Source organism: Sander vitreus, chromosome 20 (genome assembly GCF_031162955.1).
Source record: "Sander vitreus isolate 19-12246 chromosome 20, sanVit1, whole genome shotgun sequence".
Lineage (NCBI taxonomy): Eukaryota > Metazoa > Chordata > Actinopteri > Perciformes > Percidae > Sander > Sander vitreus.
This window is the reverse complement of record NC_135874.1, coordinates 10,814,826-10,959,004: the sequence shown is the minus strand read 5'-3', so window position 1 is coordinate 10,959,004 and position 144,179 is coordinate 10,814,826. Positions and strand designations below refer to the sequence as shown.

Here is a 144,179-nt window from a genome sequence, read left to right as displayed (position 1 = left end):
TGGTGACAAATTTGGTGCTGGATAGGACAGACACATGACTAAGGCCCTCTGTTTGACTGGTCAACACATGGTGTGTGTGCGTGTGTGTGTGTGTGTGTGTGTGTGTGTGTGTGTGTGTGTGTGTGTGTGTGTGTGTGTGTGTGTGTGTGTGTGTGTGTGTGTGTGTTTGTGTGAGGCTCGCGGCCACAGTCATGCCCGGAAAGGCTTGGAGCACAACTAGTCATTAGGAAGTCAGTCCGTCTGGAGTGCATTATGGGCTGGGTACTGTAACTCTTACAAGCACAGGCTGCTATCAAATCAGGGATGTGTGGAAGAAGGACGGAATGAGAGACTGAGAGAGAAAAAAGGAAAAAATGATCATACCTGTGTCAGATAATAGATGCAAAATACTTTCTAAGCTTCCTTTAACTTACATGTTGGTCACAATGGACAAAAGTACACATTTTACAGATTTTCTAGAGTAGTTGAATGTTAGTTTGATGAAGTTAGCCAGCTGCAGGTACTCAACACAGGATGAAAGACATTTTACGAGTTAACTTGTTGTTTGGCTCAGGTCTGGTTAACATGCAGGCGACAGCTTGGAAAAAGAGAATAAAAGAACAAAATCAATGAGGAGTTAATGGGAGAGGCATTAAAAAAAAGTAAGGAGAGCTCAAGAGCAGAATGGCCAACATAAGATTGCTGAAGAAGGGAGGAAGCACTGGATGGATGGATGGATGGATGGATAAATGGATGGATGGATGGATGGATGGATGGATGGATGGATGGATGGATGGATGGATAAATGGATGGATGGATGGATGGATGGATGGAGGCAGTGCCCAGGCTGAAGCAGCCACAGCTGGAATTTAGACTACAGCTCTCAACAATTTGAAAGGTTTTGGTGCTTTGCGCCAAATGAATGCTTACATTGGTTTTGCTTAGGTCATCAAATAGATATGATTCACTCCGGACCATACAAAGAGAGTCAAACTGAAAAGCATTACAACCACAAACAAAAGTAAATAATGCAGACTTTGTTGAACTATACCTGTTGAGCACCTCCAAATGAGTTTTAACAGATAGTCTTGTCCTAACTCATCTCTGTGACCTGGCTAATAAAGTGTTGTGCAAATAACAGTACTTTACAAGATGATTAGTAAAGATCTGCACAGGTCTGGCCTGCAGAACACGTTGGCAGGGCCTTTTTTTCCTCCAAGGCTGTGGGCAGACCCGTTGATCATAGTGCTGGCTGGTTAGTCTGCCATAGCTCGCTACATTTGCACCAAATAGCTGTTTGGTAAGACTTTCTCAATAATAACCTGTCATGTCTTCATCACAGTGAAACATTAAATAAAGGAATCAGGACTGTGGGCTGATACAGTAGATTGCAGCAGTGGGTGCAGGTAGTTGTGGTCTTAAAAAGCTATTCACATGCAGACCTCTATCAAGCAGTGCGTCGACAATTCAGCACTACTGCCAATAAGCGTTGAGTTGTCAGCGTATGCGCCAGTAACACCAAAACTGATCATCATCAGCACAAGTTCAGTAAGTATGGGAAGCCCTAAAATCATTACTGTATTCAGCATTTGGTTACCACCACCATGTTGAATTGAGTGGTCAATCTGAGTTTGTGTGGGAAGTCCCTCTGTGCATGTTAACAGCCACAACACCCAATGCTAAGTAAGGTAGGGTGACCAGACGTCCCCGGTTTCGGTGACCTGTCCCCGGAAATGTCCCTGACAGACATGTGACTGACAGACCCGAAACTGGAATGAAAGAAAGAAAACATTGACCAAACATATAGTCGTGCACCCTACACACGCAGGCTCAAGACAGCCAGAGCAAGCGCTGCTCAGAGCTCAGAGATGTTCTAGAATGCCCATATTTTACGATGCTAAAATTACTGTTTATTTACATATCTGTACATGTATGGTGGGTTTAGCGAACGCAATTTCTGATTTTTATGTTTAAAAAAAGGATCTTACTCTTTAACAGAAAGGTCAACCTCCTTAGAAATTCTTTCCATAATGTTGTCAGACACTTAGAATATTAATCTGAGCCTGTCAGTGGCAAAACAAGCACTTTTATGAACGTAAATACAAGCTGGACAATTGTCCTATTAACTTACATTGTAGCTTGTTTCGCCGTTGCCGACTGCAGTGATCTCGTTTAAAACTGGACCAATGTCAAAGGAAAATATTTCCTCAATAGTTTTAATTGTATCCGATACTCAATGAGCTGTTGCAGAAACAAGCCCAGCGTGAAGCAAATAAAGCAAAAGCTGTCAGATAAATGTAGTGCATTAAACATTACAATATTTCCCTCTGAGGTGTAGTGGAGTACAAGTATGAAGTAGCAGCAGGGGCGATTCTAGGATCAGACCTTTAGGGGGGCTCAGCCCCTAATGAGAATGTGACACGGATATAGGGCATGCAAAAGTGTTAACCCCCTTGCTGTGACAAATGGTTTGTGAGAAAATTAACATTCAACTTACATGACATGTTATCATATTTGCATTCTGCATAAATCTCTGCACACCCAATACTCTCTGTGAAATACCACACAAACTCTTCACTCAACACATGCATCGGTACAACAAGCGGTTCCCGGGTAATCCGGTTTTGAAATTGCAACAAAATTTCTACATGGTCTCCACCTTTCGGCACAAATTATAATGTATTCTCATGTAAACTCTTTATGTCAGCACAGACATTTTTGTAAATTGCTTAGCCAGTGTATCCCACCATAATGGTTATTATATTGTCAGATTCCAGACAATCCCACTTACGTATATATATCCTACTTACAAATATGAATATATATTTCTACTGGTATGCTTCCTAGTGACATTAATGCAAAAATATGAAGAAAAAACTATTCCACCTGTGTGTGCATGGTTAAAATTCTGAAGTGCAAAATAGTTCAGGGTACAGCACAAATATTTCCATCCATAGATAAGAATAATCAAGTCTAACCTCTGAATTTCTTTTCAAAGTGCACCAGATTGATGCATTTAAACGTTAAAATAGACAAAATGTTCTTACAGGAGAGTATGCCCATGGACCCCCATAGGGGGGCTTGTGCCCCAGTGCAGCTCTAGGTCTAGTGACGCCCCTGGGGCAGTGTCCCTGATTTAAGTTTTACAAAGATAAAAACATTACCTGTTTTGGAGGTATTTACGCTTCTGAGCTGAAAATGTCCCCGGATTTTGTCTCTAGAGATTGGCATGGTTTTATTTCAGTTAGCCTAATAGCTGGTTTGATTTGCATTCAGAGATGATTTTATGGAAAGTACCCCATGCCAATCTCTAGGTATGGTGAAGGGTATGTGATGATGTGAGGCTATTTTAATTCCAAAGGCCAAGGGTACTTTATCAGGATGCATAGTTTCCTGGATCCATGAAATAACTGGCCTTTAAAAATAAAAATCTGCCTGCCTCTATGGGAATTTAACATAGGGCTGTACTTTCTTATGCCCCCTGTATTTTAAGGAAGAACATTTATTTATTTACGATACTTTATTCATTCTCAAAGAAAATTGGTGTACTTAAAGGTTGGATTTTTCCTCATTTTTTTAATTGAGGCATTAAGATTAGTTTCCAAAAGATGATTTTTTTTATTCCTCTGTTTAGTCAACTTTAGCATGGGTTCATAAACTTATGAGTGCCATTGTAGAGACAGTTTGTTTCTACAAAGATTAAACATTATAATGCTTCTGTGGTAATCATTGGAAGTGTGTTGATAAGTTGGTAACGTAAAGAAGCAACAAGTATGCAATTAACTAGAACGTTTTCAGACTGTGGGCAGCTCAATTCACTGGAGGCACCATGGTTATACACTACTGCAGAGGGTTAGGGTTGTTTCAAACTCCAGAATGAATCTATATAAAAGACTGTGTCTTATTCACCAAGCACTAACAGTAAACTTCCACAAACACCACAGCTGTGGGGTCACAGGTCACAACCATGGTCGTCCCACCAGACAGACTTTCAGAAAGTCATTTGTGTCCTTTATCTATTGCTATCTGTCCTCAGTGAAAATAGAGTTGCTTTTTGGGTCTGAAAAAAAGCATACAAGTCATCGCTGTGCATCATTCAACCACAAAAATACAAACAGATTTGGTTGCCTGGTGAGTTTGGTGAGGAGGCGGTCAGGAGATTTGCAGAGCTGAGCCTTTGCATAAGGGCAGCAAACAGTTTTAATTGTGTTGTGGCTGCTTTGTTCAAAGAGTAGTCTGTTGATTTATCAGTTGAAGTTTTGCATTTTGGCTCTGTTGTTTAAACTTATGAGACAATCAGAGCAGGTGGCTGCCATTTAATAATTTAATCTTTGACATCTTGACTTCATCCTGGTTTTCTGTTTTTTGATTTAGTGGCATGAGAGGAAAGGAATTGCCTGGCAAGCGTCTGGCCTTTATGTTACAGCAGTCGACATATTGAAACACCTGTTGAGATTTATTGTGTTTGGATAGTTGGTAGTGGATGGCTTCCAGAGCCCAGCTTCTTGCACATGCACTGCCAAGAAGACACACACGTCCACAACACAACTCTATCTTACACACACACACACACACACACACACACACACACACACACACACATTTTACAAATGGCTTGGTTGAAGGATCAATCATAAAAGCAGACTTTGTGGAAGTCTGTGTTAATGCCTTTCGTTTCTGAACGTACACCTGCTGAGCACAGGCACACAGAGGAAGAAACAAGAGAGCAAGACGGGAGGGAGAGAACAGCCCAGTCTAACAGAGAAAAGAATGAAAGCGTGTACCATACGTCAGTCTGCCCTGAGATCACCTTTGACACAGCCCCACCTTTCAGCATGGATCTAAATCAAGCCCACTTTTTCTTCTGAACCCAAGTGCATTACACTCAGAGAGCAAATTCACTGCACAGCCTGTTTTTGGTGCTGTGCAAAAGTTCCACTTTCTGCCGGCCTGCATCTATCTATCTGGTGTACAGACTAGAATTAAATAGGAGCAAATAGATACGCCATCTGGCAGTTGTCTGGCCTTAGCTGTCTGTGGGACATATGATGGATTCTATCGGGAAAAGATGCCAAAACGCAAAATGGCTGCGGTCAGTAAGTTTAGGAAATCCCAAAAGTGGGAGAGAGCTGCAGATCTTTGTTATTTGAATGTTAGAGAGGGTTCTTGTGTGGTTTTAGATACTATGCATCTCAGTGTCTTATATCACACTTTAAATCACAAGTAGTGTCACCTTTTTCCTGGGTTTTATGGGTTATAATGAAACACAAGTCAGAAAGAAAAATCTGAATGTCTCTTTCATTTGATTCTATTGAGAGAGCAGTTGGTATCAACTCCACCCGTTCCGGTGGTTCGTGGTTGCCGTCACGTTAGCGCATGTATACGCTATTCTAATTAGATGGTTGGGGGACCCAGACAACCGTTTGCCAAGGCCAGACGGGGTTCATCCCTTTCCTGTGTGTCATAGTATGACGTCACAGTCTGGGTGCCCGGGCACCCTATCATTGGTATGATCGGGCAAGACATGATGTGTTTAGGGAGTGACTGAGCCAACCTCAGAGTCCTGTCGCACAGTCCGAGTCCACCATGCAGACCACGCTTAGGAGGAAGTAGCGCATGTGCCAAGGAAGTGTGGGCTGTGCCACTTCAATCCAGGAATTCTTATCATGTTGACTTTTCAAAAGGGATGCACCACACTGCGGTTTAGTCTCCAGCTGGGACAACAAAGTGATGAATGGAGCAGCTAGTGAGGAAGGGATATGCCCACACACTCACCTCCCCCCTCTTTCTTTCTCCCTTTACGCCCTCAATCAATTCACACACACATACATACATACACACCGGTCTCAAATCCTGTGGCAGCCATCCGGGTGGAGACATTTGCGAGCTGTGGGTCTCTGCAGCACCACTCTCCAGGGCCATGGCCATAAAACAAAAGCACTTGTAACATGAAAGAATTCCTGCAATTTACAAGAGGAAGTGGAACATCTGAGAGACGATGTTTGAATTCTCAGTTTGCTCTTCTGGGCGAAGTGTCAAAGCTGGAGTGGCTGATATTACCCCCTTCCACCAATGCCGCCACCCCACAAGTCAAAGCACCCGCCATCCCAACACCCTTACGCACATCTTTCAATGCTAAGTGAATGTACTTCCTGTTCACCATTACACCGCCATGTCTCAGTGACCAGTGAGACCTCAGTAAAACATGTCCAACCTGAGCTCAGGCACCCACCGTGCACTGCTCAGGGGCCGTCAAGGGCTTCACTTTGAACCTGGCAGCTCCAGGGAACATTCCTGCCTTGAAAGGTTTATTTGGTTATCTCTCCAAATGTCCTGAGGTGAAATATACTGTTAAGTAAACTTAGCTGATACAAACCAGTTGTAGGCATGCAATAGTAAACAGATTCTAACTGCTTATGAAAAGGTTCCTGCCTGCATTTGAGCTATGGGGTGCCGTTTGTAAAGCGGCTCACGCTGAAAATAACAGCAACATTTTGTCACATTTAGCTTCAAACTATGTTTAAAAAACTGGTATGAATTTTTGAGGGTCACTTTTTATGCACATTGACAACAATATTTGTCAACTTAGAGATATTTTAAATAGTTAAATCCAAATATTAAATGTTACACCTAAATGTTAAATCTAAATGTTAAATCTAAATCTAAATGTTAAATCTAAATCTAAATTTAAATGTTAAATCTAAATGTTAAATATTAAATCGAAATGTTTCGAGATGCATTTTGAATATGCATATTAGTTAAATATTTAGTTTCACCCGAAACATTTAGATTTAACATTTAACATTTAGATTCAACATTTAGATTTAGATTTAACATTTAGATTTAGATTTAACATTTAGATTGAACATTTAGATTTAACATTTAGATTTAACATTCAAATTTAGATTTAGATTTAATATTTAGATTTAACATTTAACATTTAGGTGTAAAAATTAAGTTTTAGATTTAACTATTTAAAATATCTCTAAGTTGACAAATGTTGTTTTAAATGTGCAAAAAAGTGACCCTGAAAAATTCATACCAGTTTTTTAAACATTGTTTGAAGCTAAATGTGACAAAATGTTGCTGTCATTTTCAGCATGAGCCGCTTTACAAACGGCACCCCATATTGAGCAGTGTGCTGCACACTGTCTGCCTCCACCCCGCAACGTCAGAAATAGCAGGTTTTTCTTATAATGCACAAGAACTTTAGATTGACTTTTGCCTCAAGGCAATGTGGGGGTCTGAACCTTGACAACTCCTCTGGTTTTGTGTCTTATAATTGTCTCAGCCTTGTTATACGTGCACACTTTTTATATTTTATAGAAATAAGGGCTTTGTTTGTTCTTTTAAAATGATGTGCAAAGGTACAACCATTCTTTGCTAACAGTATGTAGAGTGTGTAACCTGTATGTGTTTGTGCGTATGTGTGTGTTTGTAGTTTTCCAGAATTTGGTCTGCATTCATGTGGATAATTATAACTTTATAGAGATTTTTTTCCCCTCCCTTCCTTACGACCACATCTGCAGCAGAGGCAAATAGTAGAGGAAGGGTGGAGGCCAAACTTTCTGGTTCTCTCTTTCTTCTTCACTTTCTCCTTCTCTCTTCTGCATGCCTCCCCTTTCTCTCTCTCTCTCTCTCTCTCTCTCTCTCTCTCTCTCTCTCTCTCTCTCTCTCTCTCTCTCTCTCTCTCTCTCTCTCTCTCTCTCTCTCTCTCTCTCCTTCTGTCGCTCATCTTCCTCCATGGCCTGGACCACCTACGTTTGGAGCCTTGGGTGGACCCAGAACCATTGCTATCAGCACAAGTGTACTCAAACGTCCCATAATGACTTCCACTTAGAGCCAGTCCATAAACACTCTCAGATGCACAGAGACACACTCTCAGGGCTCAGGCAGGCCGGCTGCATGCTTTTCTCCTCTGCAGAGGCTGCAGTCACTTAGCTTGTTTCCTTAATTCCTTTCTTAATAAGAATCTGTTTGTTTGTTTGTGCATTGGTTCAGTGCTGTTTATTTGGCTGCCTGTTTTATGAGATTTAGAAGTCCTTCGAGCCACCCTAGGAGCTGTGCTAACCTCATTTGTGTGTGGCAACATTCACATATTTAACTTAAAGCTTTTTACAGTAACTTGTTGAATTTTCCGGCAGTGGTTAGACCTGCGGCGAGGCTACCTCCACGAAGATTTGCCCGCCAGAACAGCTTCATTACTTTGTAGTGTCCCCAAAGCTGCAAGTCCCACGCCTGTGGACAATGATGTCACGACACATTGTATAATTATGTTTTGCGTTGTGTTAAATACTATAAAACTCATGTATGCTGCAAGGGTGGAGCTGACATATTCCTTTGGCTCATTGAATGACCTCAAGCTCATTTCAGTGCAAGCCTGTGATTGGTTTAGTGCAACTCTGAACAGAATGTTGTGTGATTAGAAATGTCAGCTTGTTCTGTGTTGTTTGTTTGTGTTCTCACAGATGTCACTTTTAATCTAAGCAAGCATTAAACTGAAGAATGAATAGTCAAATGATGAACAGTTATGCCATTATATGATTAGCACTCAGAGGATAATTCACTACTTAGATCTTCCTATTTGGCGGTAGTTGTGTTGTGGCTCTTGTGTGTTTTAAATAGCTTTTGGACAACAGTGCAGATCTAACAGGCGTTGCTGCACAGGCAACACTTAATGTCCATTGAAGATTTATTGACAATAATACAAATACAGAATATCACCCGATTCTGTATATTCTTTCATGAAATAGTAGCACTTAAGCAGACACATCTCTCATGTGATCTGACACCTGTAGACACTAACTTCAACATGATCATGTCAGAGGAATGTCAGAGAAGTCCAGCGACACCATCTGTGTAACAACACCTGGAGTTTATCTACCAGCAAGATAAACACAAGCATAATTTCTTCGCAAAACACATCACTCACTCCCTGTTGTTAGAGATTAGGTGGACTATCTCTTGCCTGCACTGACAGGATAAGAGAGACAGGCCTTTTGGAAATGACATTTTTGCCAGTAGACTGTAAAGACTGTTACGTGACTACACATCATCTCCCTAAGGTTGGGAAAAAGAGGAGAGGGGAGAAAAGAGAAGATTGAGATCAGACTTTCAGCTGATCTGCTTCCATCTTCTATCAGTGTTGACATTTCAGTGTTTTATATCATGTCATAATGTGGTTTTGAAAATGTGCCACTAACATTGCGGTTCTGAAGCGGAGCTGTGGAAAACAGATTTTAAGTGTTTTTTTTGTTTTTTTTTCCCAGACTGTTTAGGATTTCCAAACCAAACATGAATAGACCCTGATATTCTATATCAATGACAAGCATGTGCATGTGCATGCTCATGTTCCACACAAATCCAGAAATGAATCAAAGACTGTCAGATAAAAACATCCAATAGCCTCTTTCATCTGGCTTGTTTAGAATTTTTCCATCTCATGTTTATCCCTTGAGTAAAACTATGCATCTTGTTTTGCAATCAGTTTGCTTTTAATCTGTTTGGGACAATGTCTCCCCTTCTATCAGTGCGCAGGTGAGTTATCGCTGCAGCCCTGCATCCTGCCAAGCGTGGGGTTTCACAGCTCAGGGGCCACTATCTGGACTCGTGCTGAACAGCTATCTTCACATGTGGGCCAGAGGGCAGACATGTCCACAGCTCACAAGATCAGACACAGTGCTCAGGTCTGCCATTATATGCCTGCTCTGAGGGGATGTTGCAAACCACAGGAGATTACAGATGAGCAGATTCAAGATATCAAACATGCAATGGGGCAGGTAGGTGTTGAGTAACTGAAAAAAAGATGATTTTAATGCTCTGTTTAAAACTCCAGATCTGGAATTTTAAAACTCCTAGGAAGACCAAACATGAGCAGATAAAATCAATCAACTTATGATATGTTAATCAGAGAAATGTATTTATAAGCTAAGTTAAAGTGCATCATAAAACTGCCTGCATTACCGTCCTGGCGCACCAGCGTTCTTCACAGCGCACCATGTGTCCAAAATGGGTGGTTTTGATCTGTTGGGTACTTTTTGTTGCATGTCATCCTCCTCTTTCTTAGGTTACTTACTTAACTTTAGTTTGTCATTAGTTAGGTTTGCCTTGAGTGGTTCTTATTCAAAAGTTACCAGTGTTGAGTAACTTAGCGTAATGTAGCTAAGTCTACCTGGGACTCCTGATGCCTGCCAGCTCGGTCCCTCACACCCGTCATGCTGGCGCTGTATCTGTTTTTATCCTGTTTTATAGATCCTGTATGCTCTTTACAGAAACCTGTCATCATTTAAAAACAACTTGCTACTTAGAGACAAGTTACTACAATGGCATGTAACGGTGGCTTCCCTCTCAGGGTCATGCAGAGTTCCTCAGAGGATGAGTCAATTACACTTGTGAGTGAGTCAATTAGTGTTTGTGACTCACTTTGTAGGTCCATTTTCTCTGTGAGTCACCTAGACGAGGCACTGCGTTTCCCGCAACACAAAGAGACTTTCTCGGGTTTTTTGGGTACCCGCTGTTTGGACAGAATAGCTCCTTTAATTGACCCTGCTTTGATGTTGCCAGTTAAAGGTTTTGTCTGTGTAATATCACTCAGCAGGAAACATGAACTAAAGTCAATCTCTCCATCTTACTCCTGAATGGTTTGGTTGTGGGGGTTTAGGATGGTATGGTCTCCAATAAAGTGTTTTCCCCCCAATACAAGTCATGCTACCTTTTAAAAAGAAATCTTGTGAAATCCTAAAGCCACAACATAACAACATTAATTGCATGAGTACTTCAGGGGCTGTACGTGAGTAAGCCCAGTGAGTAGGTAAACAGTCACTGAGGCCACATCCAAACCAAGGTGGATGAATCTGGGAGACTCATTAACAAGAGAAAATGACTTTCACAGTTTGTGGGTTGGTAGGCACTCCAGATACCCGAATGTATGTGCACAAGCACTGATAAACTGAGTTTTTCATTATATGTCTTCTTTTAGGTACTTTCAGATAGTGGTGTTGTGTATGTTGGCGTGGCAATAGGAAGCATCTCTACCACTCTACAGGTTGCTACACTTACTCTGATCTCCTCATGTAGCCAGATAAAGTGCGCTGTATCTTAAAGTATAAGGAATGGCTAGTATTATGACATGATGGTGCACACATGGTGAGTCACAGCAGCAAGTTGAAAAAGTTTAACCATCATGCTTACTTTCTGTCAGCAACCAGTCACTGAATGACAGTACCTTTATCTGGACAGGATCGGGATGACACAGCTCAGTTGGTGTCTAAAAGTTTTTAAAAAATTTTAACCTTTTTTTTTTAAAAATGTTTCAGTATTGCCAAACACACACACTTTATGTGTTCTCACTGACATATTTTTCAACTAAAATAGCAGAACCAAACTATGTAGCATTTTAGAAAACACTAATTCATTGGGTTTTTAAATGTTGTCAGCTTACATAGGACATGGCCTGAGTCATCCATATTTGCATCCTCACACACTTAATTCTGCCCCCGTTATGCACCTCTATCTCTGGCGTGCTGAGAGCAGAGATTTTGGTTCCATCATCACAGGCTGAGTGGTTGCAGACAGGAAGAACTGGCCCATCTGCTCAAGTAGTTTTGCTGCTGCTGCTGACTGTGGAGGACGTGAGTGTTTTTGAGTGCCGTTTTTGTTATTTAACATTAGTAACAGTTCAATGTGTGCTTCATTGAGATGATGAAATACGTAGACCATATGCATATACACGCAGGAGGAATCATGACCACCTGTACAATCTAATACAATGCATCATAAAAGCCCTCTTTGAGAAGCATATGCTGTTTATACTCTGTCTCTATGGTAACTGTTGAGGCCGAAGACTGCTTTTTTTCAGGATTGTATTCAGAATGATCTCATGAAGTTGCGTATGTATGACACGCCAATTGGTATGCCGTTATTGGCGCGTTATGAAGACGCATACTCGCTTTTCAGCGTGTTTATCATAGCTTTGTCCTCCATTGACTTACATTACCTTGCGCACGGGGAGATTGGTAGGGGTGGTGGATGGGTAAAAAACAGGACTTTCACACAGGAGAGCGGGGATCCTGTCCCACATGTGATGTTTCCTTCATTTTCCACGTGTGTTGTTTCCTTACCATGTTTTTCTTTTCCTAATCCCAATCATTTTTTCTTCTCCCCCCCGCCGAGTGTGACGTTAAAACCAACCGTAGCCTCGCGATAACACGTAGCCTCGCGATAACACGCCACGTGGCTTTAGAAAGTGCTGTGTATGTTTACGCGAAGTAATGATGTCACGTTGTATTCTATGTCTGACACCTCAATATAATCTTTAAGTTAGGAAACTAAACACAATTTGTTAGACACAAGTGATTTTAAGTGTATCTTTGCTGAATGCACTCTACCATAAGTTAAGTATGTTTTAGAGCAGCCACGCTACATACCCCAACACCACAATGGACACACACACACACACACACACACACACACACACACACACACACACACACACACACACACACACACACACACACACACACACACACACACAGACTTCAAAGGAAGCAAAAATTATAGCCTGCATACTAACTGGGGCCTGGCATACTCTCCTTGGCTCTCTCCCTGGCTCTCCTTCATCTGAAATAAATACACCCACAAATACAAAACAGACAAATACAAAACCAATGAAACACATGTTTTCCTCGCAGTCCAAAGCCATTGTTTATCGTTTTATTTCTTAGGCAGAATTCAGGTGAACTGAACAGTGTCTTTTAGAACATTGCCCTCACAAATGCACCCTTTTTATTTATGAATTCAGGTAAGGACAACAATGTTGTGCACACATGCATATCATTCATACACATTACTAATGCTGGATAAAATACCCAAGATACCCATGTGTCAATGAGATGTTCCTTTAAAGTTGTCCTGACAGCTCATGTTCAGCCTTACCATCTGAGATTAGCAGCATGAACAGTGCCAATCCCGCATGTTGGAGACCAGATAATGGCCTGTGAGGGTTCAAAATGTTAACAACTTCTACTATTCCCACCACTCTGCTACAAACCATGACTATCTCGTTTCGGTTCTTAAAATTTTATGGAGTGATGGCTTCACTTTGGGTCTTCTCAGATAGGAGGCAAATATGGGCATCATATTTTACAAGGATCGTCTATATTTCTCCCTGGAGACAAAGTTAAACAAAACCATTCCAGGGATTCCTGGGCTCTGAGTATTATCTGCTATTTGGACCACCATCCAAGCACAAAAAAAGGAGCTGAGAGGAACCTGCAAGCTTTTAAAGATGGGGCCGGAATATCTAAGCAAAAAATATATGTGGAGCTGCACAAAATGTTTTTGACGTGTCATGCGAAAAACCTTAACAACTGAGAGGACAGTATGTTTTTTAGTGCAGCGGGTTTATAAAGTACATCTGCTTTCTTTGTTTAGAGAGAAATGTTCTCTCTCATCGTTTTCTTCCGCTATAAATCAGAGACCACAATGGCACAGTGAGTAAAAGTCAGGGACAGCAAAGCTCTGTTGTACATCTCACCAGCAAAAGCAAAGTCTGTGTTTATGCTTTCATTTGTTTGTGCTGACTCCTTCTCTGTCCGTCAGTCTGTCAGTTTGGGCTATCCATTATTTAAAATGTCTTTATTTTCAAAATGCTTGGCAGGCTTGTTTCAGGAAATACACACTGAGGACGGATGAAGGGGGATAGCATACCCCCCTTAGTATAAATGATTAAATTCATCCCCCTTGTTAACTAAATGTTTAAGGGAAATTGTGGTGGATATAATCAATTTACCCACCGTCATTCTTCCTCTCTGACTTTGAACAGTTTGCCCACTGCCTGATTGGTACTAAAACTGTGGAAAGATTGGGTAAGCTATTATTTTGGTAGTTTCTCTCTTCCCCCACTCTCTCTCTCTCTCTCTCTCTCTCTCTCTCTCTCTCTCTCTCTCTCTCTCTCTCTCTCTCACACACACACGATGCTCTGTAGTTTTTCTTACAACTATTTTCAATAACCAAGTCTCTTCCAAAAACACACACACACAAAGAGCCAGCTGGATGAGGCCCACCCTGCAGCCTGATCTTGTTAGCAGTGCGGTGGAGAGTACGGCCACACCTCAGATGAAATGAAAGAAAAGATGAGACAGAAAGAGAGCAGTGCTCTGGGTTCGACCCCTCGTCTCTCTCACGTTATCCCCAGGCGTGGACCCAGGCTCTGTGGTTGTGTCGCCTGCCTGATGCCAAGCCATGGTGCTCTGAGGATCTCCCAATGATCAGAGTGATGAGTCACGACTGTCATTCTGTCTCGTGTTTGGGCCCAGACAGATGCACACTTGGATGTATCCACACAAAGTTGCTGTCTGATTGAATTATGTCCTAATCAGTCAACATTATAACAGGCAAAACTTGTTAGACAATGACATTTATGTATACATGTTTACAGACTTTTCCCAAAAAGCAGAAAACAAGCCCTCTTATCTAAGTAGCTTGTGTGTCATTGCCTTCCAAAACAATCCATATAAGTGTGTTCTGATCTGCCGCTCCTATGATTAAGGTTTCATTGGGTTTAGGCAACTAAAACTACTTGGTTGAGGAGACAGGATGTGAACCTTGGTCTTCGGTGTCAAAATCCAACACTTTGTATCATAAACACACACTGTCGCCGTATGATGAGTGTCAAAACACCATGTCATTTATGTAAGCCCACACACCAGCAGCATCTTAATTTGTCAGGGTAGGCCACTATCACAGCATCAACACGCCTAAAGGATCAGAAAAGAAACAATTCCAACAGATTCACTCTCCAGCTTCTGACATCCCAGCTACTGTAACGTGACAACTTGTGTCTGTACGGCAGGTCCAGTGTCTGTGACACAGGCACTACAGCGTATGTTGCGCACCTGTAGCACTTAAAGGAAATTATGACTACTACAATGTAGGTTTTATTTTTGTAGTCTGGGCCATTACTTCTACTGGTAATAATAACATTGATTGATTGACACTGATTAAAGTAATTGCTGTGATCTCAGAACACAGCAACTTTGCTAAAAATATATACTGTACATCTGTCAAACGGGTTAACAAACACAAGATGATCATACTGGTTCAAGCCAACAGTTTAGCCAGTTTAGCTACAACTTTATTTGGGAATAAAATTGAACGCGAGTGCACCTGTAGTGTCATTAATTTTCCACCAGTATTCAATGAGTTTAACCAGGAAGTCGGTGTGGAAACTGTGATGGATGTTTACAGAGAAAATCTTACCACCCTGTATCATCGTCTAACAGCTCTTCATGTTTCTCGCTCTTGGACCATTTTTTTTTTTTATTTTTTTTTTTTTATTGATGTTGCTCCTAAGTTGCAATACACCAAAGTTTTTCTTAAAGAGGTTTTACAGCGCCATAACAACTTTATAATGGCATTTCTGCCTTTGCTTCTGAGAGAGAACACTCATTATTTGCACGACCACAAGAGGACGCCTGTCAGGAAAACGTAAACATAGGTCCTTTTTATGTGTTTGAACAAAACAACCCATGCTGTCTTTTTTTCTGGTGAGGACAGTCTCAAGGCACATGTGTAACCACAATTTACAGAAATCTGATTTAGATTAGGCTGCACTAATGCATGCAGGTTACAGTGGAACGGAGCGGAGCAACATATTGCCTGGGAGGGGGGTAGAGAGTGATGGCGGTAGAGTGTGTGTGTGTGTGTGTGTGTGTGTGTGTGTGTGTGTGTGTGTGTGTGTGTGTGTGTGTGTGTGTGTGTAGGGGGGGGTGGGTTGGAGCTGAGCTCACAGCTGGGAGAATGGTGTGCTAACCCTGCCAAAGCCTCAGCACATGACTCCCACCACTTGTCAAAATCACCATGTGTGCAATAATGTGATTACAGTCTGGTTACTATTATGATTTAAAACAACAGCTTGTGCGGAATGGAAGAAACGCACTGCCCCACACAATGTGTGTGTGTGTGTGTGTGTGTGTGTGTGTGTGTGTGTGTGTGTGTGTGTGTGTGTGTGTGTGTGTGTGTTAGAGGGTAAGAGAGGGGCTGAAAGAGGGGAATATGGGTAACAGGAGTAGGGAGCGAGAGCATTGAATTTGTGCCTCAGCACCCTCCCTTCTTTCTCCCATCTATGCCCTGCAGGGGGACACTGGGTGGGGGTTTCAGGGTGACTGTCTGGGTCTTGTCATGAATTTACAAGTTGGGGGAACGCTTTATGTCATTTTCTCCCCCTCTGTAGCCCCTTACACCATCCACAGCCTCCCCCTTCTTTCATTCCATGTTACACAATCACTGCACTGCACACAAGGGGTTGTCATCACAGGTGCAGCCGAGATTGGCCAGGATAAAGGAACGCTTCCAGCTCAAGATGTTTTTCCCTTCTCTTTTCTTTTTGCCTCAACCAGCTCTCCTTCCTTGTTTTCCCTTTTCTTCTCATGTTCTCTTATTCTTTTTTTTCTTTTATTCATGTTTGTTGGACACTTTACTTATGTTGTTTCGTCCATACTGGCCCATTTCCTTCTCTATATATCTTGTTCTCTGTCAAAGCAGGCTGTTTTAAAAGGGAAAAACAAGTCACTATTGCCACCACAGAGGGATTGTCCTTTGCCTTGATTGAAATAGGATTCGTTCTCCTCCAACTACCCCATCCGGCCAGGAACCCAGCCCAAACGCTTACTCATTTACGCCTCTTGATGATGCCTGCCCCTTGGCTCACTCCTGAGGAACAGTCAGAGCAAAGGTGTGAGATTACCAATTTGCCAAAATCGTGAATATGTGTTTGTAATTACGCAGGAAGGTCTTTCAGCCTCTCATCCACAGAGAATGGTGAGTCTCCTTTTTGGTGGTACAGCATTGGCCACAGGGCCAGATGGAAAAGGGAGAGGGAGAGATGGAGGAAGGGAGGGAGTGAGGGAGGAATGTAAACTGTAACCAGGCAGCCCAGCATGTTAGAAGCTGGACCCGATCCACACGATGCCAGCCGGGCATGAAGGCAGCTCTAACGATTCCCTCCTGGGCATCTGGAAGTGGGAGAGACAGAATGAGTGAGGCCCAGGCCCACAATGCCACCCATCTCGGAGCTCAGCTAAGGAAAACAAACGCCAGTGGTCACAGAGAGGGGATTTCCGGTTAGAGTCACCTAATACCTCCCTGGAATCTCAGAGGTTTGGAATCCAGAGTTGTGGAAGAGCCCGAGCTGCCATAAGCCACACAGCAGCGATGTAATTCCACTTTTAAGTTTCACCTCTTCGTATTAAACTCTGTCGGCTTAGCATCTTGCTCCATATCCCTCTATCTGCCGGCTTAGCTCAGATGAAGGAAATAACAGTGGATTTCTCTGACAGGAATAGAAAGATCAAGTGAGTTATCCAGTTTTACAAATCAGCAAAATCCCAAAGCATATGACTTCTCATTTTAATTCATACTTTTCCCATGATTGATCCTCATTTGTAACAAGTTCGGGCATTCTTTCTGTACTGAACTCCAGGCCAGATACAGGAATTTAAAGCAGGCACTTGGCACAGCCACCCCTGCTTAGACTGGGACATGGTGTGAAGGAGGTTAGGTGCAGGATCTCCGCCCTCAACCCCAGTGACAGGATGTGTTTGATGTGTGTGAGACCGGAGGTGACCAGGTGGTGTAGTCGCCGCTCATACGAAGAATCGTTCAGTAACCCTGGTAGGAGTCCCCTTATCCAAGGCCTTGCCTTAATTCTTTCACCAACTCCTTTTTCACAACAGATGTGAAAACCCAGACTCCTAATAGAAATAGTTTCAAAAACTCCCTGTTGGCTTTTTAGGGAGAGAACCGATTGTGAGGCATGTGTAAGGTCGTGTGTGCTATGGGTTTTGGTCCAATTGGTTTTATGGCCTTGCCTTTGTGTCTTGTGATGAAACATCTGTTCACATTTGTGGACAGACTCCAGTTGAGAGCACTGGGTACATACATGTCTCGTGTGTACTAGGTGCGGCCCAAGCTGTTTACATCTTGGACCAAGTCTGTGCTGTGTTTTCACCAGTGTGGTACATGTCCTGTGAGCACTCCAACCTCTCTAGTTTCTCTAAGCACTTTAGTCAGGGGTTTCTGTGTTCCGGGGACCCTGCAATGAGACAGCTGTGCAAGAGAATGTGTGTGCACATACAAAAAAAGTGTGTATGTGTGAGCAGGCCGCCTCTGTGCTGCTCGTAGCCCGTGTGACCATTCGCCCCGACGCTGCGGGACAGTGTGAACGAGCAAGGTCGCCATGCGCTGCAGCCTGATGGGAGTTGAGGTATTTGTCTTGGTCGTGATGAATAGCAAGCACCTGCGCTACTCACGGAAACCAGTGAGATTGAGAGATGGAGAGGAGGGGAGGAAAGAGAATTAGTGTCCAGCGTCGAAATTGGCAACAAGAGACCTCACCTGCTACAAGGCATGGAGCAATAAAAAACCTCCCCTCTTACCTCCCTGAGAGCTCCAGCCCTAACCCCCTTACTACCACTACACACAGATACATGCATCCCTCCATCTCGCACACACACACGCACACGCACACACACACACACACACACACACACGCTAGCTCAACCTGCTTTGTTTGTCTTGCTAATGTGCAGAACCTTAGGGAGAATCAGACTTAATGCATGAAGACCGCAAACTCTGCACTTTGTGGTCTTAATAAGGACTAACCATTCGCCGAGCTTGGCCAGAGCTGGACCGGGAGTCAGAAGAGAGAGAAACAGAGAGAGAGGGAGAGAGTGAGTGATGATAAAGAGAGAGAGTGCAGGAGTATGAGATGGCAGGAGAGAGAGAGGTCAGGGATTGTTTTACAAACAGAATTCCTTTAATTAATCACCCTGTTTGAACAGCTGGCCTACTCAAGACAGGTCGTAACGGGATCCCTACATGGAAGTGCGGATTACAGACGCGGATTCGGCAGAAAAATATTAGCTGTCAAACGTTGCAGCCGAGAGGTGCAGGAGAAGGCCTCTGTTTCCTGGTGGTGAAAGAGCCACAGACAGCGGTTGGAGTTGCTTAACATGGCTCCCCGAGGACTAAAGCTGCACAAGGCAACACCGGGGCCTGCGAAGGGGGGTTGCTCAGGCCAGGGGGCAGCCCCCAAGGCCTGCGGTCGTCCCATAGGGCCGAGCCCGGTGCAGCAGTCTGGGAAAGGGGTTCAGATTTAGGGTCAGACTCTGATATGGGACTGGAAACTTGGAGACCCCCGTGATAGCATTTATGTACAGGCCGCACATAAACAACCGAGAGCAGCTGTCAAGAGAGTATGCAGTGTCCTAGTGGTACATGTTTATTATCGATGTCCCTGTAGATGAATTGACATCATTTTTAAGAATGTGGCTGTGTAAAATAGTTGGCTACCTACTCTTTGCAAATAAATATGTTTTGTATGTAGGTCAGTTTGTGGACAGGTCATTGGCATTCTCAAGGAAGGCTGGGAATTACATTTAATCACAAATATTCATCACTGAAAGTTTTACATGATGTGAGTTTTCTGTGTGATCCCTTCTTTGCTTTTCCTGCCAACGCGCTCAGTTACTGGAGCATTTATGTGAGCAACATTTCAGACTCAAATCAATTCATTTTAATGACATTTCCTTCTCCCAGGGAGGAAATACATTTGCATGGTGCTTCTGCAAGTTAAATTGGTGAACTCTGACAGTGCTTACTTTTGAGGGAACAGAGAGAAACTCCAACATGGACAAATCTATCATATCGCACATATCTAAGTTTATTTAACCCTGCTCTAATGAGCAAGGCAACGCCAATAGAACTTTTCTCTTCATATGCATTTCAATTTCTATGTGTCACTTGCTCAATGCTCCACTGCATTGATGGACCTAATACGGTGTGATTGTCACAATGTCTGCTAATCCCTAGTCTCACATTTTTTCTTTCTGCTTTTTTGTAATAACTCTCATATCGTTTCAGATCCTGCCATTCCCACCTGGTCGGCAGTAACCCCTGTGTTCCCGCCATTCCCTATCACCTGACCTCCCCTGCCCACCTGCACACCTGTCCTCACTGTCCCATCAGCCCATATATATATCTTCACACTTCCATTCGTTCCCCACCAGATCGTTCTTCTGCCTTAGCGTTTCAGCCATTTTCTCTTCCTGCCTGAGTTTTGGACTCCTGCTCTCTATCCTGATCCCCTATAGCAGCCAACGTCAACTGGCGGCCCGCGGGCCACATAGGGCCCGCCTATGCATTTAGTCTGGCCCACAGAATAATCATGAATTCAGAAAATGTGAAGAGGAAAAAATGTGTTCTGTTATTTAGCATTTCAAGCATGTACAGCAGGTAACACACAGGTAGAGCACAAACCCAGCCCCTGTATTTGCATCTCTATTCACATGCCGGGATTCTGTACAGCGATGCCTGGGCTCCACACACACAGCTGAGCTGAGATGTGTGTGCGTTAAAACACGCAGTACCTGACTGGGAACGATACAAAGAGGATTACCAATGGCCGCTGGGGCAGATGAACTCACGCTAGTCTCGTTACTGTAAGTAGGCTACAATAAAACCTTTGTGAGTAAAAAGTCAATACTTATCAATGCACTCACCTGTATAGACAGGCATAAACATGTAGAAAGCGATATTTCAATCTGTTCTGTCTGCTCAGTCCACTCTTGTCCACCGCGCTGTTTTACGCGAACACAGCTCTACTCTGCAAATAGCAAATTTTTACAACAAGCTAAAACAAAAGCTGTCTGTTTGTAGTCTAACTGTTTATCTTAGTTTGCTGGGAATCTTGAAATTTGGACAAATTCTTATAAATGTAACTGCTGGCTGAACGAGCCATCCTCTCCGCTGGAGCGGTAAACCTATGGATGTATTATAAGACCAAAACAGATGCATGTGGCTACTTAATATGCACGTGAATGACGCGATCGTTATGTTCGCGTTCTTCATTGTTGATGATGATGCTGGTTGTATTATTTTGCAACAGCATCGTTTCATTGCAAATGGGGCATACATGACAAATGCATAGCCTGCTTATCAGTCCATTCATCATTCACCATTACCTGACAACAGCCGTTTCTTTCTGCAAGCATTTTCCACCAATCGGGACGCTGCACACTACTACCATGTTTCCCTAATCACAGACTTTAACCATCACTCCTCAGTGAACTGCCTCCTAGTCTGAGATCTTTTTCTAGTTAAAAAGCTAGTTATTATTATGGAGTTTCCATGTTTTTTAAGCATTTAAAAAAATTAAATATAGCATTAATTCAGTAAGAAAGTGAAAATTTCAAACAAGAATAGGTGTATTAGGTATAAATTCATTTTATTTTCTTTATTTGTAAGTCCGGCCCCCGGAGTGTCTGCTTAGAGACATTCTGGCCCTTGGAAAGATGTAGTTGATGACCCCTGCCCTATAGGATACATTTGCCTCATCTCCCTGCCTGACCTTTTCCTGGATTTAACCTTAAGTAAAGTTGAACTTTTTAATGTTACCGGTCAGTTACTGGTCTCAGATTCCTGGATTGGTCTCAGCTACTAATGGAGCTTGTGATAAGATTAACAGTTATCTCATGACTTTGACAAATCAGGTCCGGACATTGCCAGAAGTTTCCCTTTTACACATTTTCCAAGTCAGACGCGTTCTAACCTACTGGAAATGCTCTGTTTGGTTTAGGCGAGGTGTGGCAGCTGGGTAGAGCGTGCAGGAGGTGGGACATGACGCAGATTACACCTCAGTCATGTAGCCGGTTCGTAATTTGGTTATAAACAACCAAATCTCTTTTTGACGATTTTGGCGTTGGCCCTTACCCACTGATGTTCCCAAATCTTGTCATCTCTCCAGTTAGACATTTTCTAGACTTTTTTATGACAACTCTGCCAACTCCATCTGCTGAGGAATATCCCAAAATGACAATTGTAACTTTAGGACCATTGACCTAAAAAAAATGATTATATATATTTTTCTTACTATTTGGCCCCTGCCAATCAACAACATGAGAAAAAACAAGGTAGTTATGTGTATTACAATATAAAGAAATTAAAAAGGACATGGACATATAGACACGTTGTATATGAAAGCATGCCATCTATTCTGCTATCACCAAGGAGAATTTAAAAAGTTTTCTTGGAAGATTTTCATCTCTCTTTTTTATCATGTGTTAGGTATTCCATAAGAAAATCAACTACTGTCTCCACTTCTCTTGTTTCTCTCTCTCTCTCTCTCTCTCTCTCTCTCTCTCTCTCTCTCTCTCTCTCTCTCTCTGTCTCAATATCTCATTCTGTCCAGTCAGTGCGGGAGGAGAAAGGGGAGTAATGTTGGCTCAGGTGCTTGATTGTCAGAACACTCACTTGCACTGTATTTACATGTAGGGTAGGGAGGACACAAATGTTCACCGACCACACACATACTCACAACAGCATACACACATAACCAAGATGTATCACTCTAAATGTGTAAACATCAATATTGCTCTCAGACCTTCCAACCCGCCTCCACTCCCCTTTCTCTCATGGCCAAGATGTAATTACCAAGGCACTTAATAAGTCATTGAGAGACTTGTGGACACAGCTACAAAGTGAGATTTACCACTTCATGAGGCTAAACCAGAAACCCTCCTTACTCAAATTTAATGAACGCCAATCACAACCTCAATACTTTTAGGAAGCCAAAGCCAACGTTTGTTTGTAATCCAACATTTGACTGTAAGGCCATTCACTGAGCTATTCACCAAAGGAAGGAGAGACCTGTCTGGACAATGGTGTGAAAGCTTTTTTGAACATCTGTTGAGCTTTCCTCCTTTGAGAGCCTCATAAAATTTCACCACAGAGTTTTGTGATGATTTTCTGGGTTTCTCTATGCATCCCAATAGGGAGGCAGCAGCTTGTTCAGTGAACTGTGTTCAGTTCAAAGCGCAGAGAGTGTTGAGGACGATGATGTATAGCAGACTGGACCACCAGGGTCATGGCTTTAGTGTACCCCTTCAGTGTGTGTGTGTGTGTGTGTGTGTGTGTGTGTGTGTGTGTGTGTGTGTGTGTGTGTGTGTGTGTGTGTGTGTGTGTGTGTGTGTGTGTGTGTGTGTGTGTGTGTGTGTGTGTGTGTGTGTGTGTGTGTGTGTAAAAAGACACCTCCTAGATGACATGTACGCATGACATGCAGACACAAAACAATAATTAATAGCATTACGTAGTGAATGAATTAAGTTTTGTAACAACCTGGTCATTACTTTAATGCTGTTATTATGCTTTAGTACTGGTAAAACTAATAGATACATGTACATAATCTAACAAACATAATAATTATCAAACAACAACTAAGGATTAGAGGCCACAAATTTGACCATAATATTAATGACATCCAGAATGACATCATAATGTTGTTGCTTAACAAGACCAGGGGCGGGGAGGAGAATTAAAGGGGCACTCCAGCCATTTACTATTGCACTTTTATAAAGTTTGAGGACTCACAAGAGACACAAGAGAATAAAATGGTCAAAATGGCCTACATTTCCCATAATCGTTTTGAATTGGAATTCTCCAACTAAAATGCTTGTTGGATGGTTGAATAGCATCCAACAATTTCCATAATCAACAATGAACAATCCAACATTAATGCTCACTTTACACAGTGATTGTCCAGGTGTGTGGAGGTGAGAAAGTAAACTGGGTTTGAACGTCTTTTTGCATTATTTTCACACATCATTTCTATGACTTTTTATGTTTACAACCGAGTGCAACAATATGAATGCCTTCCAGGAAAGATTGTCTGAAAGTATGCACAATTATCCCCATATTTAAACGATTATTGTGTCTTCTCCCCCCTCTATGACAGGCCACCCGCCCCCACCCCCCTTCCCCTCCCCGTGGCAGTTCGGAACAGATATAAATACTTTCCCATGTGGTTGGGCAACATTTCATACAAACTAGTTCGTTTCCAGTAGACCCCTGTTTTAAAGTCCCTCTCCTTTTAAACCCCACACCCCTACCGTAGCTTTTAATCCAGGCTTTCTGTTAGAAATCTTAAGTCTCAAGTCCAAGCGGAGATATCTAACTGCGATGACATTATCAAGGTTTTTTTTCAGACTTTGGAAAGCCCAATTCATATACACCTTTATTCAGTACTCCTATTAAACTGAACTTCATGTGTAAAACTGGTGAGAGAGAGTCCCCTCCAGGAGTCTGCACTTCAACTTGACCAAAACAGAAACTTGGTGTCATGTGAAACTTTGTGTATACTCACTGTGGCTTTGTTTTATCCATCTATTTACACTATACACCAACAGGGACGCATTAAGATTAAAGAGGTTACAGTAATGTAGTGGGAAAAAAACAGTGACCGAAACTCAGAGCGGAACAACAATGTTGAGTGAGAAAAGATCAGATTCAGGATGTGAGGGTCGGTCTACCAAAATCAAACCAGGATATAAGACTGAGAATATATCACAACATGTTTGTGCACACATGGTGACAATGAACCAGAAGCGGGAAGAAGATGCTTTTCCGTGCAGTGCTTCATGTTTTCTTTCAAATGTGTCTCCAAGAATACTTTGCTTTGCAGAAAGTAAACAATACATTTTAGGGGTTGTCAACCTTGAGGTAAGCAAAATCACACCCAATTCCAAGGATGCTTTCATGAGACATACTTTTGTTGTCTCCTCCTCAGTGTGCAGAGTCTTGTTTCTGCATGCTCTTGTGTTTCGTGGCCATGCATATTATTGACTTATTTGAATACAGCAGGACCTTGTTTTCCAGAAGAGAAAGAGGCAGGTCATGTATCCACATCTGTTAACGTCCACTATGTGCTCATCTCTTGGATGCTACTGTATGGTTTTGTGTTCATGTTTGCATTACGTTAGCTGGATTAGTGCAGTTTCGTGGGTGTGTTTGTATCCATCACTAAGAGAAAATGTGTGTTGAATGTATTTATGCTTCTGTGAATTCCCCACCCTTTCTTTCTTTCTTTCTCTTTCTTAAGCAGTTGTTTGTGTGTCTGCTCTTACACATGAATAAAACCACAGGATAAACAGCCGCACGATAAAACAATTACAAATAAGCACATATGTGAAGCATAGGGCAGAGAGCAAGAGACTGAGCGAGTGCAAAAAAGACACAAGAAGAGACGGCAAAAGAAGACAAGAGAGTAAAAAGGTGTGAGAAAAGTAGAGAATGTGAGGGAGATGCATATCACTTCAGTGGCTCGTCTGGGAGACTCGAGGCGCTCCCACGTCCCTCTACTCTCTCCCTTGGACGACCCTGCTCCCCTCTGTCTGCATTGGGAGAAAGGAAACGGACGAAGGATTTACTGTTGGGTCCTGACTTGTACACATTCCTGGTGTTGTTTTTTTCCCCTCGGCCCCTTGGCCATACCAAAGGCCTCTAAAACAACAGGCTGTCAGGTTGTGACAGCTGGCTTCAAACAGCTCCTACAGCAGCCCTGCACCCAGGTTCCCAGCCTCACCACAGAGCTGTGTGTGTGTGTGTGTGTGTGTGTGTGTGTGTGTGTGTGTGTGTGTGTGTGTGTGTGTGCATGCGTGCGCGAGCGTGTGTGTGCGTGTGTGTGTGTGTGTGTGTGTATATATGTCTATCTAATTTATCTCTGTGTGCACGGATAGTTTTTGGTGTGTGTGGGTGGCTAAGTGTTTGTTTGGTCTGTACATGTGGATGTATAGCTGCTTGTGTCGGTGTCTATCACTTTGAGATAAGTAGGACTTCAGTCACTGAGACTTAACATTTAAACCCCTTTAGTGTGTGTGTGTGTGTGTGTGTGTGTGTGTGTGTGTGTGTGTGTGTGTGTGTGTGTGTGTGTGTGTGTGTGTGTGTCACATCCTCACATACACTCACACACCCCTCCTTACTCCCAGCTATGAACCCAGGTGGCAGAGTGGCTTTGAAGCACTGCAAGCTTTCTTATGATTACCCTGGCCATCCAGGTGTGTGTGGGCTGGCCCTTCTGTCTCAGGCAGAGAAGGCCCTTTTTGTCTGAGCTTTGTCAACCAGGAGAACACCATTGATCCCCATGAACCCCCCCCTCTCCCCTTCAGATTGCCACCACACCTCCAAGACACTCCCTTGCTTCAGATGTGGGAGAGAAACCAAAGCTGTCTGGAGGATGGAGGGGTTGCTGGGGGGCGACGCAGTGGTGCAGGAGGTGTGGGCGGGGATAAGGCTCCTCTAGGTGAGTAGGAGCAGCCCCTCTTAGCACTAATAGGATAATTGTTTGCACTCCACAGGTGCTCACCGTCCAAATGAGGTCACAGCTCAAGTGTGGCTCTTCAGCAGTGGAAGAAGGTCGGATTTTTTTCGGTAGAGAACTGGTAGATGGTTAACAGGCAGGCAAGCACACACCAATGGACAGATTGAAATGTGCAAATTAATTTAGTCATGGGAAATAGATGCATTTAACATATTAAATAGACACATTCAGACATAGTGGAAACATGACATTGAGTTATATGGACTTTTATAATCTCACACTTTAAATAAGACAGTGGGCTATTTATGGATTGATGATACTCTATTTCCTTTTAATTGTAGTTTACACCATTCACTCTTAGCTGTTGCTCTTTTCCATTTTGCACTAGACACATAATGTATGCGGTAGTCAGCCTGTATTGGGGTTGGCTGCTCATTCTTACATTTAAGTAACCTCATCAGCTCTCTCCAGTAACCTGATTTGGTTTTCTTAATTTGAGTAAGCAATTAAGAGAAATCTATACAGATGTACCAATTTCTGCTGGCGAAGCTAATGCTGCATTTCCACTGCATGGACTCGACTCGCTTGGAACCAGAGTTTTTTTGTTTTCTATTGCCAAAGGTTGTGAATAGTACCTGGTACAAATAAACATAATATGTCAGTTGATTGCATGCAGATAAGCATCTCTTCCTTTAAGAGTTTACACAACCTGCTTCTCCATTAAGTCAATGGCAATACACATATACAAGTGACACACACACACACACACACACACACACACACACACACACACACAAAGATAAATGAAACACAAATGAAAGAAAAACTCAAAGTCAGCCCCCTGCACTAGTGTTCCATGCCTTTGATGGTCTCATGCAGGTATTTTCCTTATGATATTTCCTGTGCTTTTAAATCACTCATTGTGTCTGTCCTCCACTGAGTCTTTAGGAAAGCCCCTTGATATCTCTTTTTTTCTTATCCACAGGTACAGTCACATCTTGTTGTGGTGTTGGTTTGATTCACAATAATTCCCAGAAAAGAGTGTTGTTTTTCTGAAGAAGCTGGATGTCCAATTCTGCTTTTCCCTAAAGGGTTGTTTGGCCAAAAAAAAAAAAACATATTAAGGGGCAACGTCTTCACCCCAAAATGAAATGTTGGGTTGAGGTAGAAATCTTAGAGACATATATCTCACAACCACTGCGTGGCTAAACCACTGTTTGTGAGGAAACACATATGTTATAGAGAGTCATTGTCTTTTTTTTATTTTTTATTTTTTTTATAATTTCTACTAGATCAATGAAAAAGAAATTCAAGATAGTGTGAAGAGAGGACAATCCAGAATGGAACAATACAGTTATGAATGGACAAAGACACTGAGAAAAAAACAGACTGTTGACAAAACCCGTCTTCCTTTACTGTCCCTTTCTTTCTTTTGACTGGAGCTTTCAACAGTGTTACATATTCTACATCAACACATGACGTTTTCTCAGTTGTTATGGAACCTTTCAATTAATTATTCTAAGTTCAAGAATGAAATGTCAAGCTCCTCATTCATGTTAACTTTTAAGCTCAAATGCACGTGAAGTCCTAAAAGTACTCAGAATTGAAAGCTCTGAAACATGTGAGTAAGTGGGCCTTGAGTAGGGATTGTTTTGTCATCTCTTCGTTTTCCCTTGTTTTCCAAACTGCCAAGCTCAAAAACAAGGCCTTACCTTGCGCCTGTATACTTTTATGTCAGTGAATTAGTACTATACATAACCTTTAACTTTTTCACCTTTAACTTAACCATACTTTTACTCACTGGAGGTGATCCCTCTTGTCACTGAGGCAGTATATGTGCAACTTTTGTGCATGCAAGTGTGTCTCTCATTGGCCATTAAGTTGTGGGTGATTTGCTGCCTGTTTTGTAGTACTCTGTTTTTACAAAGAAAAAAAAATCATATATTAACTCGCTCCCCAGTCCATATGGAGGTCAAAGTCCCAGGTCAGCTACAGTCTTGCTCTTGCTCATCGACACTTCAGCAGGGCATTTAAAGTTCAGACAGGAAAAATAGTACTCTTAAGTGTTTTCTACAGTGATTGTACATTAAAATGTGTTTAGATCACTGAAGTGCACTTTGGAAACTATAATGTGGAATTTAAAAACAATCCTTCAGGCCCGTCTCTCGTCTGAACGCTGCTTTAGGCCCGATGCCACAGTGCAGACCGAAGTCACAATGGGAGACATCACAGAGTCACGGCCTGTAAATGTTAGCTTTAGTTTCTTTTACATCAACAGTTTACCCATCTCTAATTGGAACATGGCCCCCCTCCCGTCTCTTTCTATCTAAACACATAGACATGCACGCGCGCACACATACGCTCACACATCCAGATATACTGCCACAGTCAGGCATGCACGTGCACATCCAGTGAAATTATGGGAACATCTGGAGGAGCTCATCCAATGCACAGACAAACGTTTCCTGGAGAGCGCCAAAAGAACCATCAGAGAGGCTTCAAACAGCAGCCACTACTAACACACACAGACACACACACACCCACACAGACATACACAGATACACAGACACAGACACACACACACACACACACACACAGACACACACACACACACACACACACACAGACACACAGACACACACACACACACACACACACACACACACACACACACACACACCTCTTGGCTGCAGAGGTAAAGGCCAGATCAGATGAGTGGAAGGAAACAAAGAGTGTCTTTTTGCACTCAAAGGTATTGCAGCGCTTAAGGTTAACCCCCCAAGCACAAGGGCTAGCTTTCTTCTCCGCGAGTGTCTCATCTACACATCCTCATGTATACGCCGCACTGCCAGGGTCCCAGGCTCACCAGGACACAGAGAAAGCCAAAGGGTATACGGAGCTTCTCGTGAAACAATTTCAGTAAGTCATGGTCCTGCCTGTCTGGTCTCTGACAAGCTCCCACACCACACTCAGAGTGCAGTAGGGAGGGAAGATCAATACACTGCATGTGTATGTAGGTAAAGAGTGAGACAGAGAAGAATGCAGATCAATCTCAGTTTTTTGCCTTTCAGTCATTATTTTTGACCACTCATGTGATCGATGTTCCATAAACATCGTCAACATTTGTCTGCTTTCTAGAAATGTTAAGACTCTTGTCTGTTACCGTGTTTTATTGTACCCTTCCTTACAATACAGGTATTGTCTGACATCTACGAATTCCTACATTTAAAAACAAAACCAAAAAACAAAAGTAATGATCCCTGGTAGTTGGAGGTGACAGAAAGGTTTACTCTAAAAACCAAGCAATGTACGTCTTCGGCCATGTTAAAGAGCCCATCAATTCAATAACACTTTTACTGCCATTAAACTAGTCACATCAAGTCGGTTTACTTATTTAGTCCAAACATTTGCCTCAAAGGGCATTAAGAGGAGACAAGGTGCACATTCAAATTGTGTGAGTGTAAAACTTGTATTCTAAATGAAAGATTAGAAAAGTATTCACTCTTCCTCAGTACCATTACACAAATGACAGAGCCGGTTGCTGAAGATATTGTAGAATTTTACTTTTCAGTGATGAGTTTTCAAAACTAGAAAATTTTGTTTTCTTAATAATAAAGCCATGTTTAACAATTGACTCTCCACAGAAGTCTCGGACCTGTCTTTCCATTCTTTTTTCCTTTTATCCCTCTATTTCTCTGTCAGACACGACAGAAAAACACAGTTTATCATTATCACCCCCTCTCACCTGAGACCTCACCTCTTGTCTCCCCTCTCGCTCTACTTCCTGACACCCCCTCCCTCAACCCGCTCGGCCCTTTCACCCTTCCTCTCCCCTGCCACTACCCATCCCTTCACACGTTCTCTCCTCCCCTCCCTCCCCCTCCTCACCTCCCTACCACCTAGTGAGCACATTTCCTTACTCCCTCCTTGCCAACAAAGGGGGGAAAAAAGCTTTTACTCATTAGCGGATGACCCTTGCCCCTAGGCCACATTTTAAGAGGCTCTACTTGACTCCTGACATGGCCGTCAGCAATCAAAACATGTGCGTTCGGTGCATCTAGACCTGGAAAAGCAGTGTGTATTGATGCTTGGCTCGATGTGTGTGTGACAGCAGTCTGACAGGAGACAGACAGGTTCACTAACTACTGCACAACCTCTGCGGTGGTTCCTCTGTCCCCGGGCCGGACGTTGGCGATGGTTACCCACGATGGAGATAGATCACTCTCTCTCTCTCTCTCTCTCTTACTCCTCATGTGGCCCGTTTGCAGGAGCCCCATTAGCTTTATCACCAATGTGTGTTTTTACTCATTGGGAAAGGTGAAGGGTTTAGGCATGGCATGTCAGAGTCAGTGCGTAATGGTGTTGATGCTTTTCTAATTGCTCGCAGAAGTTGGATGTGGTAAGTTTGTTTAAGATCTGATGTGTGTTTGTGTTTCTAATTGCGCAGACAGGATGCAAACGCACATACGCTGTTTATCGCACTCTTGGCCTCTCGCCGTCTCCCACAGGCACAGACACATTGTGCTTGATATAAAAAAAATAATAATTAAAATCACTTTTAATCTTTTTTTCAGCTTTATGTTCACTAGATTTCTCTGAAACAATGACAGAAAAAAACAGCAAAAGAGTCAACCTGAAAATGTGAGCTAACCCAAGGCTCTATCCTGCCCCGGTCAGTCTTTTAATGAGGAAGCTGACAGCATATTCCCTAAGGCAGGGTGCTGCTACTGTAGTAATAGCCCTTCATTGCTGACAGATTCATGCACACTCCTCGTTTGATGTGGCTCACTCCTTCTGCTTCGACCTTGGCTCGTCTACTTTTCGAACGTTTTGTTCCAAGGAAAACAGAACTTTTCAAAGGACAGCAACCAAGCAATTAAGGTCCCCTGTTTTACTGTGTGGTAATGTGACATAGCTCTTGGTGTCTCTGACACTAATATAGACATGTCTGCTCCCGATATGGCAACAGATGTATGTGAAAATGATTCAGATATGGTGTGATCAATAGCGACGTTTCAAACCTCTACGAAGGGCATCTTTATATTTGAAACAGAAACAAAACAAGAAGAGAAAAATAACAATTCACTCAGCCCTAGGGACTGTAGAAAAATGATTAGAGGAGAAGAGGGGTCAGAGAAGGGGAGGGTTGTATATTTTTGCTTTTTGCTAGGGTAGGTAGTCTTTTGGAGGGTCTTTTTTTTTATTTTTCTCATCACAGGTTAAGTCTTTCCTTCGAATAGATACCCCACAAAGATGGCTTTCATTTTGATATTTAATAAATTAAAATAATTATTTCCATTCCTGTCTTAATGGCTTATAAAGGCTGGGGAAAAAAAAACCTTCCAGTCATGCAGCTCAGGCTTCATTTAACTGAATTGAGGGACAGTCAGACATCTGATCTCATAAATATCAGACTATACATTTTATTTCCGATAAGTGAAATCCATGCTCAGAGCCACAGAGCAGCCGCCTGTGCTTGTTTCACTCGTTCTGTGGCTGTAATAACCATACAGTAGCAGCTCTTTATTCAAAAACAGAGCATTACTGGAATATTCACAATTGTGTTACTATTTTCATTTTGATGGTCGGATCTTGCTTTATACAAAATGGAAAATATGATTCAACTTCCCTTCCCAAGCCAATAATATTCGTACAGTCCCTTAACTGGTTGGGGTTGGAAGTTGGGAGTCAGGGCTGGAGGTCTGGGTTGATGTTTGGGCCTGGAGGGACCAAAAGCTAGACAGATAAGGAGAAGGTTGTTGGTGAAAGTCTTGTCTGGGTCCTGTCTTCACCAGTCCACCACCCAACCCCTGTATTTGGACAGGGTTTATTTTCAGCCTCTGCGTTGATGTTTAGCACGAAAGCCTGCAATATCCAAGCACTGAGCAGCAACGGTGACATGTGGCCACCAGACTTTCAGAGCTTTTTCTCCTCCCTCTCCCTTATACCCCCCAACCCCCCCCCCCCACCCTCTGCCCCCTCTTCTGCTCATGCTGTTCCTCTGAAAACATTGTGTACCATGGCTTGAGCAAACATGCTTGGCCATCCTTCCTGTGAACCTGTAGAATGGCAGGATCCCCTCACTGCAAGGCCCATAAGATATCCCGACCTCCTCTCAGTGTAACTCAGAACTGGTGAGACAACAAACCTTGAAGTTGGCTTTCTGTGACCTTTTAAAAGGTATTTTAATGGGCCTATCTCCCCACTATTGAAATATTTGGTGGGGCAGGGTAATTGTATCTCTGTGAAGAGGGAAAACAGCTAATCCTGCTTGAAAAGGCTACCCTCTAGTGTTTGAAGCCGTTATGACTCACATCAAGGCTTTAAAGGTCTCTTTCCACGTAAACTAGAATTAATCAGAGCTTGATTAGTGCCTTGTTTTCACACCAAGTTGCATCTCGAAAATGACCGTCAGAACATTATGCTATAAATTATCCATATTCGTTTTATTAGTTAGATAAATAGATGAGGCAAGTTTCAAAACTTAGTTTTTTTTCCTAGTTGGGAGGTCTCCATTGCCCGAGCCTTGCCTCGCTTTTACCCTCCGACTAGATGTAAAAGTGATTGCTGTGTGATGTGAAGATGATTGCTTTCCAAGAATGGCTATTTATTCATATCCAAAATGGACAGCTTGCAGAGACAGAGACGCTGTTTTTCCTCTGCCCCATTGTCAGTGCAGAGTGGGGTCTGCAATGTTATCCCGAATTAGTTGACTTTACTAGAAATTTGCGTGGAAACCCGTTAAGTGTGGTGCAGTCAATGATTTGACGGTGTAAAAGTCAGACAACAGAACATTAACATCACATGTACATACATCATATTTTTATTACAGTAGGTTAAGCTTTTCATCTCTTTCTTGAGCAAGACACTTAACCCATAGTTGCTCCAGAGGCGTGTGACCTCTGATATATATATAGCAATTGTAAGTCGCATTGGATAAAAGCGTCAGCTAAATGACATGTAATGTAAATGTGCAAACCATCTTCTCATCTTCTCAAATTGAAAAAAGTACCACGGCAGATGCTGACAGACATCAATGATTTGACGGTGTAAAAGTCAGACAACAGAACATTAACATCACATGTACATACATCATATTTTTATTACAGTAGGTTAAGCTTTTCATCTCTTTCTTGGGCACTGACCTTAGCCACAGAGGGGCAAGCAAAGAAGAGAAATATTAGTGGGAATAGAAACTGGAAAAAAATAGGAAATGGGAGAGAAAGATGAGAGCCAATGGCATACTGTGGCACGAAATAAAAATGAAAGGATCTGTTCACACAAATTGAACAAAAGAAAGCATATTTTCCTCAGTTACTCAAAGTGGTCTGTCTGAACATGCATTTTGTTGTATTTGCCAAGATTTTGCAACTGAAAATGTCATTAATGTTTTTAACAGTCAAATTAAATAATGTGTGTTATGTGAAAGGTGTCACTTGTAATGGCAAACCCACAGAGATCTTCAAACTCTGCTCCCATCAACAGTTTCCTGACCCTTTCTTGCTTTCACCAACTAAAAGGTCTGATAAAACCATTGATTGTAACAGTCTATGGATAAAAACCCATTATTTTACTTGCCCAGCAGTAAAAGAGCTAAAGAGCAAGATATTTTTCTCCAAAGGTGGTGGAAACTAAAACAGGGCTTAGTGTGAATTGGACATCCATTTGTGTGGTGGCCAGAGACATGACTACAAAGTATTGTTAATACTGCAATTAATTAATTTGTATGACATAAATGTCATCTATAGGAAAATATCTCTGACTGGGCAAATACAATCTAAATTCCCTGCATGGTTAAAGACATCTTTACTGGTATAGAAACATATTTTTTGGGTAAACTGACCCTTTAAAGATCTTCTCTTTTGTTAAAAGCAGTGTGCGAAATACCCATCAATATTTGGATTGTTTCGAAATACCGATCTAAATTTTCTCAATATGCAGTAGGCCTAATAACATTACAATATTTCATGGATGCAAGCCAAGACAATCAGTCTATAGGCTACATGACACGCAACACACACACACACTTAACAATTTCTGATAATCCGATATGCTATAGTAGCCTTGACATGACAATAATTGGCACCAGTCTAGCGCATTTACAAGAGCAAACTGAATAAATGCCAGGTATAGCCATCGGAGACTGGCACGCAATCAGTGCACTTGCAAATGAGAGCCTGCAATATGACCGATCGTGTGACATTATGCCTTTGGTGTGGGAGACCTGGGTGTGGGAAACCTGGGTTCAATTCCCACTGTGATACATCAACCAATGTGTCCCTGAGCAAGACACTTAATCCATAGTTGCTCCAGAGGCGTGTGACCTCTGATATATATATAGCAATTGTAAGTCGCATTGGATAAAAGCGTCAGCTAAATGACATGTAATGTAAATGTGCAAACCATCTTCTCATCTTCTCAAATTGAAAAAAGTACCACGGCAGATGCTGACAGACAGCCACAACAAGCCAAACATCACCATGGCTGGTTCTCTCTCTCGCTCTCTCTCTCTCTCACACACACACACACACACACACACACAATCTCTTCAACTTCTCCAACTCCAAGGCTAGGCTGCTTCACTAAGACCACAGCCAACCACAAGGCCTACATAACCATGCAGTATGCCGCAGCCAGAAAGGACACACTCGCACACACTCATCTTATGCACAACAATCAGTTCTATCATTACAATGCAGTCACTGCAAAGATTTACAAAAAATAGCCTCTTACCTTAAGTTAGAATAGACCAAAGATGCCTTGGCTCGACTTCTTGTGGTTGCCGTCCTGGTTTCCAGGAAGAAGAGAGGCGATTTCCTGCTTTAATCCAGCTTCTGACGAATGGAACTGGGTCAAATTTGTCCAGAGGAGGTCCATTGAGGTCCACAAAGAGGAGTGAAGACAGGCAGTCTTCGCGCAACCTGCTGGTTGTCCGTGTTATTAACTGTGGATATTACCAACTTTGGCTCCATTAAGCTCCTGCATTGTCATGAGTGGGTTGAGCTTTTTGTACGATAGCCTTTCCTGAACGATCCCTTTTCTGAGAATAGCAACATTTTTGCTTTTCTACACACATAACCACCCCAATTTTCCTGCCTTAATGTCAAGCCAAAGGTGGCGGTCTTTCCATTCGCCCACCTGCTTCGCTGCCCAACCAGACGGCAAGTCACTTTTGCTAGCAGCAGTAGCAGCTAACATGTATTCAGAGCAGTCAGCCTCAGCTAAACATTGTTCTTCCGGGGAGTCACTGGGTGGGAGAGCATCCTCTGTTCTGGTAGTGAGTGGGCCCACTGTGCTAGCTGTCTTTCAGTGCCTCTTCATCTCTGAGTGCCATCTTTTTGGATGTCAACCCAAAATGTGTTAGTGATACACTCTGGTTTAGCTTTCGCTTGCTAGCCATTTTTAGTATGACTTCTCAACGTTTCTTCTGTTTGACGCATATGGCTAATTTGCATATGTGCACAGGACTGGCTGGCACGGCTTGGCAAAAAATAGAACGTATTTGTGAATAAATGTTTTGAATTCTGAATACTGGACATGGTGAGCTTAAAGGTTAGCGTGCAATTAGTGTCCCAAATTCCACTATGGCCAAGCCAAGACCTGCCCTATGAAGCAGCTCGATTGGTTGGGGTTAGGCATTTGACCTCAAGTAGTTAAGGTTAGGATAGCCGATTGGTCAGGGGATAGGACCTGTACAAATGGGGTTACGTAATGGGTACACTAAACTGCACGTATACTGAGTTTTAAAACATTTTAGTGACGATAAGTGACAATAAAATATTTTTTTTTTTGACATAATTTGAGAACCCCTTCAAATTTAGCTTTTGAGTCTCTCAGGAGGTCTCATGGGTTTAACACTGGTTAAAAGGGCATATAATGCAGCTTTCGTGTCCACCTCTGTATTGTGTCCCTGTTGCCAAAACTCTGTCCTCCATGTAAAAAATGCACTGGGATCAAAGGAGTTCAAATGTATTTCTACAGATTACTAAGATAATGTAAGAAATATGTGTAAGACAACTTCACAGAGAGAAGTTTGCATGATCACTGCGCTGTGTTTGCTCTGGTCAGTCTCCCATGGATGCTGGACAGCTGTGTCATACCTTCGAGCCTCAACTCTCAAACCAGGTGATGACAGCATTATTGTAGTTAGGTCCCCGAAGGGTTATGGTCAGTGTGTTAAAACATTATATAGGCCCTGACGGTTGAAGTGAGAAACAGCTCTTTTCACCTGCTCTGCTCGCCACAGTCTCTATAGAGCCCACGGTTGTGTGAGGTCTTTGTCGAGCTCTTCATTCATCTCCCTCACCACTGATAGCGGAATACAGTAAATATTTGAGAGAGTTATTGCCGGGATCGGATTAATAACATGCAGTCTTGATTTTCTGCAATGCATCCTTTGTTCCCCTGAGAAGTTACACAACATTAACAAGCTGTCAAGCTAACTGACATGGTTTGTCTCAGTGACTTGTTGTTGCATGGTTTGCCTTAACATTGTGTGTGTGTGTGTGTGTGTGTGTGTGTGTGTGTGTGTGTGTGTGTGTGTGTGTGAACGAGAGTGTGTCTCCGTGCCTCTGTGTAAGCACACAACAACATTTAAGACTACACACACTTGTCAACACACATCTGTCCATTTTCATGTCCAGAACGTTGTGTATATGTGTATGGCAGAAAGAGAACAAGAGAAGGAGACAGTGACAGTGAAACAGCATGAGAGTAAGAAAGGAGGGGAGTAATGGAGCTTGACTAAACCAAGCGCTTGTACATAAATTGACATGTGCAATTAGGGAGATGTACACAGTCCCCCTGGTCTGTTTAAGATCTGGAATAGTTTCCTAACAGCTTCAAGATGCCCTGTTTTGGCTTTGGTTCCAAATCTAAATCAGGTTTGACCTTGTTGAATAATGGTGATGGTGAAGTTCCCTCTGTTCTCTTTGGCTAAAGTCCAACTCCACACCAAACATGACGGCAAACACAGAACAAGGTTTGGCTTCGCTGGAATCTGATAAATGGTGGATGAAATTCTGACCTGAACTTGAATTCCTGACATTGGATTGTGTAAGGTGGCCATAAACACTTTTGGTTTCCTGTTTATATGGTGTATAAAGATGGAGGGGACATTAAACTAGAGGAGCTGAGGGTTCAGCTAGCATACTAGGTCTGGAACCTCTCAGAATGAAATGTTTTGGGCAGGTCTTGCTTTCTCTTCTTTATTTTGGTCTTTTTCTTACTTTTTCGTTCTGCTTTTGTTTCAGCCTTTTCTGCCTCTTCTTTCACTAAACCAATTCACATACTTGCACAAACATTTGAGTAACTTCCCAACTTTTATCAGCAGCTATTAGCACTTTACACAGTAACGAGTGGCACACTGCAGTGGCATCTCATGGGTTAAAGACAGCTGCCCACATCTGTAGCTGTGGTTAGCTTTTAATTGTGAGGCCCAGCAAGTGAGCGAGCAGCATGGCGGAGAGGGGGCTGGCAGGCCCGCATATTTCAGCCGAGTGTTCACAGAGCAGCTTTCCAGCCAGCCATGTGGACTCAATGATGGCGTCCAGGGGTGTGCTGTGCTCCTATGAAATATTAAATCTGCTCGGCCCCCAAGTGTGGACAGACCACCTGCAGGCAAGCGTGGCGTGCGGTGAGCCCGGAGATCAGATCTCCCTCAGCAACACATATGCACAAACACACACATGTATGCATGAGAAAGAAATATACTTGCCAATGTCCCCACACAGGATAAACCTGTAGGCCTGCACATGCTTACGCTAATGGACATAAACACATACAACAGAAAAAAAACACTGAGAACATGGAAACACTCAAACTGATATGGGAGGAGAGATCTCTACAAAAACATATTTCCTGCATGTGATAATTTTTCTCTGATAGATTTCTGTTTAAAGCAATAAAGTGGAAATGTTAAGTTCACCTATTTAGCTCCAATGAACAATGAATACTTGTTATTTTCTCTCTTGAAACAATCAGCAAAAGCAGTGAACAATGATGATGATGAAGAACAAGAAAACCAAAAAAACCATGGAACTGTCAGAGTCCAAAAAGAAACCTAAACCTACTGCTAAAAGCAGCCAAGAGGACAACGGGTGCTCGTCGACTGCCGTCCCCTTCAGGGCCTCGTCCATTTACACGTCGTGCAGTCGGTCCTCAGCTTCCCCTCTGCTCCCCCGAGGCATCTCTGCCTGCCCAGATGTGCAGCTGTTTATGTGGAGCTGCAGTAAAAGCAGCTGGCCTGCCCTCCACATGCTCAAAATGAACAGATGGGGTCGCCATTCTCCAAACATAGAGTTCTTGAGGAATTACAGTTTTTCTCAATTACTAAAACGCTAAAACCCATTGGCTGAACAAAGTTCTCAGTTGCCTGAACTCATTTAGCTAATTGTGCAGTCTGTTGTCAATACCTTAAACCATTTCACATGGTAAAACACAATTTGCAGATCTCACTTAGACTTTTCAGCAAATCTCTAAACACATTTTCATTCTCAAAACACATTCTGCACTCTAATGCACATGTCATCCAATCTGGTAAACACAAGTAGCAACAATCAAATACAAATAGAGAACACATGTCATTGATTGAACACAACCACTCAAAATTGATTTCACTTGTTTCAAATGATGTGACACAACCAACATAAGCCAGTTCAGAGAGCAAACAGGTTGTTGAAGGTGGGAAGGAGAAAGTCTGAGAATGGATAGAAGAAACAATGTGAGAGGACGAGGACGAGTGCGTATGCGAGGTGTCAGGTCTGGATACGGCACACAAGAGGCTTCTTCCCCCGTTACCTCAGGAGGGACAATATTGCTTATGATGTCGACGAAGTGCTCTGGCCTGACCCAGCCCAAAGACAAGAAGAAGCACATTGATCACATGTTTAGTCCTTTGATTTTTGTCCCTTTTAGTATTGTATACTGTAGTACAGTGCATTGTAGGCTGTATAGTGTACAATGAACAAATTGTATGGCCCTGAACATTGTGCTTTCCATTTGTTACTGTAACAGTACTGACTGCTCAATAGATTTTGACCGGTTGCAGGTTCATATCAACAAAGAACAAGAATTACAGTATCACAGAGACAAAGGACAAGTTTGTGAGATGCAGGGTACAGTACTGTAAAAATAGGGGTACAAGGAGGAGGAAGAGCAACAACAATTGCAAAGAGCAAAGCAGAGTAGTAATTTCTGATCAATTTTGAGCTAATATGATAGAACATCTTTTCGTTCATCTAAAGACAATGACGGAAAAATATGAAATTTGTTTTGAGATTACTGTAAAAATGTACTTCTCCCTGAGAACTATATGTTTTGAACAATGTGTTTTCTATTTTTTGGTGTATTGTTTAGTGACTGCTTGATAGTGTATATCATTTTGATCACTTTGTTTATGATTTGAGAGCAGTGTTTGATTTTGAACACAGGTAAAACTGTTTTGAGGCGAAAGTTTCATTTTGCAAGGGGAGTCAGTCAGGTTTTGTGTTTAATGTTTTACAAAATGGAGCAAGGTTTCAGAAATTGTGTTTTAGCAATTGAGAAAAACTATAACTGACTGGCTCAGATAACCTGATTGCAACTCACAACCGGTTCAGAAACAGTTTATTTTCGTAATCCTTCACTGTTTAACCATTTAAATCAACCAAAGCAAAATGACACTGCCTATAATGATTATTGCAATGTGGCAAGTGGTGTTTTAGGACTTGTGCACTCATGGGATCACTTTGTAATCTGTTTTCTACCTCAGGTTTATGATTTGAAAAAGACTAGAAATATCCCAATCACTACTGTGCCGCTGATGAACTTGTTATGTAATAGTGAGCATCAGCACTAACAGAGAATATGTAAACAGACCAAGCAAAAATTGATACATATCATACATTCAGCATCATTGTTATGGACTAATCATGGAAGCCACGGCAAGGCATGATTGCACAAAGAAACTTTGAAAAACAAAAAGATTGATGCACTATGATAAACAGGTTCCAGTCACATTATACTATGTGCCTTGTTGTTTTAATATGATAACTGAATCCAAATGACTTCATTTCTTAAATATTTCTAATAATCCCTAAAGAATAATAATAATTGAAAAAAAAAATCCTAAAGCATTTCTGTCACATGCTTATTGTAATTACTTACGTATTATTAATAAAACATGTTTGAACACATTCCAGTTTGCTTGCCATGTCCTCACACAGCCTACAACTACAATGTTTATTGTTATTGAGAATACTGTATGAACATATTAGTTAAATTAGCTCATGCCAAGCACAATAATTGATTAGTAGCCTATATGTCAATCTACCATTCATAACAGTAGCTCATGTATGCACATCATGCAGTACCTTCTGGTCATTACATTGACACTAGTGACATCCTGTGGTCACTTTCAGTCAATGAATCTTTCAAAATAAATGTTTTTTGTTGTTCTTTTTCCAATTCTTGTTAGGGGGTGCCAAACTTTGACACAGCTGTGCATGAGGGATCCAGATGAGATATCGCAAAAAAAAAAAAAAAACAAGAACAAAAAAATAGGTTCATTAGGTGTCTTATGTTTTTTTTATACCATATGTTGTAGCAGAAGTTCATGCTGAGTGGACAGATTTTACCAAAACACCAGAGCTCATGACAATATGATGATGTCACTAACTAATAGTCACATCCAAGGATGTTGCTAGCAAGCTGCAATGACACATCAAATAAACATAAATAACGTCCGAAAACCAACCAAAAGTCACCACATAGCCAATACATAATATGCTGCATTGACATAATTTGCCAAACACTGTTCATTTTCAAGTCTATCGATGGTTCTGACTTCTGAACACCACGTTGAACAAAGAAAACATATCTGGTCAAGTAAAAGGAAAGACTTTTACATTTCATATAATAAATCAATCTAAATCGGCATCAGTTACATAGTTTTCATTTGAATTGGTTTAGAAATACCTACAAGCTTTGTTTTTCATACGTAGGCCTGTAAGTCAAACTTACTTAAGTAGCTGGTTTCAGTTGAATATTATGTTGCTAGTAGCAACCGTTACTGACAAAGTTCCATAGCCGTTACAGTTTAACTGACATTGTTACATCCATAGACATACAGTATATACATGTATAGACACATGTACATGTATATATGTCTATGGTTACATCCACCATTTTGTCAGATATGTGACCAAACAAATATTAACAGGAATCTTTACTCCCCAAACACCCTCAATGGAGCGTTATCTGTCTATTTTCATTTCAATAAATGTCTTTTAAGTCACTATCACTGAAGGATGTAACACAATAGTGATTGAGCCTATAACCCACTGATGAAAGTATTGCAATATTTATAGCCTATATTTACAGTATTACGAACTGGGTGTCTGGCTTGACATCTCTACAAAAAAACTGTATTACAGTTTTGATCTATTGTATATACGCTAAAAATGGAACTATGCACACAATGCTGAAAAAGCATGTAACAACACTTTAAGTTACGGATAAATTACTGATGTTATGTGTTTAACTTTTCTTACATTTGCTCATGTGGACTTATCTACTAGACTTATTATTGTATTGTACTTTCCATGTTGCCTTAATGTTGATCTTTTACTGATGATACTTATTTCTGTCAAGTGACAGCTCATTAGTTTACTTAGTTAGTCTTTTTTTGATGTGTAGCCTAATCAGACCCATCATTTGCAGGTCCTTTTTCCACACTGTCTGACACTATTCAGTATTAACTTATACCAAATCTTCACTGGAGCTTCACTGAAATATTCTGTATGTCCTGTGCATTATTCATTTAGAGTTGAACAATATTTGAACAAGAAACATGAGGTTTTAACAGAGATGTTCACAAGTCATTTGTTGCAAGTCCAAGTCAAGTCTCAAGTCTTTGAGCTCGAGTCCAAGTCAAGTCTCAAGTCTTTTGCCACAAGTCCAAGTCAAGTCTCAAGTCTCTGGCCATCTGATCTGTCCCTAACACTGTATTGTTAAATCTTATGAATTCAAAACATGTCCTGTAGCTACCGTCCAGACAGTACAGTATCAAAATCAGTTGTAGGATAACTTTATGGGGTCTATTTAACACATCCCTCTAGCCCTCGGACCTGGTGAAATATTAACCTAAGTCTGTCACATCATATGGATACAATGATAAAGATACAATTTGCATGTTCCCAGCATTAGCACTTTGCGATGGTTAGCTTGTTACCTGTGGTGATATATGCTAAATGTAACGTCTCTTTCACTCAAAAAAATGTCTAATGTCGAAGTGAAAATCAAGAGAATACAGTAACAGAAATGTGTGCAGAATTAAGACAGTCAAGACGGCCCAGTGTTTGGTTGACCGGGTACACCTTGTTCACTTAATACCCTACAAATCATCCACGGGATCATTTACGCATCACATGAGTTTGCCCACCCGACACAGCGTTTGTTCCTGGGGAGATGGATCTGTGCGTCCCGCCTCCTGTGCGCCATGGATGTCTGAGCCTCAGCAACTACTAACTATAAAGATACAATTTGCCTGTTCCCAGCATTAGCACAACACTTTGCGATGGTTAGCTTGTTACCTGTGAAGATATATGCTAAATGTAACGTCTCTTTTCACATTAGTGTGTGAGTGACTGACCTATTTAGGTGCATTTTGAGATGCCTGATGAAGTCCGACGTTGTTGATCCGGCATCATTTATCTTGGTGCCACACACTTTGCATGTAGCTGTTAGCTTACTGCCACTGTTTACCAAGTTATTGAAAGCAAAACTAATGAGAAAAGGCACAACTCCAGGAGGATTTGGTGTCGCCATCGGCAATGCATTTTTTGATATGTGAGTGCGCGCACATAGGCGCATGCGTTACGTTGCACATTATGGCAAAGGGCAGGGGACATACAGCTCGTCATACGTTTCCCCGTATATGCGCCAATAAAAGAAAATAGAAATACATGAATACATTTTGATTTAAAAAGCAATAATTGCATGAAAACAGGTTGTTGACGAGTCTCGAAGCTCGAGTCCGAGTCAAGTCTGAAGTCTTTTGGGTTGAGTCCGAGTCAAGTCTGAAGTCAGCTGTTTGTGCGACTTAAGTGCGACTCGAGTCCCCATCTCTGGGTTTTAATGGTTGATTTTTAAGGGGTGAAAGAAAACTCATTGTGCAGCATTTAATAAACAATAAGATTTACAAAGTGCTTGTTTCCTCGCTGTTTGCCTCCCTGCCGGGCATGTGTGTGTCATCTGCTGTCACCCAAGACATTTTAATAAAGGGCATTTGCAAACTGCCATATTCACTGAAGCTGTGAGCTGCATTTTAATGCTATGTTTATGTAACCACAAAGATAATGATGTAGTATTTAAAGGTGTACTCTTAATAAAATGATGCACTGTTGCCAACGTTTATTATTATGAATGAGATAACTAAGGACTTGCCCTTGTTCGGTCACAAGGTGGCAATAGAGGCCTACCATCTACCCCTAAAACTGCAGAACCTCACTGTGCACCTGCTTTCTCTGAGCCAAATGTAGCTTACATACAGTACACCTGCGTGCAGGGAAAGGGACAACTGGACATTTTATAAGGTGTGAAGGTCCACTATGTCCAAGAGGTTCTGAACATAACATAAACACGGTCAGGTCCTGGAAAACCTGGCTTATTATACTTTAAGGACATCGTTTTGAAATGTATGAAAGTCTGGTTACATGTGTACTCTGCATGCTTTGTTTTATAAGGTATATTAAAAGGCAAAACCCTGCAAGAGGACCATTCATTGCAGCTGCAATATGCAGACATTGACTTGCCCTTGGAATATATTTGTGAATGAAAGGAGGAGCTCTCGCTCTCCTCATTTGGATAAATGTCACGGATTACCTAACGGACGAATCGGTGTGTTTTTTGTCATTCAAGAGGAGGCAAGACATATTTTTTTTTTTGCCTTGGAGACTACAAATTAATAGCATCATGCAGTATCTTCTCGTCCATTCCCAATGAGAGGGTTCAGTGGCTGCTGTCGTCATCAGGGCTGGGGGGCGGAGGGGTTCGAGTCGCATGTGCTCTGATTGGCTCCTGCTGCTAATGCGCTGCCATTGAGGTTTTCTGCTCCGTGCGGAGAGGAGGCGTGTCTTCGGCTGAACAAGCACACGCCTCTTGCATAAATGCTCAACACAGCTGAGGTGATGATCAGACGCACCAAATTATAGAGCTCCGTTTGGTGCTCAGACTTGTCGCCCTGTTACTTTCGGTTTACGTAAGCGTGCTGTTCTGCCTTGGAGAGAGAAAGTAGAAAAAAGTCCGCAGCTGTCATTAGATTCCCTAATCAGCAGAATTGACAGCAGGTGTGAATTCATGTCTGTATTTCCCCCGCAGATATATACTGGTGAGTACATCTTTTTCACCTTCACCTGTTCACATGTAGGAGCAGCAGTGGTTTGCTTGCTTTGTGCTTGAAAGAAATTACTAAAACAGGTATCAGACACTGCATCTGACGGGTAAGAACAATGAAGTGTATATATAGTTGTGGTTTTGTTTTTTGCTTAGTGATTTCCCTCTGAATCAGCCACCTTTTGTTGCTACACCCACTCTTTCCTTTTGAGATTTTCTGTGGGGTGTTGCCCCCGAAATTGGCACTGGCATGGCACACTGAGTGGAGAAAAGAAAATTCTAGGTCTCACTGTTGTCTTATTTCTTATAAGCAAACTGATGCCAGCTTGATGTATTTGCTGCATGTGCCAATTCCAAAAGGTCAGCGCTCAGTGTCTTCTATTCAAGGAAAATGTTCCTTTTTTTTTTTTTTTTAGACCTTGAAGTACACAGGCTTACTTGCCTGTATCCTAAACATTTGAATAAGAGTGCTCTCATTCTTTGGCCTTTAATGGTGCAGTGCAATTGGAGAAGGATGGATGCACTCTGCTACAGTCTTATTACTTCTATCTACAATCTCACATTTCCTTTTGGCAATCAGTACACTAACCTGTTGATTTGCTTCTTGACACAGAAATGGGGAGTGCTTCAGAGGCTTTGTGTTCTCATCTGTCATGTTTTTCCTGTCTGTCGAGAGGATGTGCAAGTCGCTCTTGAAACATTGTTTTGCGAGAAGTTCAAACCTCAGCAGGCTTCTTGCTTCAGGCTCAACCTCTTTACTGTAACCACACTATGCTCTCTCGCCTGTGCTTTAAGTACAGTATACCTATGCTTCTGTTCTGTGATAACTTCTAAGAAATATGAAAATGGGGTTTTAGTTTTATTTCAAAGGTATGCCTAGCATTAGGCCTACTTGGATCTGCAAGTTCCCAAGTGTTTTTTTTTATTTATTTTTTTAAACTTGGGGCAAGCTTCTAGAATTTAAGGTCAAACTTTTCACTTGAGATTACCATATGGCACTGGAGTAGTAACTGATCCTTGATGTCTTTTCAGTGGTAGACTCAACTCACAGGAGTCATTCCAGCATGCTCCTGGGGGTCTTAGTCAGTCCCTGCACCACCCACATACCTGCAGAGCTGTGTGACTCAGCTGGTGGAAAGCTCAGCACTGGCATGGAACTGCTGTCGCCACACAGGCTGAGATTACTACTAGTAGGAGGAAGTGTTGGGTGGCAGAGGGGAAATAATGTTAACGCAAGTTGCATATTCCCTTCTTGTGCAGTGAGGTTGCTGCAGAGACCGCCTGGGCTCTTGTCAGCGCCACTACAGTATAGACAGGAGGTAGCATGGCCTTTTTATAGTCTTGAGACGGGTGGATGAACCTGGTGTCATGCTTAGGTAATGACTGTTATTTGGGCATCATTAACAGAATTTTGACCGTTGGGTGTATAGCCAGTGAGGCACATGGTATTACTGACCGTGAACAACTAGCCCTGTTAAAATGTGACTGCTGCCTACTAATGTATTAATAGCTGTAGCATGAAGTTGAGAGCTAATGGCAACATGGTCACTATAGTGAGGTTGGGTAGATGTTTTACAAAGCAGAAGTGAAGGAGGCTGCTAACACGGCATATCTACTCCTTCACTGGGTCAGTGTTTGTCTGCCACTCCAGTGGTTGTAATCCACAGGGTTAAAAATCAGAAAATATCAAGTTCTGTTCTCATACAGGGTGGTAGTAAGTGATAGGGTGATTTGAAAAAAAATAAAATTGATGTCAACTATTAAATGAATTGCCAACTACTTTGGTAATTGGTTTGAGTAATTTTAGTAAAAGTTCTGATTCCAGCTTCTTAAATGTGAATATTTGTAGTTTCTTCACTCCCCTATGACAAACTGAATATCTTGTGAGTTGTGGACAAAAGACATTTGAGGACATAATCTTGAGCTTTGGGACACACGGAAACATTTTCACAATTTTCTGACATTTGGTAGAGCAAAACTAATCGCTGAATCGACAGATCAATCGATAATAATCATTAGTTGTAGCCCTATTGATTAACTTCATTAACATCTTTCATGCAACTGTAGCTTTTATTAATAAACATTGCATAAGTAAACTCAAGTAGAGCCGCAACAAACAATTGTTCTTAATATTCATGGTCTAAGATGTTTCCAAATTGCTTATTTAGATTGACCAACATTTCAAAAACCCATAAAATTTGCTACCAAAGACACCACTAAATATTCACACTTGAGCAGCTGGAATTAAAAAATATGCCTGTATTTGACCGATAAATTGTGTTTATTTTTTTAATTGTTGCATTATAAAGATCACCTAACAGACAAATGGTTTCAGCCCTAAACTCTAGTAATTCTTCCGATATGTGTTTTGGATACACCGTACATGAGCCCATCTGTTCCGTGGCATGGATGTGACATAGGAAGCTGCCGGAACCAGGTATGCATTATCTTGACTGGGTCAGGAGGTTAAGAGGTTTATTTTATCAACCCCACACAATCAATGAAGGCAATTTGTAAATGTGTGCTCTTGGGCGTAGACTGGCTGCTGATCTTATGTTGTATGTACAGGTTGCATACTTATAGAACACCTAACATCTCTGTAGGAACCAAGTATTCCACCCTGTGAGAGGGACACACTGTTCAGCCCTGCTGGACACTTAAAGCAGTAAATAGATGTGACTGTAGTCTGTGTATTAAGGGTGGGGAAAATAATCTATTCTTGGATGCTTTGCGATTCTCTCTAGAACGATTCAGATTAGTTAATTTTTTTTTAAAGTGTTTGATTTTTATTTAAAAGTTACTGTCTCCAGACAAGTACAAATCTGAAACCGGTGACTGACAGAGGATGGGATAATGGACAACTTCTGACATGGAAGATTACTGTGAGAGAAGGTGGCTTTCACAAGCATGTTTGAGGCTTAAACATGGAATGACTACAAAATAAAAACCTCAGACCAAACATTTCATTAAAACTTGTGTGTGACAAATGTGTCAAAATCTAAGCTTTGTCTAGGAAGTGATTAGCAAACTCAGATTTATATGCTTTTTTTTTCTTTTTTTTTAAATTACGTATGGAAATGTACATTTAAGCATCAATCGGTTTAGAATGGCATCATTGGCCTCGGAATCTAATCGTGAGGTGCCAAGAGATTCCCACCCGTACTGTGTATGTTTGTTTCCTCCCAGGTTGACTTGTTACTTGTGCACCCCCACTTCCTCCTCATTGTGCCCCTTTATGTTTTGTTAGGCCGATGTTCTGTTATTCTTAGCCGAGCAGGATGTTTATACGATCCCCGAACAGAAATATGACTGGCAAGGCCTGAGTGTTTATCTTTCTTTCCCTTCCCTCCATGTCGTCCCCTCTCCTCCTCCTCTGCTCAGGTCTGTCACTGTCCAGTCCTCTGTCCCCGCCTCTGCTGTGTTTTGCATGCCTGCCTCGCCCTCTCTGCATCCCAGTCAAAGATGAAATAAGAGCAAGAGCAGCCCCAGCTGATATTTTCCATGTTAAATCTTGCGTATCCTTCAAGCCTCCTTTCTTTTATTTTTAGATATCCATGTATTGTTTCGTCCAAGTATGCCACGTTGTCGAACTGGTGCAGTAAAAGTTATGTTAGTGATTCAGCCAGAAGCTTTTAAATTTTCTACCTACATCCTACTACGATGTCAGTGTGTCCCATGAGAAAGATGGTGTGTAATTGCACTGATGGAAAAACTAATTGATAACAGTGTTTCAGAAAGCAGTAGATACACAATGTGGAAGCCTAGAAATCCTGCGGGTTGTATTCCAAATTAACAAAAGGAGCTCAGCCTGTTCTTGTGGAATTTAAAGTGAGACTGTATTTTTCTGAATATTATTTGTAGCCACACAAGTGTAATGTTAAATGCTAAAATGTAGTGCAGCAAGTGGAGGAGTCTAGAATTTAGCGAACTGTCAGTTACAAAGCAATAACTATGTAAAGTTTGCTCTACCAGTAAACATGTATGTTCATAGATATCTACATGGACTCTCGGTATGAGTTTTTTTTTTTTGTATGAATCATATGCAGACAAAATGCATAACTGCTTCTGTTTGTGTGGAAACATTGAAATCAGTATTTTCAGTTTTTCTACTGTTAAATATCTAGTACTTGGAAACATGCCTGTCATAATAGATGAATAAGACTGGTGAATGGTAAAATTATATTCCATGGATGTTGGAACACAATCGCACCTTATTTTAAAATGTTTAATCACTATTCTGCTGTATCCAAAAATAAACATTTAAAATTCAGAGTGGGTCAAGCGATGCTCACATCTTTGCACACAAACAAACCAAGTCCATTGACCCAGATAATGTGGGGATGTGAGTGAGCCTCTTGTCATGTACAGTTTTCTTTTTCATATAGCCAGTGACCACACAAACTACAAGCCTGTGGCCACTGACCACCAGGCTTTAAATGGAGAGCGTGAGAAGGCTGCCCAGCATCTTGTCTCAAGACAGCGTCTATCAGTCCTGGGACCTGCTTTGTCATTTATTTTAAAGCTTTACTACGACAATGCTAGATAGTGAATGCACTGAACATGGATAAACAACCTCTTGTTACTAAAATCTAAAATGGAACGTTTGGCTACACTTTGGAACTGAGTGCATCAAGTTTCACCCCAGTCAGATACCACAGCACGCCCCCAGCACACTCTCACAATGACTGTTCTTTGGTTGCTAGTGCAAGGAGCACACCATCCTGTATTTAGAAACGGCTAACTTATGCAAGCCACATCATGAGCGGTGCACCTTTTTTTTGGCAGAGCACAAACTGGATGCTTGATGTGTTGTGGTCAAGATGTGCAGAGTATAAACGGTTTTAACATGTGCAAGTAAAGCAAACAACCATGACGTTCAGGCTTTGACTGTGTGGATGCATATGAACAGTTTGAGAGATGTTTTTGTATGGTTTTCTCCTTGTAACATGCCATTATTGATTTTAATCATGACTTAGTATCTTTTGTCCTCAGCGTATACAACCTGGCTGTCCACTAGTATATTTGGTACAAACACGAACCACATTTATATTAATTGCAACCTTTTTTGATAAATTTTGTGAATGGGCACTATGAACCTTTAGTGCTAAAAGGTTGTGCGCAGTATACATTGTCTCTTGGAACACGATCACCATTGCACAGAATCTAATCGCACAACTTCTTGTCTTTCAACCCTGCAGCCCAGTGTTGCGCTCGGCCAAAATATGACTGAGGTGATGATTAACAGCTCCCCCATGGAGGATATGAGGCTCAGCCCTAGCAAGGACAGACTCTCCTTCCAGGTACGACACACACGCATCTATGACAATGAAACGCCACTTCTGTCTCAATTCCCTACTCTTAAATTTTATTTGGCTTTGTCATTTTATACCTGTCCTCAATTCATACGTTGTCATGAATTGGATGACGTCAGCATGAACAGAAGGGAGCAGCCACTGCATGTTGTGATTTGGGAACAGCAGCTGCATTTGGTATGATACAGTAGAAATGTCAGTATAATGGTATAAATGCAAAAAGACATTTTAGATATTGTGTCTTTTTTTTTGTTTTTTCTCTAAGACCCCTGGCCAAACACATTGTTTTTGCATAAAAAGACTACATTTAGAATAGTTTGACCCTGTTAACAATTGTGAGGCTAACACAATTGTTATTTAAGTGTAATACCCAAAAGATGCTTTACATATCTGACTGAGACAATTTTAAAAACTAAGAATGAAATTACAATGCTAAACATTACAGCGACATTCTACATCCCTTATTTTTCATGCTCAAATTTGTTGGTTAGAGGGCATTGGAGTTTACGGTATGTCACAACTTTAAACATTTGAAGGGAATTTGTGTGCGGGGAAACTGTGTTTTACTGCAGCCCGTCACCAAAATAAACCCTGCAGATTCAGAGAAATGAGAGAAGCAGCCATCAGGTGGTCATGACAAGGTGTTTTCAGCGGCTTTGTTTTACTGTCGGCTCAACAGGATCGTCTTGGGGGGGACTACTTAAACACACAGCTGCTTGCTTATTTTAGTGTCACATTTGTACCTAGGGTGGAAAAAAAATGAAAGGGCCCTATGTTAATACTTCAATCATTCATCTTCTACAGTGAAATGGGGTTAAGTCTAGACAATTTATGATTTTGGAAGTTGGCCTAATAGTGAAGCTGCATGTTAACTGGTGGGCCAGAGTTACCAACAGTGTAGTGATGTAATTTCCTGTTTAAAAATGATTAGATGATTTCATACAAGATTGACATATTCATGAACCTAATACAGGAGCCTGCTAATGCCATGCTGCATGTAGACGACGCTGATAGGATGTAGACTGACCTAGAGGATAAGTCTGGCTTCCTCTCCCTGCAATTCACACCCCAGCTGTGAGTCTGAGAGGAGCGGATGAGGAGGGAGAAAGAGGCTGCCACTTCTCTTTCCATCCCATACTCTGTTTTTCCTCACCTCTGCCATTTGCCCAAGGTCCTAGCCACTCCATAGAAAAGCACTGTACGGAGCAGTGATGTTGCTACCAGTCACTTCCTCCATTATGGGTGCCAGGAGCTTTGACACAAAATGTGGGACGATACAGTTCCAGCTGCCCTTTTTGGTATTTTTTTTATTTTATAAAGGTATTGAAATGAATATGACCTACTAGTGGAGCAGGATGAGCACATGGTTAACTAATTTACAGAATTATCATCTCAAAAGGCAATGTCATGATTCGGGCATATAGTGTGCCGCGCACAAGTTTCTAAAATAGCCAGCATTGTGCCTGGCTGATGCATCATTGCTTCCTGCCACTGTAAGTGAAACAAGTTATGTGTTAGCTATGAGTCCAAAGGCAAGGTCATTTACTGCCTAACTCCCCTTGGTGCTGACGCACAGTGAGGATTGGTGATGCAGGCCAGAAAACAGGAGATGCACGCAGGCACATGAACACTGACGTGCGCGCACACACGCATAATCAAACCTCTTGCTGTGGTTTTATACACAGCTGTTTTTGAACGATGTAAAAGCCACAAATAGATGTACATGCTTTCATAACCTGAAATTCTCACATTCACAAGGCATATTTATAGTTCCCCCCCCCCCCCCGACACAGCTGGATCCCCTCTATCTCTTCCCATCTCTCTCCTGCCTCATCTAATGCTTTCTTTCCACTCGGCTCTCTGCCCAGACAGTGACATTGCTCCCGACCCCTCCAATGTCTTGGAGTGAAATATGCAGGTCTAAAAATATTCATCCACTTTATCCAAACAGCAAAAAAATGCTGTTCTTGGACCAGGAGTAGCAGACTTTTTTTCCCCTGGGCCATTTTTCTGGTTCCTGAGAACAGTCTGTCGTTGTCCAATCTCGCCAGGACCGGGAATGCATGTAATCTCTCGTCAGAATGTCTCATGCCCTTGAGTTAAGATCCAAACATTTGAGCGTGGCACGCTGCATTTATAAGCAGACATATCAGTCTGAATTTATAGATAACATGGCTGATTTCATGTTCTTCCTAAACATTTTTTCCAACTGTCCACAGGAATGTAAAGTATTCAGCACCAAATGCTGACAGTTATAGGGGATAATATTGTTTTTATTTATACACAAATACTTTCCCAGTAAACCTTTCACGTGTTTAATGTTTTGAAATCCCCTGATTATGTTCCATATAATCTGAGTAGTGGGTGATGTGGTACTGGATGAGTTTGTAAGCAGCTATGAGCTGCTGGGCACAATGCCTACCAAAGCATTTAGATTAAACATTTTGCAGCACTTACTGTAAGTCTCACTAAACATGCCTCATTTACCCATACAGTACACAGCCACTGATGTAACAATTTCTTGTGGAATTTGTTTTTGGGTGAGGATGTGGAAAGCTGGCTTGGCTGTTAGGAATGTGGGCTGGGCAAGAGCAGGTATGCCACTGGGATTTTAAGCAACCACTTCCCATCACAGATGTTTAGTCTTCACATCACTTCCTTCAGTTGTTTAACCTTGTAGTGGTGCCTGCAACACTTCTACAAGGCTCAAGACTAAGTTCTGTTGTCCCAGAGCCTACCGCACACTTAACACTGATCAGAAATATGCTTACAAATCATTTCTCATCTTACAATGGGACGGCTGACTCTCCTAGCTTGAAACGGCCTGCTCTGCCATTTAGAAAACAACTTGTATTAACACATGAGGTTAATGAAATATTAATATCCCTTGTCTTTCCTCTTTAGATATTCCCCGACCCCTCAGACTTTGACCGTTGCTGTAAGCTCAAAGATCGGCTGCCATCCATCGTGGTTGAGCCTACCGAGGGAGAAGTCGAGAGTGGGGAGCTTCGCTGGCCTCCAGAGGAGTTTCTGGTCAGTGAAGAGGAGGAGGAGGAAGAAGAGGAGCAGGAGACTGGCAGCATCCAAAATGGACAGCCAACACAGAATTCTCAGCACTAGAGGCTGTGTTGCAGCACCCATTCTGTTCCCTCCCATTGCCACACTGGTTACACTGCACCTCAGCACTCAAACAACCTGGCAGACACACATTCAGTGTCTCGTGATGCCATCTCGTTGCCCTCAAACCCAAAGCATCACTTCCATGAGCGACGCAATACACACAGGCAACACACACTTTCTCACACAATTTATTCTCCTTGACTACAAACCCGCTAAATCACACTCCACAAAAGAACAGACGAGCACACCTCCAACCTACACTTAGTTCCTACCATGCCTACCACCGTGTGTGTCTCGGCCCAGAACGGATGTCCTGTTGGGACAGCGGCAGCTCACTGCTCCATGGACAGCTCTTACACTGCAGGGGGTTTCAACTGCTCTGTACTTTACTCCAAAATGGCTGGCATCATGACCCCAGAGACTTCATACACTCGGAACTATTGTGGTACCCATGGGGCTTATCGTCTACAGTAATACTGTCCATACCTTGTTAGTTTCTGGATTGATATGTTGATTATTGTAATTGCCACTGCTGTCCATAGATTTTGTCTTTCTGAGAAGTGAATGTTTTGGTCATCTGAAGTGGGTGTTTTTTGTGTAAAATGTTATCAGGATTTCTTCCCCCCCCCCCTCGTGTAAAAGATTTTGACTTACGTCAGGCATTCGCAGTAACCTTTTTTTTTTTTTTTTAAAAAGAAGTGAGCAGGAAAGTGAAAAAATAAACCAGCATGCCCTGCTAATGCAATAAATTCATTGTACAAAGGCTTTTTGTGTAGTGAGGGCACAGCCACGCTAAGGCTCCTGTGAGCCTTTTGACAAACAGTACTTGGATGACAAATCAGAATAGTACAACATTGAGAACAAAATCTGACGCAAGCAGGTTTGTTCAAAAGGGCAAAGCTGAGTACTGCAAATTGTAATAAAGCAGTTTAATGAAGCAATGTACAGACCCAATGAAGGATGTGTAAATACTTGTTCCCAATGAGCCAACCCCTGAGGCCATGTAGTGCGCTGATCTGTTTTGTACTATGGGTTTGTTTCTTTTAAGACTGAATTGTTTTGAGCTGTACACTCCTGAACTGAGTTGTTCCTAGTCTTCCTTTTTGAAAACGGCCATACTTTTGACACAGTGAAGTTCAGGTCGCAGAAAAGTCACTCTGTAGGACAGTTAGCAAATAAGGAAGGTTATCTCTGACAGTATTAAACTCTGTTCATTATAAAGTCTGTTTTGCCAAAAAGTGGTTGATATAGAGAAGTCTTTGTTCTTTTAGTAGTAACGTCTGGTATTTGTTCTGCAATTTCAGAAGTTGGTGTCGTTTTTTTGGTTCACTGTTTAAAATCCCCACTTGTTTGAAACAAGTCTCGTCATCTGTAGAAAATATTTCACATTAGTGTACACTATGAAATCCTGTTGTACAAGCATGACTGAGAATATTTCTGTTTTTGTAAATTCTGATTTGAGTGGCATTAGGGCTGTGTACAGAACATCGCTCTTTCTCCTGTCCGTAACCTACAGGTCCCACATTGTTTTTGTAAAGCTCAGGGAGATTAGCCGCCATCTTTCTCGTGTGTGTTTGTATTTAGACCACTTTTCTCTGACAATTACAGAGGCTGTAAATAAACATTTGACTTTGCTATCCAACTGTGTGACTCAGCTGTGAGAATTGACTGTAAAGAGACTGTAAGAGCCATTTTTATGGTACAAGATGAAGTAGTCTTTTACAGGGGTAATCCTTCAATGCATTTATAGTTTCCAAGAGACCTTACTTCTGTTTACTTTCATCTTCCTTTATGTGAAACCCCACCTCCTCCCCAATTTTCCACACTCACTTCACCTGCAGTGGTTACAGAAACACAGTATTACTTCCTGCTCGCATCTATCGCATACAGAATCTCTACGAATACAGATGCATCTATCAAATGGTTATGTAGAAGCGAGAACGGGCCACATGCTACTTCCTGTCTTCAACTTGCACACACAATCTGACTCCTAGTTAAACTAAATCTAATTCCTGAACACTGAACAGCTTCCATTCCTGAGTTAAAACTTACATGTCTGTGGAAGCAAGTCCTCAAGCTCTACCCATAAACGCTCACCACAATGATACAAGACTAAAATGTGGTTGAGTGGAAAAGCTTTAATCTGTAACTGCCAAATTTACAGGAATAAACTAAGCTTTCTGATCACTGTTAGAATGGAAACTTCTCAGGTGATTTGCTGCTATGTACTGTATTAGTGACCGAATAGGTCAAGTTTGATTGGCTAGTACAGGGAATAGTCCCATCAGATTTGCTGATGTAGGGCCTTTGGGGGCCAAGAGCCTGACAGATTGTTCCAAGGTGATACTCTCAGGGCCTTATGGTCACTTCCTGGAAGGTGAACAATGAACTGACATTCTATCCTGCTTCCTTCTTCCTGGAAAAAATGGAGCATAAAGAGTTATTAATACCCCCTCAGCTGATAATGGTGGTCAGAAGCAGAGTGTGTGTCTGACCAAGGGAGCCGGTGGCTAGTTCTGAATAGGTTAGAAACGGAATGTCCTTTGTCCCTTTCTAAACAACTGCTTCTTGATCTCAGTGGAAAGTTTGAGATCATGGAAAAATGAAATCATAAGAAGTTAGAAAAAGACAATAGCAGTCCTTGGAGAGACTGCCTGAACTTGCATCTAGCTACACAATCATGTGACGTCAGCCAGACACCTCTGAACTTTGCGTCGTCTTTCAAAAATTACTGAAAGTAAGTGAGTAGTGAGAAAGCAATATACTTCAGTTTTAATAAAGAAAGGTGCTGTGTTTCTGGGGGTTACGGAGATATGAAAGGAAGCCCCTGAAGCATCTTTCCGTAGCATGTTGACATTTTGAGCAGCTCTTATTTTCAGCTCTTCTTCAGCCACTTCTCAGCCGATTAACTCAGTAAGGAACCTCTGCAATTAAAGACTATTTTAATGCATCCGGTTATTGAAATTTGCTTCGCCTCTTAAAACCTGATTGAAGCGCTAAAAAAAATTATCTCCATCTCAGTTACAACTCCCAGAAAGATCTTACTTAAAATGCCCTGAAAACCTATTTTCTCAATCAGCGTCTTGCTATGAATGATAAACAGCATTTTCTAACAAAGAAAGAAAAGATTGGGGGTTTTCCACTGTAATTATTTTTTTCTTCTGTGCTTTTCTCACTGGTTTGACGTGGGCGGTGCTCAGTCTGGAAAAGGTATTGTCACTACTTCCATGCACCAATCAGGATTTAGCAACAATTTAATCAGTTGGGGGGTTATTTGTTTATGTTGCCACATACAAAAACTGCTAAAATAAGGTGTGCCATGCTATGCTATGCTATTCTAAGTTGGGATAAACTAATCCAACCAGTTTCATATTTACAGTACAGAAATGAGAGTGGAATCTATAACTGTCTTCCTATCTAACTTTTGGCAATAAAGCGAATGAGGATGTTTCCTAAAATGTCCAACTATTATGTTACACTCTTAATAAATAATTCTTAAAGGGATGCTTTGCAGATTTTTAAACTTAGCTCTGTGTCATCTTTGTGTAGGGTGTGTTTAGATGAACAGTGTTTGGCTTTCTCTGTGATGCCAGTGGACAGAGGAGCAGAGCAGCGGACCTCCATGACGGCCTCCGTGACCTCGGCTGCTCCAAGCTGGGGAAGCCACCCTCCCTTCATCTGCACAATACTGCCCACACTGCCATGACACAGAGCTGGATTTTAATAAGCAAAATATCTCTTTAAGAATGTTTTTTTCCTTACATTTTTTGTTGCTTATTTGGTCATGGCTATTTTTATGCTATAAAAAGGGCTTTAATCTCATATTGACCTTTGAACATGTGCTTATTTTTAGTGATTTTCTTGAGTGCAGATTTTAATAACTTGATCTCTTGTGTGAAAGTAATTACTTTACACTGTTTATATGTTTATCAACCACTCCGCTTGATGTCAGAGGCGACAGCCTTCATTTTGCAAACAGTAAGTGAAAGTCACTGAGTACTCGGTGACGTAGGGGAACGGAGTGTGTCTTGCACACCATTGTTGGCATGAGACACAGTATATTTAAATGTGTGTGGGAGAGCGTGTGTGCCTGGTTATGTATTAAAACTGTTGTCAGAGGCCTCTGAGTGAAGTCACTGATAGCTCTTCTAGCTCATTCTTGGAATTCTTTCCAATGGAAACAATCCCATCGCTGATCCCAGTGTGTCAGCAGAGTCTGACCTGCCAACCCCTGAATTCTCCCCGACTCCCAACTATAGTCCACATTAACGCTGTTTCACTGTCACCCTTCTACACATGAACTAACACCATGTACCCATAACATAACCCCTCCCTCTTCAATCTGGTATGTCATGAAGAGAAAAAGGATGCTTATAGGATGAACTCTTTTTCCACTCCCTCTTCTCATTTTACTGTTTTTCTCCAATGTAGTTGTTTTCTTGTTCTTTCTATTTTTCACTCTCCCAGACTGTTATCCCATTCTGTTGTTACAGCAAGTTTCCCATACTTGCATGACAGTAGTAATATACTCCCACAGTGCAGGTTATGTAATGTAAGTTAACATTTCATTATAAACAGTGTCCCTGTTCTTATTTAATGCTGCAACCTTATTGTATAAGCCACCAAGGTTTATTTTTTTTGTGCATGCATAACTGTGTCTGTGTGTTTGTGCAAAGCTTGCAAAGGAGCACATGTGCTTGGAGGTTTTATGTATAACCGTGTCTGTTATTATGAGTGCCATGTGCGTAAGGGAAAGATTCTTTTCCCATGGTTCCTTAAGTGTGAGAAGAAAGTAGAGCTCTCAGGACATGAAGCAAAAACTCTAGCTAGTTATTTATAACCTGTCTGGAGACGGCCCACCAAGCGTAGACACATATCTGGCACTGTCAACAAGGGAAGAGCTAGAATAAGATACGCTGAGAGGCATACAACAAGGAGGGAGGATTAAAAGGTGAAGGGGTCAGAGAGGGATGGAAAATGAAGGATGATGAGGAGGTAGAGTATAAAGAACACCTGCACTGTAGCCAATTTAGATAAGACTTGATGAGATAAGGCAACATGCAACCATTGCAAAAAATGACACTTGGGAACTTGCTTAGTGTCACCATACCCTCATAAAATTAACTAAAGTACTTTCCAAATGACACTATAAACAGCATGGATGGAATAAAATGAAAAAAGCAGAAATGCCTCTAGAAGTCAGTGACTCATTTTGTTGTACTATGTCCTTTCCCTGAATATATTTGACATTTGAAAACCCCACAGCACCATATGATACACCAGTCAGAGAACAGAGGACCACAAAGTAGTGATTGCAAAATAAAGCCTCCACAACATCACAATTAATCAGTCAAGCATCATTATTACTCTGCCAAACTGCTGTCTGTACCTGCATGTCAACAGACCAGCCTTTCTAAGACACAACCCAATTGCTGGGCTCACAACCACAGCACATATTTGGACGGATGAGTCTAAGCACCAAGGGGCGATGTAAGGTACATCTCCATCTCATCCTAAAGCTTTTAGAGCTTTGATCAATACAAGTCTGCTGTCATCTGCTTTTTACTGTAGTTGTGTGTGTTAATGTGCTAATCCACAGGCTGCTGCTCTTCCATAGGCTGTTGTTGATATAAATAGACAGCTTATGGCCCCGTCACTCTAATCCTTATTGCATATAGAGACCATGGTGGAAAAAGGCAGGAAAGAGAGAGGAGATAGGACCAAGACATAGACGGAGATAAACACAGAAATCAAGATGCAAAACTGGAGTTACTGTGCTGTTACAGGTGTGAGGCCGATCCATGTTGTCAACGTGAAGAGGTAGTGAAGTGAAAGAGAAGAAGACTCAAGTTAAATCATCCATGCCCCCTCTTTGAACTACCACAAAAGCACAAGAGGTCATTAGAGGCAAGAATGTTTTTCTTCTTCCAATAAAGCCTCGTTGAAGTGATATCAATAGACTCCTTTGAAAATAAACCACAGCACAGTGTACAATGCCCGAAAAAAAAGTCACACTGTACCTCCCACGTGGATTTATGTAAGTGGAATGGCATGTGGATCATGAATTATTGTTGTTGGTCTCTACATTTATCTGTTGCATTTGACTTGGCTTACCTCCCATGTCGTTTTTTTCAGCAAACATAGCTAAAGTGTACAAGTTTTATGTTTTTTCATGGATTAAAACAACTGTGATTCTAACCAGAGGGCTTAGATATTTGGAATTCTCAAAAGGAATATGATTAAGAGTACCTAATCAAATTGCTTTTGCTAAATTATCGTGCACAAGCGTCATTAATCATCTGGACGTGCTTCTCTTTTGAAGGTGAGCTGGCACTAAACTGAAAAAATGAGAGCTTGTTTCAAAGCAAAGTTTTTCCGTTCCCCCTCTGAAGTGATGCGTTGACCCTTGAGAAGTTTATACTGACAAAGCTATACAGTTCACTCAGTCTCTCAGATAGAGTGCATGCCATAGGGAACAGGTCATGGAAAAGTCTTGAGTTTGACTAAGTGCACTCTCTCTTTTACCCTGTCTGTCAGTCTACCTCACACACACACACACACACACACACACACACACACACACACACACACACACACACACGTTTACACACAAGAGAATACATGCATGCTTGGATACGCTCAGACACATTGACTAATCTACGTACACACACATCACTGAATGCTGAGGTAATTTGTAACAGTAGAACACCTCATAACTGCGGGTAAAAGAAACAAATGACACATGCTAGGATTTATACTACTTTAAAAGGCTATGTTGGGGACTCAGTCAAGAAGTATATCGCCAATACCATGCTTGAGATTTGAATGAGTTCTGACATATTATTAACATGGGGATCTTGAGGATGAATACTGCAACATGAGCAAAACCTCTTGAGGATTAGTGAGGACAAAAGTAGTTACAGAAATGGGCATACCTTTCCAGTGGCAGTTAATTTCAGCGAAAACATAATTTAAAGACATTTATGTCATTGCAAAGGTTGAACTTCCAGAAATGAAGTAGGTTATATTTAGGTAGAGTCTGTCGAAACAATGTGAAGCCTACTGGATATTTACTCTTGAAACAATTTAACCAAAGAGCATGAACGATGAACTTCTTTTCAGTGTGTTGTGGACTTGTCATGTTCATTGTTAACCTGTATTAATGATTAAAGGTGCAATATGTAATATTAAATTATTAATGCAGTCCAAATTCAAAATACTGGAGAGAGTCATCTCCCCCGGCCCCTCCTCCCAAGACTCGAAATTCGCTAAAAGACTGCGACCTCTCTGTTGTCTGTACCCAGGTCACAGTCACCGTTTGTCGGCTACGCCCGCTGAACAGAAGCAGGGGAAGAATTTCGGCAGGGGGGTGGTTTTCGGTTCTACTACTTTCCAGACCCTGTTATATATAAAAAATTTAATAAACATATAGCCTTTCTTCCATAAATATTATAACTTTGTCTAAGTTTATGTGTAGATGAATAAAACTGTTGTTGCATAAGCTACAAAATAAGTTACTAAAAGCAGCTTCTATACACTGTACATTACACATTGTTTGCATGTCAGTTTGTAACAAAGTGGGAATCATCTTACTTACTGAGGAAGTCAAACTTGCGGTTTCCTGCCATATGTCTGTCATGGTGGTTGTAACGTTAACCAGTCGTAGCCTGCTTGCCCCGGTCATCCGGTAACTTTAACAGTTAGCGTGTGTTAGCATGGCGGCATTAGCCAGCACCAGTCAGGATCACTTCAATGGCAGTGTCTCAATTTTTTGCGAGTAACTAACTTGAGTACTCTATATAACATTAATTTAATGCAAATACACTAATGTTAAAATGACTGAAAATGCCCATCCCTACTATTAGCCGTGATAAATGAGTGTAAGGCTCAATGCTTACCTGTTCAGGAGGAAATTAGCCAATTCGGCGTCCTATGAGATACTTGTCTTGTACTCGAGTATTGCCTTTATGCTGCTTTATTCTTCTACTCTGCTATTTTGAATGGAATTATTGTATTTTTTTACTCCACTACAAATAATTGATAGCTACACCTACTTTGCAGATTACTGTATGATCAGTTTTAAAAGTATGATGCAAAATGACACCTTTACGTTGTAAAGATCTGAATACTTCACCACAGTAACTTGTGCATGCATGGAGTCTTTTTCCTCATTGTCTACCACTCTCCCTTTGCACCTCCTACAAAGACTTTATGAGTGGAGGTAGTTTGACTGCTGCTTAAAATATAACAAACACTTCAACCATAGTCACTATCAACATGTGAAATCTACATAGCATTCACTTTTGCTCCACATGTTGTTTCTGCACCTCACAAGTGGAATGTAACTTGCACAAACAGCACCCCCTGTTGATGTCTGGGTGTAAGGACAGGTGAGAGGTAACAAGTTGAGAGGTCGCGTTAGCAAAACGGTTGAAACGGTAAGGCGGCTCTACTTTTGCTGTAGTCATAGTAAGTAAAGGCACTCAAAGAAAGCTTGTCGTGGGCTATTATCTCGCGAAAAACGAGCGTCAGCTTTAAGGAATAGTAACGCAATTGTTGCTAAGCTTTGCTAGTTAGCTAACGTTAGCAAGCTGCTACTGGCTTGCTTAGCTACTTGCTATGTCGCAACCAAGTGCTTGGACTTATTGGAGCTAACATAACTAGCTCACCTAACTGAAACTAACTTTGATTCGGGAGGAGAAACACGGAAGGTGGGTATGTTGTCATCCGACAGTATGTAATATCTATCGACACAGTAGTTAGTGCATTATCCAGCCCTGTTAAGATTAGCAGGATAACGTCGGCTAGCATGAGCTATCTTCTGTTTTATGTTGGATTTGGGTTGCTAAATTGCATGTTCTTCGTGTCAACCTGATTGTGAGCCTGGTCGTTAGCTTTCTCTTATTTTCCCAAATAGCCTAGCTATACGTTAACGTTATGGGCAGCACAATCTACGGTAGAGTTGTAACTTATCAATGAAGTGGCCAATGAAGAGCACAAACTGTCCTAACGTAAACTATCATAACATCAACCAGTCCATTATTACTTCACATTTCATCTCACCATTTTTAATCTAAGGGTTGTCACTTATTTGCATGTAAGGCTAGGGTTAAGTCATTATTTGCGAAACAACGTGCTAACCAAATGGATGATCATTTACAGACAGAAAATGGAAAATCTCGTTTAGGGCCTGATTGTGTAACCACTTAGCTTAACGTTAAAGTTAAACGTTGGCTAACCTGTTTGGTCTTTCTGGTTAAAGTCCTTGCTCTTTATTTGCCCCACCCTGATTATGGAAAATGTGTGCACGTTAGATAATTAGCGACTTATTGGTCTTGATTAGACTGCATTGACGAGGCAACGTTTAGTCCGTGTTTCCTAATGTAGGTTGATTTAATATCAGCAAATACTCAGCGTTATTGAATTACTCAATATGGTATAGGAAGGTCCACGATGCAGCCACTGACATGCACCTTGCTCCCAAACTCATTACTCATTCAGACTTTTTGTGCAGCTGATAATAAACCCCAACCAGTTCAGACATCTACTCAGAGAAACTGTAAGAAATGAGTCTTAATATATCAAAACGTCTTCCTGATTTGATGCAAAGTCTTGTTTACACAGGGATTGTTGTCATTTGTTTCCCCACCTGTGTGCAATTAGTATGTATACACAACACATATTACCCCCATTACCTGCCTGTGGGGCTGCTTGAAAGTGGTTAGACACTAAAGGACATTTTTCAAGGAAAAGTTACTCAAGAAAACCCTTGTCCAATTTGATGACATCATCAATTACTCTGTGTTAAGTCCTCTATATTTTATCCAGTTATTCACAGACTTTTCTAGCTCACTATGACCTCCACCTCCAGTTAGTGCTCGGCGATAATTTGATATGATCATTTATCGTCTTTCAATGGAATCAATATTGTGAAGAAAAAAAAAAATCATATTGAAATTATGTGCTACACAATTACGTTGTCTCAATTGACAATAACAAGCACATTAAAAACTTCTCAGAAACGTATCTGTAATACCTGAAGGAGTATCATTTGAAAATTTAAGTTTTGGTTTAATAATCAAACTTTACATTACCCCACAGATCAACGCAATTACCATCAACTGGATTACATAACCCATGATTTCACATACATTAGCAGATATCGTGATGTATTAGAAGAAGGAAGTCAAATATTGTCAAAACAATATAAAAATGTCTAGTGTTTAAATACTTTTATGCCTCCGCATGTGGTATAGGCATACAACCGCATGGTGGTAATTCTAGAACTGCGTTACGGCAATATTTACGTAATTTGAACGACGCTTTACGTTCGGATCCTTGCACCATTTCCTTTTGCTCAGTACTTTTCATTTGTCAAGTATTTAATTCACACAAGAGTATAAAAACAGGCTATACCATTTGCTTATTTCATATATACTATTTATTTATTGAATTACCAGATACCATGCATATTTATACCGGAATCCAGATATGAAATGACCTATGTCGGGGTAGAAGATTTTGACCATATCGCCCAGCCCTATCTCCAGTTGAAAAAGCTGTCCCAGTGTTATTGTGTTTTATTCCTCCTCTCAATACTGCTTAATTTCCCCCTCATACAGTAAAAGACCCTGGTTTATTGTGTCAATATTGAGGGGTGCAGACTGAGTAAGGTTGTTAAAGTTGCAATATGTAATACTGAGAGTTAATGTTTAAAATAGTTACTGCAGTACAAATTCTAAATACTGGAGAGTCGTCTCCCTCGCCCCCTCCTCCCCAGACTCAAAGTTCACGGAGGTTGCCAGGCTGAGACCGCAGCATCCACAACAATGTTGCTAGACGCTTGTCTCACATAGCCAGACATTACTTAACAGCACAGTGGAGTAGCTAACGTTAGATGCTGGCTGCTATATTGACATATTGTCATAAAAGCCCGTGCTCACGTGGAGCTCTGTCCCCAACTGACAGACACAGACTTTTTGGGCTTAGAATTACGGTTGGAACCGCTAAAAACGCAACAACCTCGCCGTCCTCTCCACTCAACTGAACACACTTTATTGGCTTAGAATTACGGAAACAATCGCTAAACACACTGCAAACTCACGGTTAGGGTTGGGCATCGTTTTGATTTTAACGATTCTGATGCCAGTTGCGATTCTTCCTTTCGATTCCAGTTCTTATCGATTATCGATTCCGATTCTTGGAGGGGTGGAGTTGAAACGGGTCACATGCTTATTTCACAAATAAGAGGAAAGTTTTATTTTGATTCAATGGTGGGTTGCAGTTTTACCGAGCTTTTTCAACGTAAAATAAAGCCACACTAGAGCGCCGCTTACTGTGCTCCAAGGCTGCAACACAACAAGCGCCTGGCCGCTTCGGAAACCAAAACTGGCGCGTGTTAAATTTTGAACCCGTGATCAGATTTGAAACCAAATCCTCCGAACAATTCTAAACGATTCCAATAAAGAAACGATTCCACTGGAATCGTAATTGTTGAAACGATTCCAAGTAGGAATCGGTTCTCGATGCCCAACCCTACTCACAGTCATATTTTCCCGATTTACAGCCCCCCCACTCTTGGCTTAAAATAACTCACTGTTGTCGGCTACGGCCGCTGAACAAAATGCCTGGAAGAGCTCAGTTATAAAACTGACAAATCATATTTAGTTTCTTTTTTGAGTTGATATTAATGTAACCGTGTTAAATTGGCATATGATATCGTCTCGTATCCATCACAGGTTCCTGAATTGAATCAAAATTGTACTGTGGCAGACTTAAGATATCAGCAAATATCCTATCGATGTCCAAAGAATCGATATATCGTATCGTGATAGAACTTGAGATTTACATCCCTATTGCTCAGTTCTGGAGTGTTTTTTTTTCTCTCTGTGTCTTCTAGGTTGTAAAAATAGACCTGCACTTAAATCTATTTGCAATTAATTTTACAGCATTATCTATTTCATTCTTCCGCTCTCTCTTTTCCTCTCTGTCTGTCTCTTAAAAAACACACACACACACACACACACACACACACACATGCACACCACTTAAGCTCATTGTTTAGCCTAGACATGCTTGACCTCTTCACTCTGCTCTTCTCTGTTGGGATGTCTGGCCTTGGCTTAAAGTAAGGAATGCAAAATGATTGCCAGAGAATTTAGACTTGGACTATGAGGAGTAGGCCTATGCTTTGCATTGCGTGTGGTGGTGTGTTGGGGAAGTGCTTTCGGAAACATTACTATCTTGAAAAAATAAATGATGAACCAACCCAAATGGATGGCACTAAATCAAACCACAAGTGCTACTTGCTTTGGAGCATGGAAACAAAAGTGTTTCTGTGGATGCCTTATTAAAATATTGTTATGTCCCAGATGTCCGTGCCAAGCGGATGAAAACATGTTTATTTAACATCTAAATGTCCATAATTCCATTCACTTCTCACACCGCAGGCTCCAGGTGTGCCATGCATTTTTGCTATATGTATAAACAGGCTGGTCTGCTTGTTCCAGGAGTCACCCAAGGGTGTGCTTTTTGGGTGTGTGGCGGCACAGCCTAATTGTGCTGAGCAAGCGTGTTTTCTCACCTCTCGTGTCTCACATTTTCCGTTGTTAAAGCCAGTAACCCTTAAACCCTTACTGCCAGCATAATCATGCACACAAACACACTCGCGTCTTTTAAATGCACCTTCAGCCACTTTGGTCGCTGCTGTGAGACTTGCTGCGTCATGGTGCGGCAGAGGGTGTCAACGAGGGCAAGATGATGGGAGTGTTGGGGGCAGGTAGTCTGAACTAAAGGCTTGTGCAATCATAACAGTAATTGAGGTGGAAAGTGTGAACCACAGTTATAAGAGAGGAAAACACCTGCTGGATGAAATGTCTCCCTGTAGCATCAGCTCAGACTCCCTGCATCAGCAGGGCCAGGACCTAACCAAATCAAGAATCGCTGCGTTTCCCCTTTAACCTTTATCTCAGCGGGCTTTAATTGACTTGCTCTTAATCCTAGTTAATCGTATTGTTTGTTGTTTAGGTTGTTTTATTAAAGATTTTTTTTGTGAACATGCATGCCATTTGTCGGCAATGTTCTGCTTCTTTTATAGTCACACAAGCTCACACAAGATCCAGATACAACTTGCATGAATAGACACTTAGCCTACTTACTGTTTTTGGTTTATTTACGTAGCCCTTCGTTATATCTATCTATCTATAAATCGAGGAACCTCTGTGCGTTTGTGTGTCCCCACACGTGCAGTACAGCAGCTGCAGCGGGGGATAGCTTCATCTCTAGGACGGCTGATTGCCTTCCCCCGGCTCCGTGTTTACAGCTTGCTACAAAGGGAGCCTACGAGCCTGTGTACAGCAGCGGGGGCAGGTTAAAAAAAACGGCTAGCAACAAATCTAGCGACTTTCTGTAGAAGAGAGATGCCAGAATTGTCCAGAGAGAGCGAGGTCGCAACACCTCTTTCTGTCACTGACGCCTACAGGCGCGTCATGTAGTGGGCTAGCGCCTTGCATGGCAGCTTTGCCACCATCGGCGGATGTGAATTGGTGAATAATTTACCATCGCAATTCTGCAATACTCTCTTGAGCCGCCACAGTCACCTCTCTCTGTCACTTCTGTTCAGTGAGCAGCAGCGAGGCTTTGCTTGGGCGTGTCATGTAGTGGCCATGTCGTGTAGTACTGCAGATAGGGTCGGTGCACTGTGCAGGAGGAAAAGTAAGATAGACATTCTATTGCTTCTAACTTTCTCTCTATGGGATCCATTTTACAAGTAAATACAGCCGAACTCACAGCACAGCTGTTGTCTGTAACGTGTGTTTGGTGATTATGTCAGATGATGTCGCGGTTTTAAAATCATGATTTCAGCAGTGCAAAGGAAAAAAAAAAAGTTCCTGCCGTCGGCCCGTTCCGAACAGGCACACGCTCCAAGCGGGCACCTGCACTAGTCTAATCAAAAAAGGGTCATTCATATTTAGAGCTTGCGAAATGTTCAGCTGAAGAATCATCTTGTGCATATTGGAAATGTTTTTGTTCACACAGATTTAATTTGCATGTGTAAAAAAAAGTGTAATCACAATATGTAGAGGAATACATTTAACAGTGAGGTTTCACAAAGTGTGAGCAACAGACACAAATGTCTGTGTGTTAATGCCTGAAGTTACAAGCATAGATTTTGACTGTTTTTACGCCTGAGCTGACTAGCCAATCAGCACTTTGCCCACCATCCAATCAGAGTAGAAGTCAGACTGTCCAGTCGGGGGGCAAAAGGTTCTGTTCTGTTTACTTCGTCCATCTGGAGCATGTTGGAGTCAACATGGGGGAGTTGACTCTTCTGGGAAACAGGTGGGTTAATTACACGTTAACACGGAACATGCCAGTAACATATCAAGACAGCTGCGCATGCATCCAGGGTTTACTTACTTGCGTATTTATTAGTTTATGTGGTCGTTGCTAATGTCTTAGCAGCTTCACTCTGTTGGCTAATGTTTATTATTGTTGTGCTGTTGAAACGAGTCATGTTAAAACTAATCTTTAACAGGTGCTTCCTGACATACTGCCGCAGGCCCTTGGGGTGGATAATGTTAACGGTTAGCAATATAGCTACAGTCTATTGTTTTGTGTGTGGCTGCAATCGCCAGACTCTGAGAAGTGTGTGCCAGAGCTGTTACTTTTGTTCTAGCAAAAAGTAGCATCTCAGGGGTGAGATACATTAGAATTATTGCTAAAATACCGTAGGTCCACTCACCAATTAAATTTCTTTATTTCTATCGTCATAGTAACTGGCTGATGGAAATCATACTCCATGTCTTTGGGTCTAGATTTGTGGTGATGTGTGTCCATGTCATGACACTCCATCCGGACACTTCCAGAGGTAAAGCTTTCTGTTTGCTGAGATGTCTTTATCACTTTAACGTTGCACACCTATTATGTTGGTTCATGTATGTGCAGCAGCACAACATGCAAAAGGGCTGGGTGAAGGTAAAAATATAGATCAGTGAGTGTGGCGATTTATTAAATACTCTCAGCCAGTCACATTACTGGTCTCAAAGCTCTGAAACAGCTGTGCCAATCACAGTTAAACGTGATAAAGACATTGCAGCAAACGGAAAGCTTTACCTCCGGAAGTGTCTGGATGGTTCAGAGTCATGACATGGACCCACATCACAAATCTGCACCCAAAGACAGATTGAGTATGGTTTTTCATCAGGCAGTTATTATAATAAGGGAGTTGTGTGTACGTCAGAAATTTTTTCGACGTGAAAAAGTTCACAGAAGGATAATTTTGCATCCAGCTCGATAAATTTGTTGAAGAAACTGCAACCACAGCCCAAAAATGAGTGAGAAAGGTGGAAAGACGCTGCGAAGCAACGCTGACAAAAACACGGAAACAAATGAGAACTGGTTCATCACACGAGCTATGAAAATAAAGTGAGCGCGTCGCAGGGATGAATGCTAATGCTTGATAAAAAAGATTAGAAGTCTACACGTATCCCTGGAAAAGAACATTAAGTAGAAATTGAGAAAAAGGCAGAAGAAGTGCAGAACAGCTTAGGCATGGAAATTGGAATCATGACAGCTCGCATGGAACAGATGCAGCAAAATATATCAAGAAAACAGCTGCAACCGATTTCAATCCAGAAACCGAAATAATGGTTTTTGGCCTGTCCTTTTGAGGAAGGGGAACAGGTGGAGCAGACAGTGTCCAGGCTCTTGTTGGAGGGGCTGCGGTGTGATTCCATACCCAGCTTAGTGGCAGTGGAGAGGCTGAAGCCTAGAAGTCACAGGCCGGGAGCGGTCAGGATCCAGCTGGCTTCAGTCCGAGACAAAGTTGCGCTGTTGAGAAGGAAAGCGAAGCCAAGGGTTGATTATCAATACAACAAGGTGTATATTTGATACGATTGTTTGTGCCCTTTACTCGATTATACTGTGGGGGTTAGAGGCCTTAGATATGTGTGAATTAGTGCAAAACAGTGCCATAATATATTTTCTGGCTATAGTGGGATATATGGGATGGGAATCATGTGAGGCTCGTTGGAAGATATGTATAACTCAGTTATGGAATTGTTTACTCGATATGGATGCAAATAGGTTGACGAGGCAAATATTTCTCTGGGACAAACAAATTCTTGGTTCTTGGTCTAAAGATATATGCAAATTGTTTTGTAACTATGGGCTTGGTGAGTCCTTTTTTAATAATGAAAAGCTGAATATTGGTCTGTTTAAAGAATCTTTGTTTGCTAAAGAGAGCAGTGGACTGACTAGATAGATATATATATAAGCAAAAATTGCGTATTTTTATGTATTTATATGTATTTTATTTGATTTAAAACCTGAATATGGCAGGGAGAATTATGTTATAATTAGAATTATGTTGTAATGTATATAATTTGTCTAAAAGGCCAAGATCTCTGTGTGCTCAGTTGAGATCTGGTATTTTACCTTTGACTGTGGAAACTGGACGATATGTTGTGTGTTGTTTAAATGATATAGAAAATGTTTTTTCTATTTTGTTTTCTACTGTCCTTTTTCTTGTGAACAGCATGATACCTTGTTTAGTAAGATAAAAACAGATATTGATTTAGTAAATATGGATGATGCTCAAAGACTGGGATGGCTGTTGACATGTGAAACATCAATTAGCGAGATATCTTGAGAAAGCCTGGGAGAAGAGAAATAAAGCTCTTTATCGAGATGATTTGTAGGTATTTGTTTGTATGTACCGTTTTAGTCTTTTTTTTTTTCTTTTTTTTTTCATATTTCTTTTGAAAAAAAGAAAACGTTTGGCATGACACAGAAAAATGCTCGCATAGTTTGGTAATTAATGTTAAACAATAGCGCAAGGATAAAACATGAGATGCAGGGTGGGAAATTAGCACCAGCCACCAGCCAATGGCGGGTACTTTTTCAAAGTGGCGGGTGACTTTGCCTTGTATAGCAACCACAGTGGCGGGTGGATTGTAAAACATTCCTTGTAACGGATTGGACAGCTTTTGTCAAAGAATCCTGTTGCTAAGAAATAATGCACAATGCTTATAGGAGTGGCGTTACGTTACTGCTAATGAATGCCCAACATTTCCAGATTTTGCTGCTTCATAATAAAAACATTCAAATACCAAAATAACGGAGGACTTTTATTGAGAAGAACTTATAGGAAATGAAACCGTTCACAGCCGGGGCTTTGACCACGCATATTTCCGTCAACTCCAGACTTTTGTCAAGTAGTTTTCAGCGCTAGTCCGTGACACCATGTAGCTGAGCTGAGGCACAGACCAAACAAAGATTATCGGTTAAAAACATGTGGCGACATATCCCCGGTGTTAAGAGGCCCGCCGCGGAGTCAGCATTAGCTATGAATGTACAAACTGTTGAGGGCGAAGGAAAGAAAAAGAGAAGGTAGCCTACTAAGTGGCGCATTGACAAAACGTACAGCGAAAGACCATGCACAACATTTCAGACCGTCCTGCCAACCTGTATTAAACATCAATGTACGCTGTAATGATTTTTCAGTCGCTGAAAGCTGCTGCTGTTTTAATCCTGTCGGCTCTCTGCTGCTCAGTTCCACACACACCCACACCCACACGCACACAAACACACACACAGTGGATGCAGGAAAAAACGGAGATGAGACGTACACGATGACCTAAATTGAGGACAGCTACGCTCGTTATTGTAGTGCAATGATAAGTTAAAGTCCAATAAGTAGGCTACTTTATCAAACCATATGAATGTGTGTCGCAGGCCAGGATAGGAAATGAACTAACAATGTAAAGATCAACAAGCCACTGACAGAAATGTTCAAATTTGATTCATTCAATAAATTATTATTTTTTGTCTTAAATCCACCTGCCATTTTCATATTCTACCAACATTTGCAGCATCCTGAGCCTTTTTGGAAAGGTTACTAGGAAAACTCAGCCCAGAGTAGTTTTATTCTACCCAAAATAAGTTTCCTTCTTATTTTTAAAGAACTATACAAAAAAGCAACTTTCACTGTTTCTCGCAACTTCATTGCAACAAAAATACAAAAGACATCGCAACCTTTTATCGCAATTTTTCAAAATCGGGCATTTTGGGCCGCAACAATCTCCAAAAAAGGCCACGAAATCCTGGAGGGACTGATTAATGCTATGTTACTGATAGATGGGTCAATATGTTTTTTGTTCATTAAACATGTAGGCCTACAATTACTGTAGAATATGACCAAACTGACCAAATACAATTTTACCATGGTCTCGCAGGATTCTTTTCACATCACTTTTTATTTGCCTATATTAATAAAATATGTATTAATAATTAAAAAAATGTATGTATTGAAGCAATTCAAAATATGCTAGTGCACTTTCTTTTATAAATTTGAATTTTGGAAAAAGTGGCTGGTAAAAAATATAAGTGGCTGGTAAAATTTTTGGCCACTGTGGCTGGTGGGCAAAAAAGTTAATTTCCCACCCTGATGAGATGCCCAGAGGATTCGGCTCCAGCTCCTCCATGTTGACAACAGTTTGCTCTAGATAGACGGCGTAAACAGAAAAGAACCTTTTGCCCCCTGATTGGACAGTTTGACTTCTCTTCTGATTGGATGGTCAGTGGGCAACGTGCTGATTGGCTAGTCAGCTTGGTCATAAAAACAGGGACAAAATACGTGCTTGTAACTTTAGGGTCGCACACGTAGATAGGACATTTGTGTGTCTGTCGCTCACAATCTCATATCCCTCCACAAATTATAAAAACACATGCACAACATAATTCTACAGCTACAACACCTTTTTACACATGCACAAAATAATTCCACAGCTGACCCCTGTTTGATTCCATATCAAACATAAAGGTGTCTCAGCATGTAGCAAGTGCAGCATATAAAAACATTTGACATTAAGTGACAATTTTGACTTGGTTGCTCTTGAGAGAGCGTTATTCATCCACTAGCCCCAGATCTTAACCTTTTGGTTTGACTACGTGGAAATAAATTGGTCTTTTGGGGCACTTAAGGTCGACTTTACTAAGTGTATATCTGGAATTTTTTATTTTTAAAGGCCCTGCACACTGACATATGTGTTTCAAATTATTATAGTAACTTAGACCTCTTCTCGGGTTTGGTGGGGCCACACTAGGAATTACATAAGATAACCAAAGTCCATGTACTAATAAGGTACATCGAAACAGGTCCACCAAAATGAACAGGAGAGAGAGGAAGATTCCAGTCAAGCACACAGCCCTCAGCCCCCACTGTCTAATCAGGCAAAATAATTGGAAACACCTGTGTGCATACATATGTAGGGACGTGTCACATTACCATTGGAAGCTGAAGTGGTCACAACTGATGTCATTGAATTGACAAGGGATCCACATTGGCATAACCAGATGCTCCCCTTTACACTTATCTGATATGTCATGGACAATTGAAGGTCCTGTTACTTGGGTTTTGGATTTCAGAAGGATTACAGGCTCCGTTCCTTTCCCTCAAGGATCTAATGACCATGGTATTTCTGCTGTGTTGCAGCTATCATTACGAACATGCTTAACCATGCTGATTCCGTCTACTTTAAATCCATTCCAATTTCCATTTACGTTCATCTAGAGCAGTGGTTCCCAACCTGGGGTCCGGGGACCCCTCAGGGGGGCGGCAAAGATCACAGGGGGTGTGCAAGTCTTTATCTGGTTTGAGGTTGAGGTAAAAAAAAAAAAAAATATTTGCACATGTTAAACAAATTATGATAATACACTAGAATATATAATGTATACAAAAGTCTGAATAAAAACTATATATTTTTGTTCTCGCTTAAAATTGTAGGCAGGCTACTTAGTAGGCCAAACCTCCGGGACCTCTTAACCTGTGACCCTTGCTGTCATCAGGTCAGCTGCTAGCTGCTATCATCCTCATTTGTCCTGCCGCCACGGCATCACTATTTTATGAATGAAACATGGCGGAGAAACGTAAAAGTGCTGATAACTCCTCTGTATCAAAAAAGAAAGTAAGGCTCTATCTCGAGAGTTACCTCAACTTCGGTTTCGGAGGGGGGGCTCAGCTTTTCTTAGACATAAGTAGGGGGGGCGCCAAGGAAAAAAGGTTGGGAACCACTGGTCTAGAGCACTGGTGTCTATGCAGTTTGTATTTATGTGTTTTTATTTCAAACCAGTTGCTTCATTTGCTATTTTCAAAATTGCCGAGTAGGTTCTACACCGGTGTGAATGCTAAATTGGTTTACAGGCTTGTGGATTTGAAATTTTTTTTTAGAGATGTTCCATTTTTTTATATTTTATTTATATATATATATATGCGCGCCATGTAACTTTCTTTTATTATCTAATTTGACAGTCATAACGGATAAAGAACATAAATAAACTAAGTTCAATTTTAGTCGGGGCCAAATTATGTGGTATGGAATCGGTGCAATGACTCACATACTCGCCGATACATTAAGGGATAGCTGCCACGGTGTAAGAAAAAAGTCAAGTGCAACGGTATGGCAAAATCTCCTGATTTACATTTACTGTACAGTATATCGTCTCATGATATTGTCACATCGCCTCCATGTTAGCTTCATTTTTAAAACAGCAATGCAGCCATTGTTAAAATTTCCACTTACACTTTCAAGTTATTGACAAGATTTTACAGCTTCAGTGGATATATCCGGGATATTTTACCACCAATCTTTTATGTTGTGAACGTCCAAAAATGTTGCTTAAAGTTTATGCACCTTTACAGACTGTGAATAATTATTTATAGCCACAACCACACTTGATTTATTGACCATACACCCACAATTTGTTACCCACAGTTAGAAAGGTTCCTCTATTTACATTCCACACTAGGAATGTCTGCCCTGGACATTCCACTGTTTGTGGGGAAATGTCTCAGGAGAACAACAGAACAGCAGTCCTTGCTGTTGATGAGAGTGTCGATAATCCCAGTTGTTTCATGTTACAGAGTTGCTCCACTTCAGCTAGCCTACTTTCCATAGTGGAAATCCAAGTCAGGAATTAATTCCATAAATGTTTTTTATTTTATTATTATTTTTATTCTTAACACAACAACGTCAGCTCATGCTTTGACTGCTCAAGACCATCTTATTTACATAGCGTGGACTTCTAATCAGGTTAATCTTGTCTCCTTCATCTCTCCACAGATGGCTTTGTCGGTGCGGGGCCTGTACTTTGTGGTGACCCTTTTTTTGGGTAGTTTTTTTGGAAGTGTCTTCATGTTGGGTCCTTTTTTGCCCCTCATGCTGCTGTCTCCTGCTTGGTACCGCTGGATCACTGATCGCATCGTCGCTACCTGGCTCACCTTGCCTGTGGTGTGTACTCCAGCTTAACCTTTACTTAGCCTACTAATGTGGGTGCCAGATGGCCTTAAGTTACCTGGGTTTGACACGGTCACGATAGTCTTTGTCATCTCAGCCTTATTTATGCCTCCCTGTGTAATCTCAGATTTTATTTTATTTATAAGTATTTCTCATTTATTTAGATTGCCCTTGAGAACAATTATGCAAATGTTGTTTACAGTGGCCTCAGGAATTGAAGGCATTATTTATTTATTTTCTTCTCACTCTCTCTTAAATGTATCTTACCACCTTCCCTCTTACCAGTCCCTCCTCTCTCCCTCTACATCCTTTTTCAATAATCATTCTTGTTTCCCCTTGATAATCTACCTCTCCATTTTGCTCTCTCTTACTGCCCTTTCCATTCCTCCCTCTCTTGTACTACTTCTTCATCATCCTCCCTCTGCCCCGGCATCTCTTCCCTCTGTAGTCATTGCTGGAGCTGGTATTTGGGGTGAAGGTGGTGATAACGGGTGATGGCTTCATTCCGGGGGAGCGAAGTGTGATCATTATGAATCACCGTACCCGCCTGGACTGGATGTTTCTTTGGTGTTGTCTGCTCAGGTACAGCTACCTTCGTCTGGAGAAGATCTGCCTCAAGGCTGCCTTGAAGGCTGTGCCTGGCTTTGGTGGGTATACAGTGGGGGCTTTGTCTTTTCCTGCACATTACATTACATGTCATTTAGCTGACGCTTTTATCCAAAGCGACTTACAATTGCTATATATGTCAGAGGTCGCATGCCTCTGGAGCAACTAGGGGTTAAGTATCTTGGTCAGGGACACATTGGTTGATGTATCGCAGTGGGAATCGAACCCACGTCTCCCACACCAAAGGCCCGTGTCATATCCACTGCGCCATCACCACATTGCACGCACGCACACACACACACACAGACAGACACACAGACTTGCACACCTCTGCATACCATAATATATGCTTTGCAAAGCATTTCTTCAAAAACATCATTACATCATTGCAGAAACAGCTGAATCTAAATTTAAAAGAGGAACAGTATAATGCACATTCTGAGCAGTAGAATCACAGAGCATAGGTACTCTGATGGAAAAGGCCAATGTCAGATGCTTTTCCTGGAAAACATAAGCTCTGCCTGCTTTGAAAAGTCTTACCGAATCAGTTTAGCGTAAGAATGAATCAATTGCACACGTAAAGACTTTTATGTATTTTCCAGGCTGGGCAATGCAGGTGGCCTGCTTCGTCTTTATTCAGCGCCGTTGGGAAGACGACAAGAAGCACATGGGGAACATGCTGGACTACTTCTGTGACATCAGAGAGCCACTGCAACTGCTGCTGTTCCCAGAGGGCACAGACCTCACTGGTAAGAATGAAACAATGCAACTCTCCATCCATTCTTTGGGACAATTTGCCCACATTTCAGTTGTTATTCTCACGTTTGCACTGACACTGTTATGTAAACCCAATTTCCAACTGAAAAGGCATAGCAAAATTGATGGACACACACACCCTACACAGTCATTTCTCCAAGAATGCTCTGATCTTGTTTCAATCCAAGCATCAGCGACACCAGTGTCTAAAGCCCTTTCAGACCACAAATAAGCCAATCAAAAGTCCTGAGTAGCTTTACTGGGTTTTACATATCATGATGTCATGAGGGGTCCAGTGAAGTTACATCGTAATTGGCCAGCAGATTAAGGGCTTTAAAGATTGTTTTTACGTTTGGTGGTGTTAGCGCCTGTGCATTTTGTGTGTCTGCATGCGCACACGTTTGCATTTAAGCCTCTTACACCTCAAGGCTTAATTTGACGCAAACAAGCATGTACTGACGCCTTATGCGGAAGTCGTCCTGTTCCTTACTCTTGGCATACATACAGACCTCCATCTACAGGATCAGGTCCAGAGTGCACTTAAGCCCCTCTAAACATTTCCATGACCACTTTTAAAGCTTGTAGAGCTTGTGTGAATATAATGAAAGATTGTAGACAGAATGACAAGTCACAGCTTTGCCCCCCGAGAGAGCAGAGGCCTGATCAACGGAGTTCTGTCTGTAGTCTTTTTGTCCTACAAGTTGGCCTGAAGGAGCTACTTGTTACATAATATGACTAATGAGTCTTGATATAGTTTACATTTCCTGGTTAATAAACAATCATCTTTCCTGTGTTGATGTCCCCCTGTGGTTTTTACAAATGTGTAAGCGTTTGTCACTGGTGGATGTATTTCATGGATGTGCTCATATCCCATAACTAACATGATTGTTTAACTGCTATTATTATAATGGCATACTGTTATTTTTTGCTATTGTATCTCTTATCTACCAAGTTCTATTTTTTTAATAAGGATACATTATATGGAATAATTAGTCTTTCGCAGTTCATGCACATTTAGTGATATTTTAGATTATAAATTAGACTATAGGCTACTCAGTATAAGCAGCTGTAAAGTACAAAGTCAGAATGAATCCAAATAGACAACTAATACTGCTGGCTTGTTAAGAGTCATTAAAATGAACTTGAATTAGCTTAGATTGGATGTAATTATAATGTATGTAATAATTGTACTGTTATTAGAAAAATAGAATAACATGATCAGTCTAATGCACATAAAACAATTTGTGTCTCTCCTTACCTGTGTCACAAACCGGGCTGCACGGCCATGACAAAAGATGCAAATATATTTATATACACATAGTTGATTGCTCCCCCAGTCAGAATAGTTTCCACATACAACATATGTGACATAATTTACAATATATAATATATATGTATTATGGTGAATGCAGTTGCCAGAGGTTTATTGTGTATCCGTGTCTCTTGCAGAAAATACAAGAGCAAAGAGTGATGCGTTTGCTGCCCAAAACAACCTGCCGAAATTCGAGTATGTGCTGCATCCCCGCAGCACTGGATTCACCTTCATTGTGGACAGACTACGAAAAGGTTCAACTGTTTCTGAAATCATGAAATGTCTACAATAAACATGACAATGATCGGCTCATTATAAAAAACATTATTGTAAGTTGGCAGTCAAACGGCAGCATTTCTGCTGATGGGCATTATTTGGTCACAGTCATGATATTAATGTTTTATCAGCAAAACCAAGGGGACATGACATGCTTTTGTGATGATTTTAGTAACATCAGTGTAGGAGAGATATCATGCCTGTTATTCGTCAGTCTCAGACCTACGCTTCATCCTACTGCCAGCCATTACAACACCCCTGAGATTCTCATGTTTCCCTATGAGCTCATTCTGGCAGTCCTCCAGAGTTCTTAAATACCACCTCTGGCCCTGCCGTCTCATCCCCCACCTGCCCTGGATGCTGAGCATGGCACTAACTCTCCAAGCAGGTGTTGTGAATCACTGTGATGTCAACGGACTTAGCCAATTCTCCTCTCCCTCTCTCTGCACTGCTGACTGACATGCTGTGCATGTTGTCCTCTCAGCTCTATTTTTACCTTGGTAGAGCTGAGCTGTACAGGAGCAGGCGCTGGCAGGTGTCACCCTGTCCACCTGATATTTCATTCAGCTCTATGTATGTGTGTGTTGTAAGGCCACTGCAGATCAATGACGATGGTATAGAGCTCATGGTACTTTTGAAGGCAAAGAGAGGATGAAGCTCTAAGCCCCTGGAAAATTAGAGATACATGAGTAATGGAGCTAAGAGCTGGGATTATAAATGGTGCATAAAACAGTTCCAAGAACAAGTGTGGATGTGGTAAAGGAATAAGTCTCCTTGCGGTGTCATGTCTTAAACTGCGTAGTTTACAGTAAGCTGTGACTGCAAATTTAGTATTTTACACAGCTTTTTATATTTTGCACTAGTTCAATGTCTTGTTTTGGTTATTAGACTATTATAGCAGCAAGTGATGTTCCTGTGATCATTTAAAACTGTGTCCCTTTTCCTAGGAGACAACCTGGATGCCGTCCATGATATTACTGTGGCATACCCCAAGAACATTCCTCAGACGGAACGCCACCTCATCATGGGGTTTTTCCCCCGCGAAATCCACTTCCATGTCCGCCGCTACCCAGTGGCTTCCCTGCCCGACTCTTCCTCTGACCTGGAGTCTTGGTGTCGAGAGCGCTGGGCTGAGAAGGAGATCCGTCTGCGGGACTTCTACTCAGGCCAGCCCCGGGCCTTTGATAGGGACGGTGTTGCGCGTGTGCCACCTTGTAAGACGGAGCTGCGAGTGACTCTGATCAAAGCTGCATCACTGCTGTACTGGAGCAGCTTCATTGCTCTGTGCTTTACTGGCCTGTGGCTGTGGGCTCCATTCAGGCTCTACTGCCTGGTCATGGTTGGAGTGTATATGGCCCAGCAGAAGCTGATTGGCGGGCTGGAGCTGCTGGAGTTGGCCTGCCATCGATACTGGAAGTCCATGGCTGCCGACGCGGGTGAGAAGAGTAAGGGGCTGGATGGAAAGCTGCTGTGAGGATGGCTGACGGGGTTGGCTGGACAATGATATGTTTCCACCTTTGCTCAGCAAGGACACTGTGGACTCAGTTGTCTTGGCCTGTTCAGTCCAGAGGGCAAGAGGATCCTTTTGAGGGACCCAATGCTCCATGCCTTAGAAAGGAACGGGAGTAATGAGTTCACTTCCTGACGGTATGCATGGTCTCAGTGGAGAGAGAGCTTACCTTTCTTTTGAAGCAGAAAAAGAGGAATGTTATTTAGAGGTATCTCTGTTGGATTCAAGGAATGTATCACACATAATGTGTCACTTTCCCTTTGTATTCCTCTCCTTGTATGACCTCTGTTATTTAGCTTGCTGTCGGTGCATTTTATCAGTTTATGTTGTCGGTGTTTATTGTAGTTGTTCAGAACCTCAGTGTGGACATGTCATGATGAAACAATGCTGTTAGTATTTGTTATACTGTTGCCATGTATTTGTAACTGATGTTATTGTATGCTCTGTGGCCCTTGGTTTTATATTATTGTCATGAAATATGGAGCAGAGCCATAGTACAGACCACCTGTATGACTTGACTCTAACCAATATTCAAATCAGCACTGTAGTTAGCTGGATTAGACTGATGGGACTAGTTAAATGAATCAGTTTTGATTAGTAGTCACTAGCAATGGAATAACTAAGGAATGTACAGGTATATATGTGTACCATTGTTTACCTTTATTGGGTATAATTACCTTTTTATACAAATTGGGGAATGAGGTTTTCCCAGGAAGTCCTCAGAGATAACGTCTGTGATGATGTTTATTACTGTATAGGTCAGGAAACATAGACTATGTTATTTTGCTTGTTTGCTCTCAAGTAGCTTTTGCACATAAAAGCCAAAGGTGAGAAACGCAGGTGTGATTTTAAAAAGTAACCAAACAGAATGTAGTCTGACTTTGTTAGGAAAGGGTAGCCTCATCCGACACTGGTAAGGTTACCCAAAGCTACGCTGAGGTAAGACTTGCATTCATCAATTTATCAGGATCAAAGATCTGACTGAGATCCTATGTCTGTAGAAGCAGATGAGCTTTGTGCCCTTTCTGGGAATGAAGGGGATGCCTTGTAGAGGCAGGATGTGGGTGGTGGTGCTGAGGTGGAAGAATGTCCTGTTGGGACAACATTACCCCTCAATGTGCAGGGTGGCATAGAGGACCAGACTTGGAGTGGAAAACTGGCCATGAACTCAACCTAATCCAAAAAAACCTTGTAATGCCCACCTCTGCCTGTGTCCCTCTCTAGAGGACTGGCATTGATGCGCCTGCTAAACTCAATTAGCAAATGACAGCTGAGAAAGCTACTCCCAATAGTGCCAAAAAAGGACAGAAATTGAAGTGGCGATTTGAGGGCGCGTCAACCACACTTTTAGCCACCGATCTCTCCTTGCCACTCAATGCCATTTCAAACTATGTTAATTCTGTGAGTCAGGAAACATTTCTGTCTTAGATAGTCTATAGCACTTTCTGTAACACTGTAATGTGGGATCTAGATGACCACTTTATTTTGTGAGACAAATGTCTATGACTGATCGTTTTTTGTTTATATGAATCTGAAGCCCCTGTAGTTTCAGTGTAAAGAGGCTGTTTCCAGTCACTGTGATCCAGCTGTTTTAACAATTTTATCATCAGCAGCATGTAGTAGTTTACCAAACATGGTACTATATCTGTTCCTTCAACCCTGAACCAGCCAGAATCTCCATGTATTACTCTTTCACCTGTGCTGTTTTCTGTTGCTCATGCTACAATCACTTGCTGATGCTGGACCTCTTCAAAGTCACTGTCCTCAGGTAAATAAGAGTCTCTTACAGGAGGAAATGTACATCTAAATAAATATACTATATCAACTCATTCACGTTTCCAGTCATTGTTCTTTCGAGTTTCATGGCCAACCTAGGAAATGTTGGCCACTGTATTCTATATACTAATACTGCTTGAAAACTCCTCTGACCTTTTCATTATTGATGTAATAGCTCATGTCATTAGATTGACAGCAACATCAGTTTAAAATGTCAGACATTGCTGACGCTATAGTGTGACATTACGTAGGAATTGTGACAGTGGGTTGTCATTACACATTACACTGACGTTTTTAGTTGCTGCAGAGCATCTTGTGTATTGTCTCAGTAGCCCTTTAATCTAGAATGTACTATATCAATCACTACACTGCAGTGAATGAGTCAACAAGACCTTGAATGCTCATGTTACACAACACTAGGGCCACAGTTTGCACACACACATTCTAGTCTACCATAGATAACCAAAAAGGTCAGGAGCTTTGAAGGTGAAGTACAGTCACCATAGTAACTACTGTTGACTCCCCTGTCTCCTAGCAACGGGATGTAGAGTGATGTCAATGGAAAGCATGCTATTTTCTCCTGCTGACAGAATGATGTCACTCCTTTTGTGTGTGTGAAGACAGAGTGGTGGAAAGATAGAAGTTTATTTCTATATTCTATTATCTCTGCTCTCCTGAGAGGGGGTGTGATGCTGACATGGAATCAAAGACAAAAAGGCAATGATAAACTAAAATAGCTGTCCAGAGATGATGAATCATGGGCCAATTAAGGGTGCAATTATGCGCCTGCTGCTTTTTTTGGTCCCCCTGGCCCCCACGCCTCCAAATCATTCTCTCCATAAAAATATAACTTCAAATTTGCTCTGATAGGCTTGACAGTGGGTGGAAGTAAAATGAACGAAGCACACATCATCCTATATGAGACGAACACTTCACTAGTGTGTCTTTTTTTTCCTGGTCTCGAAAGCTGAATGGGTGTATATGATACGTTAAACCCTCATGAGAGCTTAAGGTTAAAGACTTTAGAGAATCACAATGTCCTGCCCAAGAGCACTGTGGAAGTGTCTGAAGGGTAATGGGAAAAATAGCTCGCTCTGGGAACACACAAGTAAATAGTGTGTCACGTCTAGATTTGTGCCATGGATATCCAATTGCATGCAGACTAACAGGATCAACAAAGCAGTGTAATTATCTTATCTGGCCCGATGGCTTTTTCAATAAAGAAAGCAGTTAATCCTGAGGTTACGCAGGGACAAAGTCAAAGACTACTATGAAGTATGAAGCAGTGAGCTCTGTGGAGATGGAGCCACCTTTTTTGCCTCTAGTCATGTCCAGCATTTAAATGGCTCTACATATGGTCGTTAAAAACTCCAATCTTCCCAATCCACAAATGCTCTAAATCCCTAAACCAAAAGAATATAAGCAACTGCCGTGGAGGCAAAAATAGCTGCGACCACAACAGCTTGTTGTGGTCAACAACCTTAATTAATATTTGTCTGAGCTAACTTTAGTGCTGCGTGCTCAGTGTAGGGCTCATCCAGAAGTGACTGCAGAAAAGCAGACCTGTTGTTGATTCCACCACTGTGACACAGACACACTGACAAAGAAGCCTTCCAACAGGATCAGAGATATAAATAACTCCACAGCAGCACTGCAATATTAGTGGGTGGATTCGGAGAGAATCGTCACTGCCTATTTATAAACCCAATGCAGTCAAACCTCTTCATTGTGGGTGATTCACAGCGAGTGCTGATTAGGTAGGAAAGAAATGGAATTCATTGTTTAGTAATGCAGTATATTTTTGTCCAAAAAAAGTTTTTTTCTAACAACTCATTCAGTATGTGCCTGTATTGGGGATTTATTTAACTGCACATAATTCAGTAGACATTTCTGCTCCAGAGAGTAATATAACTGACATGTATTTCCAGACTGCAGTGAAGCTCTACAGCCCCTGCCAAGCGGACTAACGTCAGAGGCAGGCAAGGGACTCAGCATCATGCATTCGAGGGAAAACGTCTTTAGAAATCATCCTGTCTCTCAGTATCCTGCTGCCACCTAGAGGTCTAAAGATCATTTTATGGACATGAACATGACAATATTCAAACACTAAGTTTGTAAATCTATGTGTGCTTATTTACACATGTAGCTTCCACACAAGGTTTAAGCCACATTTTGGAATCTAAAATACAAACACCTCTTGAGGAAAAGTGAAAATATGTTAAACCACCTGTCCTCTCCTACAGTAAGAGACTGTTTTGGAAACACAAACGTTTTGCACTCGCTGACAAATAATATGGCATACGCTACTAAACAAGCACAAATAAGACAAAGAAATGTAACCCAGCAAGACTACATGTTTATTTAGAAATCACGTCAGAAAAAACCTTGCTATAGCCAACAATACAAGATTATTTTTTTTCAAACCTCCAATCGAGAAAATATACAGTAAGATAAATGTATCAGTCAATAAAACAATAATCATATAGAGTAAAGCAAATAAAAACAATGGCCTATCAATAAAATGGTAAACAATTCTGGCACAATGTTACACCAGGGCCATGATGCTGTGCTACAACCTACTCCAAAAATAACCTCATTTGTCATGGAGATTGAAATGTCTTTTTTTTTTTTTTTTTAAAGCTTGCATGGCTTTGCGTTGGTAAGAAACAAGTCATCTTATGACTAAATGTGCCCAAAGCATAGGATTATAAAAAGAGGATGGGTCACTATCCCAAAAGTAATTCAACATTGTAATGTATTAGCTAACTGTTAAGAGAATGTCTGCTGTCTCAGTCTCCAAATTCTGGCAACTTGCAAACGCTTGCAAGACCCATCCTCTCATAATCCTGTCTTTAAGCCGGCAGGCAGCCAGAGAATGTCTCCATCACGTCTCATACACATTCCTCCTCCGTCACACTGAAGACTCATGGCTTGAAGGTACATGCTCCTCATAAGTCACCAAAGAGACATGTTGCTCTTCACACGGCACACAGGCACAGAATCCATGGTAACAGATGGAGAGTGATTAACTGAATTAAGTTATAGGATCAATTGCACGATTGTCTGCTGTTCAGGAGATCACGTCCACACTATGAAGTGCAAAAATGGGACACATACAGCCACTTTGTGTACATTTCTTGAATGTCATCAAATCAATCAAAATGCATGCACATCATGTGAGCCAGATCTAAATAAAACTCCCACTCAGGGTCAAACACTACAATGAATACTTAAATATGACATCAATCTGTGCGGTCCTTATGGTATCATTTGGATGTGAAGATAGATTTCAAACACTATTACATTCATTACACTACAGGCTAATAAAAGGTTAGTGGTATGGAAATAACCCTCATGGGCTTAATTGCATTCGGTGTTAAAGATACATTGAGACAAACGTCACAACACAGAAGCACAAGCCCCACTGAAAGGGTGACACCTCCATCGGTTCATTTCACATTGCTGTGCAGAGCAGGCTGCTTGCTTTGCCCCTGTCTGGATGATGAACATACTCAGCTCTACTGCCTCCAGTTATGTAAATAAAACAACTAGATGATGCTTTTGTGTGACTGACCATGTCTATTATCATGCATGTGCTCAACTACCATATGAAAAAGTGTGGAGCATGCCTTGTGAGGTGGTGAAAATCCTGTGTGGCCGTGCATGAACACTTAAACAAGTGAAGTTGCAACTCCCTATCTGTGTCCCCAGCTGTTTTGAAGGGGTGCCCTGTGACACATAAATCAGGAAGTATTTTGGGGAAGCCTTTCAGCAAAAGAAGAGCCAGCAAACCAACCTTCTAATCATCAGAGATCTAAGGTCATAGGCCAGAGACAGGGAAGGGAGGTGGGGTCGGGGGGGGACCACTATGTCTGCAGGTGGTAGTGCGCAGCGCAGAGGCAAGGGGATAAAGGAGAGGGGTAGGAGGACATGGGAGTGAGCTTTGTCACACAAGTTATTCCAAGGTTAGGGGCTCATGAGTTGTCTGAAGGGACATGCTCCTCAAAGCCCTCACTCTCCCTAACCAGCGCCCTCTCCAGGATGACACGTCCCTCTTTGTACCGCTGACTGTCCTCAGTAGCAAACTCGTAGATCCAACCCAACTTGCTGTTGCAGTTCTTGCAGCTGACGTCACGCACCATGTGCCTGCCGGTTAGCATCACTCTGTCCTGCACCTCACTATACTGGAGGTTCACCACCTGTGGAGTGGAGACACAAACATGCAGCACAGAGATTTTGAAGCGGGGAACTAGATACTGAATCTGTGTACCATGGTTGATGCAGAAGTAAACATCATAGGTAGTTATCATGAATGTCTCTGTACCTTGTTGAAGAGGAAAGCTCTGCCGGTGGCTCCTGTGAAGCGTGTTGAGATAAGCTCAGACCTGTTGGTCAGGATGGTGTCGCAGTTGGCACAGGAGAAGAGGCGAGTCCCGCCAATGTGGTCCAAGAAGATGCGTCCCATTGTCAAATCTCTGAGAGTGAACTTAGGCTAAAATAAGAGAGAGAGGGGAAAAAAAGCAAGCTTTTTATTGATGGAAAGTTAAATAAAAATGGGATTTGACTATAAACAGTGTACAGGCAGTAACACCTTGCAATACAATACCCTAAAATTGTGAAGTCTAAGAGGTTTTGCCATACCGTTTATAACCGTGGTGGCTACTCCTTTAACATAGTGGTAGGTGTGTGTGAGGCTATTACAGGCAATGTTGTTTCAACGGGCAGTTTGTTACTGTTTTAAGGTAACATAGGATTTTTAAGTCTGCGAAGATCCTCAGTCAGCCAGACTGTGGGATATCTAGACGTCAAAGACAACTGCACTTGCTCTAAGTAACCATAATGAAATAAGGAGCAAGTGAAGTTATTTTGCTTTCTGTTTAGTTTAGGCCTCAACTCTCTCTCACGCTCTCTTTTCTCTCCCCTTTGTTTTTCTTCCTCTAGCTTTTTCATTTCCTGAGGCTTTTACTTGTGTTCTGGGAGGATAATAGAGAGTGCCCCTAAAGCCATGGAAACCCACAAACACTGCATCTTGTAATATGCCACCTATGTCTTGACTGCCAGTGTGTGCTTGGGGGGGGGGGGGGGGGGGTGTCTGAAGAAGGTAATTTCATTCAGCATATGTGAACTAGACTCCACCGAGGCAATGTGTAATGTGCGTTGGCCCTAAATGACACTACAGAAGTTAAATGTCTGAGGCTTCCAACAATCAGTCAGAAACGACAGACATTGTGGACTGATTATTTAAAAAAAATGTTTATTATTAACATTTTTTTCAATTACTCTCCAAAAAATTGACTATATTGTGATAAATATATATCATCACAATATAAAATAGCATGTACTCTGATAAGATTTGATACATTTGTAAACTGGATGCCAATTCGCAGCATTTATAATCTTTCTCACCAACAATACAAGGCAACATAAAGCAACTTAGCAAGGTAGAGAAATATCCTAACTTTATTGTTTACAGTCTCAACGAAAAACTAACATTATAAGCTCAAATAGGTATTAACTGAATTATATTTTGATGTGTTATTGTTACCTCCCCTCGTCAAAGTAGCTCCCTGTTGAGCGTTTTGCTGATTTCAACAAGTACTTTTTGTTCCTGACTGGCTTGTCATGATGATTATTGACTGTAGATGGCAGCTGACCTTTGAATGGTGCTGCAAATAAAAGCCGTTAAAATAATAATATAATAATAAAACAGCCTCTCTTCAAAACACACATACTTTTGAGTAACTGACAAAAGGGAAAACGTTTGCTGGTTTTCACATGTTAGCTGGATGGTGTTGTACTGATTTATCAAGTCAAAAGAAGCTAACGTTACGTTAGCCGTCCCAGCTAACAGCAAAAACGACGACAAACTATGAACAAGGCGAACAACAACATAACGCATATTTCCGCTTAGCTCCAAATGACGGCCTCTTACCTTTTCAAATTTGTTTTAGTGGCACAATACGTCCCCACCAGCGATAATGTCACCGATGTTTTAGGTATATTTTAGACGCACATATGTTGTTTGTACCGTCGTCGTCGTGGCTTTGTTGTTCTTTTTCAGCTGTTCCCGTCTGAGCTATGCTCGACTGTGCTCCAAGCTAGTATCAACATCCGGTCATGACGTAGAAGCCTGTGCTGGCATAGATGCTGAAGAAGCAGTCCATGGGTGCGGGTGCGGGTGCTCCACAAGGTGTCAGCAGAGCGGAGGAAAACCTTCACGTGAAAGAAACTTAAGGTTTATATCAATAAACCGTAAGTATCTTTTAATGTTTTTTTTTTGTTTTGTTTTTTTTACCTTGCACGCAGTGGTGGAAGACGTACTCCGATATTTTGCTTAAATGAAAGTAGCAACAACCCACTACAAAATTAGCCTAACGTTACTCTCTTACAAGTAAAAGTCGTACTGTGTTGTATTAGTATCGTGCATTCGACATTAATTTTACTTAAGTAAAAGTAGAATACAAAAGTATTAGCATCAAAATATACTTAAAGTACCAACTGTAAAAGTATGTCATGATGATAGTAGTCTAGTCTTAGGTAGTTAGTATTTTGTATTTATCCCCGTGGGTCTAAATTGGTATGCAGCATAGTCACAAAGGCATTTCAACATCACAAAGACTCCAACAGACATACTCAACACAAACCCATAATTAAAATGTGATGTCTACCGATGACATACAAAAGTCATCGGTAGACATACTTGTCTCTAAGGTTTTGAGCAACCAGAACATTCTGATATACATTTATTTTGATGCAAAACAAAGTTATATAAACATGTTCTGCTGGAAATCTCCACATCATGATAACTTGCTGTTTTTACTCTCTGTTGGACTCCAAGGGTCAGACTATATGCAAAGTCAATCTAAGGACAAACTCATAAAGTTGGCTAATTAGCAATCTAATTGTATCGCTCATAACATCTCCAAAACTGAACCTGTCCAGCTTTACTAAATTGCTGGTTGTTAACATATAATTAAATAACCCCAGGTGAACTTTATGAAACACCAGGAAGTTACATTTATCATCACAGTTTACAAAGTATCTTATGACTGTGAAGCACTGACCCGACTAGAAGTTAAAGAGTAACGTATTAAAATGATTTAAAATTAAATGCACCAAGCATGTTATCCTTATAATTTGCATAGTTCTGTCAATATTATTAATGATGTACTTGCTCTCTATTAATGAGAGAACCAAGATTATAAACTTTGATTAAGAGGCAGAACATTTATGGTTGAGCTTTTACACCCAAATGAGTTTTATTATGAACCACAAATGTATTCATTTCCCTCGAAGATCACTCTAGGTAGTATCACTGTCCGCAAACTCTGTCCTGTCTCCTGATGACGTGTCTTACCGCTTACGGAGATGTTTATGTGGCCAAAATACTATTGTCTAAACTCTCTGGAAAAAAACAGAAACAACAGCTTCCACCTACTCCAAATAGAAAACGGCAAGCTTAGAGAAGTCACATCGCATTGATATGATTTTAAAGGCTTCTGTCCAATCAACATTTATACCAATTATTCATATATAGTGGTATTTGATTATAATGTCATTTGGATATTATGATAAACAGTATTACTGTCTGTCTGTCAAAGTACAGAAACCAAAATATAGTTGTTTTGTTCATAAAGAATTGTGTTTAGTCTTTTTCATCCATCTAAAGATGATATAACGATTTTTTGATGATTTATGATTGGGTGAGAGAGCCATAAACATAACTTAACATTTAACTGACCTTCCATAATGTGTTAGTTTGGTCTGTTGCATATTCTTTAGAGCTACAAGAAAAATTGCAGGGGACACAGATACACATTGACAAACACATGCAGAGATAGTGCGGAGGAGGAATGACTCGTAATTAGATTTGATTGTTATCATTCCGATACACTGATAAGAGGGAGATATGACTGAGAGGAGGAATACACCTTTCTCACAAGAAGTGGTTGACCTCTTCTTCTCTCCTTTCTAACACTTTGCCCTCTTGGGAAGTCTTTTCCTTCTCCAAACCCTTTGCAGGTACAGTGTACTTTTACAGTCAGTGAAAGCTTACTCATTACTTACTTACTTATTCTTTCTCTGAGGCTGAGGGGAAAAAGAGGAGGGTATTATAATAACCTTCAGTGTAGAAGGTACTCAGTGTCTAACCACAATATGACTAGATCTGCACTCCTGATCCTGGCAGCCCTTATTGGATCCTGCGCTCAGTTTACAGGTAAAGGACAGCACGTTGTGCATAAATTTAGCATTCATAGGCCATTTGCCACAATGTGGATGAAAGTAGCTGTTATCTACAAACATGTTGCTTTACTTTTTACAAAGTGTTAATGCAGTTAATGTGCACTGTGCACACATGAGTTTTGGATGCAAAGTAAAATTATATAAGTAAAGTCATCATCCTGAATCAGTACTGACGTCTAAGGTAAAGTAAATTATAATAACAACATCATTATAGAAATGCCCTGCCATGATTTAACAACAAAAAAGAGCTTCACTATGTGCAAATAAGATGCTGTATTGTAGGGGGAAATGGAGGATGAAAGTGTTTTTCATTCTTGAATTCTTAATTAGCTATTTTTTAAACTAAATGTTTCAAAGTGAAGTTGTCCCTCTTTGAGTTCATATTGGTATCTTAGAAATGTATTAAGTTATTTTTGTTTGTGTTGTCACATTTAGATACTGTCAACGTTGATGTACGAAAAAATGAACTACCGCCAGAGAAGGTACAGTATGACAGTAATTAGGGCTGGGTGTCATTCAAAAGTTTTCAATACTGGTACCGGTACCAATACTGTGAATTTGATACTGTTTCCTGAACAATACTTTTTTTTAATACAAATTTTATGAAATACATTATCAGGAGCTTAGAAAGAATCCCGCACACTGACCATTACACAAGCAATTATTTATTTAGAAAATACAACATTTCAGTCTTAGACCTTCATCAGGTAAATTCCTGATGTTCCTGAATTTACCTGATGAAGGTCTAAGACCGAAACGTTTTTTGTTGTTAAATCACAAGCATAATTAGATCTTGGTACAAACATGCTGCAGGCTTATTGGCTGAGTGACGCTGATGAGATTTACTTCTTAGAAATTGAAATATGGTACTGAATGACATGAATATTTTTGATACTCAATACTGTGGAGGCAATGCCTGAAGTATTGAAGTTCAGTGCCCAGCCCTAACAGTTATATACCATATCAATCAGTCTGAGAAATTGTTTCTCTGTGCTACAGACAGAAAGTTACATGCCAATACTCTGCTCACCTACACCTGCCCCCTCATCCCCATCCTCTTCAGGTACTGAACTCAGCAAACATCATCAATAATCATATTCATCTGACTTAAATTGTTTTCTAAAACACGTTATCTAGTGTTATACCATGACATTGCTGACTTCTCCGCTTCCTCTCCATCAGTTCATACTCTCAGACCTGCTGATATCTCAGCTGTTTATGTCATGGGGATTCCACTCTCACAAAGGTAGACAGCCACACATACAATGCACATATACTTGAGTAATAGGGGGAGGGGAGAAATGGCCTTTTCAGCATGAGCCTATCTCTCTCAGCCCCTACCATTATATCACTTTGTCTGCTGTACAACTGTCTTATAGGCGATATTAGCCCTCCTACACAATCTGGACTGTGGTCATAACATCTACATCTTATAACTTATTCCCTGTTATATATTGTTCTTATTCAATCAGTCAGTTAATATGTTAATGTTATTATGTTAAGATTTCATAGTCATAGTTAATATTTCATCATGGTCATTGCATTTCTGTGAGTGTTTTTTATTATTATTTTTATTCTTATGTATGTGTGATATATGTGTGTATATGTGTTTGTTGTGTTAGGTTGTCTAAGCTACTGGATGCATAAAATTTCCTTCGGGATGAATAAAGTATCTATCTATCTATCTAATACAGAAATGTGGCTTTCTGAGCTGCTTCAAAGCAGAAGCTAATATATTGAAACTCTTATTAGCCCTCACTCACTCTGACAACATGTCTGTCTTCATCATTAGGGTTGAAGCATCCAGAGTGGTCAATAGAGTCGCTGGTAAGTCTATTAACTCTCACTCACATGCCTTTCTCACCACTGAGTGTTTGTACAGTCAAGTAGAAAGGAAGAGGTGTATAATCATCTAAAAGAGACAGATTTTGGCGTTTGATTTGCACATAATTCCTACTGTATTTTATCTATCTATGGAAGATAACAATTATGAATACATCATACATAATCTTTTCAGACAAGTATCTGCACTTTCAGTATGCTACATTTTCTTTTATTGTATTCTCAGAACTATATCAAAGTCGTAGTCAGGACCATGTAAATGTCAGATACAGAGTACACTTTGAAGAAAAGCTTTTAGAGTTTAGCTTTTACAGTTATGTTGAGTTTATCTGTAAGGATAAGACTGGGCCATAAACACAGGTTGTTGACCTTCATTCACATAAAAGTGAACAATGCTGTCAACATTACAGTAATGGATGCTTTCACCAGCTTCCTTTTTCACGACAGCAGTTACCACATAATGTAACACAACCCACTGTCTGACTGTAGTGTAGGGAATTATACATACTGTAGATTGAAGTCTATACAATTGTGTGTATTGTGTGTTGAATAGAGTTGCTGTCCATGTTTAACCCTGGAGTGATCGCTCAACATGTGGTTCAGCCCTCATTGCAGCCAAGGTAACACACACACACACACACACACACACACACACACACACACACATGACACACCAGAAATGTACAGTCACACATTTAAATGCTGTTTAAGGATATTACTGCAGGTGTGTTCATTTAAATGTGTGACTGTACATGTGTGTGTCGTGTGTGTGTGTGTGTGTGTGTGTGTGTGTGTGTGTGTGTGTGTGTGTGCGTGCGTGCGTGCGTGCGTGCGTGTGTGCGTGCGTGCGTGTGTGTGTGTGTGTGTGTGTGTGTTGCAGAAGCTTGTTGGAGGAAGCTGAGGAACTGTCTCTCTCCCTCTTACATCAGGTACACATAACACATTCACCTCTCATAACAGCACAACAACAGTTAACAAGTCTCTAATTGTCAAAGTGAACAACCTGTATTTCCTCCATTTAAGACAAACTCCCCCATAAAACCACAACGTTCACACTTAAAGGGGTGATAGAATGCAAAACCGATTTTACCTTGTCATAGTTGAATAACGACAGTTCGGTGGGTAAATAGGACATACATAGAAGCTCAAAATCCCATTGATACCCCTATCCTCTGCAAATCTCACATTTTGAAACTGCTGCTGAAAACTGGCAAATCTCAACAAAGCTGGAAGCTGACGTCAGCATCCCAACTCCTAGTCTTTGTCACGCCCCAACATTTGCATAGGCTACACCACTGACCTGAGGTCAGCTTAGTCTTCTGAATCTAGCTAGGTCATGCAGATCTCCAGAGGTCCGCTATTTAATTACTAAATTCACTTCTGAGACTTTTTTATGCGAGAAATCAACTATGTCAAATATGGGCCGTTTTACGAAAATTGATGGCTAATTGCAAATTTTGTCCGACTGTGTGTCGCAGTTCAGCAGGAGCTCAGCAGGCAACGTGACAGCGTGATCAGACCCGAACTCGCCATGTTGGAGGTACTCCGCATCACAACAAAGCACAGGCACTGAAGTAGATCCCGAACGGCATTAAGGAAAATGGTTCATTATTGCCGTGTTTTAGGTTGTACCAATAGGTCAGACCGAGAAAAACATTTGGAATATTATCGACTTCCAAAAGTTATTAAAAACCAGGGAGAGGAATGCCAGACGTTATCAGAGGAAACTCTTTCCTGGAAAGGAGGCACTTGTGGTTGGCAAAGCTCAACCAGGATCTACGAGGGAAAACTCTGTCTTGTTCGGTCTTTGAAATGAAAAAAAAAACTATTGAGAGTCACTTGGCTACACCTTGAGTATCACAATGATATCATACAGTTAAGGTTAGGTTGATTAAAGACGTTATTGCATTACTTACTTTGGCCTTCACAAAACATTGGTCGTTAATGACTTGGTACTGCGTCTCCCTCACCCGTCCACACACCATCTGGTTATAAGCCTCCAAACTTTTGTAGGATTTAAGGTCTTCCGCTGTGTATGGGCTTGGCGAGAAATCCAGGTAGTTGACTATATCGGGATATGCAACTGAAGGAAGAATCACCGGGTCGCCATGGATCCAAGAAGAGGGAGCCAACTTGTAGGGATCTGCACCGCCAGTAAACTATAATTTCTCAAAATATCGTGCCTTTTTTTGTGGTGCAAGTCCTTCCATGCCTTTGCATCTTGGATGCGTTTTGATGAGCTTTTCTGTTGTTTAGACATAAAGTATTAAAGTATCCAAAGTGCACAATACTCCATTACTTCATTCAGTTGTGGAGTGCCTCCAATATGGCCGCGCATCCAGGTTACCGCCCAGAACGTGACGTCGGTGAAAACCATCTATTGAAGGGACAGTAGCAGCTAACGAAATCCCCAATGTTCACAAAAATGCATTAAATTGAAATCGGACACCATAGTTAGCTTTGTAAGACCTTGGGGTATATGTTATATAAGTGGCGTGACGAAATTCAAACTGTAAATAGACTTTAGTTATGCCGAAAGTGAAGCCAACTAGCTAGCCGCGATCTGTACACATAGGATTGAAGGGATAGTAGCAGCTAACGAAATCCCTAGCTAATGTTCACAAAAATGCATTAAATTGAAATCGGACACCATTGTTAGCTTTATAAGACCTTGGGGTATATGTTATATAAGTGGCATGACGAAATTCAAACTAAATATACTCTAGTTATGCTGGCAGCTGGCAGCCAGCCAGTTCAGGAGCTCCGTAGAGCTCCGCAGGGCCCCGAGCCCCAGTAGTCCAGTAGCCGAGAAACGGTGACTTTAACTGGGTATGGAGGTTGCCGTTTTCTAGTCAGACTGTGTGGAGCGCCTAAAGTCCGACACGTCTTACCAAATTTGCAATAAGCCATCAATTTTCGTAAAACGGCCCATATTTGAGCTTTATATAATTGATTTCTCGCATAAAAAAGTCTCAGAAGTGAATTTATTAACGAAATAGCCCAACAAACAACGTATAACTTTGCAGTGTCTGAAATATGAGACCTGCTGTCTCGTCTCCAATGTGTTTCTATGGGGTCGCTCAAACCAATCAGCGTGCAGCTCATCTAAATATTCATGAGCATACCATATTTGGAAGAAAAGCTCTTGTTCCAAATATAGCCATATTCACAGGGTAGTTAAGGGCCTAATAAAATAGCATTCGGGCAATTTTCAGCCCAACCAATGTTACATACCCTATTAGGAGACCTTAAGGAACAGTGTGAAATACCCTATATAATCATTCTATCACCCCTTTAAATGTTTGTACAGAATAAACAAACCAAATACATCAGGTTAATAAATGATCATGCTAGGCAAATGTTTTGCCTTAGGACAGAGTCTGGCTAGCTATTTTCCCTTGTTCAGTATGCTAAGCTAAGCTAACTGAGCTGACTTGTCAAGAGTGTACCCTGATTGATCAGCCATTGTAAGATGGGTTAGATTGTAGGCCTCAACAGGATACGTAAATGTCCTTCCTTTTCCAGAGCTTTCAGCCACATCTCACAGTAGATGGAGTTTACTCTGTCTTGTTTCTCTTGCAGGTGACAGACTGGAAGTTTGGGGTGCTGTTTGTCTCGGCAGATTTCATGTGTGCCTGCTCACCACATGTAAGATTCCTCACTACAACAAAATCATGTTCGGTGTAGCATACATATGAGCTAGCAAAACATTTGTTAAGAGTGTATTACTGTTTCTTTGTATTTCAGGTTGCTGCAGATGTTAAAGCTGTAGTGCAGGAAGTGGAGGCAGCTCTGCAGTTGTTGCAAAAAAGGGTATTGTACTTTTTGCCGAATTCAGTTTTGCCATGAACAGGTAGAATGGAAAAAAAAACTAATATACTGGGTGTATGTTTACAGTTGCATCACAGTTTAGTTCACGTTGTGGTCTGGAGCACAAATCATCAGCAGGACAAGTGAGTGTTTTGAATTTTAGGTATTACAAATCTAGCAAAATACCTGGTAGAAACTTTATTTACTCATTTATTTTGACATGATAGAAACCCTGCTTTTTACATGTATGTAGTGTAGTGTTGTGATCCTGTTTACTGTAAAATGCATGTGGCAGTGATGTGCTTACTTTCTATTTTCTAGCAGGTGTGACTGTATGAGAGACGAAAGCGTAAACCAGCGATTACATAAAGCAACTCTTCTGAAAACACTGCAGGTACAATACATGTAAATTAATTGTGTTTGTGGCTCATCTAAATCATATTTAGCTACTTACTTGACAAATATCAATTTGTCTGGTTTTCAGGACTCTCTAAGTCATGTCTTGGAAAACCCAAAGTGGCACAGCGAAAGGGCAGACTTCACTGCTGTGCTGCAGTCTGCACCAGTTATCCTTGAACCCATCTCAGATTCTGTAAGTAAAGAAAACCTATTTCCAGATGCCACTTATAATCAACATTACTGTAACTAACAACTGTAAATGATTCAGCCTTCCTTCCAGTAACAATGCATGCAATGGCTAATGTGTAACTAGCATATATCATGTGTTCCTTTGTAGGAGAACACATGGTCTGACCTAAACCAATTAGCTTTGCAGCTGTGGACAAACCTGGTAAGTTATTATTATTCAAAGTCATAAATAACAATAACAGTGTACTAATGTATACATTAGGCGCGCTGAAAACCTTCACCATTGATCTGTAAAATTGACCCTGACATCTCTGTTGTAAAAATTAGCCAACAGCGAACAGTCACCATAATCTCTCATAGCAAAAGTAAGATGGAACAATGACTACAGTGCATGTTTATAACTCTGAAGAGAGATTAGATAAGCGATGTGAAGATTAACAATGAGCTTTTCCTACAGGATGACTTTCTCCAGCTTTGTTCATTTAACATCTATATGCAGATAAGAGAATTGTGTAATCAGCACTTGTTTGACCTGCACAAAATGGCCCCACTGAAACCTAAATATCTCAACCGAACATGACTTTTCCTCCTCCAGCTTCAGCCATCAGCAGGTCAGGCAGATGTCATGGACACAAGCATCATTGCTATTCCTTGCCCTACCCAGGTAAAGCCTGCCATCCCATAACACTGCTACAGAGAAATGCTTCATAAAATGATTGAATGTGTTGCAGCAGCATTTAGTACTCAATATATAATCAAGATCAACATTTTAAATCTAATACTATAATAAGATTTAAATCTATTGTCCCAGAGGGATATTTGTTTTCACATCCAGTACAACACATAGACATACACATAGCCACATACAGACATGGTTAAAACTGGATCTTCTTTTCAACTCTCATCCCAGGAACGGCCTTTCCTGCGGACGCAGAAGAATTCCCCCACTGACACAGAGGGCAAAGTTAACAGCAAAGCCTCGACACTAACAGATCCTGTAAGTCTTTCATCTCAACTTCAGAACTACAGTGTAGAATGACAGCACATACAGTTCAACTAATTTGAACGCACTGTATGTTTGCAGGTTATGGGTACTGAGATACCTTGCACAGACCGCAGTCCATCTCCCACTACACCCACTTCAGGTAAAAAAATATCTGTTAGCTCTTTTTTTGCTAATGTATTTTGGGAAATGTAGTTCAATCCAACAACTTTATTCTTTGTGTAGTTCATGAACTCAGACCTGGAGATATCAAGGTGGTGGCAGCAGTAGGCGACTCTCTTACTGTGAGTGTTTCCCTTCTCCTACTTTTTCTGCTCTAAAAACATACTTATCCCAATGGGCATAAATAAATAAAGGCATAAAAATAGATCCAATCCAGATATACAGTATATATGAAGAACAGGACGACAGATTTAAAGATATGGAGTTGTTTTTTTTGTACTGTATGTGTCTGGATATGTGCGGACATTCAAACACAACAACCAAGGGATACACCACTGGGAGTTATGAGTAGATTATAAGGCCTAATTAAAAAGAATAGGTGCTCAAATTTTAACTTTAATACTGAGAAATGACTTGCAGAAATTTGCAAAGTGGCTTGTGACCCCCACACGTGCAATATGCTACTGGTTCAATAAAAACTTCTCTTCCTCTTGTCTTTCGATCTCACATGTGATGTTTTTCTGCAGGCAGCCAATGGCGTGGGCGCAAAGACGGACAACCTTCTGTTAGTGATTAATGAGTACAGAGGACTGTCATGGAGGTAAAATAAGCTAACGTAAACCTTTGTTCCAATATTGATAGTTTAGGAAAATACTTCAACAGTTCATCTGGTTATTCTGTGAGCTGTATTTGAAACTAACAAGCTGTTTCTTCCATTTTCAGCATTGGTGGTGATGAAAACATTACCAATGTGACCACTCTGCCAAGTATGTTTGTATCTTATTTAATTATTTTAAATTTAATTAAAATGTTATAGCATTGCCCAAAATTCAAAACATTAAATAAGCTTCAACTATAGCATTGTACTTGATAGCATCTATTTTGATGATTTTGATATATTTTAGGATGCCTTTGATTATCAAAATGGAGACGCCACTTCTTCAATAGCTGTTAAACTTTTTAAATAAAGTATCAGAAGCTGTAAATTGTTTGGTTAAATAATACTACAGAAATGCAATAAATCATAGAATAACATAATACATTCAACTGGTTTTACAAAAACAATGCTTAGTTGAGGTTCAAACTAAATAAGTTAGTAAGTGGACTTTAAGATATTACTAGAACAAACTTTCATGCTCAGTTCTGTACTAATTGTTCCAATATTTCTGCTATGACCTTACATAAATACAGAGCGTGCACAATCGTGTTATGTCCATTTTAGTTTCCTGATCTTCCCTGTGCTTGTGGTCTGCAGACATCCTGAGGGAGTTTAACCCCTCGCTGACCGGATTCTCAGAGGGAATTGGTAATGAGAACTCTCGTCAAGCCTTCCTCAATCAGGCTGTGGCAGGAGCCAAGAGTGGGTCAGTCATAGTTCTAGTATTACTTACTTTTTACTTTTACTTACCCTTTGAATTATAAATTATTCTTCATAAATAAAACCTTAGCAGAACGTAAGGAACATCAGAACAAGAATTTTACCATTTAACCTTTCTATTTTCAGTGACATGGAACTCCAGGTGCGCGTCCTAGTGGACAAAATGAAAAATGATTCGGTAAGCAGTGGTAAACTACAGTAGAATGCAGATATGCTCTCATGGTAACCTTTGTCTCAACCAAATTAAAAGAACATTTACCTCTTATCTCCTTTACAGCGCATTGATTTCAACAACGATTGGAAAGTGATAACCATGTTTATTGGTGGCAATGACATATGTGACTTCTGCACAGACAGCGTGAGCACAGACACCCTGAGATTTTTCGCAAAGATTTTATATTTTGTACTTACATTGGCATTATGGTTTGCTTATTTTATATTATCTACAAACATATAGATGTAGGATCTGTTGACATTTCAAACAATATTGTTTAAGATCTACTTCACATAATAACATATAATTCATATAATTTACTGTCATATTGAAATCCACGATAATCCAAAAAATGTTACAATGGCTACAACTTAGAATTATGATCATTTGTTTTGTCAATAAAATTTTAGAAAATACAGAAAAATGGCCATCACAATTTCCCAGAGCTGAAATTGATATATTAAAAGTGCTTGTTTTGTTACTTAGAAAACCAACAAATATTAACGTTTGAGATGCTGGAACCAGCAAATGTTTGCTTGAAAAGTAAAATGGACTCACTGATTCAAAAGATGAATTCATTACCGAAATAGTTGCCTATGTATGCCTACAGGTTTCATTTCATGTGAAACATTTCTTCCACAGGTGTTTTTCTCCCCCAGGAATGTGGTCGGTCGAATCCGCCAAGCTCTGGACATACTCCATAGTGAAGTATGTTTCATATGTTTGCACAAACGTACCATCCTCGCCATATGTTAGCAATTTCCAAGTCATAATCCAAATGACAAGACAACACCTACAAACTTTATTTTTTGTATTTTCCAGGTGCCTCGTGCCATTGTCAATCTGATAGAGCTGTTAAACGTTGTACCGTTGCGTGATCTGCACAGCGATAACACTCTGGGCTGTCCCACCTGGTTTGTAAAGTAAGTGATTTTTTTGGTTGTGTAAAAGAAAAAAACTGACCAAGTCATTATTTAACAGTTTGGGATGTTTGTGTTTCAGATTCATTTGCCCCTGCATACTAAAGCCTAAAAAAGGCTCCTCTGAACTTCAGAAGGTCATTGACATCAATAAAGCCTATCAGGTACAAGACTAAGGGATGCTGAAAGGAAGAATAGAGTGTTTTGTACATATTCTTAATATGTACAAAGTGTTTTGACATTTAAAAATGCTTTGAACCCCTATTTTAGGGACTAAATCATCATCATCATCATCATCATCATCATCATCATCATCATCATTATTATGACATTGTTAACTCAAAATGACTGTCACTGAAAAATCAAACTCTTCTTTTCTTGGTTTTTTATCTGTTGGCTGTCTTTCCGTCCAGCATGCTATGAAAGAGCTAATTGACTCTGGGCGGTATGACACACACCATAACTTCACTGTGGTGCTGCAGCCTTTCCTCAGGGAGATTTTCCTTCCCAAATTAGAGGTAACACACCTGAAACACCGAATAAAGTTTTCATTTATTTGAGCATCTTTAACATGTCTTCCCTCCTGTCCCTTCTTTTTAAAAGGATGGCCGGCCTGATCGCTCGTACTTTTCACCCGACTGTTTTCATCTCAGCCAGAAGGCTCACACTCTTATGGCTCAGGCTCTTTGGAACAACATGGTAGGATTTGCTTTATTAGACAACATTTCCTACATGTGTATTTTGGCACACATGGTTTTTATTTTCTCTTATAATGATATAAATAAATCTTTCACAATCTCTAGTTAGAGCCAGTGGGCAACAAGACCTTTAAACAAGACTTCGCAACTGGCATTGATCTGAAGTGTCCCTCTGAGGTGACTGAGTCCAACAAGTTATCAAAAACTATACAATATATGTTGTTGTTTTCATCATTTTTGTGTATTCATGTGTTTATGATTATTTCTTTATCAGACCAACCCATTTTTTAGGACTGCTGTCAACAGCAACTACACCTTTCCAGGCCCTCCCCCCACTCCAGCTCCTGTTACAGTAGGTCATAGTTTCTGTCTATTAATGCATGATGTATCAAGCAAAAGAGTATAACACATCTTTGTCATTCTTTAGAATTGGGGCAGTGACTTTTCCTGCATTAACACAGCTCCATCTAACTCTGTGCCCACTTCAGGTAAGTACTAAACGTGTTACTTAGATATTACCTTACCTAAAGGGAAATAGAGAGGTTGGATGTAAAATACTGTATGCTCATGTTGCTTTTGTTAGCTCACAGGTTACGACCAGCGGATATCAAAGTGGTGGCAGCTTTGGGAGACTCTATAACGGTAAGTTTGTACATAAGAATAACCTGTGAAGCACTTTTCTGTTTTGAAAAGTGACAAATAAATAAATGACGTCTCCTTGCATTCTTGCTAATAAACTAAAAAATGTCAGAAAATGTAATAGCATCCCATTATGTTAAGTGGTGTAACAAATGATGTAATAATTATCTTATTATTATCAATATAATTATATTGAAAGATGGAATAGATTTGTTTGTGCAAGTAATAGTAATGTTATACCAATTTCTTTTGGGCCTACTAGTGCTACTGTATTATAGCATTTTCTTGTCTTGTGCATCATCAAAATCCAGGTTGCCATATTTTGTATTTTGTAGTTTAGATAGCATTTTTAATTAAATAGGTCAGAGTGAGAAACAGAGAAATGTTTGGGTGATTTAACCATTTTTTTCTGCATGTAGGCCGGCTTTGGTGCTAAGGCAAAGACTCTCCTGCAGCTAAGAACTGAGTACAGAGGGGTGTCATGGAGGTCAGAGGCTACACACACACACACACACACACACACACACACACACACACACACACACACACACACACACACACACACACACACACACACACACACACACACACACACACTATATACAGAATACAAATTGTACATTGCATTGTAATCATTTTATTTATTGTGTGTGTTTAATTTAAAAGCATTGGAGGAGACAAAAGTCTTGAGACTGTCACAACATTACCTAGTAAGTCCCAAGCCTTATCTGTCCTGTAGCTCTCTTGTCATATACAGTAATGCATATCATCACCACTAGGTGGCAGATTTGGACTGTACCAAAACTTTGTCTCCTGTGCAGTGATTTCCCTACTTTTTTTTTTTTCATTAGATATACTTAAGAAGTTCAATCCTAACATCAAAGGAGTGTCAAAGGGACAAGGCAAATGGCAGACTGGCTTCAACATGGCTGTATCAGGAGCTAAGATATCGTGAGTTCTAACATTTCTTGAATCTGTTATCAGGGTTGAACGGTTCCCTTTCATGTGTTACGTTTTAAGCATCTTGTGCACTAAATTTCATACAGAGGGATCCCAGAGCAGGTCCGACGCCTGATTGATACCATGAAGAATAACTCTGTGAGTTTAATATATGGTACTATAGTAACGCATGCACCGTTTTGTGACATATTTTAATGCGCAAGAAGAAGAAAAAACACATAATCTTTTTCCATATCGCTTTCTTTCTGATCCTTTCTCCATCATTTGAACAAAACTAGGGGGTGGATTTTGAGAATGACTGGAAGCTGGTGACCCTCTTCATTGGAGGCAATGACCTGTGTCAGTACTGCAATGACCGGGTGAGTTGCTTTTTAGTCACAGGACAAGCAGGATGATCTAATGGATGAAGGGCATTTTCAAAGCACTCTCCTCAGTTAAACGATTCTCCTGCCATAGCACAGTGGTCAAACATCCTGTTGTGTTGTGTGATGTCCTGTGTAGAGCCGTCTCATGATATCACTGTCCTAGTGGGACTATGCACCGGAGCAGAATAATCAAGCTTTGTGAGCAGCCCTCCCCTAATTGTGTTATTGTGTCAGAGTAAGATGAGAGCAGACATGGTTTCTTTTCAATGGGCACATTCTGTCAAAACATCCCCCCCATCCTCCTCTATCTCGGCTATCTCTGTCTGCATTAAACCAGCACACGAGGCACAGGGACAGGCCTTGTTCTCTACCAGGCATAAACAACACAGAGGTCAACCAAGATTCTCTTCATCCTGTCTCTGTCTCACTCCCTCCTCCTTCTTCTTCTCTCTCTCTTTCTCCTTTCTCATTTTGCCTCCATTTCTCTTTTTATCTCTCTCTCTCCCTCCATTACTCCCCTCGCGCTCCACTGACAGTGTAGTCTCTCTTATAGTGTTTGTGCTTTGAAGCAGAATATCAAAGCATGACATCAATTTAAAATGAGCTTTGAGACTGTGGTAGTGACAGCTTAGGGTTAGTTGTTGCTCGTACGCTCATACATGTTGCATGAAGTTGGCTCTTTCAGTTGATTTGCACATTTTAGCTACACACTTGGCCAGTTTCCCCTTAAATGTACCTTAATAATTATGTGACCACAACAGAGAAGAGTTGTAAATGGAACAAAAAAACATGAGAGTACATGGATTAATAAAAAAGATTTGTATATTGTGTGTAATTGTATTATTATTTTCGTCTCAAAACTACAGGCCTCTTTGTCACCTCAGAACTACATCCATCATATGATGACAAGCTTGGATATACTTTACAAAGAGGTAAAAAGAAATGGTGTTATCTTCCAATAAATAATAGTTGCTTTTGCAAATAAATGCTGTAATGGACTAGAAAATAAAATGTGCAGTTTTCTCTCCCATATTAAAGAGGTTCACATTACTTCCCTTAAATTATGATTAATAAAGGAATCAATTCTGATTTTACTCTTTGAAACTGCATAAAGGTCATGTTTTCTTGCTCTCTGACCATAGGTTCCCAAGACAATTGTCAATGTGTTGGAGATCCTAGAAATCGAAGGCCTTCGCCGGATCAAACGGGATAGTCTTGGGTGCAGTGTGTTACAAAAGTACGCCCATCCACCTACTCAAAGCAGATGGGATCTTTTGAATCAACAGCGCTTCTTTTAATATTGGTCTAATAGTTTGTCAATCCAGAAAAGAAATTCATAATAATCTGATGATTATTAAAGGATATCACATGAATGAATCAATGACAAATCCAATGTATGTACTATGCAAAGAGTATCTTAATTCAGTGATTATTTAACATGTATAAAAGCATTCTATTTGCCTAGATCATCTGTTTATTTTCACCCCTGGTCCTTAGGTATGTCTGCCCGTGCTTCCTGTTACCAGGAGAGGATTCCCCAGAGCTGGCTGAAATAAAACGGATCAATCGGGAACTACAGGTTAGCAGACTGGGACAGTGAGGCAAAAATGTGTGACCAGCAGCATCTAGTTAAAGTCCCCCCTGCGCTCAAAAATGTTTGAAAAAAACATGTTTTGCTTATTGTTATTTCACTCCGATATTTGAGCTACACTCTGCAGAATGATGTATGTGCAGAGATTGACACTAGATGGCTGTTTTTACATTCATCTGCTGAACGGGGGAAGATTCTCTGTGCTGACCTTGACTCTGAGTTTAAGACGTGTGCATACGAACATCACAACTACTTTAAAAGCCAATCATGGTCCAATATGCAACATACATTAGCGGGATGTAGAAACATTGATCTTTCAGTATAGTAGGAGACACCTTATGTTTAGTAGTTAGTAGTTTTGAGGTGAAAATATTTGCATTTTCATAGATTCGGGATTTTTTTTAATGAGGGAGAAGAAGTAGATGGAATTAGAAGATTAGAACTTTTGTGGTCTTTCTTTCAGATTGAGACGGAAAAATTGGTATATGGAAGCCGCTACGATGAGAGAGAGGACTTTGCTGTGGTCCTGCAGCCCTTTTTCAGGAACACCATTGTTCCTTTGAATGCTGTAAGTCTTTCACATACCCCTGAGCCTTCTCTGCACTCTACACAAACATATGCATTAGCTTTAGGACACTAACAAAACCTTCCCCTCAAAAAGTACATCATTCCCACTAACACTGATGTTGTATTATTTCTTCTCCAGGACGGCAGACCTGACACCACCTACTTCTCTGAGGACTGTTTCCACTTCAGTGAACGGGGACATGCTGACATGGCTGCAGCTCTGTGGAACAACATGGTAAGTCCCTGTTTGACTGTGGATAAGTCTTTCTAAATGACCACATCTCACTGCAATATAGTCATGTGCTGAGCAAAGATTTACTCTGTTTTATCTCTAGTTGGAACCAGTGGATAAAAAACAGGCATACAATAATTTCACAAATTCCAGAAATAACATCAAGTGCCCCAGTGAGGTAAGAAAGGTGCCACACAAGCACATCTCACATGCTACTGCTAACCCTCTTGTGATTTATCTGTACAATTTGTGCATAATGGCATGAATGGTTCATAACATGGTAACCATTCACAGTCATAAAAGCCAATGTGATTGAATAGAAGCCTTTCCCTCTTGTGTGTTCCAGGAGCATCCTTACATCTTCACAAAAGTGAACAGCTTTCCCAGTTCGACCACCACCACAGCACCCACAACTCACAGCACAGCCCTGCCTCTCACCTCTCAATGCACGGACAACGTGCCAGTGTGGCTTGCTGCTGTGCTGGCCGTAACGGGTCTTCTGATTGGATGGGCTGTCACCTGGCTCCTCCTCTCCCGCAGAGCAAAGAGAAGCAAGCAGATGATGACAGCTGCAGTGGAGATGAAGGGCACTGTGTTTTAAAGTGCTACTTACTGTATTTTTTTTTACACTGTACTATTCAAGAACCACAATACAAAACACCATTGCAATATGTAAATTATTTGTGGTGATAATAATGCAATCATTTTCTTAACATGATAAGAAAGACTAGAGAAGTTAATTATGGTTCTTGAACCACAGAAAATATTACTGGATGCAAAGGTGGAAAAGGGATACGCCAGTCTTCACCTAAGGAAAGCAATAAATAAGACAACTGGGTGACACTCCATTATAAGTCCTGCATTCAAACCTCACCGAAGTGATGAGGTGGATTTAAATGTTGTAGCTGGTCTAACAATTGACTTAATGAGACAATGCAGTCACCAACCACCGTCGATATCTAGTCTCATATCACAATATCGATATAATATCGATATATTGCCCAGCTCTAGTCTAAGGATAGAGCGTGTTGTATTCTGTACAGAATGTAAAGCCCCTTGAGGCAAATTTGTTAATTGTGATATTGGGCTGTATAAATAAAATTGACCTGATTAAAATGAAACTGTATTTGAATTCAATACTGTCACACAATTTAACCAGGAACATCAGATAAAAGTTCTAGAGTACACTCTTTGTAGATGTAAATATGATTCTAACATTGTGTGGCTATTTTGATCAATGATAAATACTTGGAAAGACAATGTAATTATATTTGTATCGTAATGCCTTTGATTGTAATAACTGTAATATTGTTAGGTTATTTGGAATATATCATTTGCAATCAGTCATACAGTACAAACTGTAACCTAGCGACATTGTTCAAGGGACATTTGAACGGCCAGACACAGACACAGTCCTGACATGTTGTAGTCTGCCTGTCCAGGAAATCAACCCCATTACACCTTAATGGTATTTATTTTAGATACACAGGGAAACCAGAATATCACCATATCATAAATTACACAAACCACCATTGTGCAAATTATTCTGCTTGGATCCCAGCATACATCAGCCTGCATGTATTACCATCATCATTACCACCACTGATAAAACATAAAAGGGGTTATTTTATAACTTCTTAAGAGTGATGAAAGCCACCGGCTGCTTCTGTTGATTATGTCGCAAGAATACAGTCATAGAAAGTACATTAACTCAACTGGTGCACTACACTTTTGAAGTATTTGTACTTTACTTGAGTATTTTCATTTTGTGCCATATTATAATTCTACTCTGCTAAATTTCAGAGGGCAACATTGTTCTTTTTACCCCTCTACATTAATTTGACAGCTGAAGTTATTACTTACATTGCAGATTTAGATTTTACCAACAAAACATATACTACCCAACATATAAAATAGTTAATATTAGCTCCACCTGAACCGGCTACAACATTAAAAAGCTTCGTAAACACGTCTTAAATGCATCTTTAACTAAGCTGCTTTAGGTAGTTTTTCATACTTTAAAGTGAGTTTTTAAATGCCTGACTGTTACTTGTACTTTTTACATTGTGTCTATCTAGGCTACTAGTTACTTAAGTACAGGTTCTGGGGGCGCCTGGATAGCTCGCCTGGTAGAGCGTGCGTCCCATGTACAAAGGCTCAGTCCTTGTCGCAATGGCCGCAGGTTCAACTATAACCTGCGGCCCTTTGCTGCATGTCATTCCCCCTCTCTCTACCATTTCACATCTTCCGCTATCCTCTATAATAAAGGCCTAAAATAATCTTAAAAAAAATAGAAATCTGAATAATTCTCCCACCACTGCTTATTTTTAGATCAGTTTAAACTAATAACGTGTATGTTGGATGGTGAGACTAGTTGGATGTTATTAAGCAAAACATATAAAGCATGGTTCTCAGCCAAAAGTCACGAATAAACTCATTTTAATTCAAATAAAGGTGGTAAAGTGATTTACTCACGGTTCACTACTTCTCTGATTATCATCGACAGTTACTGTTTTCTTGACAACAGCGCCTCCTGGTGTCTTTAGGGGGAATCAAACCGGCCAACACTACCACATCAGTTTGAAGATGGCGGAGGGTGAATTGAACGTGGACAGCCTCATCTCTCGGCTCCTGGAAGGTGAACAATTTCAATACAGTCTCTAATGTTACACGAGGTTATCTGTTTATGTTCATTAAGCCTGGTCTGATTTGTATTCTGGAACTACCACAAAACGCAGGAAATTGAAACGATGTTACCCCCGGCTAGCTCTGGCTAACCGTTAGCTGGCCGTGTTTATAAACACTGTCAGCGGTGAACGCCTACATTTCTCAATTTTCGCAGTATTTGTTACGTTACTCTTGCCAAGTAACTTTATTGTGTCGTGGTCTTTACTTTAGTATGTAATTAGACTTTGTGCCTGATGTTTTTTTTTTTTTTGCTGTGTTCTGGCTCATTTATTGTCCAATTGATGTACGTTACGGCTGGTATGTATCTAGAAGGAAGGGCTGGGACGTTCGTCCTGTGCATCCCAAAATACATCCCAGAATCATCTATCATGGCTCTGACGGTTGTGTCTATTACGGACATTAATATTAAGTATGTTACGTTTTTTTTTAATGTGTCAATCAAAGGCATGACCACCGATTTTGGCAGCGCCCCTGCCCTTGACACGGTTACGTTTTGCCCCGGTGCCCACGGTGCTCTAAGTTGTCGTTATGATATAGCTACTGTTCATTATCTATTTATGTCACATTATTGAAAATGGGGAATATGTTGACGGATTGGTTAAATCTATAGAAATAGGCCCACATAAATAAAAACCACCCAAAGACCACCCTTTCATCTGATATTGAATGTCCTTATCACTACACCATAGACTTTGGTGTCGTGATAAGGACATTCAATATCTGGATACCTGGACTAATTTGAGTTGTGAGTTAGTTTTCTTTTTGTGAAGTCATTTTAACTTTTGTGTCTCACTCCTCTCTGGGTTTGTAGGTGTGTTTTCAGTAGGCAGGTTGCTGTGATTCAGTGCACTCATGCACATTAGGCCCATGACCACACATTCCCTTTAAATGCCATATGCCTGCATCTGTGTTAGTATTGGTACAGGTGGCAAAACACAAATTGCCATTGCAACGTGCCTGCTTTCGTACTTGGTAAATAAAGGGAATTTTGTGTTGTGTTTTAAGACCAGGTTTTGGCAGAGAGAGTGATGTGCAAAAATCCTTTTGTGTTGGCCACCTGCTCAAGAGAAGGCAGGGAGTTTTCTGTTCCCCTGTGATATATCCTTTGAGTCAGACCAGACCACTAAGGCAAATTCAGCTGTCCTTGGCATACTTTCCACCAGTATCTGTGACTCTGTTGGAGGGATGAGACACCAGCATGCCAGCATTGAAATGCTAAGATTTGTTATTTATAGTAACTGCTGGAACATGCCATTACACTGCAGCTGCCTTGTGTTTCTTGCAATTTCATTTTTATGTTGGCATTCCTACCAAATGGTGAAATGAATTAAAAATAAATAATATCACTGCTTCACAACCTGTTATCAACTTCTCTGTTTTCTACTCGTGGAACTCTTTTTTTTTTTTCTCAGCTGGAAGGCTTGTTGATCCTTCACACACTGTGTTTCCTTGTTTCTCAGCTTGGACTGCAGTGACTTGTTGATTGTGTTGCTCATATTTCGAATATAAGTTGGACTTGGCGTTGGTCGTAAGTGGTCAGTTTTGCCGTGATCTTGTTGGCGCAAGATGGCGATTTGTTTTTTATTTTCATGCTCTTAAAACAAGTCACTACACATGACTAATTGATTGGATGTTATTGTTTCATTGGCTTCTTACATAATAATTCAGCTTTGTCATTAATAGTGTGAGCACGCTCAAGAGTTAGAATCACACACATTTAATGATTATGATAAATGCCCATTATGAATTGCATCCTTTTTGATTGTACTGTAGATAAGAAATGTCTACTTAGTAAAATGCCACTGCCAATGTGGAACTCAGCTTCTTGGTGACTATAACAGGGGTGGGGGATTTTGTTTTCTAAATTACTCTGGATCAGGTCTTTAGACTGAAAACAAAAAAACTTATGCTTAATGTTTACTGGTACTAGCCAAGAAAATGCACCCTTTAACCAAAGCCAGGCTTTCAAATGGGCTTGTACCTTTCATTAATCCAGGTTCCTATTTTCCCAGTATCCAGCTATAGGTTTGTGTGCCTGTTTTGATAAAGCAAGTGTTCTATTCTTTCGAATCTGTCTGTTTTTAATGAACACATTATAATTTGAAGCTGTAACAAAACCAGTTTTGGTCTTAAATACATACACATATATTTTTGTTGATATTTCTGATGTTCAGCACAGACTTACCATAACAAGAGACTAATCATTTGAAAGCTCTTGAGCCCTTATTTTGCATCTCAACATCACATAATAGCTTCTTGTATGTTTTGCTGTCTGAGAAAATTCGGTCTTGCGGAACAGCCAAATGGCACTGAGAGTGCTTATTCATTGGAATTAAAACTTATGAAACACTGGGCCGCTTTCTCCGGACTCTCGTACAAGCACACAGACACAAACGGTGATTTTGGTTTATGATGGTTGCAAATCCTTGTCATTGCTTTATTTTAGCCTTTGCCCCTCAATGTTCTTAAGAACGTAATCTTTTTTTTTTTTTTTAAGTACCAGGCTGCAGAAGTGCAAACAGTAAAAGGTTCAGTGTTAAAGCTGGGCAGGCTAAGCATCCGAGCTTAATTCACTGAGCTTTAATGAGGCCTGGCCGTTGAGTGAAGACCCCTAATTCTGTAATATTATGCTTCACACCATGTGGGGCACATGGGTATGAAGCACTGCAGATACAGTAGATGGATGATAAAGATGATGTAAAGCAACACTTTATTAAGGTTGATGGAGCCCTAGAATAGTTTTTGGCACTCAGATTCACCATCTGTGAGAATCCATATTCCTCTGGTTCTCTCCCTTATCTCAGATTTGTTTGGATTACATTACTAATGAGACGTTGACAGTGAGGGAGTATGAGTAATGTGTGTAAGTAGCATGTGTAGACATATGCGTTATGTATGCACAAAAATGCATGCTCTAAGTAGAGATGGTCCGTTACCATTTTTTGCTTCCCGATTCCGATACCTGAACTTTCGTATCGGCCGATACCGAGTACCGATCCGATACCAGTGTGTCATATATTTTATTATGTTTTAACAACTGTATACTATCCCTGTATGGATGTGATATGATTTCTATCTTTGTCGGTCTGGCTCAGGTTAAACTCTTTGTGGAACATGAATGCCACAGAACTTTCTTTTATTCTGCACTTTGACAGTCGGTCATAACGGAAAAAGAACATAAATAAACTACTTTAACGTATTTTTTCTTTAGGGCTTTATTACGTGGTATAGGATCGGTGCATAAACTCCAGTACTTCCCGATACCAGCGTTTTAGGCAGTATCGGAGCCAATACTGATATCGGTATCGGAACATCTCTAGCTCTAAGCCTAGGGAATTGCTCACCAATACATCAGTTACTCCATTTTGAAGTGCTCCTTGTTTGGTCAGTCTATAATTTGTCATCCAAACAAAAAGGCAAATAGAAAAAAGTGTTCCTCTCAAACTTCCTCTCTAACTAACGCACATTTGTTTCACTAGGCTCAGCTATACTTTATTGGAATATTTAGTGGGCGTCTAGCTTGAAGGCAGCATACCAAAATGGTTAGTTATTACATTATTCTTCAGACATGGATTTCTTTCATCACTTTTGTTTCCATCGTCAATGGTTCATCTTTAAGTGCCGTCCAGTAACTATTTACTATGTTAATATAGTGACGGAGCACAGGTAGTTACTGTTATCATCACTATAATAATGATAACAATAATAATTGTATGTAGCACCTTTTAAAACAAAGTTACAAAGTGCTTTACAGTAAAAACAAATAATAAAAGTAAAGAAAATCCCCAAAAATATAAAAGAATTTAATCAGTTAAGAAAAAAAGGGGTGATATAAAATTGAGTTCCAAAAAGAGGATACTGATTTTGCCTGCCTGACATCCTCCTGACAGCCAGAGGATCTCAAGCAGCAATCAGGCTTAAGTTAGCACATCACAGATATAGACCAGAGCCTGACCATTCAAGGCTTCAAAAACAAGCAGTACAGTCTTAATCAATCAATCAAATCTTAAACCAAACAACACAAATATATAAAATGCAGACTTTTGAAACTAGATGGAACTTAGAATAACTTGAGTCTTACACAAGCCACAAGGTACCGTCCAATTCCAACTTCCTATAGTAATATAGTGACACAGCACAATTATCAAACACTGCACTAACCAGGCTGTCCAGATATTAAATGAAATGCAGGCTTTTAAAACTAAATGGAACTTAACTTGAGTCTTATGCAAGCCACAAGATACCATAGCAAGGAAGCTGTTTTCATGTATAATCTCACTTTTCATACCTCTGATTATTTCAACTGCTGACTGTAGCTAACGTTTGCAATTCTCACTCCTCTTTTCATCGTTGTAATATAAATCTGCTCCCAAAGCTGTGGCCAAACGGCAGAAAGTAGGCTTAAGCTAACAGTGCAACTACACAGCCAAGAAGCCCACACCAGGGCTGAAGATGCAGGCTGCTCTCGTAGTCTAAGCACTGGGTTTCTTAAGTGTGGCTGAGACTAAGCAACTATAAGTTACAGAACCATTACGCTCACAGCTCATCAGCTGTGATTCTCCTGTAAGTGTTTTTTTTTTTTTTTTTACTCTCCTGAGGTGAAACGTTACTGTAGTGTACTGACGAAGTTTGTGGTGCTGGGGGTTGTGGCTGCTGTTGCGTTAACACTGACAATGATGCTAACAGATGTTGATAGCACTGACAGTGTCTTTTCTCTCCTCTCCAGTACGGGGATGTCGCCCAGGGAAGATAGTCCAGATGACAGAGGCAGAGGTCCGGGGCCTCTGCATCAAATCCAGGGAGATCTTCCTCAGCCAGCCCATCCTTCTGGAGCTTGAGGCACCCCTGAAGATCTGTGGTCAGTATTGTACATTTCGTATTACGTCTCGCGCACGCGCAGAATGTACGCTCAAGTCGGCGTTGCTTTGGTGTGTTCCGAGGCTCTTTTTTGAGAGACGGGAGCCGACTGATCAGTCCGACTGCCATTTCTGCCGACGGTCGGCCGTCAGGTTGGTGTCTCAGAGCCTTAACACTACTGTGACATTTCCTCTAAAGCACGTCTGAACTGAAAGGTTTACTTAGGTAACCAGGCCGAAAAACACTGCCTCAGCTCAGCCTGGGTCATTTATTAAGTCACTGTTACACTCTCGACTTGACTCCCCTGTGTATGTTATTGAAGGATACATATATGGGAATTGCAAATGTATAGTTTGTGTATCGCTGTCTTACACACTTAATATGGACAGACCGAAGGGGAGCAAAGCAGTGCACATTCGCAGGTGAACTCCCTCTCAGCAGTTGAAATGCTACCACTATCACTATCTCTAGCTGGCTTCTGCACATCTCTGTCGGCACACTCCCACATGCTTTATCTCTTCGCTCCAGTGTAGCGCGGCAACTGCAAACAACTCAGAACTGTCTAATATATATGTGCCATTCCTTAATACAGTACACAAGCTCACATATAGGCTCAGGCCTACACACTCCTCATAGCAGTTTCCTCCCACACGCATTGACTTTGAGTTTGTTGTTGTGTAGGCCTAATACTGTGTCAACCTCAGATGGCAGCATTTGTATTTCAAGCTGATTTGATGAAGTCCAATTTATATTGTTCCTCGTCAAATTGAGTGTTGAGAGAATGATGTTATCCATATGTCTGCCTTTATCCATATAGACCTAACCCTGACACATTACTCTAAAATATGCATGAGTTTAAGGTGGTGTTATTAGTCACTGTGTGGGGTTCCTTTGTTGCTCCTTTACTTTCTTTGTTTTTAAACCTCTATCGCCAGACTAATTACTTGCCTTTAACCCATGGCTGTGACGACAGCCTTTCAGAGCACCAGCACTGAATATAAAAACCAAACAGTGAATGCCTTTAATTTTTTACTAGGGCCACATGGATCAGGTTCTGCACTTACTCTCTCCCTCACATGGTAACTGTAATGCCAATGGCATATTTTTGCCCAAACCATCAGCTTTGACACTGTTTGGCATTTATTTAAACAGAATAATAGAAAATTGGATTTCTTTACTACAATGTTGTTTCTTGTGCAGTGACACGGGCGATAATAATCCCATCCTTTGTGTTAAATTGGCTGTAGAAAGACCACAAGCATGCATGCTATGTGTGTAGTGTTTATGTGTAGGTTTGCATTTGTATGTGTAAAACCTATTGTTTTGATGTTCTATTAATCTATTTTGATGCATTTTCCCATAACTTTTGTGTTTTTATATATGTTTAGGAATATTGAAATGAATATCGATATCGCAATATTCATGCTAATTATCGCAGTATCACATTTGATCAATATCGTGCAACCCTATCAAGAAGTCTCTCATTTTAAAGTTAATGATATATTAGATGAATAAATGGAACTCCTTTAGCTACATTTTAGTAGAATATCCAAGGCAGCCTGTGTTCATTTCTCACACTGAAGTAATTTGTGTAAATATTTTACATTCCACGTTGTTATATCGAGACTCTGAGTAAGTGTTGTTATTGTCTATTTTTAAGTAAGTATTCATGAGGAGATTGGATGTATTATTTTTTTATGTAGTATTTTTTTTTTTATATATTTTTTTGTTTCTTGCCATTTTTCTTTATGTGTAAAGTGGATCTTTTGTTATTTGAATATGATTTTAATGCAAGTGTCACTCCATCTAGAACAGCAAAGACAAATAGAAAAGCCCATAGAAAGCCAGTCTTGGTGAACAAAATTCCCATTCAGTCATGCAGCAACTCTTAGTGTGTGGAGTTGAGGATAGTTAGGATAGTAGAGCTAACCTGAGGTGCCTTTCTGGAGGCATACATTTTCAAAGCCAATCAAATGGAGGTAGTTTATCCAGTTTTTACTATAGAGCTACAACTCAGCTGAAGTTAAACCTGCTCTTACAAAGTTCACTCACCTCCAACTGTCTCTGAAGAGATTACAGTCTATGTTGCCATGTCTCTGTGTTTACCATTTTATCTAAATGTGGCTTCCTTCCTGCATTTCATTTCCTTTTCTGAGTAAACTGCAACATAAATGAGCCAAGCTAATTGGTTATGCCTCGTGTCCATTTCTGTTTTGGTGCAACCACAAGCAAGATTTATTGTTCTCTGCATGTTGTCCTCTGTATTTACTTTTTCCTCTGTATTTACTCTGTTTTTCAGTATGTGTTGCCTTCAGCCTGCCACGACAAAAAAAAAATCTGTTTGTCAAAATCATTATTTTCATGTTTTTATATAGGCTTGTGTTTGTAGTTTACAGATTGTCAGTCTTCAGATCTGTTAGCAGATTTAGGATGCTTTCAAATCTGTAGTTCAATTCATTTGGTCTGGACCAAGGGCAAAAATTATAATTGTAGCATTTTTCAGTTCATGTTTCATGTTTTGGTTCCTTTTCAAAAAATGCGCAGTTCATCCAGCATTGGGTCGGATCACGTTCTCACCACAAACAAAACGCTCCAGTCCAGAGTTTGTGAAAGCATACAGAGGTGGTGGTCTCGGTACGCTCATTTGGTCTGCTTTTGGTGCGCATCCGAGTGCTATTGCTGCATTCACACCTGCCCAAATGAACCACACCAAGGGGAAAAACAACTCTAGCGCGATTCAACCAAACTAAATGAGGCAGATGTGAAAGCCCCCTTACACTGTTATGAATGCTCATAGACAAAAAAAATAAAAATAAAGATATGACTCATTTTCAGCTATTGTGGCAGACTAACATTGAAACTAGAAAATGCTTTTCCTGCAGAAAATGCGTGTTAATGCTGAAAAGCTAAATTGCTAAAGCTAAACTGGATTGCTGGCTTAAATGCGTAAGACGAAGGTAAAGTAGTGAGAATAATTCATAATCATTTAGTTAATAATAAGTTAGTTAATCAAGTTTTAATTAGTATGAGTTTCATTGAAATGTTCTATAATACCAATAATGTATGAAACAAAAGTGAGGTTTTCTGAAAAGCTGTCGCTACACTAAATTCCTGGCTTAAATGTGTAAGAAAAGGGTGAAGTTGTAGGAAAATGTGGAAATGGTTCTAATTAATATGAATGATTTAAAAAAAAAAAAAAAGTTAAATAACATCAGTATTGTATGAAAGTTGTGGTAATTTGTGTTTTTTTCGCGTTAGGAGTTTCGTTGAAGTTGGATGTAGTCCAGTTTGTTGTCTAATGAGCGGACACTTGCAAGCAGGATTGATGGGACAAGTGGCCGGCTAGCGTTAGCTTTCCACCTAGCTCATACTCCTGCCCTCGTTCCGCGTTTCACCGCTTTGGATGTCCCCTTACCCGGCTAGTGGCATCGAGCGACACCGCAGGCTGTACCAATGTATCCCGGTGGTACACGTGCAGTTGTTTGAATGCACATAATTGTTGTAAAAGTTTGCTGCTGAAAAGACGAGAGCCTGTTTAGCGAAGCTTCAAGATGGCTGACACTCGGCTCACATCGGCTCGCATCGGGTAGTGACAGTCCCACCCCCTGTGGGAGGGTTGAAAACATGCGGAACTAGCTGGCTGTAGTCCATAGCTTCTGGGCAAAAATGCCTCCGATGACGATTTTTGCGTCATCGGAGGCTTTTTTTCAGACCCACAATGCAGAGAAATCTAGTCTCAGGGGGACATGAGGGAGGGAAGCACGGTCATTCGGAAATACTACTGTGTTTCTACTGATACAAAGCTTAATGCTAATTTGTGAAGTATCCCTTTAATGTAAAGGATTGTGAAGTTGTTAACATTACCAGTACTTGCATCAGAACTCGGGCAAGCTGGGGCTGTGTGTCAAGGGGAAAGAAAATGATTGATGGTGAAACACAAACCAACCGGCTAAGCACAACATGAGCACTGAGTTTAAGACAAAGCTAGACTTCAAACATCAGAACTCTTCCTTTAATCATTCATATGCACGGGAAAAAGTGTTTTTTTGCATGCCATCCTAAAACACAGGCAAAAATAAGTCTGGGCCTGCTGCCATATAGGTTAGATGCCAGGCATGGTTTGGGTTTTGGTGCCTAGATCCCTGACGGGCACCATAAAATAGAAACAAATCATGCCAGCCATTCTCATGATATGAAGTTGTAAATTGTGGTGGTCATTTTAATCTCAAGGCCAAACATCTGCACAGCTTAACAAGGCCTCTTATTTCATTTTAATTTGTATTTGGTGCCATCTTGTAATGAAACATTGCCATAAAAAGAGTGTGGCACATGAATTTACTTTCCGTTTTGGTCACAATAAAGCCTGTTATTATTGTCCTAGTCTTTCTGTAATGCTCTCTACAGTCATCTGTGTCTGAAGAACTTAGCCTAAATTAGAGCAGCTCTTAAATTGGTGCGAGAGGATATAAAAGGAAGCAGGTCTTGGCTAGGTGATGAAGTGGGGCTCCCCTGCAGAGATCCTGTGCTTTGGTAAGAGCTGCTCCAGCACATGACTGATATCAAAAAGAGACACGTTTGACCCTGAATCCTTGGAGAGTTGTTAAAATTAAAGTCAGTTGGTGTGGATATGTGTATGCGTGTTTTTGTGATTTAACCTGGGTTGTCAGCATTCTCTCCTGCTGTAGCTCATTTCCCATGGGCCATGGCCTTGATCTGGTGGAAGTTATAATGGCTCATTTTAGGTGTGTATGCTTGCTGCTGTAGTCCCACTAAAGCATAGATAGGCCCAGTCATATATCCCCACTAAACTACATGTCTGGCTGTGTTCTGAAAATCAAAATGGATTCAGAGAAATAGGAGTTGGCATCTGTATATATGTGAATATGTGGTTTGGAGGTAGAAAACGTTTTTGGCTTAAGTCCTGCATTTGCTTTAATGGTATTGTAGCATGTTTTCAAGATTTCTACGTCTTATCATTTTCTCCACAAACTTCATCACCACTGTTTTTGATCATCTCTTCCCTTTCACTCCACTTTCTTTATTTCTTTATTGCTTTAATGTTTTTTTTTCTGTAATCAATGTATTTTAAGCACTAGGGTTGCGACAATTTTTAAAATCAAATCTTTTCCCTAGAATCTATATTTTTTTCAAAGATTTGTTTTTTACCAATTATTCACTTAAATATTGTCTTTTTATACGGTACCGTCGACGGCGACTACATCATATCGGTTTCCAGCAAAACAAATGCAAAAAATAGATGTTATGTATTTCTTTACAAATGAAATAAATGTTAGACTGACATGTGATGTGCAATTTTTAGAAATGGCTCATGATATACTGTCTCTAGAAGTGTATTATTCAACTTTTGTTTTTGGTAAAGAAGGAAAAGAAAATCGCAGTACTCAATACTATCGAATCGCAATACAAATCGAACTGGCACCCGTGTATCGTGAAAGAATCGAATCGGAACAAGAGCATATCGTCCCAGCACTATTAAGCACCCTGTCCTCGTGACTGCACAGTAAATGGTCAAACTAACACCCTTGCCTCCTGCCCCCTTTTTTAGGTGATATCCATGGGCAATACACAGATCTACTGAGGCTGTTTGAGTACGGTGGTTTCCCTCCAGAAGCAAACTACCTTTTCCTGGGCGACTACGTGGACAGAGGGAAACAGTCCCTGGAAACCATCTGCCTTCTGTTGGCCTACAAGATCAAATACCCAGAGAACTTTTTCCTGCTCAGGGGCAACCATGAGTGTGCTTCCATCAACCGCATCTACGGCTTCTACGATGAGTGTGAGTTGAAGTTAACTCCCCCTGCACACACATACTCACGAACAGCCCTGAAGCACTCATATAGTTTAGTTTTATTATTATATTATATTGTGTGTGTGCTCCACCAGGCAAGCGCAGGTTCAACATTAAGTTGTGGAAGACCTTCACTGACTGCTTTAACTGCCTCCCCATTGCTGCTATCATTGATGAGAAGATCTTCTGCTGCCATGGAGGTAAGAGATAAGATGAGGTAAGCAGCCTTCATTGTCATTACATGACAATGAATACAACGAAATTGGAAGAGAAATGTTGGCATGTATTTTCTTCCCTTGTCCTAAATGTAAACCGGAACTTTTTGATGCCCTGGTTTCGAAATATAATTGTGGTAATTTCAAAGAAAAGTCACCTCTTTATTTTCTATTTTAGGGCTATCGCCTGATTTGCAGTCAATGGAGCAGATTCGCAGGATCATGAGGCCAACAGACGTGCCTGACACAGGTACTTTATTTGTGTGTCTGCACGTACTTGTACTTAAAGGTGCAGTAGGTAAGACTTATAAAACTAACTTTCTGTTATATTTGCTTAAACTGACCCTATGTTTGAGTAGAACTACTTGAAGCAGGTAATTTGAAAAAAATCTGGCGCTTCTGGAATTTGCAAAAATCCACATCTCCCTGTTCAGATGCACCAATCATGGCCGGAGGGGTGTCTAACTGCGTGTCAATCACTGCTCATGCACACGCATTAATTCTCCTTTGTGGGGGGAGGGGCGTAGGAGACCGTTTTGGGCTTTAGCGGAAAGGGGGGAGGGACTGAGAAGTTGTCGATGTTCAATTTTTTTGGCTAAGTCCTGGATCTTCGCAATCCTACCAACAGCACCTTTAAGCACATGCTCATACTCGTACATGTTTTCCCAAATGAATGATTATTACATTGGTAGATCTTTTGTGATGCATCAGCAAAGTCAGCTGGATCTTTAGCACATTTGTGCCCCTGCTGCCTGTCTATGCTCTCCCTTTAACTCTTTAATCTTCTTCTCTCCATGTGTGTCTCAGGCCTGCTGTGTGACCTGTTGTGGTCAGACCCAGATAAGGATGTACAAGGTTGGGGAGAGAATGACCGCGGGGTCTCCTTCACTTTCGGAGCAGACGTGGTCAGCAAGTTCTTAAACCGCCACGACCTGGACCTAATCTGCAGAGCCCACCAGGTAATTATGAAGGGAATGAATGTATAGAGCCAGGATGTGGAGGGGGATTGCAGGAAGTGCATGGCAAGCAAATTGATCTTTTATTTTTAGGAGATTTAAGATTGGTTGGCCCCTCAATTAGTTTGTGTGTCTTCGGCACAAGTAATTACTGTGGCTGATTCAAAGACACAGACACAAGAGCTAAACAACATTAATAGACCTTGTGCAGCAGTGTATGTCTTTTTATCCCCCATTAATTATAACTTCATTTAGCTCTCCGTTATTATCTATACATGTTACCTGGCATCAGGTATATTTAATTGATAGATGACTAAAATCAATTGATTATCAACATTGGAATGTAAAACCTTTCTGTGATACATTAGCTGTTTTGGCTCTGCATTTAGCATTTCATATTGATTCAGGTGTAGGTGGTTGAAGATCTGTTTCTTGGTATTGATCGTTGCAGGCGGTGGGATAATGTCATGTGTCTTCTAACAGGTTGTGGAGGATGGATACGAGTTTTTTGCCAAACGCCAACTGGTCACACTTTTCTCTGCTCCAAACTACTGCGGGGAGTTTGACAATGCAGGCGGCATGATGAGTGTTGATGAATCCCTCATGTGCTCATTCCAGGTAGTCTAAAATGATAGGGACACATGTACATTTATGCTTTTGATAACGTTATCTCGAAAACGCTCACACATGCATCTTCTCTCTGTGTGTCTCTGTGTTTGTGTTTCGTTATTCAAAGATCCTAAAGCCCTCAGAGAAGAAGGCCAAGTATCAGTATGGTGGTGTAAATTCTGGTCGGCCTGTCACCCCACCCCGCACCACCCAAGCCCCCAAGAAGAGGTGAACGTGAAGCCGTGGCTCTCTTCTTCCCCCCCCCCCTTCTCACCCTGTCCGTCCTTGGTCTGCCATTACGGCAACCCCTGTAACTCCCCTGTATAGTGAAGAAGATACAGGGCTTATCTAATTGCCCAAATCTTTCCCCTCTTTCTCCTCCATTCACCCCCTCCCCAACTCTACTGATAGCTCTTTTCTTAATGTGTATGTGTACATAAATTTGCTGTGACCAATCTGTTTTATTTTTTTTGTTGCCTGTTTGTTGGTATTTTTGATATTATTAACAGATAATCTTTTTTTGTGGTTTTACTTCCAGTGCCATTTAAGGTTGTCTGAGGTTCTGTGTCATCTCTGTGTAGAGGGGCAAAGGGACTGAGTTAGAGGAATTAGTTTAACAAGTACACATTAGAGATTGAACATTGTTTTTGCCTCGATCTCTCTTAAAGTAGAGGGACTTCTTCCAATGTGTTTCAATGAGACTAAGGTCTAAATCTGTAGACAAATAACATTTCTAAGGGTTCTGTTTAACAGTTTAAACACATCACAGCATATGCAGTGCACTTGTGGTTGTTGTGCAGGCGCACATTTTATATATTTAACCATTGAAAAAGTGCACCTCCCAGTGAGTAGCAAAGAATGTGAAGAGACCGGCTTGGTCGGATGCTGCTGGCAGTGGACACGCTCTCCCCGAACACAACGCCCTCCGGGCTTCGATTCTTCCACTCCGTTATGCCTCCCTGTGCCTCGACTCTACACCCACTCAAAAACATGCAGCTCCTCACACAGAGCTGGTATTGACATTCTTTCTGGGTCTATTTATTGTTTGTTCTCATCAAGATAATTTCCCCCCAATATAATCCTCTTGATTTGTAGTAAGAGATGCTGAGAGATTTGTTTAATGTCCATGCACAGAGATTCAACAAATACTATGAGTCACTTATGGTCAGTATTTTACCTGCAGACATACTGGATATATGGTGTACTAAAAGTGCTTAAAAAATTGTCCTTTCCTCGTCTTTGTATGAAGAAGCACATAAGAATAGAAAATATCTTACAGCACTGGTTGGCAATTTTGAAAGTGTGTAACGTATCTAAGTAAAGCTGTACAGTGTTTAAAAAGATAAAATAAATAAAAGGCAAGCTTCACAAATTGTTCCACAGTATTTGAATTGTTTAGTGCTGTGTTTATAGAGCACACAACATTACAAAATGAGGGAAGTTTGCTCTTGGAAGCTTTTAAGTAAAATGCCAGCTATCCTCCTATCACATGGCCCAATCTGTTCTGGTACAGAGTATGAAAACTGGAGGAGTCAGGAGTGGGTGGCAGGACCCGGCCATTATGCTGTGTGATAGTGATGCCACCTGGTGTATAAATACAGTAGTACAGTATAAAGTAGTACAAATCAGATGTGTATTTAAAAAAAGACAGCTCAGGACGGGCCTTTCATTGCATTGCCAGTACAAAATGTTGTCAGTCACCACAAGGAGGTGCTGGCAGTCTACTGCAAATAAGATGCAGTTGACTCTTTGTGGAAAACAGAAAGTTGCCTCCTTTCTTTTTTGCTCTTTGTGGTATTGTGGGATTATTCTTTCTGTTCTGTATTATCTCCACATTGTTTACTTTCTAATCACTTAATTTATTTCCTAATACTGATACAAAAAACATTGAGGTGTTACCAAAAGCTGTTTTGCAATTTGTACAAGTTTGTTTGAAAGTCTATGAATTCAATAAAATGGATGTAAACCAAAATTGATGTTTTTGCTGATGTCTCTGCATGAATGAATGTCGTTGTACTGTCAGGAAATTTGAGACCTTGCAAAGTTGCGATTCCCTCTACGCTTTTTTTTTTTTTTTTAATCTCAACATACAACTGATATTTAATGTCTTGACTGGTAGGATTATTGAAAAGCAGAGGAACTCTTTCTCTCCTGTGCCTTGTGCGTCATTTGGCCCAGTGTGACACTTTATGCATCTAGGTCCGCATACGCTTCTTAGCCCAGTTCAGAGCTCTGTGCATCGGCCCTGTATACAGCCACAAGATCAGTGGCAGGAGAAAACATGGAGCGCCCAGGTGCAGGTGGGACAAGATCCAAGCAAAGGTGATCCACAGTCCCACTTTTAGAAAGAGGAGAGCGTAGTAGATGATGCTCTGTGAGCTAAATGTGGAGTTGCCCTGAGGAAAGCATTTGAATGTATTAATTTTAACATGTACTTTTCTTCCTGCAATGAAACAAGTAATTGTGTCTGTTAAATTTAGGCATAATGTGAACCAATTGCCTGTCTTGCCGAACCTGTACATCCTGTACCTCCACTGCATCTGGCATCATCATATCATCCTGTACCTCCACTGCATCTGGCATCATCATATCATCACTGTCATCAGACTTCAGGAAGTAGGGGGTCTGATAGGAGAGAATCGTCCTTTTCTTCTTTATGCGCCCAGAAGACTTCCGTGGCTGTGGTTCTTCCATAATCAATGTGAGTCTGCCTAAGATGTTTGGTTTTGAGAACTTCAAACAACTATGGAATATTATAAACAGAAATATTAAAACAAATATGAGCCATCAAATTGTTCAATCAGAAAGGCTTATTGGCATAAATGTTGATGTTTCATGATTGCCAGAGCTCAAATACATATTATTGAGCATTAATGTTAGATTTTAACAAGAAAAAAAATGATAAGACAAGAAATTCTTTAAATATACACTAACACAGAATAATAAATCAATCTAAAAGGAAGAATGGCACTTGTTTTTTCTTAGTTTGTGGAAACATAAATATTTTGTGTCCATATGTATCTATATATTAATTTGTATGTGCAGTTTGCTTACATACCGTTGTGCCTGATGGTGGAGATGAGAATGTTTTTGTCAGTTGTTGTTGTTAGCAACCACTGCAAAATAAACTTGAAATGTATTTTTTTGAAACAGGAATGTTATATAATAATAATATTAAATAAAAACAATAGTATTAGTAGTGCTAAGTAGAAATAAGCGCTCAAAATGTGTAGAAGAAAGATTTAACAATTTAAAACGTTGGAAAAAGCAAAAACACCTTCCCAGACGAATGGAGGCGACGTGTATCACTGTGATTCAGTTAGGTTAAACTGCTCCTTTGACTGTTGTTGACAGAACAGGACACAGCCAAGGGGGTAAGCTTCGCTTCAGAGCTCGAACCTCCTATGGCGCCATTTTGATGCTACAAAGCGATCACCCGACGTTAGCATTCCTTTGACTGCCATTCATTTTGACGTCACTTTGACAGCGAATAACTTTACATCTGAAGCGTTTAAAGACTTTATTTGTCCATTGTTTATTTCTAAAGAAACACGACAATGTATAAAAGGCTCCATTACCTTGTACCTCACGTTATGACTCCGTAGTATACGTTTTTGTAAAAAATAGGCTAACGATTGTGTCATAACCACGCGACTTACTGTCGCATAGTAGAGGAATTACCGTATTGTACAGGAGAAGCTCGCAGGCAGTTTGGACTTACATTAGCTGTTTAAGTTTAATTACCAATGTTAACTAGCATTTTAGTTAGCAATAATTAGCCTGTGCCTATGTTATCTCCTTACATATACCTACGCTCTCCGTCTCTGCAAAATTGGGAATGATTGAGATTTCTCTTGGCACAGCTACCAGAAGACTTACAACTTTCAGACACGTTGTACACGTCACATTTACGTCGTTTCTCTCAGTTTGAGGCTGTGCAGTAACGCTCACCGGAAAAGTGCTTCTAATGGCCTTCACTGGTCTCCGTCCAGAGCAACGGGATCTGTCGGTCCATTCTTATATACTGTCTATGGACGCAGCGCGTAACATCAGCTTCTTATAAATCATGGATGGGTCACAGTCACTGCGCGGTAGCTGCTGTCGAAGCGTTTACAGATCTGCGACGTTTTCCGGTACAAGCTAAACCGAACTACAAGTGCAGGTTGTGTCCCGTCCTCTGCATCTCATAAAACGAAATAATTTATGAGGAGTCGTCTGAGCTGTTAAGAGTGGTTGTGTTTAACACTAGCGATGGTATTTCAATGCAATAGGAACAAGCAAAGTGTTTGACTCTCGGAGGGTACAACTAATATTGTGTCACCCCTGTTATTCTTGGCTGCTGTTGACAAGTCTAAAGTTCATCAATACAGGTAGAGTTGAAGTAGCGTTAGCTAACGTTGTTAGCTTGTTAATTTTGTCTTTAGGCATCGCTGAACTGTATGCTAGTAGCTATACGTGATATAGCTAGCACAGTTAGCTTTCTGTAACTGGTTTGTTTCTGACTGCACTTCCGCTAGTGTGCAGTCACTTAAAAAACAATGTAGCTCGCTCTCTCTGTCTTTCTACGCCTTTCTCTTTTTTAGAGAATATTAGGCAACTGATTTTATTCATCGTTTGCATAATTTTTCAAACAAACCGCCAAATATGTGTTGTTTGCAGTCTCTGAAATGTGAGGATTTGCTGGTTTTCTTTGCCTTACATTAGAGTAAACTGAGCTAGAGCTGCAACAATTAGTCAATTAATCAATTAGTCCTCCACAGAAAATTATTTAGCATTTATTGATAATCTTGTAGTTTTTCAAGCAAAAACATGATGGTTAATATTTGGGTTTTGGACTGTTGGTCAGACAAAACAAGACTTTTGAAAGCATTACCTTGAACTCGTAAGAAATTGTGATGGATGTTCATCACTGTTTAATACATACGGCTATTAATCAAGAAAATAAATTTAAAAATACTCGTCAGTTTCACCCTCAAACTAAACATAGTGGGGTTTGGACTGTTTGTCAGACAAACAAGGTAGTTTAAGGCCTTTTTATAGACCAAATGCTTAGTTGATTAATCAGGGAAATAATTGTAAGTTGCAGCCCTAATGTTCATTTGTACCATACTTATATCTCGTTTCCTCAAACCTACCAGGCTGAACAACAAACTCACTGACAGAGCTTCAATGGCATCCTGTCCAACAACAATCCCCCACTGCTGTCTCAACAATGAACTGTGGAAAGCCTCAAGCACTGACTGAAGAATGGCAAGGTTTAGGCGCAAATCTTGCATCACATTAATTGCTTTGGTATTGCTTGTGCTCATAGTAACGGTTGTCTTGAAGTCGCTGACACCAGAAGACTCTCCGTTCAGCAGCCCTGTTGGTGCGGAGCTGTTCCCGGACAGAAAGAATGACAATCAAATCCAGAAAGAAAACAACAATAAAGCAGACCAGACCAAAATAAATGACTCTGCTCAGTCAGAGAAACTGGAAGCTTCCCTGAGGAAGTTCCCTCCTCCAAACTACTATCTCCATGCCTTCTACTACGCATGGTTTGGGAGCCCCCAGTTTGATGGCAAATACATCCACTGGGACCACCCACAGCTGCCCCACTGGGACGGTAAGGTGGCTCAGGGGTATCCACAAGGGAGACACGTCCCACCTGATGACATTGGGTCCAACTTCTACCCCTCTTTAGGGCCTTACAGTTCTAGGGATCCCTCCATTATAGAGTCTCATATGCAGCAGCTGCGCACAGCAGCTATTGGTAAGACATGGCTGGACATTATTTCAATGTTCTCACTTGTGTTTTTCTAATGAAACCATTACTGTGATATTATGATGTGGTTCAAATCGGACCTCATTTATTCACATTAAATACAGTTTGTTCATCAACATCATTAGTTGAGTTACATTTATTCAGCTAGTGCCACTGCACTTCCTGGCCTCATGTTATGCATAAAAATGATCTGGATGAGAAGGGAGCACTGGTATAGGATCAGAACTCCATATTGGCAGACACCTTGACTTGAGGTAATCTGAATCGTGAAGGGGAAAGTAGGATTGGTACATCCTTATTGAAATCTCTATCGCATTATTTTCCAGTGATACAATATATTACGATACAGCAGATATATGCAACGTCATGTGTAAAATAATTAAACTGATTTTCATGGCAGTTAAATGTGTTCCACTGAATCTGACATAACTTTACCTATGGTATAAAGCAAAAAATCAATTCAATTTCATTATCGCTAATGGCTATGGCTATGTATATGTAGATAGACAATAATAATAATATGGTTCCCACCCAGCCCTATATTATGATACATAATGTAGGAATGATAATCAGCTGGTTGTAAAGCTTTTCACAGTGTTTTGTTATTCACGTGGTTTTAGGGTATCACACTTTACAGTAGTCTTAAATTTGACTATCGGGGAAAATGATTGCCGGCATGTTCATTTCTGCCCCTACTGTATATCACTGCAGTATATAAGAATAGTAGAATAACCTGTTATTATGAACCATTATATGTGTGTGTTTTCATGTTTAAACTGTTACTGTGTTTGTTCTCAGGTGTCATTGCTGTTTCCTGGTATCCTCCTAATATGAATGATGATAATGGTGGTCCAACAGATGACTTTGTGCCTTTGCTGCTGGAAGTGGCACATAAATACCATATTAAGGTCTGTATGAAGATAGTAGTGTGTTCAGTAGGCTTTTGTTTTGTATTTAGCAGCAGACTAAATGTTTGATGTACAGAGCTCCTTAAAAACGTCTAATATTCTGAAATCTTAAAAGAGAAAATAGATCTGGAAAATGTATGCGTATTTCAATGTTTTGTGTCGCTGTCATTTCTGAGTTTACAGGTAGCGTTTCACATTGAACCATACAAAGAAAGAGATGAAGCCAACATGTTCACTAATGTCAAATACATCATTGAGAAGTGAGTGTTTTTCTTTAGGGTTGTCAGTCAAATGTCAGCACCATAACCATACACTCCCTCTGGAAGTCATTCTTTCATGATTCATCATTAATCAGCAATGCTCGTGTTTGCATCAGTCTTTTTATTCCTTTGACATTTTCTTTTCTTTGCTTGTTTATCTTGTGTTGTGAATGCCTCCCCTTCTCAGATACGGCGAGCACCCTGCTTTCTTTAAGTACCGGACAAACAATGGCAAGCTTCTTCCACTCTTCTATGTGTATGACTCATATCTGATGAACTCGGAGCAGTGGGCCAAACTGCTAAAACACACAGAGAGTAACAGCATTAGGGATACCCCGTATGACGCCATCTTCATTGCCCTGCTGGTCGAGGAGAAACATAAGAGGGATATCCTGACTTCCGGTTTCGATGGTATCTACACCTACTTTGCTACTAATGGGTTTTCCTATGGGTCCACTCAGCGGAACTGGGACTCTATTAAAGCTTTCTGTGAAGATAACAACCTGATATTCATCCCAAGTGTGGGCCCCGGGTATATTGACACGAGCATTCGACCCTGGAACTTCCAGAACACTCGAAACCGCATCAACGGCAAGTACTATGAAACCTCGCTGAGTGCTGCATTAAAAGCCAGGCCTGATTTTATCTCTATAACATCTTTTAATGAATGGCACGAGGGGACTCAGATTGAAATGGCAATTCCCAAAACAAGTCAGACTGTGTATCTGGACTACCTGCCCAATAAACCTGCAATCTACCTGGAGATAACCCGCAAATGGGCTGCGATATTTGGTGGCGAGCGGCGGAAATGGCAGGGTTGATCCGACTAAGCGCCATAGCAATGTTTATTCACGGTTGTCTACAATAATTTAAATGGAAACTAAATGAAGTTCTAGTTGCAGAATGCACAACAAAATGCAAATGTAAATTATTCTATGAGAACAGCCATATTTAATTTTGAAGCTGCAGGCAAGTGAACTCTATCTGAATTGTGGCTGCAGTGATGTATGTGATATACATGGGTGAATTATTGTTAATTTAACTGATGTCTTATTTCTTATGTTTACACAGCCTTGTACATTTTGGGATTCCTAACGTAATCAGCATGTTTAATCACAGACTCCACGGTCTCCACCGTATCCAGCTAAATCTTTTTGGCATGTTTTTCGGTCCTGTAATCTGTGCCTATATTAAACCCCGATAGAAATAAATAAAGTGCGTCCTGGAAAACAAGGAAAGTAAACAAAGCCTGCTGGTATAAAACTGTCGCATCACACAATATACAAAAAAAGCACAACATAAAATCTGAGATGAGTCATAGTGATGGAACAGTAGAGAGGTAACAGGACAGTAATTCAGTCATTGAAACAGAAGAAGATCCAAGAGAGTGCAGGGAAACGTGACGATTATTTTTTATCTGTGGAATAGTTTACCTTCTAATTATTGGTCTGACACTGTCGTACATGCCTGGTACAGGTTGTCATGGTGTCTTTATGTGTCACTTTAACACCCCTCATTTTATTTTGGAACTTCCTTTTGGGGGAAACATTTCATGTTACTATAGTCATGTTTCTGGTCACCTGGCGCACTCCAATTCTACCAACTGCTGAGGGGAAACATCAGGCTCTCAGGCTGCATTCACACAAAGGCTATGTTTAGACGGAAACGATCTAAAGAGAAAACGCAAAAGTGGCGTTGCATTCTCACTTTTTATTCCACATTTAGACAAGCGTTTTGGGGGGGAAATCTGTGTGCATATGGTGACGCAAAAGTAAGAGAAATTCGATGTAGTATGCACACCAGGCGGCTAGGTGGTAGTGTGAAGCACTGCCACACAACACCACCAAGTCCGCCAAGTCCGCCCGCCTGTGTAGAACCTTCCTTCTACTTCTCTCCGTAGTAGCGCGAAACCAAAACATGGCGAAGCGAACAACAAAAGCTGACAATTTTGTCTGGACAGACGAGGAGGTGGAGTTATTGCTCCAAACAACCTTAGATTACAAAGCCACAAAGGCACAACAGGGCGTGGACTGGGAGTCCTGCCAGTCAAAATATATAGACATATTGACCGAATTTCTTCAGCAGTATCCTGTACCTGGAGGGACGTCATATCCACACGAGAAAGACGCGATCTGTAAAAGTCAGATATCAAAGCTGAAAGCCATCCGGACCAAGTATAGGCAGGCTGTGGATACCCAACGGTGGAGTGGCCATGGGCGAGTAATCACTCTATATTTTGATTTATGTAACGAAATATGGGGTGGGTCAGCAGACTTTTGCGTTTTTACCCTTTAGACGGGAATGCGACGGTGGAGCGTTATTAAGATTTCCACTCTGGAGGGTGGTTTTACTTTTTTTTTAAGCCCCAAAAACACCGTTGCCATCTAAACAAAAGGCACATCTGATCAAATATTTTGTTGTTTTTACCTGCGAGCGTTGTCGTGTAAACGGTGCCCAGATTAGGCGTTGCAGCGAAAACGCCAGTCTATCCATTCATTTGAATGTGGGTAGTGTGTTTAGGCTGCGACCGTGCTGACTGCAGGGGATGCGGGGGAAAAACGCAGTGGCGAAAAGTTAAAACAGAATCAACTTTTGGGGAAACGCAACCAGACGTCACACTGCGGTGGATCGCGTAAACTACCAGCAATCAGACATAGCACAATAGAGTGGGGAACAAAATGGGGACACAAATGGGTCATTTAAGTGACCCCGTCGCTTAACCCTACACCTAATGTGGTCTGAATGCACCCTTAAACTGCTAAATGTTCCAGTTAGTTGCTAGCTTTGTCTGTCTGCTGTTTGGTGCTGAGTAGGTAGTGTACAGTGTTTTTTTTAATTTTTTTTTTTAAGAGCTTTAAGTCGGAAAGACGTGGGCATTTAGCAGGCAGAGAGGGAGTCTAATGAAAGACAGTATTGAGTCACAATATGGGAATTGGAGGAGCTAGAGTTTTTGGAGCTTGACTCATAGAAGAGACAAAAAGTGGCGATATCTCAGCCTCTGCTCCTTTGACTTGGACTTTGACTTCTTTTCTTCTCCTTTCTTAAATCTATCTCTCAGTCCCACAACTTTATGGAAGTGCAATAATAAGTCCCCGGATTGCCCCTTTAAATGATTAATGAATGGCTAATAGGCATAACTTGCTATGTTGAAGGTTTAATGGTGTTTATGGTCACAGTTGGAGGCTCTTTGTTATTTGTAGAATAATTAACCCACCTAAGTGTGCTAAGGCATCAATCTGTAGTTCATATCAGCAAGTGATGTACATTATGAAAATGTTGTGAAAAAATTGGTATACATTACTCATTTACCTGACGTTGGATTTAGTTTGTGGTTGTGGTGCATTACCATCACTGGCTCGCGGTCATAGGTCAGCCTTTGACGTACCGCTACATCACTAAAAAGGCAGCCATGTACCACTTAGAACTCCCGTTATTTTGTTAACCTATAAAGAGTCGATACAGGCCAAGAGGGAAAACCTTTTGATCCGCAGCAGCGATGATTCACCTGTTATTCAAAGGAGAACCGTAAGCAGATGATTGAAGTGTGATATGCACAAACGCTGTATCTCAGCATCCCACACACACACACACACACACACACACACACACACACACACACACACACACACACACACACACACACACACACACACACACTCCGCCACAGCCTGCAGCTGCATTGACGGTAAACAGAGCAAGGTAGCGCATGGGCAGCCAGCAGGGAATTATTTCACATCACTGAGCATACATGGCGTCCTCACACAACGAGCCATGAATGTAGTGTGCAGGCTGACGGGGTAGCCGCCAATTTCTTTTATTTTTTTTTTTTTTTTTGCAGCCATCGTTCTTTGCGTCGGTGTGCATCAGCGGGGACGATTCAGCGCACATTGCTACAGTAGGTATTTTCTGGATCAAGACGATGGATGTGGGCTCATCCGGATCTATTCCTGCAAATACTGCGGACGGGCGCGATTTTTTATTCCAAACGCATCCGCATCTTCCTTATGTTGCAAGGTGTCTTTGAAAAGAGTATACGGACCTCTGGAGGAAATGAGAAGAAAGGTCTATTTTGACTCACGCCGGTCGAGATGGTGAGTGAAATGCATGGCTGTGTGTTTTCTCTCCCTGCACCCCACGGCTGAGCAGCGGTACCTGCTTTTGACGGCAAATCCTCGCCAGCTAATTAGAAAAAGATCTCTCACTGTAAATTCACTGACCGGCACTTTCACATTTCCAATGCACTGGGCAGTTTATACTTTAGGGGAATATATGTTGTTTTTTCTCCAGTGAATGTGACTCGTATTTTAAATCTTACATTGCACTGTCAGCTGTGTTTGCATCGCATATAGACTATACTGTACATTTCTTTCAGCATCATCCTGACCGCTATTATTTATACTCTGCGCGTTGAATTGTTAGTGCGCAAAAGGGTGCCGTGTAAGTCAACATAAATCATAAATACATTATTCCAGTGAATATGTTCTCATCAACTTCGATGCAGTGTCACGCCTAAAGACAACCATTTTAAATAGTGTGGCTCGACTATAGCATCACGTTTTAAAATGACCTTCAGTTTTCGGTGGCTAGAAATTAATTCTCACCTGCGATGGACTATCATTTTACAATCAGTGCTACGGCCCACCTGACAGAATAGCCTGCATAAATCAAAGTGTGTGTATGTATGTGTTTGTGTGTGTGTGGGAGGGGGGTCATTTTGCAGGACATGATAGCTCTCCTTTTGCCCTTTAGCCTACCTGTTACTAAAGCCACATCAGGGATTTGATGCTGTGACTGATGCTACCAAAATCTGTGGTTGCGTTTTTTCTGCCTCTCTCCAGTTATTTTTAACGTAGCCTCGCTGCAGACTACTCACCCATGCGGTGCTCTTTCCGTGTCCCAAATACATCACAATGCGTTTGACAAAAAACAGTTATGCTATTTAAAATATGAATGTGTTTTTGAGCTGCACATGTCTCATTCGGATCTCATTGGTTGGTGCAGAGAGTGAAATAACGACTGTGTTAGAGCCATATTACCCTCTCACTCTGACCTCAGCACCATCACCATGGAGACACTATACACTTTATCACACTGCATATTTAATAGACACGATTATGATCTCTGCACTACTGTACACTTCAGCCTTTCTGAATCTGTACTGTGTCTAATATATTTGACGCCACTACACCATATGAAGGTATGCATGGGCTGCATCCTCTGTAAAGCAGGGAGCTTATCACTGCTGCTCACAGAAAACATGTTCCAGCTGTGTAAGAGGATTTGCCTACATGAAAATGTATTGATACCTCAAGCCTTTAAAAGGACTACACTCATCTCGCTCTGGTTCATGTGGCCTTTGGGCGCAGATCTCTAAGTCACAGATGGGAGAGATGGAGGGGCACTGTCATACATACAGCTAATATCATCCCCCATATGTCACATTGGACACATGATGTGAGAAAAATCAGTTTTGGAGCTTGTCTTATTGGTTTAAATCTGCTTCAGTGATGTGTGGTTGAGGTCTGTTTCTGCTTGTATGGCCTCTTTATGCAACATGCAGGTGTGTTGAGCCCCAGAAAGCTGGAGAGTCGGGGGGCCTTTCTACTCTCCTCAGCCTTAAGATGGCAGCTTTCTCTTACAATTCATAGTATATGCCAAAAACTAATAACAGCTGGAAGCTTACATCCATGCTTACAAACTAATTTGAAATAACATCCATGATTAACTGGCTATTTTGCAATGACCTTAGTGTTTTCATTTGATTTCCCAGCTAATTGAAAAGATTTGTTTGTGGAGATAAAGCTTATCTCTGCATGTTGATTGCATTTTAACCTCGCATGCTTTTTCTGTGGTGGTGATCAGTCTTTCTAGCCCTAATTAATTCTCTCTGATTCTCTCTCCCTGCTCACGTAAAGGAGGCGTCATTAAGAAGACCTGTACATTCAAGATCAAACGCACCTCATTAGATCATTAAGGATCATTGTTAATCTGCGTAAAAGCAAAAAAAATTGTGTTTTATGAGCACTGAATTACAAAGAAGATTGATCCCACCGTCGACCCAATGTAGGATCTGCTCCTTCCGATGCCCACAACCTCTACTCTTGCTTGGATTTCAGCATTCAGTCAAATCCACCAGGTTTGTATTATAATGAGCCTGAGGAATTCAACACATTTTTCATTACGAGTATTGATCCAAACTAGTGGGTGCCTTGCGCATGGTAGGGTGCACACTCATAGATTATAGCAAGAATGGGAACACTGTGTTCACATGCAGATGCTCACAAGCTGTGAACACACACAACTGTATTTAATTGAGGCACAAATGATGTTCAGAGGCAATGGTCCAGTATAATAGACACAAACATGGTTGTAAATGTGCAATACCTTTGCATTTTTAGGTAATTATTCTGGATGTTGTATACTGTTGATCATGACTTTATTCTGGCTGTTTCTTCTTTGGTGTGCCCTTTCCAGGACAGAGTATGCCATCTGCACCTTTTCACAGAATCCTACGACCCCTTCTGCTCGGCACGTTCATACTGGGATGCTTTGTGACTCTGTTTTTGATGTATTTTAAACCATCCACCAGCTGGTTATCAGGTCCTATAGAGTCAACAGTATCCACAGACCGGGTCAAGAACCTCTTCTCCATCAAGAACGATAAAAACGTGACCACCGTGCTGATCTGGCTCTGGCCCTTCGGACAAACCTACGACCTGGGCGTGTGCAGCTCTCTCTTCAACATCGAGGGCTGTTTCATCACAGCGGACAGAAACCTCTACAACAAGTCGGATGGAATCGTCATCCATCACCGAGACATCTGCACTGACCTTTCCAACCTGCCGCCGCTCCAGCGACCATCCTTCCAGAAGTGGATATGGATGAACCTGGAGTCGCCGTCGCACTCCTCCCAGCTGCCTGGGATAGAGAACCTGTTCAATCTGACTCTCAATTACCGTCAGGATGCTGACATTGAAGTGCCTTATGGGTCGATCGTAGCAGCGGAGGGTGAGGAGGACTTTGTCCCACCCAGCAAAAACAAGCTGATCTGCTGGATTGTGAGCAACTGGAACCAGGACCACGTGCGGGTAAAATACTACAATGAGCTGTACAAACACATTGAGGTTCACGCGTATGGGCAAGCCTTCGGGGAGTACATCTCTGACCAAGACTATTTCCCCACCGTTGCCAGCTGCAAGTTCTACCTGGCTTTTGAGAACTCCATCCACAAGGACTACATTACTGAAAAACTGTACAACCCGCTCTCTGTGGGGACAGTGCCAGTGGTTCTGGGCCCGGCCAGGCAGAACTACGAGAACTTTATCCAGGGAGACGCCTTCATCCACGTGGACGACTTCACCTCGCCCAAGGAGCTGGCCGATTACCTGCTGCTCTTGGACAAGAACGAGGAAATGTACCTCAGGTACTTTGAGTGGAGGAGGCACTTTAAAGTGAAGAAGGCCTATTTCTGGGCAGAGCACACATGCCTGGCTTGTGATTACCTGCGTAGGCACAAGGAGTACAAGGCATTCAATAACCTTGAGAAGTGGTACTGGGGCGCATAGTGCTTTGAGGGCTATGCAGTGCTTGTTTTGTTGTTAAAGGCATTGCTTTAAGGTTTTTGTCCTTCAGTTAACATGAAGCTGAAGGTTCATTACTGTTCTGTCCAGAGCTCCCAAATGATGTTTTTCTATTGGTTCAGTGGCCCAGTGAGACATCCGTTTTGTTCATTTTATTTGCAAACTAAGCCTTACTTTGCTTTCATTTATTATCTACAGTATTTTTAATGAATTACAAATGCACTACATGTTTTATCTTTAACTGAACCCATGTTTTGCTTAACATGACATTCGCTGCTATTTTTTATGTTTTTAATTCATATTATTAGTATGATTGCTTGAATGTATGGATGTTCCTGTATTACAGATAACATTCATGATGCAAGGTTGTTGTTTATTTCTTTAAGTATCATCTTTTCATGAAGCGGACGCCGGAATAGTGTTGGCTGCAGAAGGAGATTGACATAAAATGTGCAAATATTTATGTAATATTTATTCAAGTGAGGCGTTATATGATAAAACAATCTCATCTGTGCTAGTGATGCAGTCACCTATGCAGTGTTTACTGAACCCAAATGTGAAAGTAGTTCAATTGTGTCATGTGCATATTGTGGATTTTTGGAATTATGTAGCTGTCATTTTTCCTCCATATTTTTGTAAGTTTGCATTTGCACTGCTAATCCAACTGTTACCTATCTCTACACAATGTACAGTAAAACAGACAGACATAGTGTTATGTGGTTGTAGATGGCATACGGTGATCATTACCCCGGTAGTCTCCAACAGCAGATGTGTCTCTGCTCTGGGAGAGGGAGGTTACTATTTTCATCATGTTGTGAATTGTTCATTGTGATGTGTCACAGCACAGTTGGATTGCGTGTGGATGATGATAGTACAGTACAGCGACATTGTACTGCAATATGAAATTCCTAGACACCTCATTATGTTGCATTCTGATTTAATTTGTACATTTTAATTGAATAGTGAAAGTGACGTGAAAAAGCACAAAATTAACATAACTGAATTTTGCTGTGTAGGCTACGGCCATCTCACAATGTGACATTAACTGTTTACACTGATATTTTTAACTATTTCAGCACATGTTACATTTACTGTATGGGTGAAGTGGTTGTGAATTAGATAAAATCAGATCAGGTGAGATCTACCCACATGTTTGGGACCTGTTAAAAAAAAAGAAGCTGTGAAATGTTCAAGATTACTGCAAGGTTATCCATATACCTGTCTTTGAATCATCACAAAGTGTTGTGTGGGCAGCATGCGGAAGATGTTGTTCTGGATTTTTTTTTATTTATTTTTTTTACACTCTTTTTTTACAGTTGTGTGGCTTGCCACTCAACCTACACCACTCAAGAGCACACTACAAAAAACAATCATGACAAAAAACATCTGCATCTGTAGATGTCACATCACTTTTAAATGTAGTCAGAACAGCTAATCCACTGAACAATGCATCTTAACAGCACTCAGCAGCTATTGACATGAAGTTTTTACAGAAAGAACCAAGTCAACATTTTATGCAAGATGAGCCATCGTCTTCTTGGTCAGAGTACTCAAACATGTTTCAGGTTATTATCATTTTGATATTTCTTCACTGTCAAAGGAGACATTGATGTAAATTAGGATGAATTCAATTATTTTTCTTATGGAATATGGTTTCAAATGCCATGGTGAACACTGTATATAAACCTTGAAGTGAACTGAATCATCATCTGGATCAAACCAGCCCACTAACGCAGATCATTCCTGTGCACCAGACTGATGGAGTTCCAACAGTGTTTGCATTTATGGGGAAAAGAAACAATGTGTTGTATATATTTTTAATGTTTAAATCTCTTTATAACATGCAAGTGTTTTCAGGCAGTGAATGTGATTTCGCTGCACCTTTGTAGGCAATGTTGGTGCTTCAAGAGGCTATGAATTATGGCAAAAATAGAGACACAAAGGATAACCAGCATCAGAGACAATGGTTTAATGTTGTGAGGTGGATGTTTCATCAAGTGGGGGAATTTTACACAGAACTTTTTTTTTTTTTTTGATTAGGCGGTAATCTTGTTGGCATGACCTAATTGAAAAAGTTGTGCCAAAATGCAGCAGAGATATAGCACTTTTATTCATGTGGAGTTGTGTGACTCACTGTGCTGGTGGCTGTCTTTAAATGGAGCTATTGTGAGTACTAAAACTGTCACACTGCCACTCATGGTTTCATATTGTACAATCCAATCTCATGTATGAAAACAAAGGTTTCTTGTCCAATGTGGTTGGTGACTTTAAGAAACAAAAGGTTTTTTTCTTTGTGTCGTCTGTCTCTCATCCTCTCTCCCTTTCTCTCTTTTTTTTTTGCACAAAAACAAACATGATGAACTGTGGCTTCTATGCCCCCTGTTCTGAGTCTGTGAGTGTGTCACAGCACCAGAGATTGAATCAGGATGTCTTTGGATACTGTCTGACCTGGCACTGATTTTGCTGGAGTCCTTAGTGTGATGACATTTTTGTGTGTAGTTGAACATGACAATTTCTCCAGAAATGCTCATTTTCTGCCAGCTCACTGAAAAACAAGTCAGTGAGTCAATCAGTACAAGTCTTTTGCCAAATCATTGTATTTTGCCAAATGTTGTGTTTTAACTGTAGATGTCTGATAGTGTCAAAGAAAATAAAGATATGGACAAATGAGCAAACCTGAGTGGAGCATACAGAACAGTTTTTTGTAAAGAGACAGCTGATGAAGTAGTTGATGGTAAATGTATGAAATCGCTGAAACCATTTTTCCGACAAAAAAACAGATTCTGTTGTTGCTTGTTACTCTTAAAGGAATAGTTTGTCATTTTGGGACATGCATTTACATGCTGCTGATTGATAGCGTTCTCAAACTTGAAAATGGCATCAATCTTCTCTTCGAATTCAGTCAGTCAGGGCATTTCCCAAATTTTCAAACCATTCCTTTAAAGCTGAGTACTTCCGCCATTTTACACGGATCTTCTAGTATATATGTGAAAGTTTGAGTTCTTTAGGTTAGACACAGTTTGTTGGTCTTAACCTAATTTACATGATGCCACCTAATATAGTATTCCTGCATCTATATCAATTATAATTTCCGCAGATGTTGCCCACACTGTTCTCCAGTGCCATGTAATGCAGCGGAGGTATAAATAGCTATCCAAAAGCCTTGATAAGTGATTGATGAGTGTGAGTAGAGTGTGTTGTGTTGGTTACGCCTGGATCCTCTGGCTGTTGTTAGTTACCCCATATCCTCGCTAGCTCTTTGGTATTTGCAGTCCTCTCCTCCACCACACAGAGATATCACACATATTTGTCAACTGCTCTCTGCTTAACGCTGCGGGTCAAAGTGTGTGATACATGTGTTTGTGTTGGTGGGATCAGTGGCGCAAATAATCTATCGATGTCAGTTGGGGATTAATGTGAAAGTTCAGGTGGCAGGGGGGCTTTGTCCCTCCATTTTTCAGAACTCAAGACAGTGTCACAGAGGAGAACATTGTAATGTCAAAGGTGTGTCTTGTAGAGACGAACCCACAGGAAATGATTGCAGTTCCCCTCAGCTCGACAAAGCTATTTAGCGTCTTTCAGCGCAGTGTTTTGGTTTTTTCAGCCTCCAACTTTACTGTTCTGGTTCACTTTTAACACTCCTGGCATCGTTTGACTGCAGACAGACAAGGTAAGCATTGATCTAAAACAGTTAAATAGCCAGATAATTCCTTTAGGAGTGACTGGAGAACAAAGTAGAGCCAGAAGAGCGTTAAATTAATGATGTTGCTCCATATCTACTGGATGTTTGCAATGGCTTTCTCCATCATCTTAAAAAGATGATAATAAAGTGTTGTGCACAGTTAGTTTTTGCTGCACCCAAGTAACCAAAAATTATTTCAGGTTTGAGATATAACAAAATCTCAAAGTCACATCAGCCCTGTAATAATACCAACACAAATATTTTACCATTTACCTTCTTTGTCATTTGAATTCCATGTTTTGAACCGTAGCAGATTAGAAAATGAGGCCCAGATTAGATTCCTGACTGCTGTGCTTTTTGTATTCATCTAATAATCTGGACCATTTACAGTAAGATTGTTTGTTTGTGTTTCAGTACAAGGCACTGAGAATGAAGTGATGATTACTGGGAAAGCGTCTTTCAAAACTGGAGAAGAAAGGAAGTGTTGTTGGGCTCTGAAGCTGTCTGAGGTTGACTAAAGATTGTGATTCTTCCTGTAGCAGGTATGTTAGAATTGGGTTAGGGTTTCAAATGATACCTCTGTTTTGCAGGCTGTTAATAATTGATCAACATTCTAGGTATAAATTTCTTTTTTTTTGTTGAGTTTTTTGTGCTGTGACTTGCTGCTGCTCGCACTCAAAGGTAGTCAGCTGCTTTGACTACAAAGTTAATCCAAATACCACTAAATCTGTGGGCTGGGAGGAGGCGAGGGATCGAAGAGGAGAACATTTTAATGGGTTGTGCATTCCTATGAGTACACAACTTTCTCTCCTCTTTAGAAGTGGAGATCATATTTCTGGCTATGTGGCAGGTTTTGTCCCACTCATACCATGACTCATTTTGGTGAGAACTGGGGAGGGATTACCCGGGCGCTCACAGTGCCTCCCTGAAGGGGTGTAAGGTTTTGCGAGATTGTAGATTTAGTAGATTATATCGCCTCGCCCCCCGTCAACCCCCTATGTGACTATCATGTACAGTCGAAAACGTTGCGTTGAAAGCGAGCACCCCACGTCGCAGAAGAGTACAGAGGCCTGCTCAAAGAGCCAGGTTTGTGTGAGTCCTCTCATCAACTGCTAGACCTGCCCCTCATCTCGACCTAATGGATCCCACTTATGCTGTCATCACCATGCTGTCAACTCTGGTCCGGCGAGGCTTTTGTGCTTTAGAGAGATGCAACTGTGTCGTCTTGATCTGACAAGTCAACACCTCAAAGGAGCCACCAAAATAGATGCTTCTCTTCTTCTCTGAGATCACTTGATTAAGATGGGGAAAAAACGCCACTTACACCTTATTGTAAAGACTGAATACATTAAGATAAGAGGACACCCGAGTCCAGGTCAAATAAAGGCCTATTTAGTGGGGCTCGACAGGCCGCCTACGAAATCTGTTGGCAGCTGCTCACTGGTTGACTTCAGAGGATTAAGCAGGCAAAAAGGAATATGCAAGATCAGCAAACTTTTTGCTCTGCAGAGTTGGCACTGTCTGGTGTAGGAGTTAATAATCCGAGAGACAAAGACCAGCACCTGCTATCTATCAGATGCAAATCAGAGCGGTTATAATAAAATTACAAGCAGGCATGCATGAATGCAGATTAACACTGAGAATATAAATATATGGTGTGTGGCATTGGTTTATGCTACATACATGTCCCACAAATAAACAAAATAAAAAAAACACAATATACAATAATCTCTGCTTTAATATCCAGTGAATAAAGCCGTCTGTTGACATGCAATTTATTTTTCATGACTTTCATATTATGTTAATACACTTGAAGAGATGAGAGTTTTTGTTTGCTGGGGAATATAGGTCACCTCCACCCCTGGCTTCATGTCACACGATGGCAGACAAACTGTGCAGCAGCTCCCAATGCAACAAAGATTAGACGCTTTTTGAGAGACAATGACTATTATTTGCCCCACAGTTGGTTCTGGGTTTATTTATGGCATGGCTTTGTGATTTGCAGCCGCTGATCTGGACATCAGCAGGGAGCAAGGGTAAAATACAGTGGTAATTTAATCCAGAGCAGTAGATGACTCTGTGTAATCCGGCGGATCCACCTACTTACAAATAAGTAAAACCTGAAGGATGGCATGACTTCAAATCAGAAATATTTCCTACATCTGAATTCCTGACATGGTATGGGTATTTTGTGCTGAAAGCCTTACATAACACGCAGCTTGTAGGGCAAAAACAACAGTCTTACATTATTCTGAGGTTTGTACCACCTACATGCAACGCAGGCCTGTGTTCTAACATCATCTGCCGATCCAAAAATAGATTACATTTTATGTATTCACATGAGTGTAATTCTAGATGAATTTCTGTACAAGAAGTGGTACTGAATTTAATGGAGAGAAAAGAAAGAGTACATGGAGACAGCGTTGCATTCCTCTCAGCCTCATCCCTGTCACTGACCTTCCTGTGAGTATACCAGGGATTAGGCCTGTGGGCTGACTGGTGGTCTTCTCCAGGCTATTTTTATGAAGATGTCCGCCCCCTTATCCTTTTGGAAAACTGATATGAGCACATGTTCCAAAATTCAAATGTAATTAGTCAACTGTTAGTCAAAGATGCTGAAGAACTGGGATTTCTTTTAAGGTGGAAAGGAGAATTTGTACTGTTTTGGGCATCATTTTTGACACCTACAATTGTGAATTAACTTGGTATGGAGGATTATACACAGGAACATACATGCAAACAAATCAGAGGCAATTGAATTTTATATTGATCTGGGCACAGTGCTGAACTCACTGGGTCAAAATTGATCCAATTTGGGTCAATATAGAACCAACGTAATAACTTTACCACCCAAGACAAGGGGTTGTTTTGACCCAGTGTTAGTATAATGTTACTGGGTTTGGTATTATTGCGAACCGTTATGATCTACTCACTTGCATGTCACTATTTATCACTAATTCTTATATGTATACTTTGCAGTTTTAGGACGTCATCGTTTTGTACAACTAACAATACATATATACATTCAATACACATACATAAGGTAAAACTTTAGCTTGTCGTGTCTAACACCAGATCAGAATTACTGTATTTTAATTAAACAGTAATATAACAAAATAACACGAACACTGGGTCAAAACAATCAATTAGTACTTGTTAAAGTTGACCTAGTTTTGCATAAGTGCTATATTGACCCAAAATGGGTCCGTTTTTAACCCAGTTATTTTTTATTGTGTGTATTATCTTTTGTTCCAGAGCAACACACTAAATATGTGTTTTTAATGAAGCTATTAGAGTATTGTTATCAGCAAGATGGTCACCATCAAACTTGAATTGCTGCTTCTCCTCCTTTATTTCGCCGTGGATGGATCGGACATCCACAGCTTCCCTCTTCTGAAGTGCTGCCAAGGCGCTCTCAATAGCTACCGAGAGGTCCTGGCAATATATAGTTCAGTACCTGGCAACGACAAAGCTGCTGGCGCCTACCTCTCATCAGCCATCTGCAACTGCTCGTGTGTGTAGCAGGCACTGACGAAGGCCACAAGTGTGTCCAGACACGTTACAGCATCCAAATGGCCAACTATCTCTTCTGTGGCACTAATATGCAAACTGATATTAGTGTGCGAAAAAGAAAAAAATATTTTGCATCTTTAGTCTCAAATCTCATCTTGTCCTGATGTGTATTTATGTGAAATTGATCAATCTTCTAGTCCTAAAACTGCTTTAACACATTCCTGCAATAAAGCAATGATTGAATCATTTCAAAGGCTTAGCGATCGGTGCACCATCAGCTCCCTTAAAAGGTGCAGAAGGATGCAGTGGAGCGTGTCCATTCTCCCCAGAGATTACCGCTAATAAGAGGGCCAGTATTTATAGAAGACCCCCCCCCTCCTCCCTCTAGTGGATCCCCCTAATCCTGCCTCACCCCTTTTTCATCCCTGCCCCATCCCTGTGCTTGGACCACTCACTCTCTGCAGCACCCAGCTCCAGCCTTACCCTCGCCCCATATCAACTGAGGTAGAGACTTCTTTAATACAGCACTGCTTTTTTCAGATTCTTTGAAAAGAAGGGGGAAAAGACAATGTTGGCTTCTTTACGTGCTTGATGAGAGGGCGGAGAGATTGCTTGGACTATTACGGGGTATTTTCCATCTTTCCATCTTCTTCCTTATTGTCCAATTTTCCTCCTCCTGTTCTCTTTGACCTGCAGCTAAAGAAAACACAACTATGTCCACCAACGAGCGTTTCAACTGCCATTACTGCAAAGACTCCCTGCTGGGGAACAAGTACATAATGAAAGAGGACACGCAGTACTGCACTAAGTGCTATGAGAACCTGTTCGCTAACTGCTGTAAGAGCTGCTCTTTAGCAATTGGCTGCAACTGCAAGGTAAGGGAGCACCAGTGTTACCCTGAGAGTAATGGCTTTGATTTCAGTAATGTCTTAAATAAGATTGTGTTATGTCTGTTTATATTAGGATCTAAAGGTGAGACATTTTAAAAACTTGTCAAATGTCTTACATGTTTCAATCCATGCACATAAATAAAAATCTGATCGTACAGAATATCGACAAGTGCAATAAATAATGTGTTAAATATCAACAGGACTTGTCCTACAAGGATCTCCACTGGCATGAGCAATGTTTCAAGTGTGCAAAGTGTAGCCGCTCTCTGGTGGAAAAGGCCTTTGCCGCTAAGGATGATTTGTTGCTTTGCACCGAATGCTACGCCCACGACTATTCTTCTAAGTGCACCACCTGCAAGAAAACTGTCATGCCAGGTATGGTACATTGGGATGATGACGATGATGATGCCAATGAATAGGGCTAGACAATATCACCTCTGAAGGCTCATAAATTAACGCGTTGTATCTCATTTGTTTAATCTGTTGGATTTTTTTTTTAAGGATGACACTTTTTTAAGGGCCAAGAAAAGGGAAAAAAAAATCATATTTCCCAAAATATTACACAATCTTTCTCAACAGAGGGAGTTTTCCCAGTTATAGAGTTGTAGGTGTTCAAATTTCCATTTTTCGGAGCACTTTAAGGACTTTTCGGCTTTGAGGTTGAGATTGAATGAACCCTCAATTTGAACATCTACAAGTCCATGACAACTGGGCACTTGCTTAACGAAGATCTTGCAATATAATGCAAAGCTCCAGAACTGCTTAATGCACCTTGTGGTTAGGTTGTTTTGTGAACTCCTCTTTCCAAGATCAAGTATACATTTTTTAAACTCAATTTTGAAGCAACTCTCAACTTTTTACATGCATAGGAAGTCCTTAAAGTGCTCATAAAAAGTAAACTTGAACATCTGCAATTCCATGACAAATAGGCAACTTCATCTACTAAAGAGGGTTGCTTGAAAATGGTATAACAATTATATGTAATCGTGCACGACACACAATATATCTCAAAACATAATTTAAACATTAGACAGCGATGACATTTCTTCCTCTCCCCAAATTCTTTAAGATTCAAGATTATTACGATTGCGCCATCATCTTCTCCCTACAGATAAAGCAGGACTATTTTGGGCCGCAGTGTGTTTCTGTCATAGAGGTACCATATGCTGACTAAGCTGCTCTCGTCCCCTGTGCCAGGATCCCGTAAAATGGAATACAAGGGGAACAGCTGGCATGAGACCTGCTTCCTGTGCCACCGCTGCCAGCAGCCAATAGGAACCAAGTCCTTCATCCCCAAAGACACCGGCTACTTTTGCGTGCCCTGCTTTGAGAAGCAGTTTGCCTACCAATGTTGTGCTTGTAAGAAGGTAGGGTTACAGCTGAGTCTTTTATAAGTATTGACTGTTGCAGTAAATCCCCCTGACTCTGGTGTTTTAAAATTACTCACACGGTGGCTGCAGAATAAAAGGATGCAAGGAATGCCATTGTGTGTCTCTTTCTCTTACTTTCTGTGGATTTGTGTTACCTCTAGGCCATCACAACAGGTGGAGTGACCTACCAAGACAAGCCCTGGCACCGCGAGTGTTTCCTATGCATCGGCTGCAGAAAGCAGCTGTCGGGTCAGCGCTTCACCTCCAGGGAAAACTACCCCTACTGCCTCGAATGCTTCAGCAACCTGTATGCAAAGAAGTGTGTGGGCTGCACCAAGCCCATCACAAGTGAGTCACTGGATGTGCTCATGTTTTCATTCACTCTGACTTGCAGTTCTCCCGCTCATATATATTTGCATTTGTGTAGGACCTGTCAGATTAACAAGGTGAAGATCTTGCATTAATCTCTGGATCTTTGTTTGATGTGTGCAGGTCTGGCAGGGGCCAAGTACATCTCTTTTGAGGAGCGCCAGTGGCACAGCGAGTGTTTCACCTGCATTCAATGCTCTGTGTCTCTGGTGGGACGTGGCTTCCTCACCCAGCGCGACAACATCTTGTGCACCGACTGCGGCAGGGAGAAGTGATCTTTCCATGAAGGGGTCACAGGTTTATCCCAATAATAATGAGAGCTCCTGTTCTGATACAGATGTTGTGTATCCATAAATATTTCCTCTTCTTCGCATGCCTGGTACATAAACAGAGTCTGAATGTCAAATATTATTTTATTTTGGTGTTATATAAATAGTTCTCTCACTTTGCTCACACACACAAAAACTGTGATTTTTCCGTAAAGATAAACATGTATCTTTAAAGTTAGGGCGCCATTGTTCCATTGTTGATTAATGTTTTCTTTGTTGGTTAAAATGAAAAATCCCCTTTTTTTTTATGAGGGATGAAAGCGAAAGGTCAATTAATGGATTAATCGATGAACAAATGTTTGTTTCAGCTTTTTAGGAGTTAGGATTTGACATTTTTTGTCCTTCATGACAGTGAACTGTATATGTTCCGATTTTGGACTGTCATATTAAAAAAAAAACAAAGATGTCACTTTGGACTTATTTTTCACTATTTTCTTACATTATGGACTAAATAAGTCCAGATTAGAAAACAATAGATAGTTGCAGCACCAAAACATATTTCCCTTAAATTTCCCAGGTCGACTTTCATTAGACAAATATGTCTGCTGTATGCTTAGTTTACATTATTATACAAATAAACACAATTTGATGCATGATTTATGCTTGTCTTGTGAAAATACTTAAAGGTTGTTCCAAGAAAAGACCTTTCTATGTATGTCATGCTGAAATGGATATCATTGTGGGCCTGCTGTTGCTCATCCTG

The 144,179-nt window shown here is 40.9% G+C and overlaps 8 protein-coding genes and 1 long non-coding RNA gene across 14 annotated transcripts; 7 read left to right on the top strand and 2 right to left on the bottom strand.

Moving 5' to 3' along the window:
- The first annotated feature begins 44,287 nt into the window (after window positions 1-44,287).
- Window positions 44,288-53,500, top strand: lbh (LBH regulator of WNT signaling pathway). The gene is made up of 3 exons (XM_078277661.1): window positions 44,288-44,495; window positions 49,699-49,800; window positions 52,717-53,500. The coding sequence occupies exons 2-3, from the start codon at window positions 49,723-49,725 to the stop codon at window positions 52,930-52,932; spliced, it is 294 nt and encodes a 97-aa protein (XP_078133787.1). The 5' UTR covers window positions 44,288-44,495; window positions 49,699-49,722; the 3' UTR covers window positions 52,933-53,500.
- Window positions 53,501-61,279: 7,779 nt separating this feature from the next.
- lclat1 (lysocardiolipin acyltransferase 1) lies at window positions 61,280-80,517 on the top strand. Of its 3 annotated transcripts, none has more exons than XM_078277267.1 (6): window positions 61,280-61,370; window positions 74,055-74,222; window positions 74,677-74,875; window positions 75,437-75,583; window positions 77,040-77,156; window positions 78,126-80,517. In XM_078277267.1, exons 2-6 carry the CDS (start codon window positions 74,055-74,057, stop codon window positions 78,650-78,652), a joined length of 1,158 nt encoding a protein of 385 aa, XP_078133393.1. In that variant the 5' UTR covers window positions 61,280-61,370; the 3' UTR covers window positions 78,653-80,517. The 3 variants fall into 3 exon arrangements, with proteins under 3 accessions (XP_078133393.1, XP_078133392.1, XP_078133394.1); XM_078277266.1 differs by having other exon boundaries at window positions 61,301-61,643; XM_078277268.1 differs by lacking the exons at window positions 61,280-61,370; window positions 74,677-74,875 and having other exon boundaries at window positions 74,134-74,222.
- A 2,283-nt stretch (window positions 80,518-82,800) lies between these two features.
- On the bottom strand, window positions 82,801-86,579 carry ypel5 (yippee-like 5). Of its 2 annotated transcripts, XM_078277770.1 has the most exons (4): window positions 86,397-86,579; window positions 86,010-86,130; window positions 84,789-84,956; window positions 82,801-84,663 (listed from the first exon to the last, which is right to left on the bottom strand). In XM_078277770.1, exons 3-4 carry the CDS (start codon window positions 84,927-84,929, stop codon window positions 84,439-84,441), a joined length of 366 nt encoding a protein of 121 aa, XP_078133896.1. In that variant the 5' UTR covers window positions 84,930-84,956; window positions 86,010-86,130; window positions 86,397-86,579; the 3' UTR covers window positions 82,801-84,438. The 2 variants fall into 2 exon arrangements, with proteins under 2 accessions (XP_078133896.1, XP_078133895.1); XM_078277769.1 differs by lacking the exon at window positions 86,010-86,130 and having other exon boundaries at window positions 86,397-86,577.
- A 3,140-nt stretch (window positions 86,580-89,719) lies between these two features.
- Window positions 89,720-104,567, top strand: LOC144535433 (phospholipase B1, membrane-associated-like). Its single transcript, XM_078277889.1, has 41 exons — window positions 89,720-89,771; window positions 89,891-89,954; window positions 90,501-90,535; window positions 91,104-91,170; window positions 91,431-91,479; window positions 94,133-94,198; window positions 94,298-94,363; window positions 94,448-94,503; window positions 94,682-94,754; window positions 94,845-94,952; window positions 95,097-95,150; window positions 95,544-95,612; window positions 95,859-95,945; window positions 96,033-96,093; window positions 96,177-96,235; window positions 96,641-96,714; window positions 96,837-96,880; window positions 97,369-97,477; window positions 97,618-97,669; window positions 97,769-97,849; window positions 98,348-98,413; window positions 98,528-98,628; window positions 98,708-98,789; window positions 99,039-99,143; window positions 99,229-99,324; window positions 99,429-99,500; window positions 99,598-99,675; window positions 99,751-99,811; window positions 99,907-99,965; window positions 100,382-100,449; window positions 100,629-100,672; window positions 100,814-100,913; window positions 101,009-101,060; window positions 101,201-101,281; window positions 102,154-102,219; window positions 102,430-102,524; window positions 102,785-102,866; window positions 103,342-103,446; window positions 103,585-103,680; window positions 103,781-103,855; window positions 104,024-104,567. Exons 1-41 carry the CDS (start codon window positions 89,720-89,722, stop codon window positions 104,276-104,278), a joined length of 3,165 nt encoding a protein of 1,054 aa, XP_078134015.1. The 3' UTR covers window positions 104,279-104,567.
- Window positions 104,568-106,228: 1,661 nt separating this feature from the next.
- Window positions 106,229-119,270, top strand: LOC144534902 (serine/threonine-protein phosphatase PP1-beta catalytic subunit-like). The gene is made up of 8 exons (XM_078277013.1): window positions 106,229-106,315; window positions 111,092-111,223; window positions 116,789-117,019; window positions 117,127-117,231; window positions 117,425-117,496; window positions 118,054-118,205; window positions 118,686-118,820; window positions 118,939-119,270. Exons 1-8 carry the CDS (start codon window positions 106,264-106,266, stop codon window positions 119,041-119,043), a joined length of 984 nt encoding a protein of 327 aa, XP_078133139.1. The 5' UTR covers window positions 106,229-106,263; the 3' UTR covers window positions 119,044-119,270.
- A 149-nt stretch (window positions 119,271-119,419) lies between these two features.
- Window positions 119,420-122,309, bottom strand: LOC144534903 (uncharacterized). Its single transcript, XR_013503624.1, has 3 exons — window positions 121,870-122,309; window positions 121,326-121,554; window positions 119,420-121,207 (listed from the first exon to the last, which is right to left on the bottom strand). It is a non-coding gene; the product is annotated as an uncharacterized LOC144534903 (long non-coding RNA).
- Window positions 122,310-122,733: 424 nt separating this feature from the next.
- Window positions 122,734-126,753, top strand: manea (mannosidase, endo-alpha). Of its 3 annotated transcripts, none has more exons than XM_078277011.1 (5): window positions 122,734-122,944; window positions 123,950-124,563; window positions 125,374-125,483; window positions 125,667-125,743; window positions 125,931-126,753. In XM_078277011.1, the coding sequence occupies exons 2-5, from the start codon at window positions 124,059-124,061 to the stop codon at window positions 126,562-126,564; spliced, it is 1,326 nt and encodes a 441-aa protein (XP_078133137.1). In that variant the 5' UTR covers window positions 122,734-122,944; window positions 123,950-124,058; the 3' UTR covers window positions 126,565-126,753. The 3 variants fall into 3 exon arrangements, with proteins under 3 accessions (XP_078133137.1, XP_078133136.1, XP_078133135.1); XM_078277010.1 differs by having other exon boundaries at window positions 122,734-122,973; XM_078277009.1 differs by having other exon boundaries at window positions 122,734-123,181.
- A 5,472-nt stretch (window positions 126,754-132,225) lies between these two features.
- fut9a (fucosyltransferase 9a) lies at window positions 132,226-133,308 on the top strand. Its single transcript, XM_078277656.1, has one exon. It carries the CDS (start codon window positions 132,226-132,228, stop codon window positions 133,306-133,308), a length of 1,083 nt encoding a protein of 360 aa, XP_078133782.1.
- A 7,923-nt stretch (window positions 133,309-141,231) lies between these two features.
- fhl5 (four and a half LIM domains 5) lies at window positions 141,232-143,422 on the top strand. Its single transcript, XM_078277479.1, has 5 exons — window positions 141,232-141,393; window positions 141,609-141,783; window positions 142,606-142,775; window positions 142,940-143,126; window positions 143,271-143,422. Exons 1-5 carry the CDS (start codon window positions 141,232-141,234, stop codon window positions 143,420-143,422), a joined length of 846 nt encoding a protein of 281 aa, XP_078133605.1.
- Window positions 143,423-144,179: the final 757 nt, after the last annotated feature.

Coding starts and splice junctions, on each gene's coding strand:
- lbh (XM_078277661.1), top strand. CDS start 49,723: ATGACTGAGGTGATGATTAACAGCTCCCCCATGGAGGATATGAGGCTC. Junction 49,801..52,716: donor AGGACAGACTCTCCTTCCAG/GTACGACACACA, acceptor TTTCCTCTTTAG/ATATTCCCCGACCCCTCAGA.
- lclat1 (XM_078277267.1), top strand. CDS start 74,055: ATGGCTTTGTCGGTGCGGGGCCTGTACTTTGTGGTGACCCTTTTTTTG. Junction 74,876..75,436: donor GAAGGCTGTGCCTGGCTTTG/GTGGGTATACAG, acceptor TGTATTTTCCAG/GCTGGGCAATGCAGGTGGCC. Junction 75,584..77,039: donor AGAGGGCACAGACCTCACTG/GTAAGAATGAAA, acceptor TGTCTCTTGCAG/AAAATACAAGAGCAAAGAGT.
- ypel5 (XM_078277770.1), bottom strand. CDS start 84,929: ATGGGACGCATCTTCTTGGACCACATTGGCGGGACTCGCCTCTTCTCC. Junction 84,664..84,788: donor GAGCTTTCCTCTTCAACAAG/GTACAGAGACAT, acceptor TCCACTCCACAG/GTGGTGAACCTCCAGTATAG.
- LOC144535433 (XM_078277889.1), top strand. CDS start 89,720: ATGCCAATACTCTGCTCACCTACACCTGCCCCCTCATCCCCATCCTCT. Junction 97,670..97,768: donor ACAAAATGAAAAATGATTCG/GTAAGCAGTGGT, acceptor TCTCCTTTACAG/CGCATTGATTTCAACAACGA. Junction 103,447..103,584: donor CCATTGTTCCTTTGAATGCT/GTAAGTCTTTCA, acceptor TTTCTTCTCCAG/GACGGCAGACCTGACACCAC.
- LOC144534902 (XM_078277013.1), top strand. CDS start 106,264: ATGGCGGAGGGTGAATTGAACGTGGACAGCCTCATCTCTCGGCTCCTG. Junction 106,316..111,091: donor CATCTCTCGGCTCCTGGAAG/GTGAACAATTTC, acceptor TCTCCTCTCCAG/TACGGGGATGTCGCCCAGGG. Junction 118,821..118,938: donor CCCTCATGTGCTCATTCCAG/GTAGTCTAAAAT, acceptor CGTTATTCAAAG/ATCCTAAAGCCCTCAGAGAA.
- manea (XM_078277011.1), top strand. CDS start 124,059: ATGGCAAGGTTTAGGCGCAAATCTTGCATCACATTAATTGCTTTGGTA. Junction 125,484..125,666: donor CACATAAATACCATATTAAG/GTCTGTATGAAG, acceptor CTGAGTTTACAG/GTAGCGTTTCACATTGAACC. Junction 125,744..125,930: donor GTCAAATACATCATTGAGAA/GTGAGTGTTTTT, acceptor TCCCCTTCTCAG/ATACGGCGAGCACCCTGCTT.
- fut9a (XM_078277656.1), top strand. CDS start 132,226: ATGCCATCTGCACCTTTTCACAGAATCCTACGACCCCTTCTGCTCGGC.
- fhl5 (XM_078277479.1), top strand. CDS start 141,232: ATGTCCACCAACGAGCGTTTCAACTGCCATTACTGCAAAGACTCCCTG. Junction 141,394..141,608: donor CAATTGGCTGCAACTGCAAG/GTAAGGGAGCAC, acceptor AAATATCAACAG/GACTTGTCCTACAAGGATCT. Junction 142,776..142,939: donor AATGTTGTGCTTGTAAGAAG/GTAGGGTTACAG, acceptor TGTTACCTCTAG/GCCATCACAACAGGTGGAGT.